Source organism: Pararge aegeria, chromosome 5 (assembly GCF_905163445.1).
Source record: "Pararge aegeria chromosome 5, ilParAegt1.1, whole genome shotgun sequence".
In the NCBI taxonomy this organism is placed as follows: domain Eukaryota; kingdom Metazoa; phylum Arthropoda; class Insecta; order Lepidoptera; family Nymphalidae; genus Pararge; species Pararge aegeria.
In genome coordinates, this window is record NC_053184.1 from 11,499,899 (window position 1) to 11,644,077 (window position 144,179).

A 144,179-nucleotide genomic window follows, 5' to 3' on the forward strand; every position below is an offset into this window, starting at 1 on the left:
GCGTAGAAACAGATTATAGAGTAATGAGTTACTCAACTGCTATACTCACCCCTAACAGGCTGCTACCGTCTCAAACTGCACCATTACTTACCACAAGGTCATATTTATATAACGAGGTTTATTAATATAACGAGACTTTAAATTGGCCTGCTGCTGAAGGGGGTTAAAACATTCCGAGAAAATATTTTAAATCATTCCCGGTTATTATCGCTAACATAAAAAAAAAATAAGTCTAGGATCTAGACAACCCTTCTATGAACCAGTCAGGTATTGCTTAATATTAAGGATGAGGATAATGATGAGTCCGCATTTGATTTAAATGATTTGATTTTAATTTCTTTATTCATGTAAGCCCATCACAGGCACTTATGAAGCGTTCATACATATTTGTTTACATAGTTGTTTGCAAAATCGACGTTTCAAACTTTGCTTCAGTTGCTTTTGTTGCAGACTGAGAGCAATGAATTCATTGTTCTGAGGTTGCAGATCAAGCAAATATTAATATTTAACTCAAAGAGAATATGAACACACGAAATTTATTTTATGTATCTTCTTTCTATAAGTTTTTTTTTATTAAACACGACCCCAATGATTACGACTCAAATACATCAAATGTCACTTTTACTATAATGTTAAGACATTTTTATTTTTGTTTTATTATATTTTTACCTTTTTTTATATTATACATTTCTATTTATTGTAAAGAAATAATTTCCTTCTAAAGGGAGAATGTTTGAAGATGACGATGATCTGTTATGCGATAGTCCTTATGTAAATGGTCATTGGGAATGGGACACAACAGACGAGGAGTTAAAGTTTATGAGGTACCTAACTCATGTATTAAGCTTAATTTAATACAAGCTTGCTTCAGATGGTTTTATAAATATGTATTCGTGAGAGCACTACCTGCTTCTATTAAATATTCATTATGTCACTAATGTACCAAAGTATTTATTTAAGATACGTGCAAGAGGTGGTAAACCAGGGTGGATATTTAAGCAGGCATATGGAAAATTCGATATAAAAAGCTTTATGGGAGCCCTAAGCTGCTGCACTTACTATTGCAGCCAGGGGCACACCGTACCGCGGCAATATTATTGAACAAAGACAATAATATGTTTGTAAAAGTTTGTATTATCAATCAATCCCGCAAGAAGTTTAATATACACACCAATTCCTGAATAAATACAGTAAGCCTGTAGTGTAGCTTATACGTAAACTTGCGCCCCATCTGCGTTTGTGTAAAACTTTCATTTTCTAGCGACCTGGCTTCGGCAGAGGAAGAATACGAAATATCAACCACAAATATTTCAAACGTTAAATTTAAAGATGACATTGATCTGTGGGAGCAGGTAGGTATCTATGCTTGTTACGGTGTAACGTTTTTCATACAGGGAGTATACTATTGCATTTATGTGGGTAAAACTTATCGATGCTTATAATGGCTTAATAAGTTCTATGCATTTGCTATATTCTTTTTTCGGCTACTGAGCCACAGAGTTCTAAAACCACCACAATCTCCACAAACTTCTAAGAAATGTAAGAAGGAAAATTTCAAAAATAACTAAGCGACATAGCACATTTATAGCGACATTTGTTTTTTTTTAAGTCACTAGAAGTTAGGCCTTGACTGCAATCTCACCAGCTGGTAAGAGATGATGCAGTCTAAGATGGTAACGGGCTAACCTGTTTATTTAACCCATACCCCTAATCGGTTTCTACGCGACATCGCGTCGTACGTGTACCCTAAATTGCTTAGGGGCACGTCTTTATCGACTGAATCCTACCACCAGACCTGACCAGAGATAATTCAGAAATTAATAAATCTCAAATTGCCCCTGCCGGAATCGAGGCCGGGACCTCCAACTTAAAACCTCTGCGCCAAGGGGATCACCAAAAAAATTCTCTGCAAAAGAGTCAGTACATCATTGTAATTATTATTATCTGTGTAACATATCCAGGGCCCGCCTAACCAGGCTACACTGTATTTATATAAAAGCTGCAATCTACATAATGTTAACACGGCTCTCGCAAATGTTTATTTTTCAGCAAAAATTTAAAAAACGCATGCAAAGAAAGACCTCTGAAAATGACGTCGTTATGCTTCAGGTACTTTATCTGCTAACTGTTTCTAAAAAGCAGGTTTTTAATTTTATCATGTGATTCTTCGTAAGTATAATAAATTTAAACCTGCCTTGTAGACCCGAATACATCAACAAAACTTAGGCAAATTGTCACATACCCTTCCTACGTAAGACTTTGTTTTTTACATCAGACTTTTTTAGTACACGCGTTTAATCACAATAGTAACTTAAGGAAAGTGCAGATGTTATATGGCTTATAATAGGTGAATGGGTTTTATCACGGCAAAATGAACTAAAAAATGAACTCATATTCAAAGATACTGCAGTCTTCTTTAATCTAGACTGAAGAGAAACAGCATTCAAAATTTAATAACTTGATTTAAGAGCTACTAGTAAATTCATCAAAGGATAAGGACCCTGAAAAAGAGCAATAATAATAAAAACTTACCTTAACCCACAAATGAACGGCTCAATGTCTCAAGACAGATTGCCGTGTTACAGCAATAAAAGAAATGAGAAAAAAAATAAAAATAAAATTAAAATTCAAAGATAGAGAATTCCTAGATTGCAAGAATCAGGACACACATATCTCGCCAAAACGATCGCAACCCCATAATCATCATTATATCAAGACGTTAACGGCCCACTACAGGGCACGGATGTAGTGGCTCCTCCCACAATGAGAATGTTTTAGGCCGTAGTCCACCACGCTGGCCCAGTCAGGATTGGTGGACTCCACATGCATTTAAGAACATTATGGGGAATTCTCAGGCATGCAAGTTTCCTCACGATGCGTTTCTTAGGCGTTGAAGCTTCCGCAAGTGACATTTTAATTGCTTTAAACGCGCACATAACTTAGATATGGTCAAATTCGAATTCGGTCACTAACCGTTTCCAACATAACCCACACGCAATCCCATTATAAGTGACAGAAAAGACGCAAAGTGCTAATTTTGATTTGTTTTACTTATTTTACTATATTTTACTATATTTGCGACAAATAGATTTCTTTATTGAAATATTAAATAACTACTTGAATAAAGAAATATTTCAAAGATGGCACTTTATGTTTTAAACGCATCAAGCGTTTAAAACATAAAAAGTATGTTACACAGGGAGGCCCAACAAAACCGACTATTTTTTTTTTTTTGAGTTTCGAGTGAAAAAATGTTAGTTTTTGATATTTTAAAAGCCCGCGTTTTAAAAGTCTATAAAATTACACCGTAACAAGAAAAAATATTTAAAAAAAAATCGATGATTTTTTAAATTAAAAAAATTGAGATTTTTTTTTTTTTTCACTTGAGATTAAAAAGTCGATTTTTTTGGGCCACCCATTGTACATGGTAGTGTGATGATGGCAATAACTACGTTCGTAAACTGTCCGGTGACTAACCAAGCAATAGTAAAGTTATTAAGCAAGAACGGAAAAAATGGCTGAGCAACTTCTACGAAATTTTCCTGTAAAATAACGTTACTATACTCTAGTATTTTTCCTTTTTTCACTGAGATCTAATTTTACCAGATTATGTCGCGTATATTTTCGAAACTTAATTTTTTTATATTATCCGAGGTCTGCCTGTGATATGGTAATAAGGTAGTGTTGTTAACATAATATAAATTAATATGCAGTAAATTAGTAGGCAGATGCGACCACAAATATGAGAGCTTGACTTTTTTACAATTTCTAAAGTAAGGTTCACAAAATATTCTTCACTGAGTATGCATGAGTTGCATTATCTTTTAAGAATTTGACAAAATATGAACTTATTTCTTTTACTGAAATTTTTGTTAACAACTTATTTCACTTTGAACAAGTTCGGTATTAAATGATTTTTTTAGACCTATAAATAATCCAGAGCAAGAAAAAAATTGATTGAATCCTATACCTGCCATAAAAAAAAACTAAAAAAACTGATTTTGTACTCCGTGCGCCTCTCATAAACGCATTGTTCCAAACATAGAAATACGCTGTGGTTGTACGAATACTTTATTATAATGGTGCTGTTAAACTTTAAAATGATTTCATGTTACGTAAATATTAATGTTATTTAACAAATTGTAACGTATTATAATATTTTTTATGAAGCTCAAGATCAAGACATTAAGTTTGGTGTTCTCTGAAAGTCGGTCCAAACTGACAGTTATAAAACGTTAGACAACATTGTTAACAGCATTTTCATATGCATAGACACTAAACCAATCCTAAAGAAATATTATCACTATATAACAAAGGTGTTTTATTTATAGATGTTTGTAAAGGTGTATCCACACCGCAGTTACTTTTTGTACTGCAAATTTCCGAAGTGTATTGGGCTAAATTAATAACAAAAATATATTTGTACGTTGTTGTGTATGTATTTACTATGTTACGTAACGTTGCATAAATATTAAAATTGGCAAACATGTTATGACATATGATAGCAAAAATATTGCTACCAGAACTTTGTGTCATTCCACTCGCCTGTTGCTAAAAGTTTCTTTGTTATATTTTGTTAATTTATGTTATTTTCCATATGCAAAAAAATATCACCAAGTTAAAGAAGCACACCATATGTGCATCGCACCGCAATGAAATAGCGGCAAAATTGAAAATTGAATAAAATTATTTTGCCAACCATTTGGTTGGCAACTCCGGTATGGTTGCACCATAAAATATATTATCATCATTATTATCTACTCAATACCGATTTACTACAGGGCACGGATCTCCTCACGCTGGCCAAGTGCGGATTGGCAGACTTCACAGGCCCTTGTGAACATAATGGCAGCACAGTTTCCTCGCGATGTTTTCCTTCGCCGCTATGCAAACAAAACAAATATAGCAAAACTTTGTTGTAGTGATAAAAAAAAGAAGTGAATAAATGTCTAAAATTCCTCAGTGCCCGAAGACATTTGGCTCTGAAACGTGGTTAACCACGGGTCTCATAAGAAGGCTGAGGGTCACTCAGGATGCGATGAAGAGCGCTATTCTCAGAGTAGTATCACTTCGTGATCCATCAGGAATGAGAAGATCCGTAGAAGACCCAGAGTTACCGACATAGCTCCAATAATCGGAAAGCTAAAGTGGCAGTGGAGGGGTACATAGCTCGGAAAACCGATGGGCGTTGTGGTCCCAAGATGCTGGAATGGCGACCTCGGATCGGTAAATGCAGCGCTGGTAGACCCCCCACATACACAGATAACAGCAAGTGGATCGCAAATAACCACTGGACCCAAGCGGCACACGACTGTGGAACTCACTACAACAGAGCTATAAGTACATCGGTCGACATGATGAAATGTTCAATGATGTTTTTTATAACTGCGGTGTAGTAGCGCCATAACGTTCCCTGCTAACTGTACCTACATACATACATTACTTATATGAAAATTTCATTCAACTCACAACCCTGTCTCCCACAGGACGTGAAGGATGTGGTGTTATTTACCGCGCCGAGCTCAATATTGTCTCCAGCCGTGATAAACATGTTACACCTGCCCACCACTGAGCGGTTTTTACGAGCTTTAATATTGTGCTGCCAGTACTATCTACAGGTAATATTACACATAGATAAATTCCTGCTGGTATATTATTAAATAGACTGAAAGGATTGTGACTAAATAAAAGAGATTTCCAACAATATAAATCCTAAGTTAACTAAGTTTATAAATGCGAAAGTGCGTCTTTTCATTTGTTTGTTCAATTATGATATTTATCGTATCCATGCCGCAAATAAGATATTTTAAGAAAATATAACAAAGCAATATACAACAGGTTAGGTCAATGGTATAATTTCACAAAGTTCTGCTAGCAAGATTATTTTTATTATTTACCTACGAGTACGTACGTATTAGCGTAATTTGGAACATAGAAAAAATCAAGAACATCGGAAGCTTCAAAACGGAAAATCATCGGAAATGTTCCTAAGATATCTATGCTATACCTATTTACAATATATGCACGGTCTAACCGTTGAAGTAATCTCAATTCAAATTAAAAATAGAGATAATTCGCATATTGTAAGGTTAGAATGCGAATAACGAGATACATTATGTCTACCCGTTATTTTGTCGTAACTGTTTAAGTAAAAATACGAGAAACGGGTACAGATAATTATCTCGTAGCACGCATGTTGGCGCTACTGGAGACGAATGTAGGATAATCTTTAGTCCGAAAAACGATGATTTCGCGGGTAAAAGCTAGGTAATTTATTCATAATAATATATCTAATGGAAGTTGCACAGATATGGGAAGTAATGAGTCTACGTACCATAGAACTGGAGACCAAAATACCTACGGACAGAAGCAAAAAGATTGAGTTAAATTATCGAGAGGATCTAGAAGATTTGCGCTTACTTGTCGCTAAAGAGTATTGCATTATTATTTCGGGCAAGTTAATTTATGTAATAAGCATATTCAATTCTATCAAACTAAATTTCATCACGTTAATTTTGTTTTATTGTGGATTAACTTTCGGCTAGTTGCTCCACAAGCTTCTTCAAGTCAGGGAGGCAAATTCTCTCTGAAGGTAAGTGATGATGCAGTCTAAGGTGGTAGCAGGCTAAGCTGTTAGGGGTATAGCAGTTATTAGTCATAACACTAATCGGTTTCTACGCAACATCGTCCCGGAACGCTAAATGCCTTGGCGGTACGTCTTTGTCGGTAGGGTGTTAACTAACTACGGCCCGAGAAACTCCCACCAGGCCAAGCCAAAGAAAATTCAGAAATTATAAACTCCCAAATTGCTTCCGATGAGGAACGAACCCGGGAGCTCCCTCTTATAAGACTACAGCGCTCACCACTGCACCAGGGAGGTCGTCAAAATAGTGTTTATTAGTTCACTTGTTTTAGGTGGAGAAGAATACACCAAATACCATCACATGGATAAAGAAAAAAAGCAATCTATGTCTAAAAAAGAAGCAACATTATTTGAAACGATAATCTGTATCTCTATTCAAATCGTATGGATTGCTCTCGGTCGAAAGTACTACAATCAGATCGGTAATTACTGTCAATTACCGTCTGTTTTCTATATTCAATCTAGCTTTAATCTGTTGATAAGTTGCTAAGCAAATCTGTTTTTTGTTAGTAATTGTATAAATATTTTTGAAAATAACAACGTTTTTTGCCTTTATTATGGCAATGGTTTCCACTTACCATAAGCTGTGCCACCTGCTTGGCCTGTCAATTATTACCAAAAAAAAACAACAAAATGTATTTATACAGCCTACAATAAACAACTTACGAACATGTTATAATTGTACATACAATTCCAATTTTTGTCGCTCTATCTAAACATCTATGATTCGATGGAAAGCTTACAAAATATCGGTACCTACATCCCGCCTTCTGAGAATGGTGAAATGATCTAGAACATTAGCGGCAAAAATATCAGCAACACGGAACTTTTCCGCTCATTAAAACTAGGTAATTAAAAGTGTTCAAATAAGCTGATAGTACTTGAAAATTGGTGAGAAAACTACACCGTAATCAGAAAATAGTTTGCGTTAAACTCTGATAGAGTTTGATCCCCAGCTCACCTCCCACCAGCGGTCTGGTATTCTTCTACCACCTCCCTAAAATATACAAGATCATTTCATCACCCATGAACAGGTGTTTTCTATAATTTTTAGATAACGGGAGCAAAAACAAAATGACAATCATAGTTCGTATGTTATATTTTATTGTAGGCTCTATACATACATACCTTAGCCGTGAGGTGACCTGCTGGCTTGGTTCTTAAACCTAAAGATAGGTTATTACCATCACCATTTGAGCATTTAGTTTTGCTAAAAGATTAACAACAAAAAAAACGCCTCCAGCGTACGATTATTTTCTGCGAGGAAAAAAACATATTTTTCAATGTACTCATTATCGTGGTTTTTTTGTTATTTATTATAGGCGCTGTGGTACTTCATTGATCAATAAATTTACTAAGAAACTAATAAGTTAACAACGTGCTATGTATTTCTGTATCACAGAACTATTGAGTAAACTATTCATTGTAAACAGCCAAATAATCAAAAAAAACTATGGGAAATAATAATTTCCAGTAGTTCTGAAGGATGTAATTACTTTTATATTAACAGTACTAGTGAGAAAACCAATTGCTGTAGTTTAAACAACGAAGCTTTGCCTACAACAGAACGCGGAATGAAAGCTTTTTTATACAGTCTAGTTTTTCCTCCAAGTGAACAAAAATAATATCTACGTGCATTTTCAGAACTCGAAATAAATCGAATGCTAAAGTCCGATATTTACAATTCAGCGGAACACAAGCGTGATACAAAATATCTATCTAAAATGAATCCGAGAGAACGTTTAGTTCTCGTTGGGCACTGCATGCATGTCGGAAAAAAACTGAACACGCGCTCTCCTCTGATGAACGAGGTGTTCTGCGATCGAAACATTGGTTTTCGATTGTACGGACTCGGAGCGTTGCAATATTCCAGGTAAAAACTAGACCTATATTAAAAAATGGACAGGCAAAATGTCTCATTCAATCAATCATAATATTATGTTAGTGATTTGATGGATAACTATTTGTTAAACTAAGTGGACTGGATACGGATATGGATAGATAAGATACACTGATATCTGTTACCTCCTGAGCTAACACGCAAAGACAACAAATTATATTGGGGAGTGAATGAAATAATTTCTGGATATAAACAGCTTAGTATATTCGGTAACCCAATTGTAGGCAGGTATTTTAAATTTTTGTTTTCATAAAACTGATAATATCATCATTATCACCATCACAACCCATTACCGGCCAGGGCACGGATCTCCTCCCACATTAAGAAGGGGTTAAGGCACCATGCTGGCCCAGTGCGGATTGGTTTTGAGAACATTGCGGAGAGCTCTCAGGCCTGCAGGTTTCCTCACAATGTTCACCTTGACCGTTGAAGCAAGTGATATTAAACTGATATACGTATTGGTATTACGAAAAAACAATATCATACAAAGTGTGCGAATTCGCGATCGGATGTGGGGACAAATCCTGTAGTTAATACAAAAATTACTCGTGTACGCGTTCTTTTACGGATCTATGTTTGTATGATATAGACGTATTGAGTGTAAGTAGCTTTTAATAAACTCAATTTGCATGTCCTCTAACAGGTTGAATACCCGACTGAGATATTTAGAAAGTATTTTGTCTGACCCGGAACATACTTTTGGAAATGTAGGCATAACTCTAGGCATAATTGGTATACAGCGCGCTAAATTTGACATTATGCTGAGGGAATTAAGTATGGCAGCCAGCACCAGTGGGTCCTCATCTAGCATACGGCAATCAATATCACGGTAAATCTTGTATTCTACTATTAGTAGATTAGAGTATGTGTAATGCAAGCTAAACTGTTCTAAGCTTTTCCACAAAAGCTAAGCTAATAATTTGAAGAAGAATATTGATGAGTTTGACATACATACCTGGATCACATCCCTCACTCATATCCTTTTCTAGCTCGCTTGCAGCAATCATGTCCTCGCTAACATCCTTCGCCATTCGTCGCTGCCATCCCTGGCTTATATTCTGAACGAAGACCTCTTTCTCTAGAAAGTATATAAAAAGCTAAACTTTTTACTGGAGCTAAAGTTAAGTAAGAAAATGAAGCAACCCATTGTGTAGGTTTTAGTTTTCACATAATACTAGATACCGTCTAATGCATCTGTGACACTATTCTTATTGAGGCTTATTCATATATGAGCATCCGAACTTTGGAAGTTTATAAAGTATTATTCGACCAAGATTTTCATGCCATAGATTGTAAATATTAAGTATAGGTACCCATCAATAATTGACGTCTTTTGAAACACTTTTATTAGGTAATTTATTCATAATAATATATCTAATGGAAGTTGCACAGATATGGGAAGTAATGAGTCTACGTACCATAGAACTGGAGACCAAAATACCTACGGACAGAAGCAAAAAGATTGAGTTAAATTATCGAGAGGATCTAGAAGATTTGCGCTTACTTGTCGCTAAAGAGTATTGCATTATTATTTCGGGCAAGTTAATTTATGTAATAAGCATATTCAATTCTATCAAACTAAATTTCATCACGTTAATTTTGTTTTATTGTGGATTAACTTTCGGCTAGTTGCTCCACAAGCTTCTTCAAGTCAGGGAGGCAAATTCTCTCTGAAGGTAAGTGATGATGCAGTCTAAGGTGGTAGCAGGCTAAGCTGTTAGGGGTATAGCAGTTATTAGTCATAACACTAATCGGTTTCTACGCAACATCGTCCCGGAACGCTAAATGCCTTGGCGGTACGTCTTTGTCGGTAGGGTGTTAACTAACTACGGCCCGAGAAACTCCCACCAGGCCAAGCCAAAGAAAATTCAGAAATTATAAACTCCCAAATTGCTTCCGATGAGGAACGAACCCGGGAGCTCCCTCTTATAAGACTACAGCGCTCACCACTGCACCAGGGAGGTCGTCAAAATAGTGTTTATTAGTTCACTTGTTTTAGGTGGAGAAGAATACACCAAATACCATCACATGGATAAAGAAAAAAAGCAATCTATGTCTAAAAAAGAAGCAACATTATTTGAAACGATAATCTGTATCTCTATTCAAATCGTATGGATTGCTCTCGGTCGAAAGTACTACAATCAGATCGGTAATTACTGTCAATTACCGTCTGTTTTCTATATTCAATCTAGCTTTAATCTGTTGATAAGTTGCTAAGCAAATCTGTTTTTTGTTAGTAATTGTATAAATATTTTTGAAAATAACAACGTTTTTTGCCTTTATTATGGCAATGGTTTCCACTTACCATAAGCTGTGCCACCTGCTTGGCCTGTCAATTATTACCAAAAAAAAACAACAAAATGTATTTATACAGCCTACAATAAACAACTTACGAACATGTTATAATTGTACATACAATTCCAATTTTTGTCGCTCTATCTAAACATCTATGATTCGATGGAAAGCTTACAAAATATCGGTACCTACATCCCGCCTTCTGAGAATGGTGAAATGATCTAGAACATTAGCGGCAAAAATATCAGCAACACGGAACTTTTCCGCTCATTAAAACTAGGTAATTAAAAGTGTTCAAATAAGCTGATAGTACTTGAAAATTGGTGAGAAAACTACACCGTAATCAGAAAATAGTTTGCGTTAAACTCTGATAGAGTTTGATCCCCAGCTCACCTCCCACCAGCGGTCTGGTATTCTTCTACCACCTCCCTAAAATATACAAGATCATTTCATCACCCATGAACGGGTGTTTTCTATAATTTTTAGATAACGGGAGCAAACAAAATGACAATCATAGTTCGTATGTTATATTTTATTGTAGGCTCTATACATACATACCTTAGCCGTGAGGTGACCTGCTGGCTTGGTTCTTAAACCTAAAGATAGGTTATTACCATCACCATTTGAGCATTTAGTTTTGCTAAAAGATTAACAACAAAAAAAACGCCTCCAGCGTACGATTATTTTCTGCGAGGAAAAAAACATATTTTTCAATGTACTCATTATCGTGGTTTTTTTGTTATTTATTATAGGCGCTGTGGTACTTCATTGATCAATAAATTTACTAAGAAACTAATAAGTTAACAACGTGCTATGTATTTCTGTATCACAGAACTATTGAGTAAACTATTCATTGTAAACAGCCAAATAATCAAAAAAAACTATGGGAAATAATAATTTCCAGTAGTTCTGAAGGATGTAATTACTTTTATATTAACAGTACTAGTGAGAAAACCAATTGCTGTAGTTTAAACAACGAAGCTTTGCCTACAACAGAACGCGGAATGAAAGCTTTTTTATACAGTCTAGTTTTTCCTCCAAGTGAACAAAAATAATATCTACGTGCATTTTCAGAACTCGAAATAAATCGAATGCTAAAGTCCGATATTTACAATTCAGCGGAACACAAGCGTGATACAAAATATCTATCTAAAATGAATCCGAGAGAACGTTTAGTTCTCGTTGGGCACTGCATGCATGTCGGAAAAAAACTGAACACGCGCTCTCCTCTGATGAACGAGGTGTTCTGCGATCGAAACATTGGTTTTCGATTGTACGGACTCGGAGCGTTGCAATATTCCAGGTAAAAACTAGACCTATATTAAAAAATGGACAGGCAAAATGTCTCATTCAATCAATCATAATATTATGTTAGTGATTTGATGGATAACTATTTGTTAAACTAAGTGGACTGGATACGGATATGGATAGATAAGATACACTGATATCTGTTACCTCCTGAGCTAACACGCAAAGACAACAAATTATATTGGGGAGTGAATGAAATAATTTCTGGATATAAACAGCTTAGTATATTCGGTAACCCAATTGTAGGCAGGTATTTTAAATTTTTGTTTTCATAAAACTGATAATATCATCATTATCACCATCACAACCCATTACCGGCCAGGGCACGGATCTCCTCCCACATTAAGAAGGGGTTAAGGCACCATGCTGGCCCAGTGCGGATTGGTTTTGAGAACATTGCGGAGAGCTCTCAGGCCTGCAGGTTTCCTCACAATGTTCACCTTGACCGTTGAAGCAAGTGATATTAAACTGATATACGTATTGGTATTACGAAAAAACAATATCATACAAAGTGTGCGAATTCGCGATCGGATGTGGGGACAAATCCTGTAGTTAATACAAAAATTACTCGTGTACGCGTTCTTTTACGGATCTATGTTTGTATGATATAGACGTATTGAGTGTAAGTAGCTTTTAATAAACTCAATTTGCATGTCCTCTAACAGGTTGAATACCCGACTGAGATATTTAGAAAGTATTTTGTCTGACCCGGAACATACTTTTGGAAATGTAGGCATAACTCTAGGCATAATTGGTATACAGCGCGCTAAATTTGACATTATGCTGAGGGAATTAAGTATGGCAGCCAGCACCAGTGGTTCCTCATCTAGCATACGGCAATCAATATCACGGTAAATCTTGTATTCTACTATTAGTAGATTAGAGTATGTGTAATGCAAGCTAAACTGTTCTAAGCTTTTCCACAAAAGCTAAGCTAATAATTTGAAGAAGAATATTGATGAGTTTGACATACATACCTGGATCACATCCCTCACTCATATCCTTTTCTAGCTCGCTTGCAGCAATCATGTCCTCGCTAACATCCTTCGCCATTCGTCGCTGCCATCCCTGGCTTATATTCTGAACGAATACCTCTTTCTCTAGAAAGTATATAAAAAGCTAAACTTTTTACTGGAGCTAAAGTTAAGTAAGAAAATGAAGCAACCCATTGTGTAGGTTTTAGTTTTCACATAATACTAGATACCGTCTAATGCATCTGTGACACTATTCTTATTGAGGCTTATTCATATATGAGCATCCGAACTTTGGAAGTTTATAAAGTATTATTCGACCAAGATTTTCATGCCATAGATTGTAAATATTAAGTATAGGTACCCATCAATAATTGACGTCTTTTGAAACACTTTTATTATTTTAGAAGTTCAAGAGTATCAAGAGTTTCAAGAGTGATGTCGCGCAGAAGTACAGTTACAGCGGTACCGAAAAAGCTCTATCCAGATATTTGCATCCCAGAAAAAGGACCGTAAGTCTTTTTTCGGTACTTTAACTAATTTAATAAAAACCGTAGATTATTTTTTCTCATAGGTACCAACGATTTAACATTCAGCACCACTTATATTGGTCTCATTTCAGAATTTAGATAAAATATCTCACGTAGTATCTACGTGTAAATCCCATCACCGCACGCAAGCTTTAATGGCTTTACGTGTTTTGGCCGAAAATAGTAGTAATAATATTATAATACGATCCTGTTTTAAATTATTTAATTTTGTTTTAGGGAATCTCTGCCAGATCAATTCCCTCGCAAAATGCTCCCAAAACTCTCCAGTAATAACGAGCAACGGTTGAAATGGTTAAGGCGCGTCGCATCTAAAAGAAAAAAACCTCGTCGCTGACAAAATCCATCTTTTTCTCTTATAAGGAAAATACTGAATGCTTGTTTTTCTTACACCTTCCTAATTAACCCACTTGCAAAACAGCGCCCCGTTTCGTATTTATTTCGTGGGGTACGAATGGTCCTGTAAAGGTCAATTTAAAATTTTGTTTAATTCGGTTGGACAAGTGGAAAACTATGGCCTATAAACAGTGCAACATTCTGCAGGACATGCAAGGAACAAGTCCTACAACGTACCGCCCTATGACCATGAACCTGAGGCCACGTGTGCCTGTCTTAACACCAGCAACCTCGCCGTTTAGACCGGAACAGTAACGCTGCTTCGTGGCAGAAATTTCTCTAGAACCAGATTTTGAACCTACCAGATTATCATTATACTAGATTAGCAAAATAACAAAAGTATCTATGTTGCACAAAAAGTTGATTCCAGTAATCCTGACGGTACTACTTCCCCGGACCAGCTCAGTCGCAAAAAGCCTTAATTCTAAATGCCTTTGACATAGCCCATAGGCTTAGTATAATGATCAACATACATGTTTTAACACATCCCAAGCAATGGTACTCGTATGTCAAATATTTCCCCAAAACGGACGACACATCACTTGAATATAACACTGGTCTAAAAAAGAAAATGGAATCTTATAGCTTAACCAACCGGTGTTGGTGGTCCATAAAATCTGAAACGACTTAAAAACGTTGGCTAGCGATGAAGCCAATGATAACTACAGTTGAACTAGTCGATTTAACTTGTTGAAATGAGTCAAAAAGATTTATGGGTTTAGTTAAAACTTCCACACAAATATATAGCTTAATTTCTTATAAAAGCTCTGATCGGCCTTCTAGTGTGTCCAGGATGTCGAAGCCGCATCCACTAGAATATCAGTACTTTTACCCACTCTGTATATATTTATCTATATGAACAGTGGGTAAGGTATATCATCAAAAAGAGAATAGAATACACCCTCCCTTAGTAGGTACAGGTCTAAATTCCACATAAAAATAGAATCGTGCCCCATCACGGAAATTCTTTTCATATTTATCATGATGTATGAAATGTTTCCAGAGTTACATAGATATCTATTATGTAGAAATGTACCTTCCCGTCAATGTCGTCATTAACCTGTCAGAATCGTTTCGAATGGTTTCCTTGAGCCTTAGACATAATTAGATAAGCTTTTCCAGAATAAGTAAGCAAGGAAAGAGTATTAGTTATTTAATAATAGAACAGAACCTATCAAAGGAAATAAACGAATATAACATTATTATATATCATACAAATATATTTATACCTTAATTTTTCACGATTTTATTAATTACGATTTGGTAAAAATATAGCTACCAACAATCCGACAATGCAATAATAATAATAACCACCTCTCGAAATATACAAAACACCAACAGATTCGTTATGAAATGAATCATATCGAGGTCAAATCAAAACCTCCCGGGTTTAAAATAATATTGGAAATTAATTATCCGGCATTCGATCCTTGGGGGGTAGTTAGGAAATTTATATTTTCAAAATTTCGTCTGAATCTGGTGGAATACTTCAGGCGGGGTTTCGGTACGAATCCGCGTGAAAACCTGTTAGGTAATCGAGGTGGCAAACCCTTGACAGTTTAGCCACACCTTAGCAGACTGCAACATAACTGCAACAACAACAAGCTGGCCAAGTGCGGGTTGGGGTTTGGTGGACCAATAGGTATTTAATTATACCAACGTATTGCGTTCGCTTCCGTTATCCATAGTAGTACTATTAAGGCTTGAGACATTATTTAAAATCTGCTACAAAATCTATCTGTTTCTATAGAATACAAATTTATTTAATTTAAAGTATACATTTAGTATTGTATAATGTATATCTAACGTGGATGAAGAAGTCGCTGTAGTCTTTGTTGCCAGCGTGTACGCTGTGTCTCGCTGCAGGGTTGAATCTTCTCGGGTTCATCGGGAAATTGTGTCGGAAACTCCACACTGTTAAACACAACATTTATTTACAAGCTTTTGTTTAACATTTAATTTTTTAATACATACTGCCACCCTACTGCAAAACCAGTTTGATTTGAGGTGATACCTTCTCGTCATCAAAAAGATGCATTATAACAACAATTTTGAACAAGATTAACGAAGAAAAATAGATAAAGTAATCAATTAAATCAACAACTAACAGTTGGTGAGAGTAACTTAAAAAAAGTGACAGTCCTTAAAAAACTTCCTTAATTTTTCCTTCACTGACCTTCCTCAACTCATTAAGCCATTTAATACTATTAAATATTCGTGGTACCTATCATTAAGCAACTTGTCATGCAATATAGTTTCTATTTGTTGGTCAAATCATGCAACTTAATTTCAGACCACTTTGTCAGTTGATTTTGATTGATTACCATGCATCTGCAGATTTTAGAAAAAAACAATAACAACAAAGTTCAGAAAGACATGGAGTTTTTTGCACATAACTATATAATATTTCTTACAATGTCGAGCGGATCTTACCATCACCAGTCTGACCACGGAAAAACAAAGACCATTATTGGGTAAGTATAAAACTTAAGGATCGGTTTTTATAGTCCCATAAGTTTACGTGATAGTTTTAGAACTTACATCCATGAATCTTTTCGAGGTAAGACTATATCAGGATATTGTTTCTTAATAGTCAACTGACTTCTTCGCATTGAGCTACTCGTGTTACTTTTAGATGAATAACTTTGAGAAGATCTGTTAAAATAAAAAGATAAAAATATTATGTACCCGCTACACGTACTTAGACCTCGATTTATAAGTTTGAAACATGATACCTACCTTCAACTTGCTAAACTAGTTTTTTCAAGTAGGTAAATAATATTTGATTTAGTCATTTGTTTTTGGTATTCAAATATTATTTGATAACAGAAGTTAAAGATTCTGAGAAATTCGTTTTTGAGATAGAGCAAAATACCGTAAAAAAATAGTAGCATCGAAGGACATTCAATCATTAAAATAGCTGTAAAAACAGTTTTTTTGATGCTTGGCTTTAAATTGCTCTCCAGTAGATGTATATTTTATTTAAAGAAACAGACACATACCTAACTTGTTTGTATAAATAAGATTTTCATTCTGACCTTTATAACTTAAATTAGAAGTGGGCAATAAAGTTCTGTCAGACCGACCGCCGCAGCAGTGTTCGGTTAAGCAAATAAGTAGGTAAGTGCACCAATTTCATATTTCGTTCTAGTTTTGCGTGATAGTGATGCTATATAAATAACTTATACTATCCAGTAGGACCATGTTTATTCATATTAAAGCACGAGTCAATAACTGTAATACAGACCCTGTGCCTTTTTTTTCACCTCATTGCACAATCAAAAAATACGGTTTACAAAAGGCGGACTATATACTTAAGCATCAAATCAAGGGCCACATAAAAACCAAATGTCCGTTACTAATTGAATCTGAATTCATACATCGAAGCCTTGGATTTTCCTTCGACGTTAGCAGACGGCAGTGGTCGTAGCATTGTGTCGTAGGAGGCTCGCGGCATTCCAATAATTCCAAGAACAACTCCAAATTTGCCAAAAGTATCTTCTGGACCTGCTAGCGTATGCATCAAATACAGAAGTCTTGGCGATGGTCTGAAAAACAAACAAAAATGAAAAATAAAATTTTAAAAGTCTATATTTTGACGTAACTATGCTAACAAAATCTAATTCACCATGGTAAGTAGGTAAATTGCATCCTGAAGAAGGACATTTTATCCGGTAGAAGCACCAACAAACTGTTCCAGCGGGAATTAAAATAATAAATTTTGCGAACCCATGCACGTCTTAATAGCTAAACCGATGTAGACAACATTTTACGTAGAAATTGCAGAAAGACCATATTAGGTTTATTATAAGCCCCGAAAAAAACAGACGGGGATCGGAACTTTTCTTTTTAATTAATGACGAATGCGAACGAAGTACCGACCCGTAAACAGCTAGTGGAATAATAATTAGCACAAGAAATTTCACTCGCGGTAAATTACTTAGTGAAATTTCTTGGGTTTATATTACCACTGGTAATACAGGGCCTTGGAATGAAGCTGGCTGTAAATTATGCCAGGATCCCTAATAAAGTTTAAACGTTAAGGTTAGGCACTTGAGTGCCTACACTATAAGCAGCTCATGAGTAAAGTTTAAGTTACATTATACATGTACCGCTTACTATTTTTTCATAAATGATATTCAAGAGTATCTATAATGACATATTGAATATTGTAGAAAGATATTAAGAAACTGCAAACCAACAAAAATATGAGATATTTATTTATTTATTAAGAGCTCTAACAACATGCATAATACACGTATTTGAACATAGCACACACACTGACTGATTATATGATGCAGTAATTACGTCGGAGTGCGAAACTAAATATATTTTTATGGCAATAAAAATAACCAGATGAGGGAAAGTCAATGCTACGCTAGATGTTAAATAAAAATATAGTTTCTCCTCACTCCCAACCAATAGCTGTGTCTTTAGTTTAAGTCTTCAAGTTGCAAGTTCAAGCTTAGGGGTACCTACAGTGCCTGATTAAGCAAGCGCGGGGCCCGTAACAAATTCTTTAAAAGAGCCCTTGATCTGCTATGGGTTCTTAAGTATAAAGTGGTAAAAATAAAATTCAATACTCAATACGTATCTTAAATACATATCTTAAATAAAAGACGTATTTGCGATCTATAGGTTACAATTTTGTGGGTAATCAATAGTGTAGTAAATTACTATAGGTGATATCTGCGTGCGTGGACGTGTGGGTGTGCGTGTGAGTGTCCGTGTGCGTGGGAGTGTGCGTGGGAGTGTACGTGTGCGTTTGTGTGTTTGTGTGCATGTGCGTGTGCGTGTCTGTCAGTCAGTCAGTCAGCCAGCCAGAGATGAGTGGTATTTAATATGTGGGGCCCTTTTTCGCGCGGGGCCCGTAGCAATTGCTACTCTTGCTACGTGGTTAATCCGGCACTGGGTACCTATCGATTACGAGTTATGCTACAAACTAAGGCTGAGTTCGTCCATAAAATAATCAGGCTTACTGAGGACACTTAATAACTCCGAGACCCATCATACGATAGTCGATGTCACGATGGCAAAACACTTCATTGATAAGAGGTGAACGCGTGTTCAACTTCTTATTGTGCCGCAGACAGTGACCCAGAAGCACCGCCTTCTCTTCCTTTGCCATCTTTGCAATGTAATTAGTATGCAGGGTATGCTCCGTGGAGTTAAATATCTCAGACTTGAATACCCTATTCACTTCCAGTTCTGCTTCGAAAGAATTAAATTGTTTTAATGCATGTTAGATTCTTAAAACGCTACAAGATGAGTTTTAGATGAAGTAGTGATTTCCTTTCCTAAAAAGTTTTCCTTTTGGTAAAGGATAGCATTACTAAACCTGTCAACATGGTTTCATTTTGTGATTAGCTGGAACTTGTTATTCTCAATAGATTATATCGATATTTCTCACAATATCACTGATATGATTCGTTATAATGTCTATAATAAAATATAGCGTTCAAAGATATAAACTGATCTAAACTGAAAAGTTCTTATCCTTTTATTATAATCATTGCTCTATAATCAAACGAAATTAGCCATTAAATGTGAAATATCTTCGGATATATTCTGGCATAATTCATGCATTATAAATGAATGAATACACTTTTATTGAAAACCACAAAAAAAATCAAGAAAAATGAATGTAATAGTTTACACAAAGGATACAATTTTGCGGCCTTATCACTACACAACGATCTCTTCCAGGCAACCAATGGCGAAAAACACAGCTCAAGAAGAAAGGTTATTTATAGGAACATCCACCAACAACCAACAACCTGTTGTTTTTATTTTAATCTTTCAATCAATCAGAAAAACCTTTATTGCACACTAGAAATAAATAAAAGAGAACAAAGGTACAAGTAATTTTAATTTGTGTAACAAAGGCGGCCTAATAACTAATAGTGTGTGTAATCTTTGAATATTAACTTTTGGTACTTTTTATGCCACTCAAAATATAACGGTACTTATCAGCTAATGCTATCTGTAGCTACAAAATATAAAGGATTTTAATAAAGCTTTTTGCATTGTTACCTATTTGATTAAAAGCTCTACGTCCCAGTGCCAGCCAAACTATCTGTACACACATACGTAGTAATGTTTCACAAAGTCTAGCATCTTTATCAGATAAAGACCGACGTTTCTTGTAAGGGCCCATATGATGGTATTTTTTTGTATCACTTCCCCCTATAAAGAAAAATCAAAAATATTAGGTACGTGTGACAAAGAACCCTGCTGCCATTGAGACACCACCTCTACGGGCAAGTTTATCTAGTGAAATTCCAGCCACATATCGTCGGTCAACTTTTGCGTTGCGACTAATAGGAGTTTATAATAAAAATGAACATTAATGTACGTCACGAATAGATAATTGGTACAATCCAGGAACTATCAAAACAAGTTAGTAGCCATAATATTCTTTATTTCATTTATTTGGAGTACTTCTTACCTATGAGCATTGTGCTGTATTCCTTAGCTACTAAAAGCCTTAAATCCGATAAATTGTTCCGGAATTCACTTTCAACAATGTCACCCTGCGGTGTCCGTACTTTTGTCTCCAACTCTATAATGCGATTTGCCATTTCATCCGCTATCTTAAAATTAAATTCCCATTTCAGAACAAAAATTGTTGATACAAAGCTATAATAGTATCAGTTTAAAACTACCTATATATAAATAGCGGTGCACAGATATCTGTTTTCTTTCCAAGCAGACTCAAAATATTATTAAATACTTTATATTGAGGCTGTGATATTTGAGTACTAGGTCAGACGGAAATTGTTGAGTGTTGGATCATTCCGACAAGAATTTTTTTTGCAAGGTATTAACACATTGGGGCAGAACACCTATATACCACACATCGCCTCCATCGTATGCCATCGCATGCTATCGCATACCATCACCTCGGTGAGCATATTAATCTTGGTTATAATTGGTCCCGATTATTATAACTAACATGCAATAATAATCCTTCAAGCCCAACCAATGAAGTCATGACGTTGATGGATTTCTAAAATTATTTATTAAGCCTTGTCCTAAAAAATATCTATATTATTTTTTACTGCAAAGGCAATGAGTAGGTACATTTTTTAATTTGTTTATTAATATACTAAAGATATAAAAATAAAAATCTTGAGATAAAATGTTTCGTTTCATAAATATCCCGATAGTTCGTTTAATATTCTACCGCAGCTTTCTGCGACTTTCCACGACCTGCTTTATGTCGTCTGTCCACTTGAGTCTAACAACGCTGCGTGTAGCACCTATCCTTTTAACTTGAACGAAGTGGATATATAATAATTTGTGGGTAGTTACCTGCAAATAATACTGACAACAGAGGATTAGCGCTCTAAGGAACCTCTCCACAGTAGGTATGTGTAACGCATTTATTAAGATTGGACTTAATATGTTCACTGGTGCTGTGTATAACGCAATATCTTTAACATCCTGTGAAAAGGGAAAATTCAATGTTTTTTTTTTATGATTTGTTAGTTCTTTTTATCATATCAATGTTATAATAGCATTTGTATGCAATAGGTAAGTAATAACCTGTAAAGTGATGATATCTGGCTGTCCTGGCTTTAATTTCCTTTGATAGCGGCGCCGAAAGCGAATCTTAAAAAAAAAAAGAACTTAAGGTAACGAATCGAATGAAGTTGAAATGTTTCATCTGTCACACCTTTGACTTAGGTGAAGAGCTTGTGAAGTTAGAGACATAAGAGTTGAGACCTTGTAGAGCTAGGGCGTGTAGAGTAATAAACTTGGCTCTACATAAGATCCGATAACTTTTTATCAGTGCGGGTCATAATTTGGTCTCGTCTTAGCTACATTTTACATGAAAATATTTTCGGTTAGGCTTTCTCAAACATATTATTTATTAAAAATATTACTTTTTACCTGTTCAATTAAATCAATGTCATCCCTAAACTCAATAGTTCCAGTTGGCACCTTGGTCGGTATTTGAATAGCTTCAATAAGTTGCGGAGGTAGATCACTGTAAATTTAAGATGATAATGCACTTAAATTCGATAGACTCGATGGCATGAAAGGATTTACATTTGACGAATATTCTTAAGGAATTTTATGTTGTAGTGCGGACGGGCGGTGCTACGCGATGAGTCGGAGTATATTGAAGTTGTGGGGAACCGCTAATAAACTCATTCGCACTCATTCGCACGCTCCTGTAGAAAAGATCTCCTGTCCAGTCACCGTCAGGAGTATTTTAGTAAAATTGACCTTTACAAGTTGCAATTTTAACGATGTTATTTTATCGGTTTTAACCAGTTTTTCATATTTTTATTTAGAATTATAGAATCTTAAATAAGTCGGTAAAGTGTGAAGATTATGGACTCTAACTCTGCAGTTTTATCTCTTGTGTTATCTTACTGTTGTATTGATTTATTTCATGTAAATGTAAGTATAATTGGACTAATCGAGTATGTGAAAAACCCGGGACGACTACAGTACTCGTAGCGTATAATTTCAAACTAAAAATGGATTTCGAATTCTTTTCTGAAGTTTTTTTTTTATGAAAATCAGGTTAGAATTCATTAATTATACTGACCTTATAAAGACTAATTCTTCCGTAGTCTCATCCCACGCCCAATGCCCATCTTCATATAAACCACCAAAACCACCTTCATCTTCATCTTCTGCCATACCAATTATACTAAATAAATAAAATGTTATAATAAAAAGTTTTACAAATAATGACTAAGAAAGTATTGTATATGTTTTCTACAATCAACTCATGAATAGCTAGAAAAATATGTTTAATATTATAACGATTCTGTTATCTTCTTCTTCTTTTGATTTATAATCATTACAGATCATTACTGACATCAATTAATACTCACTTCTAAGACACATACATTAGCGCGTCATGTCATCAGCTTTATGTAAGCTATATGCCAATATCAAAACGGAAACAGCTTGGAAATAAGTTTTTAAGCCTAGGTTTTGGATTTTCAATCTTAATCATCGAGTCAACATCTTAAGGAGAGCACTGTCGCCTGTTAATACAGGTTTTTATTAAAATCAATAGATACAGTAGATTTTAAATTGCACCATTATATTTATTACATACTCACCAATATAAGATGTGAAGTAAGCATTTGGTTGTAAAATAATAATTTTTACTTTACGTTATATAAAAACAGATTGTTTAAGAAATTAAAAATAACTATGAATTAGTCTACGTTCACTTAAAAGTGTTTAAATAAATAAATAAATTATTGTTAAATTTTTAATACTTGATTGGTGAACAGAGGTAAACAGCCCAATACTAACATTTATTATTTAAGTTTTTTGTCTTTCATAGACAATAGATGAAATTTAAAAATTTCGGTCTATTATTTTACATGGGAAACTCTATATGACAAAGTAATTTGACAACTGACACAGTGTTTTTCGAAATTAGGCCAGCCAGCATTCAGCCCCTAGTATCTACTATATGCCAAATTGGGGATTTCTTTTGTCTATAAATAATAAATAAATATGCTACGAATATACACACAGCCCCAAAGTGTGCGTATCTTGTGTTATGCGTACTAAGATGACAGATGAATATTTTAATGAATAATCAAAGTCGTTAAGCATTAAAAAGACGCTTTAGAAATCATTTTTATGTTATGAAAACTGTCTAACCATAGGCACAGTTAATACTTTAAAGCAGTATGGAAACTGCAAACAAACGTTGGAAACTGCCCACTCACACATATGAGGCCCGAAAGCTATTATCGCAGGATATAAGACGGGGGTACTAACTTTGGGGCTTTGTCAGTGCATGCATCTTTGGGAGTGTGTATTTCGAACATTAAAAAATTTACTGTTACATAGGTACCTAGATAGTTCCTATGAAACAGGTGCTAGGTAGCTTGCGTGTGATTGATTAATTCATTTCTGAATCAACGAACTCAGAAACTAGTCGGGCAATCTCCGACAAAACTCACGTGAGTTCAGCCGTCTGTTAAACAGTAAAAATTAACTCAGAATACGTTTGTTTTAATGTAATAATATTACTGTCGTGATGTTTATAATTTGTTGGTTTCAGCCAAGAGGTTCTTAATTCAACTAGATCTGAGTATAGAAGACACTTATGAAACGAAGTTACACCATCATCGTATAAACCCATTACCGCCCTACTAAAAAGCACGGGTCTCCTCCCACAATGAGAACGGCTTAAGCCCGTAGTCCACCACGCTGGCCCAGTGCGGATTAGCGGACAAAGTTACATAGGTAGGTACTAATTTTTACTTTGTGATCTGGGCATGAACAATTTATAATATCTCTATTTTTACATTTATATGTAATATCTGCTAAATTTCCCTAGCATCCTTTTGAATTACAGATTCGTAATCTAAACTATTTCTGGAAATCTTTCAAACCAAAATGAGAAATATTCAATATTTTATTCAGATACTCTATAAGTCTGACAGTTAAAATTTCATAAAACGTACGAATTGAATTTATACTTCCCTCTTATAAAGTATCATAATTTAATTCATAGACGGCTATAAGTTGTGAATCGAAACTTTTATCGAGCGCATTTGTAACTTTGGTAGAATTTACGGTGTCACCAGTAAGTTACCCGAGACGCAACTGAATATAAAGTTATGTTAATACTGCTGCATCCAAACTCTGTGCTCTAAACCTTAAAACTCACAAAATGTCCTAAGTTATAACCTACCAAGGATACTTACTCGAAAAAAAAGTAATTTCCGATATTTATGAGCGTTAATCAATGATAAATAAGTACCTAAATAAATAGTAGTAAAGCTTTTTGTGACAGAGCTCATCCGGGCAAGTATCTACCTACTACCCTCATCCTACCTACCTACCTCATGCTGTGTTTCGGTTTTATAGCTGTGCTGTCGGTGTAATTAAAGCACTCGCGGCTTAACACCTTTGCCTCTGGTTGGTGGACACAGGCTACTTTGTACTAAACAGTCCCTTGTTGTCCCTGCGAAGTGTTGCTCTGTTCATAGCCGATAGTTTTCCGCTTACCATCATTGGGCCATCTGTATAATCGTATGTAGTTTAACATAATAATAATAATATTAATTATTAATTAATTATTCTTTATTGTGTCTCATTTACAACGGATTCTTATAACCTAAGGAACGGTAACAACTGTGTTAGTTAAAAACTGTGTTACAGCTATTAATGTGAACATGATGAAAAGGCAGTTGCCCCCCTAAAAATCTCGCAGAAAATGTATGAACTCTCTAAAAAACACAGTATCGATTATCAAGGGCCCACTTGCCCTCCCTTAGACCAGAAGCTGGGTACGCCCATGAACCTACCTGAGTACCTATAGGAATGTAGGCAGGTACGTGAGAAGCAGTGTTCATCAAGCGTGTTTTATTAAAGGATATCAGTGTATAGGACGAGTGTGTCAGGTGTGGTAATTCATTGGATTGAAGAGCACAGACGATTGCACACGAGGCAGGGGCGCGAAGCTTTGATCGTGTGCGCTCTGCCGCATGATCACGGGTCTTCACGTAGCGATGCCTCATAGCTATCTAATATATTAAAACGAGCAGTTCTTGTATATATATATCCATATTAATATTAAATAAATAAATAAATATACTACGACAATACACACATCGCCACCTAGCCCCAAAGTAAGCGTAGCTTGTGTTATGGGTACTAAGATAGCTGTTGAATATTTTTATGAATATAATACATAAATACTTATAATATACATATAAACACCCAGACACTGAAAAACATTCATGCCCATCACACAAACATTTTCAACAACTTGGACTCAGAAAGCAGGGTCGCTGCAAACTGCTCCAATCGGCCGTCAAACTTATTACTATAAATATTACTATAAATGCGCAAGTGTGTTTATTTGTTTGTTCAACCTCTGCACCGATTTTGATAAAAGTTTGCACCGAGGTAGCTTGTATACTGCAGACGGACATACGTAACGTATGTAGGTTTTTATTTGGAAAAACGAATTAAAAACTAAGAAAGTCTCGACAAAACGGCAAACAACCGCTAGGTTTATAAATAATTTTTGGGTTAGAAACGGCTCTAATTTTGCCTGGTGGGAGGTCTAGACGGTGGCTAGTTAGGTACCGTATCGAATAAACACGTGCTACCAAGCGATTTAGTTCCGGTACGATGTGGAAATCCATAAGGGATATTGGTATAATTGCAATACTCCTTTCTTGAATAGTTTCTACTAACAAAATGCCTGATGCATACCCTGCTAGAGAAAACGCAGCGGTTATGTGGGGGTCTAAACTGAACCTATGCACATGTGGATTAACCGTACTCTCGCCAAGTTTTTGACCGCTCGCAATGTCTGGCGGGTCACACTATCGGCGGCAGCCTGGTTGCAGTAGAATCCTCCAACGCGAACGGAACACTTCAGGTCATGATCTCAGGTCATTTGGCCGACAAACTTAACTACAACACACCTACCATGTCTTGTTGCGGTTGGTCTGCCGCCATTTCCCCCGTCCCTCCAGAGATTGTTAAGCAATCGCCCGTGTCTCCAAAGATTGTTAAGCCAACGCGTCGTAGATCGCGGTTATTACTACGCCATCACGGCTAGCGTGGGTAGGAGTCATTCTTCCCCCCCCCCCCCCCCCCCCCCCATGGAAAGGAAAAGAACTTTATCTTCAAGCATTGGCGCACAATAATATACGTGTAAACGGGCGTTAGCCTCTCCTATTAACAGTTGGCGTGCTTTGGCAGGTGGACACGTAAATTTATCTTTTGCCAAGGCTAGCCGTGCACGTTGAAAGGCCTACTCTTTACTACGCTACCTACATACATAGGTACCTAAGTAAAACTAAACCTAAGTACACTGTCATAATAGCAAAAGATACTAACGGTAAGCTCAAAACTTCAAAAGGTAAATGTAGCAAAAAGCAAAAAGCAAAGTTAAATTTTCATTCTTTCATACATATCACACACAAACAAGCTTGCTACATTACAATAAACAAGCTATTACCCACGTTGGTATTTCCATCAAAACAGTTAATAAAATGCTGAATCACGAAATTGAATGAGCAACTCTTTCCGCGCCGTTACATTTTTATTTTCAAACTTCCAGTCCGTTGGGTCGAGCGATTGAACCTAATAGGAATATATTTTAAATCATATGTTATTACAAGCATATTAAGTAAAAAGGTCAGCAATCATTTTTTTTAAATGGTTAATATTATTGTTCCATAAATGAGATCTGTAAACTCAGATTTATGAAAATGGTTCTGAGTCTGTAATTAACAAAAAAAAATAAAAATAGAGGTGAAGCCAAAGCCGACAGAATTGAAAGCTCGTTCAGAAATGTACCTAATCAGTCGGGTGACGCCAAAAATAGACTTTTCGGCGTCCTGTCAGGTGTGGCCGAAGACCACCACGATGGCCAAATGCGGCTTGATAGAGTTCACACGCATTTGAGAACGGTGTTAGGAAATCTCAAGAATGAAAATAGGGTTAGAGCCCGGGACCTCCCTCTAATAAACCACTATTGCGACTTTGGCTTCGCGACTCTTTGAGCTACGTCGGTAACTATGATTCTTCGACGGATCTCATTTCTTATTTGATCACGTAGGTCGTAGCGATATTCCAAGCATAGCTCTCTCCATCGCCCGGTGCGTTACCCAGAGCGTCCTTATGAGGACAAAGTCAGTCAGTCAGTCAGTCAGTCATGAAAAAAATAAACAAAATAAGCCTCCCACCAGACGAAAGTAGTCGGTCTCGGTCGGTCGTAGTTAGGGTTTTTAAAGCTACGTAGAGGCTAAACATGAAACGTGCGACCGATGTTAATACCCACCTACTCAACTACTAAACCAATGTCATTATTAAACGGCGTCGTCTTAATGCTCCAATGAATATTCATATCGTGATCGATACCCGCTTCTCTTTATTCACTGTAAACACGTGTACGTGTCCCTTGATGCCTCTCGTGTATTTAGTAAATATTTTGCCTGTAAATGTTACTTTAATATAGCTATTACATACGTAGATGAAATTATTGTCATACCATTTTTACAAAAATGTAATAAATTCTCATTTAATTACTCAATTAAATAGTTTAATTACCCAATTAAGATTATGCTAAACGTGTCCTACGGCTTCGCCTGCGCAAATTACCTGACGCATATATATACAAACGACTGAGTTTTTGGCGAATAATATATCTGTTCTTGCTCTTACAGCTTTAATCACGACTATTTTCACTTGACGGCCGATTGGCGCAGTGAGCAGCGACCCTGCTTTCTGAGCCAAGGCCGTGGGTTCGATTTCCACAACTGGACAATGTTTGTGTGATGAACATGAATTTTTTTCTATATATTACGTGACACATAAGATAAGAACCGAATGAGCATGTTTATTGTTTTTGTTCTTGCCATTTGTAATTGTAATTTGTAATTTTTTTTTGTGTGTTGTTTGCAAGTTTCGTTTGACGAAAATGTGAACTTAAAATTAACGAACTTGTTTTTCGGGAGATTATTTGCTTTGTCGGGAGTCGGGAGGACATATACAGGACATAGGAGGAAAATTCGGGAGAATAGCGCCAATTCCCGACCGTCTGGCAACCCTAGAACCCATAACAAAAGCTATGCTTACTTTGGCGCTAGATGGCGATGTGTGTATTGTCGTAGTATATTTATTTATTTATTATTTATTATCAACCTTCAATCAGGTCAACATTGATAATCGCAAATGCCCGTCCCGAGAACCTACGCCTTATTTAAAATACTTTGAATTCCCTATAAACAATTGACTGCATTGATAACCATGAAAATTTGTAACATTTTTACATTAGGCCTGTCCTCATAAATGTTGAAACACTTTACGTATTCAGTATCGTTATCTTGATTCAGGGGTTTGCTGCTATCTGCCGAGTTCTGTTCTGTATATCCAATCATTTTCATCAGATCTACGCGAAATTCAGGCAAACCTTAACTGATAGTAGGATACTATCCAAAATAGAATAGAAAATAGTTAAACTACAGTTGTTAAACAGATTTGACTCGTAGCGAATTTTCACGACTTGTTTAGTCGGTAGTTGGGTATTATATTGGTAAATCCAGTAGGGCTGTGAGTGTGACACAGAGTTATTTACCTCCAGGTAACATTGCAAGCAAGGGCTAACATGTAGTGGAAAATAAAAAAAATAAAAAATCACACGAAAATTCTTCCTGTACGAATATCGAAGGTGATAGCAGCATCTCTTCTTCTTTTTCCAGTACCGCGTCCTATCTGTATTTTGGATGCAGCTGCACCGTTAACAATCGAGTAGGTACCTACCTACTTTCCCCGAAACATTGGCGTTTGCTTTTTACACAAGACGTTCTTCTTTGACCGTCTTTAGCAGACTATTTTCCCGCGAATTATGAGCTGAATTAAGGTCATACTTACTAAATTTATCTTTTTCTGTGAATTAGACCAAACTACTCTAACTTTCGCCTTATACCTACTGTGTTAAGGATTTCGTTTTCACAGCAGTAACCCATACCAAAGTGGCATACCTAGTAATACATAAAGCTATTAAAGTACTTAACCTAAACTAATGAACTCTCAAAATACACACGACCAGCCAAGTAGCCTTAAAGGTATGGGCGATGGTTTAAAAATTCTTTTCAATTTGTATTTATTTGAATTTTACGTTACATTACTCATACATTGTTCATAATAGATAATCAAAAGCAATTATAATGTAATGAAAACCCTGTCAGGGCATAGAAATTACTGTGTATAAAATTTTTGTTCGCATGCACATTATTTACTATAAAGAACTTTACGTACTTATATTTTTAATTTTCAGAACGGCGATTTCGCCGCAGCTCATGATGACGTACATTGACGCACATTGTTAAGTTTTTGGACATACCGAGGCTGCTTTCGCGCGGATTTAGCTATTCCCAATCTATGTTGTTTTCCTACAATATATTTATACCGTAACTCAGCCAGGTATTGGCGTATGCATATTAAGCTAACAGAGCCGCTTCCATGTTAGTAGTTCCGCTTCCTTCAGGCGAGTCATCTGATTGGTCTGTCAATTGCTACTTTGAAAAAAATATCTACGGTGGCAGGAAGGTATGTACGTACGTATAGATATGATATGGTAATGACACTCAATATAAAAACCCATAGATGGCTAACTTCTATGGTTTCGAAAGTTATATTAAATGCATAACCCATTCCTAATCGATGTCTATACGGCATTGTGCAAAAATCGCCTGGCGGCACGTCCTTGTCGCTAGGATATATAGGCAAAGCCAAAGCCCAATATTTAAAACAATGGGCCCGATGGTAATCAAATCAAAACAAGTTATTTCGTTTTTGTTTATTTACAATAATAAAAAGTTATATATTTTTAAACAATAACAAAAAAATTACATATATTTTACAATTAAAAAAAATCATTTTCATTACAATAACAAGGAAATTTCTTAATATTTATTCCGACCCTCCCCGGCTCCGCACGGGTGCAATGTAGAGTTTGGAGTGATTAATGTATAATATTATAAACATCATCTAGTCTATACTACAGGATATCTTTATATAGATACTATTTTTATTTTCTTGGCTGGAGAATATCGATAGGCGCGCGGAGTTTTTACGTATCATATAATGCTATACGGTGAGGCGCGGCCCGTCGTCGCTGTTAACTGAGACCGAAGAACGGCCTGCCAGACGCCCTGCCCCCACTTTTTAAATCCCTGATACCCTCTTAAGATATTATTTTTAACGATATGAGTAGATCGCAATTTTGATCAACATGAAATGCACAACGCATTTGAAAAGAATAACACTGTATCTATTGTTTTAAATAGCTTGGATAATAGCCAATTATTTATTGATATATGTATTATTTTTTAAATTTTTTGTGTTACAATTCTACTCAAATGTGTGACTAAAGACGATTTTTCTTTCTTTCAATATAAACATCTCTCTTCAGTCTATCTAGTCGCACCGTATTAAATGCTGAAAAATGCATTAAATGCGGTACGGTACGGTGCGTAGTTTAACAGATTGAATACCCGTTCTCACTATACCTAAGCATCGCCTAAAACGAATGCCTAATGATTTAGGCATTGTCTATAGAAAAAAACCGTTTCACCAACTCTTAGATGATAACTATTGGTGAACGCTAGAATGTATGCCTAGGAATTATTATTACTATTATTTAACTCTTTATTTGTACACCACTATTAGATTGGAAAATAAAAGAACAATAGAAATACAAAGACAGAAGTAGAATACAAAAGGCTGCCTTATCGCTTAGTAGCGATCTCTGCCAGGCAACCAAGGCAAAGGCAAGGAATCTCCTTAGATGAGGCGTTACTTATCTGTCGTTAGTGAAAACGGGCATAAGTGTACAAACAGCGGGAGCGATTTTGTTTAACACTATGTAATAAAATAAGCTTTAAAGTACGATTTACTTGTTTTGTCACTGTTTAAAGCAACTACGGTCCTACTTGTTTTTATCACTGGTAATACGTATTTCATTATCTAACCAAGTACTTTTTGATGAAATAGGAGCTGTGCTTAACTGAGAATATAGAAAATATTTATAAAAGCTTACCCAAAAGTAAAAAACGCCTAGGGCGCAATAAACTGATGTAATCATAAGTGGAAGAAACGGTAGAGTCTTATCTAGACCCAGGAATATATGCAGTACATTTTCATAAAAACACAGACCAATTAACCCGCACAAATACAAAATCTGCAAAGCAGTTAGCCTAGGTACAAGTAAAAATGCACTTTTTCTGCTTAATTTAGTTTTCGGCTCATACAAAATGGGCAGGTAATAGAACACTATACATAAGTGAGTCAATAACAAAAATATCTTAATCTGCAACAATTTCTTCGGGTAGAGTAGAGGAAAGAGCGAGTAATGCCCGACAACACTCATAAAAGTGTAGAACCTGGCGTCCATCTTCCCAAGAACTGAAAGGTAGCTGAAACAATTTGGAGTCAGATATTGATTATGCTTAGCTAAGAACAATGAATATAATTAGGATAGGACTAAAATAACAACGAAATGCATTTTTTTGTACCCTTCTTACTGATAAGCTGCCGGAAAGAAACACATGTAGAATTGTATTCTCGTAATAATTGCCAAAAATGCGTCGCAGTCGATAAGGTTTGTCAAATAACATCTTAAACTAAATTAAATAAATTTTTCTGTAGCGACTAAGTTACGACGGGTACAAACATGACAAAAGTAAGAAAAATGCGTGAAAATATTGAGAAAATAACTTGATAGTATTTATTTAGTATTAGATATGAAGATATTGATAAACTTCGTTTTATTTTAGTCCTATTTCTATTCATTATTAATTGTTCTTAGATATTTTAAAATTTTAAGAAGGTTCCCCTACTCAATTCTTGATTACTGAAGAAATCATCCATTCTATGAACTTCCTATATAAACTATTGCTCTGTATATTATAAGTATTTATGTGTATTATATTCATAAAAATATTCATCAGCTATCTTAGTACCCATAACACAATCTACGCTTACTTTGGGGCTAGATGGCGCTGAACCTATATTAGCATAGCAACCTATATGACCTAGTATATTTATTTTTTATTTAGACAGTGGCGTGCACAGGGTTTTTGACCAGGGTATGCATAAAGAATGAATATGCCATAAAACGGGAAAATCCTTCGCATTTATGAGTTATACTAAAACTAAAAACTAAAAACTCTGCCCACCCTAAGGGCAGAGTTTTTATGCATGTATGAAGTGCACGTCACTGCTTAAAGTGCCTTTACAATAAAAAATAATGAGCTAAAATAATAAGCACTACCGTGGAATCTGTTGGTCTTCCTTTATGCTACAATAGCAGCAAATATATTACCCAATATGGGCTATCATATTTACCTTAGGGGAATCAAAATCATCAGTATAGCCTTCTCGTGTACATGCCATCCAAACATAAAAGCACACGTTGAACACAGTGTTAAACATCTAAAACAGAAACAATTTTTTTTCATAAAATGTTAATTAATAAAACTATTTGTAAATTTTATTGTGACTTTTTTTGTAATACACTTTTCGATACATGAATAGAAGGACAATATTTAATTAAAACAAATGTGGTAACAATCTACAAAAATGTAAATTAATACTGAAATCCCTGTATCTCTTCTATTGTGTAGAGACATCTTTGTCTTTAATATTGCTATATTAAAAAACTATTTTTCTAAACATTTCTCCAAACTACCCTATCGAGAAAGACGTGCCGCTAAGCTATTTAGCATTCCGGTCTTATGATGTTATGGGTTAAATATAACGTACCCCCTAACAGGTTAGCCCGCTACCATCTTAGACTGCATCATCACTTACCACCAGGTGGGATCACAAGGGCTAACTTCTAGTGTAATAAAAAAAAACACATTTACGACTTTTATTTTATATGTACTTTTCTATTAATAAAAACTCAGCTACAGTGTGTTAAAGTAAAGGGCAATACATCCCGGTCACTATCACATGCTAGTGATAATGACCGGGATCATCACGGGCAGTGGGCAGCGTCGATTTCCAGGCTAGTTCTGATAATTTACTTTCAAACAGAAAGCCCAAAAAAACCTCGCCTAGAACAAAAGACTTCTTTATCTGAAGTCTCATATAAAAACCACTGAACAAGAACTTTTTTCCGTTTGCCTTAGTAATCAGTGGTTGTCACTGCGTATTTTTTTATAAATACCCCTTAATAAAATATACAATACCTAGCGAAGCTGAGACTTCTGTATTTTGTATCAGCTCCCAGATGCCACAATTTAACCAAAGCCGGCATCATAGATACCGCTGTAAGCACAAAGGTTGTGGCTGGTGTTATTGTCGGCAGTACCGCATGCTGGTATTCTTGCACCAGGCCACCCGTCATTGACGCCTCTTGGGTCACCACTGGGATGCCAAATTTGAGACCTGAAAAAAAATTTATACAAAGAGTAAGTAAAAATTCACCATACAAACCTATTGCAACTACCATACACTCATTCGCTGGACACAACTCCCAGGAATGGACCATTCTCGAGTGCTTATAAAACCAATCAACAGAAGGGTAGCATCTGAGGCATTAGAACTTAAACAGAAAACACCTGTGCATCCTAGTGCGAGCGCTTACGGAGCACTGTGGGCTTAACAGGCACATGTTCAACCTAAAGCTGCAGGACACAGATCTATGCAGACTCTGCGCATACGCCGCTGCACTGAACCTGTTCCTGCCCCGCGTTGATGCCTAAACTACCTTTTTTGCGGAAGTATATAATACAACCAGAAGATGCTATGTTTCTTCTAGGAAAGTGCTGCTAAGACCAATGCTTGCTGGGAGATCTAGACAGCGGCGTCACAATAGTTCGTAACCGGTCGAGGTGACACCAGGGTCCTGGCGAGCCTGAGCCGTAAGCAGAAGAAGAAGAAGTAAAAATTGGATGATCTCAAAATGTGGTGCTGGAGGAGAATATCTGAGTTGATTATACAGAAAAAAAACATAAAGCCACTTTATCTTCCACAGTTCCTGGCTTTTAAAACCTACCTAGTAAATATTTTAGGCAAGAAATAAGGAAAAAAATCAGCTATACTTACATAAATGTTGTAGGATTTTGTCTGCAAAATTATAAAATGCCCAAAAGTTTGGTGCCCAGTATGCATGGGATAATCCTCTTTTGAATGGAAATAGTCTTGCAAAAACCTTAAAGTAAAACATTGATTGCTTCTTTATTAAAACATTATTCACTACTTCTCAAGTTTTTTTTCTTAGCCTACCAAATACATTAATATTGTAAATATGATTTTTGGTAACAAAATCGACCATAATTAATTATCCACTAAAATATACAATGTACACTATAAGAGGGTGATTTCTATCTTTTGAAGGCAATGAAGAATTCCATACTTTATCTTCAAAGAATTTTATCTGATCGTAACAATAATAAATGGGACCTACCTATTTCTCTAATATTTAGACAACAGCTTAAAAAATATGTTGATATGCTACTTTTAGAAGATTCAATCTGCTGTCCTCAATGGTCTAGTTTTGAAATACAGTATAAGTCAATATATATATACTCGTATGTCAGAATAAAGCATCTTTAACATGTGACCCTTACATGTTTAGCTACAATTCTTACTCAATAGTAGTAATCTTTTATTGAAATTTAGTCAAGAGTTAGAATTGGCTGTCTCCATTCGAGTGACTCTGAGAGCATGTTTGTTTGTCATCACCAGTGATTTGATCCAAAAAGCTGACCAACCCACATTGAATTTTCTTTGGTCTGGTTAAGAGGCTTTGGTTGTGGCTAGTAGTACCCTACCCGGTATGGTGTCGCGTAGAAAAAATTAGGGTTATGAGTTTAATATAACCGACAACTCCCCGTCAGGTTAGCCTGTTACCATACCATCTTAAGACTGCACCATCACTTGCAATCAAAGATTGCTAACTTGTAGTGGGATAAAAAAAATTTAAGTAGCCTGTTGGGTCCTTCCTCTAAAACAATGTCTGCTTAAGGTGGAGCCTGTGCATCATTAAATATGAACTTATTTAGTTAATAACGAAAGTCACCTGTGGCAATTGGTTGATAAATGGTCCAAAAGATAAACCAAAGACAAATAAAACTGTTGCTGCAAGCTTGATCAAGTTAACCACTGAGAATGAATACCATGGTGTATGGACCCCGTCCTTAGATGATACTGTGAAGCAGTAGGCTCTCAACAAGTATACCACATAAACTGGAGCCATGTACAAGAATATGTGCTTTAAATTTAGCAACATTGCAAACCAAAATGCTGCATATACACAGTTATTCTGAAAGGTAACAAAACATTATATTATAGTCATGTGAAAGATTTTTTTTATTAAAAAGGGGGTTTTGTTTACAGCAAGCAATTAAGTGTTAAGGTGCGATGTCACGTAGCAACCGGTTACGGGCATGCCTACCATACTCCCTAGCAGGATAGCCTGATACCATCTTAGACTGCATCACTTACCACCAGGCGAGATTGCAGTCAAGGGCTAACTTGTAGTGTCATAAAAAATAAAAAACAACTTGAAAACAAGTTGACATAGATTGTGTTTTGTACATGAACACTTATGGTAAAAATCAGCGTGATTATGTTTGTTCTAATAATTTCAACTCAACACCGAGGCTTGTTTCCTGGAAGATTCCTTGTTCATGGAATTGAAATATTCCCATAGGATTTGAACACAAGTAATGCCAAAATTGTATTTTTTCAGTAGCTAGGTAATGAATGTACAAATGAGTATTTGTTATTTTATATAATATTTAATATGGTACAGTGAACATGCACAACATTACTACACAAGTTAACTATGAAATCTTATTTTATAAGTCTTTTAAAAAACTTGTAACTGTTATTTAAATGAGACATTAAACTTAGCTGTAGCATCTGTATATCTGACACACTAAGAAATAAAATATAACAAATATTTTTTCAAGTTTTAGAACTATTATTATTCTTTATTGAAAGTTGTTTTGCCACATAAAAAACTTACTTCAAATAAATTTGCCATGGATAAAAATAAAACTCCAAATAAGAATCCATTATATTGAAAATGTATGTGATCAACCATAATAAGTCCAGGGTTGGTAATAAGAATTAAAAACACAAGAAGATTCCCACGTGATATAAATCTTGCACATCTGAAACCATATCAGTTGTTCATCATCATCACACTAATTTATTATTACATGTTAAATTTAACCACAAGCCATAATAACTCCAATTCATCAATTCTTTCATATACAACTGTGAATTTAAATATTTATTTCTTTACTTTTACTAATAACAAGCCCAAACACCAAGTTTAATAGATATAACTTGACAAATGACTTACAAGACTTTTATGCACACTTTCACCCCCTATGCGACACCCCTATTTTACAGTAAATAAAAATGATATACCCCTATCAGATCCTCCTGACCCGAGAAGGGATATATGTTCTTAATATGCATATTTTTTAAGAATGAATTGTTATACAAATTGCATATAACATATTGTCATAGAATAATTCATTTATTCATAGTAGCTTGCTCGTAAGTGTTTTCCATTTTAAATAAATACAATTGCTACATAGGTTTAGAAGATAGAATTAAAACAAATATTTTTTTTTCTTTATAGAATCTAAGATTATTTAACCACTAACCTGAATGCACCATACATGTATACAAAATCCAGAATAATCACAGACAATCTTTGGAACAGAACCGTCATTTCGGAAGCATAATCCAAATTTTCTATTTTCACCATAGCAGGGTCAAACATTTTTGCTATATATGAAAGGGCCAATTCCAGCCAAGCAAAGAATGGAGGATAATCAAGCGTCCACTTTGATGTTGTGTCATGATACCACTGATCGATGGTTAGATTGTTCGTAACTGCAAGCCAATTTCTGTGAACCTCAAAGTCAGTTGAGCGGCTAAAAAAATTACAGGGATTATAAAAATATAGATTCGTAACAGTGGGCATAACCAAAATTGATGTTACGGAAATCGTCTTATTCTCAATAGTTATAGCACATTTTACTTACTAAAGCGGTATAAAATAAATTTTTACAGCGGTTACAATTATTAAAAGTTCCAGTATCATGATGATATAGATAAAAATATTTTTGGGGATTACAACTTAATGTAAATATTAATCCTTTTGTGACATTATAAGAAGTCAAATTATGATAACAAATAAGTTCAAAATTTTTATAATTAAAAAAAACATTCAAACTAAACAGTGCAGGAACACCGACATGATTTGTGTTGTTTTGTTGTTCGGCTGTCAAGTGTCAAAGTCATATTTTTTTCTTCTTCTTTAGGGACCTGGCACCGGTATATCTCCGTACGATCATGTCAATGTCGAAGTCACAGATACGTGGTGTGAAAAGTTGAATGTTTTATTTAAACGTAAGCTTATCAAAAAAATAACACCCAGCTAAGTTTGTCGTGGGTTCTAGGGCGCAGTTGGAACCCTCGTAGTTAGTAGTTAGTCTTATAAAGGAGATACGGTTTAAGAGCAAATACCCACCACGCTGCTCTAATGCGGGTTGGTGTAATTTGCTTGTAAAAAACTTGTAATAGTTTCTGAAAGGATAAAATATATCCAGAATCAATCGGTTTTGAAACTCGATTATTGTGATCACAGAGTGTTACGGGTAAGGGTAAGTCATTTGGCGTTGAGTAGGTACTTAAAGGCGAGTAGTTTATGATGAAACTACTGCCATTTCAAATAATCGATAGAAATTTAGCAACACCGCTTAAGCCAACATCACTTAATCTTAAAAAGACTAGAACCGAAAATCTGAAACTACTTTATTAAAAACAAACTTGTTATCGTCTGTCAAAATGCCATCTGATTTTGATTTCTGCATTAATTTGGCTTTTATATTCAAAAAAATAAAAAGATCTTGGCTCGTACAACTTTGTGAAACATAATCAATAACCATAAGCCAATAAATTTGAAATGGAAGACCGAAGCTGACCTATTTTATCAAACTATTATATCTAAAAATGGCTATACTGCACAGAGCACTCTTTACGTGGTTTATTTTCTTAGTTTTTTTAATACTCTTATGCCTGAGACTAGAATCAAGAACACATTGGAATTGGTTTATTGTATTTATTCCTATGTGGGTTTACGATAGCATTTTATTAATATATGTTTTATTTCATATGGTGTCTCACTGTCGAAATGGTATCGAGAGGTTTAGGGGCACTATCAATAAAAATGTGTGGTATATAGCAGCAATTGGCCTGAAAATGGCAGCGCAAATCATAATTTGCATCAAACTGGAATATACGAAGTTTAACTTGCCTATATATGTAGTGATGACTCCTATTTGGATGTTACTACCAGTGCTATGTGTTGAAGTATTTATGCATCTAATAAAACATTCAAGTCGAAGCAGTAGATACTAAAAGTTACAGTCCATAAGCTATAAGTACTTATTAAGAACACTTGTTTTATATCTTCAAGTAGCTTTTTGTTCAAGTGAACTTGCAGATTAAATGAAACATTCAAGCAGAGCTACAGTACTGTACCACTCATATAAGTTGATGTTCAAATATTTATAGGAAAAATAAAACACTTTGAAGTCCCTTTTTGAATAAACACAAGGATTCCAAAGATTTGTTTGTACACATACATTTGGCATGAATATCGTACACAATTTGTGGCTTGAGTGTTATTAATAGTATTTAGTGAGGGGCATGTGACTGAAGTAAATTTAAACTTGGCACTAATCCAGTGACATCACAGATTTGTACATTCATGACAAATCCTGTTTAACTGCTCCAGAGAATATAAATGTTATTGTGGAATACACTTGTTATTAAAAATGAACCCAATATCTGAAGTTACTGAGGTACCAGTGGGGTCAACAGTGGTATTAAAGTGTGGCAGTAATGATTATAATCACAACTTTTTGTTTTGGATTCTAAATAACAACACAATCATCGGCCCTGGAAATGATTTTAATGAAAAAAAATTCAAATATGAAGTATTATCTGGAAAGCTACATATACATGTAAGTAAACAAGAACATTGTTTTATAAATTTAATTAGAATTTTGAATTCATGAATTGTTGAATATTTTACAATGACTCTTGCTAGTCAGGATACAAACAAAAAAAATTCTACTACCTTGCCCAATAAACTTGTAATATGTTACCCTAGTACTGCCCACAGCATTATTTGTGCATTGTATTTGTTTGTGAAATATCTAAATACCTGCTTCCCTACTAAGTTATAACTTGGACAGTTTCTGTGTAAAAGGACAAACTATTAAACTTGTTGTTTTATAAAACTTATAAAATTAGTTAGTTTTAAGGCTAAAGTAATCAAAATAACCTTTAATATATGAAATTCAAAATTCATTTATGTCAAGTATGGCTACTAAAGCCCTTTCATCATATCAAGTCTTCCCTATTCGTATATGGCTCTATCACTGCTTAGAAAAGCTGATTTTAGTGAGAAGTCGGAAAGAAACCCAGCAAATGCTCTTTCTAAACATCATTTTACAATTATCTGTATCCAAGAAATTCCTACATCTAGGATACCCTAAAACCAAATTTCATCTAGACTAGCTTTGCAATTTTATCATGAAGTTTAGTTTTTACTGCATAATCACATATAATACATATCATAGCTATAAATATGTTATACTAATATATAAAGCTGAAGGGTTTGTTGTTGTTTTCTTGAACACAATAATCTCAGGAACTACTTGTCCGATTTATAAAAATATATCAGTGTTGGATAGCCCATTAATCGAGGAAGTCTTTGGGCTATAATTTATTTTGAAAAAAATTGGAGATCCTTACGAAAATTGCAATAATGTAAGACAAAATTTTGCCAATAAAATTAATTACTTGGTTTGTGCTTAGAAAACTATTGGTGATACATAATAATTATGTACTACATGATTGAAGTACTTATTATTTCCTTCATAGAAGTCTGTGAGGAAGTATGTCTAACTATTATCGTTAAGTCACAATAGCAGCTTTTGTGTTCTTAAATTTTTAATTTGTATCAGAATTATTTCATATTCAAATAAATAGTTTTATCATCAAGGATATATAGCAGTATTTTTTAATTAATTCAATGAATTTAGAACTTATCACAAGTTTAAAAAATTTAAGGACTACACCTAAGCAAGACATTTATTTTTATATTTTTATTTAAATTAAAGATACACTTAATTGACAAAGATATTTTTAAATAGTACACCCGATTTTACAGTACACAATATCGAATATTTTTTGCTGCTGCTACTGCCACACATCTCTCGAGTATACTGTTAGTACAGGATGCTTTAAAAAAAAAAAAAAAACGCGGACGACGTCGCGGGCAACCGCTAGTTGTAAATAAATGGGCTAATAAGACAGGAATGTACAACAGAGGAGCAATTTTAAATGCAGACCAGCCCAGTGGAAGAAGTAAATGAGAGTGATGACTTAAGGTTGTCAAATTAGGTTAGCAGATTACGGGATAAACAGATTCTTTGTCACTTTGTTGTGTGTATCTCAGTCTGTTTGTAGCCATCTAGTGTATGAGCTATTGCGAAATAATACGAAAGGTGATCACAATCGGGAGTGGATGATACAGTGCTAATATACTAAATGCAAAATGCTCTTAATATTACAGAATGTTGCACCCACTGAAGCTGGCTATTACCAATGTATATCAAAGCACGTCGATGGATCAAGCCTTTCAGTTGGAGAAGTAGAAATGATAGTTCAAAGTCCTTCATTCTCTGGTGGAGATGCTATAAAAGTGGCTGCTATTATTATCTCTTTACTGGTATTAATTATATGTGCTGTGGTATATTATCGATTAAAGAAGGAATGGAACCAATATAACCATCCTGTTGAAGCAGGTAATGTTGTAAATTACTTATTAGGTAAAAGTTGTGTGTTATGTTCAGACTAATTCAGAATGCCATGCTTTAGTGAAAAATGTATACTTAGCAAAGTCTAGCCAGTTATATTTCTTATCTAACGTCACATATATGCTATGAGTAAAATGTAATATTTGTGTTGTTTGTTGCAAGATTATAAATGTTTGTAGAGATTTTATTGACTCTTCATTTTCATACTTTCATCTTGAAACTATATTCGAGTGTTCCGTATTATGATGCCAGATTAGTGTTAGGAATTATTTTATTTTATTCAAACAAATTTAAGTTTGAAATTAAAAAATTTCAGATGAAGAAGATGAAGAAAAGCCTGATGGTGAAGAAATTTACAATCGCACTACCACAACAATCAGCCAGCCAGTGCCAGGTCCAAGCAGAAATCCCTCATCTGAACATTTGATATATGGAATAGACAATGAAGGTTTAGACACTGATTTTAACTCAGTATTTGAAAATATACAAATAAAATCACCAAGTTTAATATAAGTGGTTGTAAGTAACTTCAAAAACAACAAATTTATATTTTCTCATATTTATTATTATTTAGAACCTACCATCTTAACTGGCTATTTATATTAGAAGTGTAAATAAAATAAAATTAATTATTACAATATACTAAGTAAAGTTTCATATTGCTATTGTACATTTTATAACATTGCTAAAAACATAACTTTCACATTTTGATACTGTCAATATCCTTGTATTTTTAATAAAGTAATGAAAGATTTATTACCGAATTAAAAATTCAACTAGAAATCATTTTTTTGAGTGTAAGGAATGTTATTAATTAAATAAATTAAATGCACATTTGTTAATATTTTATTTTCTGAATATGACATAAAGTGAGAAAGTTCATTATTATTTATGTACTTACAAAGTATGCACATTCTAAAAAGATATTACAGCTTTATCATGTTTGGCTTGTTTGTGAAAGTGGAGTTGTGTCTAGAGTTTCGTCTTCCTCATCTTCTCCATTTATTTCCATTTCGAAAACTCTGACTTTTCTATGGCTATTTGATAAGACAACAGCTACTTTTCGGCTACCTGATACTGCAATTCTGAACCCATCCATTTTTTCTAAAACCTTGTAAACACTTGCATCTAATAAAGGTGATATATTTTTCTTGGGAACTTTTTCATTAAATACAAATAATGATTTTGATTTCATATTGAATTCAATCGAATTTTGCAAAACAATTTTAAGCGGAACTTGAATGAATATTGTGCTATCATCAACATTAGGATGTTTGACTAGCACAGATAAATATTCTGATGAATAAAATTGTAGGTCTAATATAGACAAATCTCTTTCTGGTGTATCATGCTCATCATCTCGTAACAAACACGAAGAGAAAGAATATTTACAGCAAGTTGCATTGCACATCCTTTCTTTTACATTGACAGAAATAAAATATATTTCTTCTTTTATGTTTTCAATATCGGTGAAAGCCATCATAAATCTGTCTTCATTGGCATCAAATATTTGTGAGATTCTAAAATTGTTCCTAGTAATTTTATTTTGATTGTGATGACATTTTAAGTTGTACAAAACAGTGAAGTATTTGCCTACATCTTTTGTTCTAACATCAAAAATTTTTCCCACAGCTACTTTTAAATAATTTTGCTGCTGGACCAGTGAAAACTTTCTAAAGTCCATAACAGAAAATATGGTGTCATTATCCTTTAACAGACAGGAGTTCTCTCTTAGGTACTTGTGCCAAGGATTATCTTCATCATCAGGTAATATTGATAATTCTTGATCCTGCAGATACTGGCCCAGCCGTTCTAAATTAAATTTTACTGGTTTTTCTGCTGTTTCATTATTTTCAACTTGAACATTATCAAAATTGTATAAAAATTCTGCAATATGAGTTAGCTCTTGTTGTGTAATCTTGACAATTTCACTTGATGTTTGTTCATCCAATAAACGAACAATCACAACAAACAGCCATCTAAAGAATGCTTTATAGTTTCTCATAGACACATCAATCACTTGCTGCAATTCAAGACATTTGTTTAAAAAGGCACAGCTAGCTTTTATTGCTTCAGTTACCATTTTTTCTTCTAAACCCAAAACCTGAAATATACAAAGTGTAACGAAATTACAAAATACAACAGTATTTCACAATACAACTTCAGTTGAAGGATGCATAAGTTATCATCCTGTAAAAATATTAAAGAAGAAGCATATTTATTATTTTTTCCAGTGTTTACTTATGGCAATCCTATTGAAGATAAGTCTGTCACTTGAATAGTACCTAGTACGCTACGCGACACGTACCTAACAAAGTGACAGGAGTAACTTTATTTTTAGCACTTGACTTTTGCATGTGATGTTAAGGTTGTATCTGATTTCCTTTAGTAAAAACTATGGCAATGGTTTACTCAAAATCTATTAGCGTTTTGGTTTCACAGATAAGTCAGTAGCGACAGTAAAAAATGTACTCTTAAATCCTCTGAAGATTCTCCTTTTTCTCCCTGAATGCTGTATCTAGAGGGTTTTGTTTTTTTCTTAGAATCAAATTGCTGTGTAGAGCTATTGTGTACTTTAGAAAATCAGACCCTAAAATTATCAAAAATTCACCTTTTTTACTGCCACATTACAGGGCTCTAAAGAAATAACATGAAAGAAAGCAAGAGAAGACGTAATTTTTCTTAAAACTTTTATGCCGAAAATAATTGAATCAGCCGTGTTTTGAAAAGAACACGGGAATATGAAGCGTATCTCGTAAATTTGTTATAGGTAAAATCGGTCTTAGCTTCTTTTATCTCGTATAATGTATGTATGTACAGGCGAAGACATGAAGAGTTCAGGCTTAGCGCAATAGTTTTTAAAGTGAAACTTCTTTAGAATCGTTGATTTCAAACCGGATGCATCAGAAAAAACGACAGGTAAGAGACACAAATATAAAAATGTGTAGGATGAAGCCGGCAAAGAATGAGACAGAAATATACATACTATTTTATCTGTTTTTTTCTATTTAAGTCACCAAGGAAACCGAATAATATCTAGATAAAAAAACGAACACATAAATTTATAGGATAGAGTGAGATAGAAAACGTTATATATTTTTTTACCTATTCTAGTTACCATGGAAACTAAATAATAAACCTTACATTTATCCTAATAGTTCTAATACTCTACATCCACCGCAATAGGCTACTTTTCAGAAGTTACACTTCTGCCGTGTGTAAATAAATTTCACAGGATTTTTTTTAAATACCTATTCATCAAACTTGTCCCAGTACCTTAATAAGTTACAAAAATATATACCTTGTATCTATCTGGTATTCTTGTTAAACCCCTCAATTCTGCAAGATAGTATGTTAGACTTTGTCCAACAATATTTAATTGCTTCAAGACCAGCTTCTGTATTGTAGAATAACTCAACTCAACTGAATTGCCGAATTTCTTCAGGCCTTTAGCAGTAAGCTCATTTAGCAAGAACACTTCTAATTCATCAGATGGGACTCCTAAAAATTGAATTGTTTTTGACACTTATTCATCAGGTAAGATTTTAGTTTAGTAAACACTTTTGATTTAATTAAAATGATTTCAATAGGTGCCATTGTAGGGTATATATGCCACATCCACAATAATTTATTTAGTTGTGGTCAAGGTTTAATGAACATAAAAAATTACCTAACATGAGTAGTTCTAACAGGTCTGCTGATACTCCTCCATCTGGAACTGATGATGCATAATATGCCATTTTAGTATCCATTTCTAACAAAATATGTTCCCATGCTTCGGTTATTGAAACCATAGTTTTATCTAAATGTGTCACCATATTCACTATTTGACTGTGTCTTGTTGCAACTACAAATAATTCTTCAGAGTAAGCAGATAAAATACTTGTATTTACAAGTGATAGATGAATATTATTGTTTGTATCCAAATATAGGACTTGCATCACACTAAAATCATCAGACAGATTGATATCAAGTATTTTGTATTCCCCACACTCATCCCTTGTTATCTGTGAAAGATGAACCGTTCCATAGGGATATCTTCCAAATACACTCATATATATATTTCCTGACCCATATGCAATCATTAACATGCTTAATTGTGTTTGATCTTGATTTTCTTTGAAGCTTTTCATAGTATCTTCTGCAGCTTGATTTTTATATGTGTTACTTGGAGAAGGTGGCTTTGGGAGAAATATTGCAGGGTCATCCTGTGAATGTAAATAAAATTATAGATTCATAGTAATTATTATATACCCATTTTAGTAATAAAAATAAAGAAAACTTACATATATATTATATTCCACTGCACTTTCCAAAGTGCCAGCCTTAACAGACCATGTAATACATGGGATACCATAATTGTTAGCTGTATAAAACTCTTCTGATGTCTCACAAGCAAAATCATATTTATCAATGATTTCTTTATCTTCAATATCCACAATGCAAACTGTACCATGACTATAACCTATTGCTAATGCCTAAAATAATCAAACAATATTTTATTTATTTACTAGCTGTTGCTCAAGTCTTCATCCGTGTGTGTTTTTGTTATAAAAGCAGGTTTTTAATTTGTGTATTTAAAAAAACAAACATAATTATATAATTAAGTGTATCTTAAAATATAATTTTGTTTAGGTTTTTTAAACTGGCGATAACATCTACATTAAATGTCCGATTGGAATGAATTCTACCAGCAATCTTATAGAATTTTAGAATACACAAACTGCTATTGCAACTTAAGTATTATAGTAATAATTAACTTAATAACTAAATAACTTTTATAATGTTTTACTTAATTTTTCTATGTTATCAACACCAAGTACCAGTGTACACCAAGTTATGAATTTTATAGATACATTATTGCAATTTTCTTAAAGGTCTCCATTTTTTATTTATTTAATTATAGCTTATGTTACTTCAAAAGTTTAGCTTTCTTCTGGCAATGAAATGATTAAAATTGTTCCAGTACTTTTGTAGCCTATTGCGTACAAACAAGCAAAAAAATCTTTTCTCGTAATAAAAGAAAGTATAGATTAACCCAGAGTTGTATTTTAAAAAAGTAACAATTGCTTATTTTTCTGCCTAGAGCCGATAGATACAATCGGTACCAGATGATATAAACAAAAAACAATCTCCAGCTAAATTATATAGTAGATATAAAATGTTTATTTGTAAATTGTAATTACTCTAATTCTGCATTAAAAATTAAACCCACCTACTCTCATCAGAGTAGCATGAAGGATTTTTATGGTTCTTTACAGGAAAGATATCTTTACAGGTAATCTTTCCTGTAAAGAACCATAAAACAAGCCTCTGCTGTCTATCAATCTGTCTGTTTGTCATGAACATTAATGGGTACAGAGATAATTTTTTTTAGAATGTCTATTTCGATTGCCTCTTAAAAACAATCTATAAAAATTAACCACCAACTTAAACTCGATTTTAATAATGTTAATATAAAGTAGTGTTTCATATCGCATCTTGGTAAGCCATTTTTTTGGAATAGTTATGCAATTTTGAGTTTTTCTATGGGTGAGAAGGCCTGTGCCTATTGTTGGGACATAAATTGGGCTAATATATTATGTATATCAATAATGGATCAGCATGAGGGGTTTTAACTCTACAAAATGAAGCACTGTAAGGCTTGATTGATAATATTCAATAGTATATTCAGTATACCTTTCCATCAGGTCTCCACGCCATAGCATCCACTGTTACATTTTCTTTTGGTGGTGGTAAATTCCATACTTTTTGCCAGTGTAATCTGTGAACCTGAACTTCACCTGTTTAATTCATAAGAACAATATTTAAGGATTACAGATTTATAATGTACATATAATATAAATATAATAGACTAACTGACCCAGCAAGAGAAAAATAAATGTAGTACAGTGCATTTAATTCGGTCCTAAAAGCTCATTAGTTTGTTTATATGTTTAGAACTGCCAAAATGAAAAAATCTTTACATATTTTACAAATAGACTAAGTTTGTAGCTGTACACTGCATCACATAGTTAATGTGGGTGAAACCGTAAGGCACAGCTAGTATATGTATGCAATAGTGATACTATTGTTCAATTAAGAAAAACAGCCAACACATTGTGATAACAGGATAATGTCATAATAGTTAAGTGCAAGTGCAACAAGATTACCGCCATGTGGAGTGTTTAGTCTACCGTTATTGTTCAAATAGTTGTTTCAGTCAATGGTCAGACCAACATCTTAGTAAGAATTACAGAAGGCAGAAGTCTTTGAAACGCTACGTATTGTGAGGAGGTTCCTCACCCTGGAGCCCTGACCGCCAGTTGCTTGGGCATTCATTTTTTTTTTGTAAAATTATAATAGTGTTGTTTTTATTAATATAATTTAGCATGCCACTAACATTACTCCACACCATAACATCTACTTGGTAAGAATTAAAAAAAAAATTTAAAATCAACACATAGATAGAAAAATAAAATATATTTTTTTTTATAAACATTTCACCATTTATACCTTATCTGAAATTCCACTAATATACCCAAATAAGCCTTATTGGTCCAGCCATTCTTAAGTTTTAGTGAGACTAGTGATCAGCACTTCATTTTCATTTTATTACATATAGAAGATAATAATGGTTTTTGGATGTCCCTACAAAAGACCTATACCCTGCAGTGGACTTTAATTGGTTGAATTGTTGATGATGAGATAATTATAAAATATATTTAGGTCATAATTGAACATTTTCATTTTAGAATAATATTATGCAAATCTGGTTTTGAACATAATTAAATTGGTAAAGACATAGACTATTTACACATCTTAATATATATAAATCTCCTGTCACGATGTTTGTCCGCGATGGACTCCTAAACTACTGAACCGATTTTAAATTAAATTGGCACACCGTGAGCAGTCTGGTCCGACTTAAGAGATAGGGTAGATCTTTAATTATAGTCGCAATTTTATTTTATTGCAAATTTTTTGTCTATAATTAATTGACAGTCACATGTTATATATATATACTACTATACTCATTTAAGGCTTAGCGATACTGAATACTTTAAAAACAAAATCAAACGCAGACGAAGTCGCAGGCAACAGCTAGTAGACATATATATTCTATTAAATAAATTTTGGCCCAGGTAAGCTTGCCAAAACAAACAAATCTAATAATATAAATGTACTCAATCTCTCAAGAGCAATTTCAGAATAATTATTACAAATTAGCAAAGAATTACAATGATTTCAGTCATGAAAAATATAGCATTTAGAACAATAATTAGTAGTGCAGAGATATACTTACAAAAAGAAGAGGAAATCGGGCTAGGGCCGTATTATACAGAGATACTTGATACCTATCGCAAGATATGACATGTCAAAGTTAACTTAAAACTTGAGCTCGAAGATGCGAGCCGTACTTCTTGCCAAGCACCACTATTTGAAAGAATAATAATTCGGGAACGGGATTTAAAGGCGCATTTTTTTTGTCTCAAGTAAACCATGGCTTGAGTAGATGATTATTAATATAATATTCAGGAAATAAGACTTTTTTACCTTTAAAGTTACTAAGGGCTAATAAATCAAGCCGATTACTCCACACCATAAGATCTACTTGGTTTGCCACATGCTTTTCTTCCATTTGCCGCATTCCGCAATGATACATTATGATATAGATATATTTTACTGTAGTATGTTATCATAGCAACAAGTCTTTAACGTTTGTAAAATTTTAAATTGTATCAATAGAAGCAAGAAAAAAACAGCTTGATTGATTGTTGTAAATGTGACAGTGACACGGGCAATTGATTTGATTCTTTTTGGCCTTTAGTATGGAGGGTAGAGGTAAGGAGAGTCATCTGTGTATATGAAAAAGTGTCGTCAAAATGTATTAAATTAGGATGGCGCCACATTTGCATCAGGGTAACTCTTAAAAGAAGCGCCAAATATAAATATTGTTAGAGTAGGCTTGAAAAATAAACAAGGAAGTATGGAGATACAAGGAAGTAAAGTTATATTTACCACAATATTTTGTACAACGTAAGTTGTTGAAATTCTCAATAATTAACTACTTTAGTCGATAATGACATTAAATTTTTTAACTCGGCATACTTCAATTCATCTACGATTGCTACATTCATACCATACCCGGTGCATCCACCAGCGCCATTGTGGAGGATTTTTGAACTGTTATTTAGCGCAACAACTGGACACTTTTTCACCTTTTCTCCCATATAAGATGACTCTCCTTACCTCTACCCTCCATAGCCTTTAGCATTGCTTTATATCTCTAGACTCTAGCCGTTTTGAAGTTAAAAGTAAAAATAAAAGAAACCACTACAGAGGCACAGATTAAAGAATGCAAACCAACTGTAAAATATGTACACCTCAGAGGTGCACCGTAGAATACATGGTGGTGCAAGCCACAGACCCAGTGAGCTTACAAATACCATATTTAACAAATACACTTTTCTATAGTTGTATACAATTATATAAAAGTGTAAGTTTCTTAAATTTTTAAATCTGTGGCTTGCTCTTCATAAATGCCCAAAAGCACTGCATGCCCTAACATTTTGTTTGTACTTTATCCGCTTTTATTATTTGATCCTCAACTTATAGCGACTTAGCATGAAAGCAAACGTTCTTAAACGTTTTACAGTACTTTTTGACGTGTTGGAGGAAAGTTGGAGTATGGTTATATTGCTTTTCACTATAGAGCTCATACAACATATCTCTACTTTTGCATATGCCAATAGTTGCCCAATTGTTAAACTTAATTTTTTATTGAAATCTATATATTTGAAACTGAATATTTTATTTGATTCATTTTCTTGCTCTTAGTTATCGGCCTTCACTTGACGATTTGTTAATTTTTTGTATATTTTATATCGATATATTTATTACATTTGTTCATTGGATAGAATCAGGCGTTACTTTGCGGAATTCAATGGTGTAATTTATAATTTCTTCTTTTTTCCAATCTTTATACTCGTCACCAAACATTGATAAAATCAAAATTCAAATTCAAAAATTCTTTATTCATGTAGGCCTATCACTTATGAAGCGTTCATACATGTATGGTTACATAGCTGTAAGGGGATGGTGATAACTTCGTTCGCCGACTTAAACCTACGGCTACGAGGGTTCAAAACGCGCCTCGGTCTAAGAAGAGCCCACAACAAACTTAGTTAGTAATTATTTTGTTGCCACCATCTCACAGTGTTGTTGTCACAGTGTTGTGTTGATCATAACACCTTGCTTCTTAAACTAGCCCACTATGGTATCAAAAGCGTTGCACTAAATTTGGTTGCCTCTTATCTCAGTGACAGAACCCAAAGGGTATGCATAAAATTCATTAATTCGCAGGGGTCGGCTACGTCAATGGGTGTCCCACAGTTAACGCCCCCACAATCTCCTCTAGGGCTAATTTTTTTCGAAATCTGATAGTAAGTGGCCTTAATTTAACAAACATGAAACTTTTATTAAATTTTAAGTCTGTGGGAATTTTAGTATAAAATTTAAATTTTTTTTCATTACCTAGCACCCCAGTAACCGATTTTGTGATTTAAACTTCATTCAATACATTCTTGTTTACTCGTAACATAGCCCAAAAAAATTCTGTTCAAATTTAATGTCTAAAAGAGTTAAAATTCAAAATTTAGTTTTTTATGATTTTTTCTAATCATTAACCGCTATACACTTCGGAGATTTAACACTTATAAAAAAGTTAACATAGGGTCTTTTCGCCTTTTCGCGTCCGACGCCCAATTCGCGTCCAAACGACGGTACACTGTTTTACAACAGTGAAAAATAACAATACCGACACACCAATCTAAACAAGAGCGCTTCTATTGATGTTCGGACCTATGACAGGTACTCACACACAAACAAAAGATCTGTGCGTGCAACCCAAATTTAATGAAAAATAAACTAATCTTGCGTGTGCAACCAACAAGTGCTGACGCGCGAATCTGTTGTAAAAAAAATAGTGAGCAGCTGTACTTTTCACGGTAAGTATTTAAGGTGTTTATGTGAAATTTAGAATACTTTGTTATCCCTAGACCTTAATTGTAAACCACACTATAGGAATAACGATGTTTGTGCTTATATTTTTCTACTGACAGTTTTATATAAGGTGGTGGTGACGCAAACTGGTACATAAAATTTATAAAAAAAAACACTTTGCGTCCGCTGTGGACGCAGATTACTCTAACTATTTCTCAGTAAGATGTTTAATTAAATACGATAACGTGGGAATATAAACTTCCTATCAATTTTAACAACATTAACATGCATAATATGATGGCCGATTTGCGTCCATATTATTAGAAATATAAAAAAAGATAATGAATGTCAAAAATCAGACTTCGACGCACAGTTTTCCTACATAAGAAACCCTATAACATTTTGCGTCCATCTTTTTATCACACGAAAATAATAGAGTAAAATTTATATAATTTTATTTAAATATACTCTTTATAACCTACCTAACCTAAAAATATACAATTATTATACGAAAATTATTTTATGTATTTGCCAATATTTGAATTTTGTTCCATTTTAGGGTTCCTTACCCAAAGGGTAAAAACAGGAACCCAGTACTAAGACTTCGCTGTTCGTCTGTCACCAGGCTGTAGCTCATTAATCGTGATAGTAAGACAGTTGAAATTTTCATGGATGATGTATTTCTATTGCTAAAATAAAAAACGGAACGCGCGAGTCCGATTCGCACTTGGCCAATTTTAAAGGCTTTGTACCGAAATGGTAAAATAGAAACGTATAAAGCCATCGACATGATATTCGAAATAATAGTGAATCTATTAATGGAGTTAGTTGGAGGAGAAAAAAAAATATCCTGAAGTGCAATTTATGTTAACTTTTATGATATCAGCAATTAGGTATTAAATAAATGTTTTGATTAAAATCACAAGCTTCCCTTTTTATTTCCTATTTCCCTTCCTAATTATTTCTAAACAGGTGGACGCCAATTGGTCCACAGGCGGACGCAATCTGGATTTTGTGGACGCAAAATGGGAAAATCACCTGTTTCAGCTATTTGTACCTGTGTAAAATAAAACATCAGATGCGTTGTCCAAAACTGTGCATTAAACTTGACAAGACTATATAGGGACTACATTACAACCATATTTGATTAAAAACTACCGCACGGACATTTTTTTTTTCACGTTCAAACCTAACAACTCCACTAAGTGGACGCAAACAGGCGAAATGACCCTACCTGTTTTCGACCTGGCAATGCACAAGTTTCAACGATGTGTTTAATTAAACACATTTAATAAATCGTGTTTCCTATACGAAATACGATCGAATTTCATAACGACAAGGCTGCTTAGAAGCAGCCTCTCGCGCTTTAAATTTTTTGTATATATTTTTTTTTTTGTAAACTGTAAAATGATGTTTAAAAAGAACAATGAAAAGTTTTTTTGAAAAGGAAAAGTTTTTATTTGAACATTAACATTACAACTTATTTGTTACATACATTACGTAAAAATATTGTTATAAGTCACAACAGAACATATCGCTAGCGAGCACACTAAGCTGAGCTTGTTATTGTGCGCGCTAGCAAGTCTCGATTTACCGAAAAAATTTATAATTTATAATGATGATAGTGTTACATTATATTATTATCACTTAGTCTAGGCGAAGTGTGTGTATGTGTGTGTGTGTGACTGAGAGTATATGTTAGCAAGTTATCGTGTCATTTTTCTATTTATTTTTGTAATTTAATTTATAATTGATTTTTAACACAATTATAATTGATTTGAAACACAATCTTTTGTGTTTCTTGCTGGCTCTTCTCGGTGGAACCTGCCTTCCAAACTAGAGTCACTAGAAACAGACTGACATTTCAAAAGTGCTTATAAACTGGGCCTACTTAAATAAATGATTATTGAATTTTGAATATATTATATTAATATTTGGTACGAAAATATTATACAGATTGTAATATATTTTTGTACCAAATCAAAGTAGTTCAAGTTGAAGAGTTCCAACCCAATATAGATTATTTCTAAATAGATTTTCATGTTGAACATATAAAAAAACCGTCTTATAGGATTAATATCACTCAAAAGATTATAACATGCAGCTGCAGTAAAAGGGAAAAGTCTTTTGTTTTTAATACTTGAGACAGTAAGTTCTTATTTTAAAACTACTTTATGTTACTTAAGTACCTATATAAGTTACATATACACTGACTTTAGGCATTATTAAGTTCTACAACTTTTCCATTGAACTCAATCATATATGTCTCATTGTTAAGGCAGCGTTCTTAAGAGACTTTTTGTTTGACTATTTTCCCCTTGCAAATCCGAAAACCACAAAAAGTTATTTTTCCGTTTTTGGATTAATATCATGTGACTTAATATTGGTGAAAACATTTCAGGAAAGCAGTAGCCAGAGATTGTCACAATTCACAAGCTATAAAACTTTACCTATTTATAATATTACTATAAAAATGTATGAGAGGATCCTTATCTTATAGCCTGAGTATAAGTACAATAGCCTGTTGGAGAGGATGCCCATTCTATGCAACAGGCTTTTCCAACATGAGTTTTGTTTAATTAGTATCATGGAGCAATAAAGAATAAATGAGGAAAATTTTAGTATAAGTTTATCTCAACAATTTTAATATATCTTATTATTTTTATAAATAATTATGTTCAAAAAGTTCTTAGACATAACTATGTTAAAATAAATTTCCAGGTTTTATAAATTTAATATGCATATAAATATAAAATGTAGCTTAATTGGAAAAAGCACTCAGGCTGCAATTGCCAGAGAGTTGCAGGTTCAAATCCTGTTGGTTCCAAAATTTTTTATATGCATATTAAATTTATAAAATTGATAATTCCTCCAAGTGTAAGTAAAAACACTAATAAAAAAAAATTATCAGGTGTTGTTACACAACCCAAAAAATTCATTAAATGTTTGAATCAGGCCACATTGTTCCATGTATTTTGAAAATTCACTCATATTAGCATGATTGCTGTGTTTTGTTGAGGGATTTTGAAAATGCATTTCTTCAAAATTATCAAACCTTTGCTCTTCAATTTGATTGGACAGATCAAAAATCTCAGATTTCCTTATAGCAATTTTTTTCCAACTCATAGATTTAATGATTTTCCACCATTCATTGCATTCAGACTCAGTACCCTCCACACAGATTATTCCAGGTTTTCCAGGTAAGCAGAATCCAGTCAAGTTGTACTCTTTTGCCATTTTGGTTATTTCGTCCCTCTTTTTTTTGCTATAAATATGATGGGAATAAATCCAGAATCTCACAAATTTTTCTTTATTTTTATCTTTTGGTTTTCCAACTGTACTAGTTGTTGGTTGTATGTTCTTGTTACTGTATGTTTCTATATTATCTTGAATCCACGATATAGCTGTATACAGACATGGTGCTCCAAAATGATTATCTTTCACATAAATAAATAAATCTGTATTTAAAGTACTTTCTTGCTGCCGGTTTAATTGATTACACCTTAAATATATGTTAGGTTCCACATCAGGGTAAAAACTAGGTAAATTAATTGATATTTCCAGTTTTAAATTATTTATATGTAGAATTAAAGTAAAATCCAAATGATTAGGTTTAAGCATACTCTTGTTATCTACAAATTGTTTTATCTCCCTGAGAACATTATTGTCTGGAAATAATATGTCCTCTTTATTTGGGTACATACTGGATAACAATTCTATTTCACTCAACTGCTGTGTGTAGCAATTAATTAACTTTGATCTTAAAGGCGCATTTTCACTAGGCGACATGTCGCAGATACTTGTCGCTCGACATTCACGTAGTTGTCTCTGCAAAAGTTGTGGGACAATGTCCCGCGACATATGACTCGTTCACATTGGCCAGTCGTGATCAGTATGTCGCCCGAGGAAGTAGTGTTGTTCAGTGCAGCTTACATAATTATTCGGAAGACATTAGCAAAACGTAAAAAAAAGAGGTGGTGGGTCCGGGAATATTTGCTCCAAAGGGAAAGTTCAAGTTTAATAACCAGTCTTCGAATGCGCGATGGATCTTTCGAAAATTTTACTAGAATGTCTAGAACCGATTTTGAGATACTTTTAAATATGGTTGGGCCGGCCGTAGTCAAGCAAGATACAAAGTTTCGGAAATCTATCGACCCTCACATCAGACTCGCTATAACATTGAGATACTTGGCAACTGGCGATAGTTATGGTTCATTGTCCTATACTTTTAGAGTGTCAAAATCAGTAATTTGTCATACTATACCAGAAGTTTGCAAAGAATTGATAAAGGCATTAAATTCTTTTGTTAAAGTAAGTATTTAATATTATTTAATCTCATGTACCCTTACTTACAGTAATAATACCATAAACGTTTACCGTAAGTAAGGGTTACGGTAAACTATATTGGTATTTTAAATTTTATATTGATACTTAATATTGTATGTTAATTTATTAATATTATTCTTGTATTTCAGACGCCAACCGATGTAAATGAATGGAAAGAGAAATCTCGTAATTTTGAAATATTATGGAATTTTCCTCACTGCATCGGAGCGATAGATGGAAAGCATGTGTTACTAGAAGCGCCACCCAATTCTGGCAGTGATTATTATAATTACAAAGAGAATTTTAGCTTAGTTCTCTTAGCAATTGTGGATGCTGAGTATAACTTTGTATATGTTAATTGTGGTGCAAAAGGGAAGTCGTCTGACAGTGGAGTATTCCAGGAGACTACATTTTATAAAGCACTTAATGAAGAGCAACTGAATTTACCAGATCCTGAGCCACTGGTCCAAGGTGGTCCGAAAATACCATACGTTCTAGTGGGAGATAGTGCATTTGCACTTTCTGAAAACATGATGAGGCCCTACCCCGGCATTCATGAAAAGGGAAGCTTAAAGCGGATTTTCAACTACAGGCTGTCAAGAGCAAGAAGAATTGTTGAAAATGTTTTTGGCATTATGTCTGTAGTGTTTCGCGTATTTCGTAAAGCTATCCCATTACGTCCAGTAAATGCTGAATTAGTTGTAATGGCTTGCGTGTACCTACATAATTTCCTGAGACGTAATACAACTTCAACCGCGAGGTATACACCAAATACCACATTTGATTTAGAAGACGCTGGTCATAATGTTGTGGAAGGTTCGTGGCGAAGGGAGTTGACAAATAATAATATGAGGAACTTAAGTAGGCAAGGCAGACCTCCTCCTCAATCCGCTCAGACAATAAGAAACCTCTTTGCTGAATATTTCTGCAGTGCTCAAGGAAGTGTCCCATGGCAAACTATTCAATCATAGGCTGCAAGAAATTTGAATGATGTTTTTTATAGCTTTGGGCTAAAGACCAAGGAATAAATGATAATAAACTTAGCATCATATAAAAAAAACTACTAACTAATAAGTTTTCATTATTTTTAAGTATTTATTAACTATTATTTTTTAAAAATCTATGTTTAAGTGACAGAAAATCAACGTTATTAGTATTATTATAAGTATTATAATTATTCTTTGTTCTGCGTTTCTGATTCAAAGTGGGAAACTAGTTCTTCAATATTCTCAATTTGTCGTAATTCTGTGAAAGTTGGTGCAGTTGGTGCTTCATTATCATTATTAACATGAGAAGCATTAGCAGTTACTATATCATCATTAACAGAATTTGTCGAATAGGATGACTGTTGAGGAGCAGAACGGTATCCATAACTTTGAGTATGGCTTGAATTACTTCCCGTTTGGTATTCTGCATAGTTGTATTTTCCCATCCTAGCCTCTAATAAGATATTATTAATAAAGTACTTCGCCTGTAGCACAGCATGTTCATTCTTTATATTTCTTAACTCAGAAGCTACATAGTCGGCGTAAACTTGAAATTCGTCTTTTGGTTGATCCATCCTGGCTTTTGCGCTCTTCATTATTTCATATACCTCACTCAGATCATCTTTTTTCCTTTTATTTTGAGTATTTGGAAGCGGCACCGGTATTGGTTGAGTTGGTAATGGCGGCGACGTTGATGCCTCTGGTGGTTGCGTTAATACTTGCGATGCCACTGGTATTTCTTCGAGTGCCACCGAACTTTCGGATGACTATAAAAGGAAAAAATCAGTGTAAAACAAACATTAAATCACAGTTTCGCAGGCGAAGAACAAAAGACAAGAAATAAAAATAAATTGTATAAAAAACTACAGAGATTTTAATTGTGCATTTATTACCAAAGGAAGATTATCTATAGAATATAAGCTGTATTTTTATACGACTGCTTGAAAAAAGGAGTATATTGTTTTCAGGGTTCAAGTATGTATGTATGTATGTGAGTTCCTATATTCCACCATAACTTCTATACGCCTGAACGGTTTTTATGAATGAGGTATTGTTAGAATCCTTAGCTTATTACATAGGCTAGTAAAATTAAAAAAAAATTGATGGGGTGACTATGGTCCCGCATTAAAGACTGAAGTTGAAAAAATTTTTCGAAAATGAGATTAAGTATACTATCATCAACTAGAAAATGATGAGTAGATTCCAAAAATATATAACACTATAGTTCAATATCCAGTGATGCACAAAAAAAAATGATTTGTAAACTGGTACAAAATAAAAAAAATAGAAACAATATTAACGGGAGCTTACCTGAGTATTCATAGTGTCCATACTGCCTGAACTTGTCGACCCTTTTACTAGGAAAAGCAGCGAATCATACGCAAACCAGGTACTTTTGTGAACATCCCCACTTCCACTTCCAGTGGATTTTGAGCTTGCAATTTTTTTTCTCTCCCTGAGAAACTGAGACCTTAAGTTATGCATTTTTCCCTCGACGTCTTTTCTAGGTATATCTAATGTAGTCGCGATAGATTCCCATGCATCATTTTTTTTAATTTTGTTTTTATAATCACGATGTGAAGTGTCCCACAATAATTGCGAATTTTGATACATCTCGATCAGGGTCAATATATTCTCGTTGGACCACACTACTGCCATTTTCGCAACACAAAGCGACACACGTTTTCACCACTCAAAGCCTGTCCGGCGACTGTCGAGGGACACGAAAGTCGCGCGCGTCGACGCTCGCAGACCATCGACTAGCGACAAGTTGCGCGACCCGTAAATGTCCCAAGCGACGTCGGACGACGTCGGGCGACATCGCGCGAGACACGTGAATTTCGTGTCGAGCGACAGAGTCGCGCTACAAATGTCCCCTAATGAAAATGCGGCATAAAGTTTCGTCTGACTCCATGTTATTCTTTAGCATATAACTATTTAACAATATATAACTATCTATCAATATTAACCATAATATTCAGTTTAAAGTCAGCTATTCAATAATTTCTAATAAAATAATATTTTGTAAGTATATCAAAATAATGATTGTAGTTATTACTGGTTCTATTTACATGATAGAAATCGCAAACACTGGTATCTATGTGCCACTTCTCCAATGAAGATCAATAATAAAACATCTGAGAATGAGAATAGAAATATCTGAGAAAAATGCTATATTCATTACTACTGGTAACTGGTTTGTGCTCGTCTACCAAGATATCGTTTATCTCAGATTACACAAATTGTACGTATCTATACAAATCATAAATGTGTCAAATGTCAACCATATCATAGTGTATTTGTATCATAGCTCCGCTCTATGGAGGGTAGAGGTAAGGAGAGTCATCTGTGTATATGAAAAAGTGTCGTCAAAATGTATTAAATTAGGATGGCGCCACATTTGCATCAGGGTAACTCTTAAAAGAAGCGCCAAATATAAATATTGTTAGAGTAGGCTTGAAAAATAAACAAGGAAGTATGGAGATACAAGGAAGTAAGGTTATATTTACCACAATATTTTGTACAACGTAAGTTGTTGAAATTCTCAATAATTAACTACTTTAGTCGATAATGATTATGACATTAAATTTTTTAACTCGGCATACTTCAATTCATATACGATTGCTACATTCATACCATACCCTGTGCATCCACCAGCGCCATTGTGGAGGATTTTTGAACTGTTATTTAGCGCAACAACTGGACACTTTTTCAACTTTTCTCCCATATAAGATGACTCTCCTTACCTTTACCCTCCATACTCCGCTCGTCACCGCTTGCCAAAGAGGGCGGTTTTTTGGAAAAGATTAAACTCGTGACTTCTTTCTGTGTCCAACATGAATATTCGGTAAAATAATCTGTAATGTCTACATGTTTTGTTTTTTATTTTTAATAAATAACGAAGAAAAATTCACTTTAAATATTCTCAAGAGGCAACTTTGATAATATTTATTTCTTTCGAAAAAAAATCGCTACTTCAAGGAGTAGCTCTCCTCACGCTTGGGTATGAGGAGAGCTACTACACAGTTGGTGACAAACCTTCAAAATGAGGTAAAAAGAATTCATACTATTTTTAGAAGAATAAAAAAATAGAAATTATACTTAGTTTTTCACAGCAAAAAATTTTGATGTAATTTTTTGAAGTTACTATAGTTATACTTCTTTTGGCGCATTTAAGCACTAAATTTTTACTATGTGTGCGCACACCGTCACGAAAAACCGACACCATAAGTCAGCTATAGTCAACATTTTAATTTTTTCAAAAAAAGGTTTGACAGTTGACTTTCAATCATACAAACAATACCTTTTTGGCTATTGTCAGTGTAATTTTTACTGCAAACTATGGCTACCCTCCATACTGCAAACGTAGAATAAGGCGATAAAATTTTTGAAAAAACTTATCTTTTTAAACATTGACCGGTTTTAAAAATCTGTGGAGTTGATTTGACAATGTGTTGACAATTGACATAGGTATTTTAAAAACACCGAAAAATTATAAAATATCATTATATTACTTTGTTTGATTATTGTTAACTAAGCAAAAATGGCATCATCATTGGAACAGTTTGTAAATAATGTGAGAACTTCTTCAGCTTCTGGTAAATACTTAATTTCTTAAATATATTTTAATTGTTTTGATTCTTTCATACGGACGATCACTGCTGGTCATGCACCGCTATTGTCTGCTATTATGCAGCAGCTTTCCTCGTCTCTCTTGATACAGATTAGCCACTTAGTGGATGGTCTACTAACAGTTCTATTGAAGCACATTGAGATACCATTGCGCATTTTGTTTCGCAGTTCGTTGAGCTATGTTTGTAAGTCTGATTCTTCTACGGAACTCCTAATTTCTGATTTGATTACATTCAGTTACGCTCTTGAAAGCCTATTCTGAGTTATTTTATCTTCGGCTGTGTTTATTTATTCTCTTTGGACTTTTATCTCTAAAAAACTAAGTCCACATAATTTTTCATAATTCAATCTACCTAACCCAGAAAGTTTCCTACTTCCACTATTAACCAATGCTAAAAATTAGTCTGGAGTTTAAGAAAATACTAGAACCATTAAACATTACAATAGGAAAATGACTATGCCATATTTATAGTGCAATATGATATTGTGTATAATTTGTTCTCCAGGGAACTTTCGGGAGCTATGTGACACTATTGCTAAGTCAGAAGAAGTGTTACAAAGAAATAGTGCTCATCTCACAACTGTACTTGAAACTTTAGACGTACAACAACATTCTCTTGGAGTACTAGCAGTGTTGGTTGCAAAATTTTCACTGCCGCAGGTATTTTCATGTTCTGAAATTCTCAGTAGAACTCTTTCTATATAACCTAGTATACCAATGTTTTCTTAGATTAAATTCTTTGTTATTCATTCTTTGTTCATTATTAGATTAAATTCTTTGTTAGAATTTCTTTATAGACTGCTCAAGTTTACATAATAGTAACAAAATATATAGCTGCGTGATTCAGGTCCATGGTTATGAGAAGAGATTAATAAATGTTACAAATTGTGAAAATGAAACCTAACTATGACTGACAAAGATTGTAATATGAGGGTTAAAAAAGAATTTACTCAAAGAATAACTTCATTTTCCTCAATTTTAATATGGTTACTGTATAATATTAGAAAGATAGTATAGATAGTAAAGATAGATATCTCCAGTAACATAGTTTTATTAATTGTGAAATATAATCATTCATTAGCAAAGCCACCTGAACCAAATAATATAATGTTGTACACAACTTAAAATTATTTATACTATACATGCTTTGCAAGAGCATTACATGAAATGAGGTATTTTTGGGTGTGAATATTACTTTAAATTCTTATATATATTTTAGGGGAACAATGACGTGGATAAATCTACAATGTTCCAACAAATCCATGATTTTATTAACAATTGTAATGGTGAACAAGTCCGGTTTTGCCCTGAGCTCTGTAAGTATATTATAATATTTATGAACTCTGTAAGTATATTGTAAATGTGATTTATATGAATTGTTTAGAGTATGAAAAAATAAGTGTCACAGGTTTTTGTTTCCAACTGCTTTATTTCTGGAAATTTGATTAATTATTAAATAACAACATTTATGCATTATATAAGTGTTTGTCAAGTGTTGTGTCTATGCTCTTGTTTCGTCTTCTATAAGAGAGGCCAGTGCCCAGCAATGGGGCAGGCATTTATAGACTTATGATAATAATTAATACACATACATTGTTTGAGCCTCATACAAGACGGAATTATTATCACAACATTAACTGTGTTATCGTTAACTGTGTTAAGGTGCTATTCAATTTAATGAAATATCTGGAGCATATCAAGTTATATTTACTTAAAGTTTAATTATATACCCATCATAAAATTACTGTAACATTCAGGATGTTGACAATGTAAAAACATCATCAGACTTTCAGTTACTATGAGTTAGCAATAACAACTGAAAGTTAAGCATGGTCCCTGAACTACTGAAGAAGGTATACACCAAATTCTAACCTTCGTAATCATAATTTATACAATAGAGTGCATTACTGACCACAGGTCTTTCTTATAGGAAAGGGATATATCCTTATTCTACTACACTGTAGAGCATAGCTCCAGCATGCTTAAATAAATAATGAATAAATAAAATAGCCTTTAATTCCAAAACGTCATTTCATACACTAATAAACATTTATACTTTTAAATTTAATAAACATTAATATATTGAATTGTTAGGTTAGGTATGGTTTTACAATAATATTGAATTAAAATTATGTACTTAAATTATTAATTAATTATGGCACGAGTTTCGGATTGCCATTCGGATTGTCATTTCGGATGATTGTTGGGAAAGGCCTCCTCTAGCTCTGACAGCTACGGAATAATTGTTAAGACAATTAACAATTAATTAATCTTAACAATTATTCATTGTAAACTCAACATCTCCTGATGATGCTCCGGTTTCGGAGCGAAACGTGCGTAGAGGGTATATTGCCGAAGATCTGTTTGGTGTGGGGTATAAGGATTGAAGAAATTATAAATTACACCACACAGATTCTCCTGCTTTTCGCGGAGTATAGCAAATTAAGCTTAATTTTGATAATATATCATGGATTTCCGCAAAGTAACGCCTGCTTCTATCCAATATTTATAAGGTTGAGTCAAAATATGTTCTAATTTGTCATACATATTTGTTATGTTTCCGTCATCTCTGGATGATAAAAGTGAGAGTGCAGCGTTAATCCTTTCAACTCCTTCCTTGCTAATGCCCTTGGAATCGTGTGAGGTAATGTGTTTTCTTGCTTACGACTTAACCCCACCAAAAAGGTCAAGAAAACACATTACCAGCATGCTTAATAGTTATTTATCCTGACTAATTATTTATTTATGATAATAATTTCAGATGCAGATTTATGTCATCTACTGACAGATCATCTTGTTGAACTAAAGCAGCCTATTAGGGGTATAGAAATCTTGAAGAAGGCGATCAGAAAAATTCAGTTATTTGATTCACAGCTGACATCCATCCATGCAGATTTATGTCAGTTGTGTCTTCTGTCAAAATGCATGAAACCGGCACTGGAGTTTTTGGATACTGATGTGACAGGCATTGGTTTTGAGGTATTTAATATTGAAATTAACCTTTCATTATAGATGAAAACAAACATTAGGTTTACTTTTTAGCCACTTTATAATTTATCACTGGGTGTGATTGAGAAAAAGGCATACATCCAAAGATTTGCAATTATAATATTAGTATTAGTATAATTTCAACAGCTATCTAGCATTAATCTTATAAAACAAATTGCAACAATAATAAACAAATATCTCAATGTTACAGCTCGGTGGAGCAAATGACTCGAAACATTTCCTGCTTTACTATTATTATGGAGGAATGATATACACAGCAATGAAGAACTACGATAGAGCCCTGTATTTCTTTGAAGTGGTTGTCACAGTCCCAGCTATGGTTGTTTCCCACATAATGTTGGAAGCATACAAAAAGTATATTTTGGTGTCATTGATTTTACATGGAAAGGTAATTGTATATTTGTAGGTATATAAATTTCTTCAAAATTCAGTTATAAATGTATAGAAGAGGTACCTAATCCGTTTTGCTCAGTAACTTACAAATAAATATAAGGCTGTTTTCGAGTCATACGAAACGTCAGGCTCGTAGGTTTGACGACTTCCAGCCTCCCGAACAAACCGGTTTTCGCATCGGCTTTAGTACCATATACCACATTCATACGCTGCGACAGATTACTGATGAGTATAACCGGTCACTTTGCTTAGCATTTGTGGACTATGATGAAGTCTTTTATTCAGTATAAACTTGGGCTGTGTTAAGGTCACTGCATATATGCCGAATTGAGTACCGGTATATTCAAGTGTTGCAGTGTTTGCACAAAACATCACTATGTCAGTATGTATATAGGATCAGACTACGAGACCAATCCAATTGGTGTGAAAGAGAGATGTTATCTCCCCGAAGCTATTTACCGCTGCATTCGAGGACTTCTTTAAGCTTCCGCATTGGAACGGACTTTGCGTTGATGCCAACGGCGAGTACATCACTCAATTTCGGGTTGCCGATGACTTAGTCATAATAGCAGAGTCTCTGGGAGACCGTAATACGATGCTCAATGACCTGAGCAGAGCTTCTCAACAGATGGGGCCTACAAATGAACATGAGCAAAACGAAGATTATGTCTTATGCTTATGATCCAAATTCAATCGTTGGGAGCACTGGACTCAAATTTGTCAACGAATATCCATTACACACAATCCAGTTAGGTCCAATTTCAAGCACGAGGTGAATCGCCCATGCCAACTCGGATGGGCAGCGTTCGGGAAACTTCCCTTCAGCGTTCGGGGAACTTGACTTTTCGTCCAAAATCTCTCAATGCCTGAAGACCAGTCTTCGAACAATGTGTGTTGTCAGTGACTACCTGTATTTCCGAAACATGATCGCTAACTATGGGCCTCATAAGAAGGCTTAGTGGAGTATCTCTACGTGATTAAATCAGAAATGAGGAGATCCATAGAAGAACCAGAGTTAGCGAAATAGCTCAACGAGTCGCGAAGGTCCTGGAATGGCAGCCCCGCACTTGTAAGCGCAGCGTTGGCCTACCCCCAACCACGTGGACAAACGACATTAAGCACGTCGTACGTAGACGCTGGACCCAAGCTGCACAAAACCGTGGAATGCTGAACTCCCTACAATTGTCCTATGTCCAGCAGTGAACGTCTAGCAATTGATAGATGATGATATATAGAGGATATAAGTAGCATAGTAGTAAAATAAGTTTTAACTTAATTTTATTTACTTGTTTATAGATACTACTCATGCCTAAGTACACATCACAAGTAGTCTACCGTTTCCTGAAGCCTTTGTCACTTGCCTATCACGAGCTAGGTACTACTCAACATGCTGCTATAAAGCATAGGGAAACATTTGTGAGAGATAAGAACATGGGTTTGGTAAATCAGGTTAGTATATCATATTTGTGTCTTTTCAAATCAAATTTTATGAGGAGATCACCTTTCAAAGGACTTTTGCTTTTTCTTTACTAATTACAGCTGTATGTTTATCTTTTATAGGTTTTAAGCTCAATGTATAAGAAGAACATTCAGAGGCTCACAAAAACGTTTTTGACACTTTCACTAAGTGATGTTGCTTCACGTGTACTGCTGTCAGGGCCCACGCAAGCCGAAACTTATGTACTCAATATGGAAAGTATCATTTTATATTTTTCTTTCTATATGATAACCTAGTTTACGTTTTCTTTGTTTCAACACGCTGATCTCGGATATTAATAATTGGATTCAAAATAAACCTTTTTCATATTTCATTGCCCAGTTTTTGAGAATGGTTATAGGCCACTCTTTTCTTTTCACCTTCAAGGCGCTTTGATGGCAATCTCACCTCACGGTAAGTGATGATGCTAACCTTTTATAAGGCATACCCCTAATGGGTTTCTATGCGGCACCTCTCTGTGAGTTGGTAAATAGACACACGGACGGGTACACACAGATCAGCCCAGAGAAAATATAGAAATTATAAATTCCTAGAGAATAATAAAGAATTAAAGAGTTTCAATGTAAACTTTTTTTTATTTAGATTGAAGAGGGTGAAATTTACGCTATGATAAATCAAAAAGACGGCATGGTGGTGTTCCTTGATAGTCCCGAGAAATACGCATCGCCGGAAACTCTGTGCGTATTAGAACAACAAATGGCTGCTTGTACGAAACTGCATCAATATATCCAGGAAATGGATGAACAAATACAAGTGAATCCACAAGTAAGTATAAGTTTTATATTTATATAAATAAAGAAATCTAAAAAAAATGGTACCAACAACAATGTAAAAACAAAATGTAGGAAATCATCAAAATTGGTTCAAATTTGTTCAAACTTAATATGGAGATAATAATTGATATTATAGTCCATTCAAAATCTAAAAATATATACAAATAAAAATTTGCTCAATAATATTGATTATCTTCTTGAAGTATATTATATTATTGAATGTTAACAATTTACACGGATCACCTATACTTTTATTGGTTGCCACCTAAAATGGTAGTACTTTTTTGGAGGAGTTGTCACTTCAGGGTAAACAATGAGTTTCCCTAAATTCAACTACTTAATATCGAAAAAAGTGTATGACTGGAAACTCCTTATGAACTAGATACAGTGATACATTATTTTGTGAACAAAGGAGTTCTTAAACACTAAGGATTTCGCGTCAGGATGGACTTCAATAGATGCTATTTTTATATATTAGGGCAGGCAATGATATATTATGATGTGTATTACTGTTTCCATTACCTCTTAGTAGTCTGCATATACCTTGTCCCAAAACTGTAAATGCCTAAGTGAGCCCCACTCCACTAAAGTGCATAGATCTGTCTATTAAAGACTAGCCACCCACATCAAATTGATAATCTCAGGGACTGGGACTCATAAATTAAGTCACATTACAAAGATGGATCAACAGTGTGAGAAGAGGCAGATTATTATGCTTTTAAATCTTATGTAAATACTTCAGTATTATTATTCTAAACTATAACTGTAACTAATCAGTTGGACTGAAATTAAATCAAGCATTTTAAATGCTTGATTTAATTTCGGGTTAGCATAGTGAAGCGTCTATAGCCAATTGGTAAAGCTCTGACTTCCCTTTCACTGGGAAAGAATTGTAACTTTTCGGAGCTATGTGCCATTTCAATTTAAGCAAATGAATATAACTTGCTTTAACGGTGAAGGAAAACATCGTGAAGAAACCTGTACGTACGCCTACGAGTTCTCAAAGGCGTGTGTAGTCTACCGATCCGGATGTCGCCAGCATGGTGAGCTAGGACCTTAAGCCTTCTCATTCTGAGAGGAGACCTAACATAAAAAATATTACTAGTTTGGGAAAATAAATACTTTGCTTTGCGAAGGAAGGCTCCACACTATGTAAAAAAAACATCATTCAAACGATATTCAATTATAATTGATTTTTATATTGTTGTTTCAGTATGTGAAAAAATCAGCAGGAAGTCATGATGAAGATATGCCAGCCACAAGTCAAAATTCGAAAACTACTTATACAATGTAACCATATATTTAACTTTAACCATATAATTATAAGAATATAGTCAAATAAAACTATAAAACATGTATTATTACCATAACCTTAAAAAATGAATAAAATATGCACCGTAATTGAAGTCTAAACAGCTTCATGAACTGATTCTGTAAACACAGTCATACTCTCCAATGGAGTTTGGGGTGTTATTCCATGGCCTAAATTAGCAATGTATCGTTGTTTACCAAACTTTTGGGTCATTTTGATAGTTAACTTTTTGATTTCTTCCTGAAAACAGGAGCCTTGTGAATTATTATATACTTATCAATACATTTTTATATGGTATAAAACTTGTACACTTGGATATTTTAAACTACACAATAGATTTGATTTAAATGTAGTTTTCAGCAATAGATAAAGCAATTTAACAGGAAAATATAGATGTAGTAATTAAAGCTGGTAGTCTATATAAATGGAGCTAGTTCATACTAACTGTCAAAACAAAAAATCCCTTCAATTTAATCTTTAGTTGTAGTCTTTAAGAGCATTTAAAATTTTCAGTGCTAGAAACCTATCAGACTTTTATACTTACTGGAGTCTTATATAGATCTTGGGGGTCAAGATTGCCTTGTAATGTAATGTTATTGCCAACAATTTTTCTGGCTTCAACAGGATCTACAGTCCAGTCTAGTCCAATTGTTTCATAACCCATCTCTGCTTGTACATCTAGGGAATGACCACCTCCTTTTGCAAAAATGGTCTGTAGAATGTCACTTAAATTATATTCTGCACCATTGTCAATGTTCTCACATTTTGTAAATTAGTTGTGATTTTAATTACTCACCATAGGCACTTGATCTAATTGTTTTTCCTGAAGTTTTGTTTTCACTCCACTTCTTATATCTTTCAAATATGGTACAGAAAATTCAATAAACTGTTCACGTGTGAGATGATCTGCGCTTGATTCAAAAACTTGCAACAACTGAGCTCCACTTTCAACCTAAGAGTAATTATTATTGACAATTAATGCAAGAATTTGCCTGTATCTATTTATTATTATTGAGGCTAAAAAAAAAATTACCTGCATCACTAAATAATCAATAATTACTCTGGTCAATAGACCAAGGAGCCTGTGGACATCCTTAGGGTATTTTTCTAGCCATTCTTTTGTTTTAGACATAGTCTTGCTGCCTCCACCTTCTATCATATATCCCATCAAGGTAAACTGGAATTATTAAAAATATATAAGAAACTTACATTGATTGTTTTTGTGATAATCCTTTACAAGTGAGTTTGTTCAAAAAATTGTGATTTTGTTTCCACTACAACTTAGCCCTTGACTGAACTTGACTCACTTGGTGATAAGTGATGATGCAGTCTAAGATGGTAGTGCGCTAACCTCTTAGGGGTATGGCAGTTATATAAAACCCACACTTCTATTCAGTTTCTACACAGCATTGTATTGGAAAGCTTAATGACTTGTGACACATTGTTATCGGTAGGGTGGTAACTAGCTACAGCCCATGCCTCCCACTAAACCAGACCAGGAAAAAAATCATACATCATAAAAAAAAAATAGTATAGAAATTATAAAACTACTCACTGGTGCACCTGTAAAACCTATTAAGGGTACCTTTCCTTCAATTTTATGTCTGGTCAGGGTAATGGCATCACCAACATATGTTAATCTTGATACTGCACCTTCTTCTTTAAGGTTATCTATCTCAGATACATCTTTAAGGGGTTCAGGAAAAACAGGACCCTACAAAAATCAACAGAAATTTTATTAAGGTTATGTGAAATGCTTACAATTACCTTCTCTGATCTAAACTGGCTAGGTGCGTCAAAAAATGCAGAATGATTAGAATTTTTGTTTATGAGAATGTGGATCCTATGATTACAAAATCGCATAACAGCAAAATGGCAAGAGGAAAAATGCTCAATCTGTCTTAATAAGACCTCGTTTTTTTAGTAATGCTTTGCTATAATGGCAACAGTTGCAAAGTGACCAAACAAGTAAAATAAATATGAAACTATTGGCATACCACTCCTGGATGCATCTCTACAGTCATGCCTAAGGCTTGCGGTATGACAAGAATGTCGCTGAATATGATGGATGCATCCAAATGTTCATAACGTCTTAAAGGTTGCAGAGTTACTTCACAAGCAAGCTCAGGTGTCCGGCACACTGTGAAAAAGTCGTGTTGCGCTCTCACTGCTTGAAATTCTGGTAAATAACGCCCAGCTTGCCGCATCACCCATACGGGTACCTTATCAACTTCTTTGCCACATGCCGCTTTTAATAACCTATCATTCTTCAATGCAGGGAAATTCTAAAAAAAAATAACATTCATTAGTGAATAATTTATAACACAATAATTCGAATTTAAAATAATATGAATATTTACTAGTAACCTACTTTATTAGTATACTCCATTCTGCGACAAGTAAAGATAATAGTATAAGTGGGGCTGTATCACTGCCTTCGATAGTACTTAATTAAGCAATGTTTTTTACAAACCACTTAGCAACTGTAAGTAAGAAAAAAATAATTATTGTTCTTAGGAACGTTGAATTACCAGTTTACAGCTGTTTTGTTGTTTACACTTTACTGTCAAATGTCACCAACTGTCGCGGTAAAATGACATATTAAATGTCATATTGACTCATGTCTTGCAGTGTATTCTCCTTTAACGTGACATTGGTGAATTATTATTTGTGTTCTGTGCACGTATATAGCCATCTTCTATGGAGGGTAGAGGTAAGGAGAGTCATCTGTGTATATGAAAAAGTGTCGTCAAAATGTATTAAATTAGGATGACGCCACATTTGCATCAGGGTAACTCTTAAAAGAAGCGCCAAATATAAATATTGTTAGAGTAGGGTTGAAAAATAAACAAGGAAGTATGGAGATACAAGGAAGTAAGGTTATATTTACCACAATATTTTGTACAACGTAAGTTGTTGAAATTCTCAATAATTAACTACTTTAGTCGATAATGACATTAAATTTTTTAACTCTGCATACTTCAATTCATCTACGATTGCTACATTCATACGATACCCTGTGAATCCACCAGCGCCATTGTGGAGGATTTTTGAACTGTTATTTAGCGCAACAACTGGACACTTTTTCAACTTTTCTCCCATATAAGATGACTCTCCTTACCTCTACCCTCCATACCATCTTCCTAAGAAAAGAAGAAGACTCACGTCTGACATTGTTTTTAATGTCTCTACGGCTTTGGGGTTTTTTTTTTCGAGCTCAGTTAGAGGACTGCGTGGCTACTACCTATATTCATTATTTTCAACTACATTCTTCTCCTTTTTTAATTTCATCTACATTCTACTCCTTCTTTCTGTAGGTGATGGTCCCTTTGGCTCTAGGATTTTTATCGAAATCTTCAACAGGCTTCTGCTTTGAGGTGTATAACTGTCCATAGATTTTTTTCAACTTTACTAAAGATTTCAGCTTTGTGAGGAAATTAGTGTAGGTACTGTTTTAGTCGCATAAAAACTCTTTGTTGGTGTTAAAATTGAATTGAGATTAAAATCTATGTACCTATTAGGATCTACGTTACGAGCCTTGATTTTATTGTCTTGCGAGGTGTGAAAAGTAGAGTAGGTATTCAACGCAACGTTAATGTTGCCTTCGCTTTGTTATTTTGTCTGATAGTCGCGGATTGTAGTATATTATGCTCAATGCTATCCAATATATTTTTTTAAGCCTCTTCAAATAATATTCCAATGTTAATGTAATAAAAAGAAAGCAAAAAGTAGATAGGGATGTTAAATATACAAAGTTTGCGAGAGGACCTCGTCCTACCTACCTGCCGTCGCATTTCTATCAAAACGTAAAAAAATACAAATGAGAGGGGTCCACCAAAGTTTTTGTTATCGTAGCGACACACTGCGACCTATCGCTATATGGATTTTTTTGTGTCAAACCTTTATCCCACTTGCCTAATAAAGTTTATTCGCTTTAGAGTAACTAAGTTGTAGCTCGGTTAAGGTGTTGTATCGAATGTAAGTATCTACTTAACTGCTTATTTGCGAATGGAAATTAAAATTAGCTTCTAATTCTAATGTTTATTTCTTTAATAAGAATACGTATTTAATATTATAAAATAGACCAGCATCACCATTGGACGTGTAGCAATTCTATTTGCTGGAGGAGTCTTTGTTCGTCGCTTTACTACAGTGGCGCAGCAATAGCGTAAAGTAGCATTTGATGAGGTAGGGCAAACAACTTATAGTGTTAGAATAAGAATATAAATAAATAAAATAATAAATAAAATAAAATAATAAATAAAATAAAATAAACTTGTACTACAAGTAATTAAAAGAAGATCAAAAAATATTATACTGTCTTCTTTCTTGTCAGTTTTGTGACACCATAATACTCAGCCGATTGATGGATACATGCCTTTCTTACATAGGTACAGAGAGGAATTAAGATGAGAACGACGAGCTGTTCTAATGGTTGTCAAATAAATTTGGCATACAGCCGGGAAAGTTGCAGTATTATTTCACGCTCGCACATTTCTAAGGTGCTGTCGGTTGAAGTGTGCAACTACATTCAAACATACGTGTGTCAAACCCTGCATGCCACACTTATTTAAAGGCCTTAAATGTCTCATAATCACATCAACTTTATTTCGATATTAAGAATTGGACGAGTTAGAAGTAAAGGATCGTTTAATTAGAAATAAAGTTGCATCAGTATTCCTTGCTCTCAGCGCGATATTGCATGTGATACAAGTGAATAGCAAAGCTAAGGACACAGGTGCCGCTGTGACTTGTGCATTCTTTGTGATTCGGTGGGAGCCCCGCGGGCCGCGGCCATTAGATATACCTATAAGAACGCATTTTATGCACACATGAAAATATAGAGGACTAGCTAAGTATTTCCCGCGATTACGTCTCCGTTGGTTTCGATTTTAAAATAAACTCTGCGGTAACATGTTTTTTTCTTGCGTGGAGAGTTTCTCTCTTGGGAACATAGTCTTGGTTTTTCTGTGCCTTACGTACCAGATATATAAGGAGTTATTTCTAACCCCAAGGCCGCTGTAGCTTTTTCTGCCCACGCACTGCCACTACGTGTACTTCATATGAAACGTGGGTAAAGTTCTCATTTTCTCTGCTGACGTGCTTTTAAAGGAGGAAACGTATATTTTATCCTCTAAGCAGAGATAACGAGGGTTTAATATTTTGTCTAGATGCCTAGCCCACAGTCCAAAGCTGGACTAAAGGTCTCTCCCAACGGGGGATTGGCTCATAACCACCGAGTTGGATGGACGTGTTGGTGATCGCAGTAGATACGTAAAAAGAACGCTGTTGTTCGTTCCTTGTTAGGTATATTCCCTTAATCGCTTCGTACACGACCCGCAGAAGAGTATTCTGATCGGCCGTCACAACACAGTAAAGAATCGATCTCGTGTAGATTCAATACCATCGTCAAAATGGCCTCCGATAGAAGCCGACGGACACAACTCAATTTTTGAGACTTCAGTGATCTCAGTAATTAAGAAACGACTGTAAAGAGAGAGAGAATAAGAGAGAATGACAGAGAAAAAAGTTTCCAGGATGCAAGCTCTTAGGTTTGTTAAGGAACAAACCGGTAACCGATAAGCTACAATGTTAATTGCAGCTTATCGGTTACCGGTGCGAGGTCGCCATTCCAACGTCTTAAGACGAATTCGAACTCAGAATACATAGATTAACTTTATTACAACAATGCAAAAATACAAACAAAGAAAGTACGTAGTGTTAGTTGATTTTGTACCTACTATTAATTTCATCATCGTCATATCAACCCATATCCGCCCACTACAGGGCACGGGTCTCCTCCCACAATGAAAAGGGGTTTAGGCTGTGCTGCAACACGCTGGCTTTGAGCAAAATTATGGAGAACTCTCAGGTATGTAGGTTTCCTCACGATGTTTTCCTTCACTGTTGAAGCAAGTGGTATTTTAATTGCTTTATTTCATTTAAGCAATTTAAATATAACTTGCCTACAGTAAGGAAAACCACCGTGAGGAAACCGGCGATTTCTCCATAATGTTTTCAACGGTGTGTGAAGTCTGCCAACCAAAACCCTTCTCATTCTTAGAGGAACCCTGTAGACCCGTAGTGGGCCGGTAATTTCTTGATGATGATGAAATTAATAGTAGGTACAAAAGATAAGAACCGCCTACATTTCTTGGACCCTCAGCCTCAGACCTTGGACGCGGTGTATGACATTTCGTTTGAAATACCATCTCTATAAAATCACACGTTGACTTTTTTCAATCTGTCCTATTTCTAATATTCATGCATAAAAATAATGATAAAAAAATTACTTAATAGTTTGGCTAATAAGTCATATCCTATATCGAGTCTTATAGTCGTATCTTATATCGTCGTAGTGCGGCGATGGTATCTATTCTATCAATATTGTATCATGTAGCAGAAAAAAAGTACTTAATTCGATCAGCTGCTTCCAAAGTCTAACTGCGGATATATTCCAATTTTATATCACCTAAGTATATTATATACACAAATATTACACAAATATTTTGAATATGGCTTAAAGTTATTGTAAATCGGACAGAATAAAGGGGCTGTCTATATTATAAGTAAAATATTTTCAGTACAGAAAAACAATCTTTTGAAAATTTTAATACGAGTGTCTATAATACTTAGGTGGTTCCTACTCTTTAACTGAACACTTTAAAAAGAAACATTAATAATATAATTAACAGTAGTGTGGGAATATTTCTTTTGTCTAAATCACAAAAGAAACAATATATTATACGCTATAATTCGGACAGGTCCGTTATGTCTGCAAAAAACGTTAAGTTTTTTCAAAAAAATATCTCGTTAATGGTTCGCATATCTATCTGCGATTCCTTTTTTTACAAAAGTTTTTACACCGTTATCAAAGTTCGGTGGGCCCAGTAGGGGTGATTTAGAAATAAAATAAGATTAGCCGATGTTTTTATCAAAATGGTGAAAAGCTTTGGCATGTCACGATTCAGGTAACTTTCTTGTGAAAAGAGTGATGTCCAAAATCATAGATTCTAGAAATAAATGGTGCTTTTTGAAACACTTTATCAAACAATTACTTAAGAAATCCAAGTCTAGGTCAACGAGAGATCAATCGTCTATTTGCGTAAATAGCGCAGAGAGTACAATTTTGGAAGATCTGTTTGCTGTGGAGTATGAAGATTAAAGAAATTATAAATTGGGCTTTACAGATTTTCTTACTTTTTTCCTAATTATAACAAAATTAAGCTTAATGTTCACTGTATGTCATGGAAATACGCAATGTAACGAATGCTTATATCCAATACTTCAGTTTTAATCATAATCTAAAGAGTTTTGTTCTTATAGACGAAGTAATGTACAAATTCATCCAAGAAAACTTTACCTGAATTATATACCTACTACGTATATAAGAATTTTGTAATAGTAGGTACTATAATAGTACATTAGGTATGTATTATACATTTCATTTGTCCTCGGTAAAATTTCCATTATTGTTAGTCTAAGGCCGATTAATAAATGCATAAAATACCTATGCTTTACTCGTACCTGATTGATGCTTTTGGCCTAACCCTGCTACGTCACCCTGCTCTACTCTTGCTACGCTTGGTCAATATAAATATGTTTGTTTTGTTTTAACTTGTTTGTCAAAACGCTTAAAAGTTGTTAAAAATTTCATTAATTTATACATACTCATTAAAATGTTGTGTTATTTCAGCGGTTAAGTATACACACGTACTGGATTTTTCTGTATTTCAGGTCAACATTCGAAAAATTGTGTGCAAAAAGTTAGTGGAAAACTCGTTGACCCCTGATTTAGTTCGTGAGATAATGTGGTCTGCGACCTGCGAACTATGCCCGAAAGCCTTATCAAGTGAAACACGAACATTTTTATATTAGCCACTTTTTCTTGGTTTTTATTTTTTTTTACGTTGGGCGGTAAAGTTTACTTGATTTAGTACTGCTTTTTATGAATCCTCTTACTTTCATTTTTCTTTGTAGATAGATATTAGATACTGAACTTGGATCACTATCGTACAGCTCGAAGTCACGATAGTGATGTAACTTTATTAGGTAGTGCTAAATTCCTAATGAATTTAAATGTTGGCTCGACAAAACTGTTCAGCAAAATCGCTCGCTGCTTAGCTAGGGACTTGTCGATGTCATCGTCGATTTCGTTTTTTAGGAACCATTGTCCAATTCGCTTTTTTAAATCTCCAGTTCTTGTGTTTCGTGGTTTAAAGCTGTTAATAACCCCTCTGACACTTTATCTATGGTAACACGCGTTTGGTAACTTATCGCCACTGTTATTTTAGTCTAACTAAGGGCTTCCAAATGATATAATGAAAATGAATTGCTTCTTGGCTAGCAACTACGCAAAATGTACCCCAATAAGTAAGTACCTTTGTAATCCGAATTTCGCCTTGGTAAACATTTTCTTTGGACCTCGGGAATACAAAATCCGTGCAGGTATAAGTATTTCCCAGCGGTCAAATTGATGATAAGACTAGTCTAACCAACGGGAATGTAATTGCCTAGTACCATCCACTCGATATCGACACATAGAACCTACACGTATACTTCTTAGGTACAAACATTTGAAGTTCTTTATTGGGGCAAACTAAGCTTACTCTTTATATCTCTATTCTATGAGAGTAGAGGCTCCTAAAAGGCTGCGGCATGCTGGCGGGCTTTAATTAATAGATATCAGATGCTAGTGGTTTTATCCGGGAACGTCGCGTCGGTTTAAAGTGCTCTCCGAGGTGCAGGGCTATGCAACGCCAATTTACTAAGTTAACGCTATCGTTGAGAATTTAATAATAATTTTTGAGTTCAGAGTTTAATAAATTAGATGTTTTTGGCCTAATTTTGGAATCCAACCCAGGCCCTTGTGATCCATATTTGAACATGCTTACCACTAGATTGAGAGGTGCTTATATAATTGATTCTTAAGGAAAAGTTCCGGAAGTTTGGCTTGAGCTGGAGTTTCCAAGCAGCGTTATTAAATTTTAACATAGTTGTATTGTACGGTCGGCAAAATTATATAATTACGCTGTCAAAGATGTAAGGTTCGAGCGATCTAAGTGGACCGGAGTGAAGAAGGGAAAATTGTTGGACAGTTTTTAAGAATTTAATGCATAATCGAAGCCTATACTAATAGTCTACTGCTGGACGTAAGCCCTGTTCTGAGGCGCATTTGTCTCAGAAAGTAAGTAAGAAAGAATAAAATTTAGTTAGGAAAACTTGAACTAAAGGCATTGTTTGATGTCTCACTGACTAAGTTTAGGTTAAATAGCTACCTACTTAATGTACATTATATTTGGAAGGTGCAAGCGAGCAATAGCGAACAATTGTCACTAATGCAGGGCTCAATTTATTTACGAGACAGCAGCTAGGGGCGATCGCGAACAGAATCACTTAAGAGTGATAGAATAGCAATATTATTTTTATGATCTTTATAGAATCGTTATTTATTATGGCTGTTATTCAGGAATGGTTTTGGCTTTCAATACTATACATACTATAAAAATGGAGAATTGCGGTTAAATTTGGTATAATATTCTCAAATTGTTTCTGACCCGGCTAGATTTACTTTATTAGTATGCTTTTTCATACTTCTTAGGATTTTCACTATGTGCAATTCATTATCGGTCGATAAAATTCCTAGCAACTTAATAAATGAAGAATAATAATAAATTGATCACAACATTAGATTATATTAGATACAATGAACACATTAACGTGTACGTGGCTTATTAAGATTATGCATCATGTAGGATCATCACCCTGAAGGGTTATTCTGAAGGTTAGCGTGCGGACGGAAGGCGCGTTAAGGCTCTCCAAGGTTTTCCCTGTTCGCACGCAAGAAGAGGACATTGACTCAAGCATTGTAAACAGTTCCTTATCTCGAGCTTGCTTTGCTGCCTCGCGTTGTTGCTGTTTGATGACTCGTTCGCAGCTTTTATCTAGACGAAAAATGTTGCCAGCTTTTTGATGTGGAATTAAATTTAGTTGTACATCTAAAAAAAATTAAAGTATTCAGTATCGCTAAGCCTTAAATGAGGGGTCTACGGGAATGCTGCTGTCCGCTGAGGAGTTCTGTCCTCTATCTCCAACCACAGTTTGGGCAAAATTAAACACATATTATAACCTCTATAGTACAAAAATAATTATTTAATTCGGTTATAATTTTTCGGAGTTATGGTGTAAAATCGTCAAACACTCATCCCCTCTCCGAAAGGAACCGAGCTTAATGTCGGGATAAAAAGTATCCTATATTATTTCTAACACTTCAAAGAATATGTGTGAAAAATTTCATGAGGATCGGTTAAGTAGTTTTTGCGTGAAAGCGTAACAAACAAACTTACATTGACATTTATAATATAAGTAGTGATTCATAACATATAACATAAGCTACGCTAACTTTGGGTCTAGATGACGATGTGTGTATTGTAGTAGTATATTTATTTAGTTTCGATTTTAATATGTCTCAAAACTAAATAGTATTGAGGCATATTAAAATCGAACCATTTGATGAAAGTAATCGGTAGAGCCATTATTGATTTTTTATAAGAAGAGGAAGAATATGTATTTGTTTACATTATTAAACAGGTAAGAAAAAAGGAACTTCAATAGATATTTGTAGGCATTATAAGTAGGCACTGCGATGTGCTTTAAATGCCCTTGTTGAAAAGACACGTTTTGCTATTCTTTATAGGTATTTATACGAAATATTTTTTAAATATTTCCTTATAATTTTTTGCCTATTTACCAAGGCAACTAACAATGCAAAGATAAAATGGTAATTTAAATAATTGCGTTTAGTAAATTTAACCATGCATCACGAAAAACGAAATTAGGCAACCCATCACGAAAATAATAAAACTAATAGTGAAGCTGAGATTTTTGATTCTATACCTACGGCATTGAAATGTTAATTATGCCCGAAAATTTTTCAAATCATTTCATTGTCAAATATTTACATTCTACATCTGCCAACTTCGATGTCATGAATTCTGGTTAGGTACATGATGTTGATTTGAATGTTATAATCAAGGTTTGCAGAATGTCTATTTATTTTGGGCAAGGTAACAAGAAGATACGAGTATGTATCGCAATAAGTATTTTGTAATGATAAATATTATAGACTATTTTTCTTTCGACTCTCTTTGTCTTCTCGTTGATGCTCTACCACCGCTGAGTTTTTCAGCGTAGGGTCGCCACTTTAGCACCTTGTGTCCCAATCGGTCATAACCTACGTCAATCGGTCCTCCAAGCTCTGTGCCACGCACACTGCTTGGTTCGGTTGGTCATGTTGTTGCCACACTTTGCAAGCGGACGCCAGCTCATGCCCAAAGGCCTCGGCTACTTAAAAGACTGCTCTTAGTGTACAGCCGCAGTGTATATTGGTGCCTCGCAATTCTGATGATTCTAATAATTAATTAATACCAATTATTTTGATTTTGTGTTGATTCGCTGATGTTGATTTTTTTTAAACAAATAATGTATGGTTATATAATATGACCTATTTATTTAGTGCCAAATATATTTATACGGAAATAGCATTCGGATGTTCTGCAAACTATTTGACCCCATGAATTATTAGAATGCTTTGGAGATAGTACAAGTCATATCAAGTAATAAAGATAGTTCTTTTACGGATCATCTCTTAATATAATCTCATAGATATAACAGAGCTTAGATCCTTCATCGTCTGCTGAGAGATTTAATGAAAAAGCCTGGCATAAACATTTAATAAATAAGACTTTTACGTCGATTCTCTCATTCCCAATGCATTATTCTAAGGCACTAATCTAAATCTGATACAAGTAAGTTAATAAATTAAGTTCTTGAAGACGCAACGATGCACGTAGATTGTTATTAGCGCTTATTTAATACGGAAGCATGGTTGAGGTTCCGATTATGATCACGAGAAAGGTGTTCGCACTAGATAAAGTATCGTTGTTGATAATATGAGCGGTAATTTAGAAAGCAAGTTTTTTTGCTTCTACGGGCAGCTGCCCACCAATCAAAATGCATTTGCAGTTGGGGTTGCTCATAATTCGACGAGTCACGTTGGCTGTCGGTTGTTTTGGTCAAAACTTGAATAGGAACCGATCAATTAAAGATTTAAAACAGTGCTAGCAATTTCGTGCTAGAGTTGCGTTTGTATTGTTTGTTTTTATCAACTACTAAATAAGGAGGTTTTAGTCCGGAATAATTTCATATCCGATCTTTAGGAATTACTTTCACCAAAGGTTGTCTGGGAGAGATTGGTTTAGCGAAAAGAAACACCTAAACTACCTTAATGGTTTCTCTATTGTTCCTTTTTTCTTTTTGTATTTTGTGCAATAAACAATTCAAACAAACATAATTTAATACCACATATTTCTAATAATTATAATAAATCGCATAATTTATGCGATATTTCTGTAAGCATTTTTTTAACTATAAAGATTGGTAGGGATTCAATCTTTATACTAGGCTTTTTAAAAGCTCATTTATCGTTATCATTAAAAGATTATTTAAAGTATTAAGGCTGTCTTTGCATCTTTGTACTGTTTGTTTTTTAACCGTTTCTTTATATTTTAGTCGCAATAAAGTTTTTCTATCTTCATATTAGGTCCAGGATTTTGGTAGATATAGTATTTAAAATCGTTTAAACATTGCATGTTCATTGGAGGAGGCATAATAAAGCGGCGGGGCTTCGCGTAGGCGCGGGTCGCGGTCGAGTCGACTGCGCGGGCGCATCATCTTTTACCTTTTTTGCCGCTTTACCCTTGCTTTGCTATATATCTACGGCTATATGTATCTACCTACAACGATTGCCTTACTTTATTTTCTTTCCCGAACGGCTCTTGCAGGTAAATGATGAGCCTTCTTTTTCTTATTTGTTTCGCTACGGGTGGAATTTTGTACGCGCCGTTCTTGCTTGGCAATGATATGCTGTGTTAGATGATAGAATAGGAATTCATATTAGAACAAAAACTAAAGGAGGACCGCTTGGTTTATTAATTTCGTAATAATGCATTGATTCAATGTATAACGTAGGTTATGTTAGGCACTACTATACATTCGAGACGCTCTGTGTTCGTAATGTTGAGACCAAGTGACTGATCAGGCGACTGAATGGTCCTCAAATTGTCTTATATCCGACCGACTTAAGCTAGCACTCGAAGTGGCGAAAGCTTAGTGGGTAAGGCTTCGGTTTCCTTTTACTTGGGGACCGACAGTTCGCTTCTCTTACTTTTGAGAATTATGTGCGCAATGGGCAATAATTTTACTTGCTTCAACGGTGCCTACCTTCATACCTAATACTTCTCCATAATGTTCTCAAAGCCAGCAATCCGCACTGCGTTAGCCTGGTGGACTACTATCCATTCAGAGAGGAGACCTATGTCCTGTAGTGGGCCGGTAAGGGGTTGTGAATGATGATGAAGATAGGTACTGCTTCTCAAGAGTTTGACTTGTTTAAATCATCACATTTAGCACATCTAACTGAAGTGACCATTATTAAGGGATCACGTAACTACTTAAATGATACCAATAGATTGTGTAATATTTTGCGACCTTGTTTTCTCCTACTCGATGCAACGAGAAACGCAGTGGCGAGCACTTCATACATGCACAAAAGCACTGCGTACCCAAATTATTTTATATAACTCGTATTGGTAGGGAATTTTCCCATTTTTCCATTGAATTTTTCCATGTACCTTGCCTTGCGCATACCCTGGCCGAAGACCCAGTGCATGCCACTGGAGCAACGAGTTATTAAATTTACAACTATTGCTAGTTTCGCTGGCTAGTCGCTGTCTAGGTGACTTATTTTTCCGTTAAAAACAAGTATTAATTTGTTATCCATCTGCCGCTAATATTAAAGTAAGTATATGCCTTTTGACAACTATTTGTCTTTTCTTTTTTGAAGGAATCGAAGCTAAATTGAATACCTACCTACATTGTAAAGATTTTAGGAAGATATCGATTTGGTTTTTACTAATTTTCAGTAGGTACTTACTGACCAAGTAGAGCACGGTTCTAGTTTATTTTATATTTAATTTCTTTATAGTAATAATTGACGGACCAAGCAGATGAAAGATATAAACAGCAACACTTCACAGCGCACGTAAGGAGCACGTCCTGCATCATGTCGTCTTGTGTCCATACATTTGAGGCGTAGGTGTTAAGCCTCAAGTGCCAGTAATTACACCGACAACCACGCCCCTCAGACCGGAACACATCATTGCTGCTTAGCGGCAGAAATAAGCAAGGTACATCCCCAGAAGAGCTCTGTCACTAAAGAGTTGATAATAACTATCCGTCTAACCACCTTGGAGCAGCGTGGTAGATTCCAACAAAGAAGACGTCCTCGGTTTCCCTGTAGGGGGATGGACCCTGGACCCTGTTCAGGGTGATGGACCTTTCCAGTGGTTGGAACGTCGCTTGCAACTACATGTGGGTCACTGGGTGGGACCGTTTGGTCCGTGGTGTCAAGTCCGTAATAGCCGCGGCAACGCGGACTAGCCAGCGAAAAGGTCGCGTCGAGCAGCGGGCTGCGGCGGCGTGGTACGTCCGTGGTAGGCTTGCGCCCGCCGCTCAGTGAGGTCGAACCCGTCAGCATTGTACTAGCGAGCGCCCATCAGCCAGCGGCGAGGAAGCGTTTAGGCGTCCAGGAGGTCACGTGGCAGACCTCTGACGTCCAGTGGGCGCCGATGGTATGGCGCGATGCCCGTAGGTGCTGGGATTGCGCTCCGTCGTTGATTGCCTCAGCTCTAAATCCTTTTATTCTAAGATAGAGGAGGCCTATGCCGTGGACTGGGAAATGAATAAGCTGATGATGATCATTATGATGATGCGCCCCTGAAGCTTTTCCCTAATCTAACGATAACTTCTTTAGGTTATAATTTAATCTTGAAATGGTGAACATCAATAGTAATACTTAGTTTATTGATATTTAAAAGTATGTGCGGGCTATTCAGTTACATACGCATATGTAACTAAATAGGTACCTAAACCACAACCTTCCTAAAGCACAACAAGTTCCACTTTTTCCTTTGAGCTCCGCATAAAGCGAACAAAACACACGACTAAAAAAACTTAACATAATCAAATATCCTTTGCCTGCCAACGTTGTCCGCGTAAACTCACATGCCGTGACACACGACGCGATTTGTCGAATGCATCTAAGATTCCTATAAGAAACCCACTTGCATAGCTAGGAAGCCGGCAGTGTGCATTGGGCCTCGGAATTCGGGTTCGGGGTGAATACCCTCGTGTCAGTAAAAACTATTTTCAAGGTTAGCACGGCGCAAGGAGGGGAGCATCGGTTCGAGGTGCAGGGCGAATTCGGCGGGAGGGAGGGGCGGGGAACGCGGACGCGCCGAAATGCTGATAGACTCTCCCCCCTCTCCCCTCTCGCAGGCCCTCCGTTGTCCCTTGATGCAACTCCACCATGCGGTTTGCGATGACTTCTAACTTTTGAGTCTTTTAACTTCGTTATGCATAATGATTGATTGACATAAAATTACTGGTGGATCGACCTGTTTGGTTTACACTTTAAAGAAAGGCATGCACAACAAATGTAATTTAAAAAGTAAGTAAATTGTGCTAGTAGTTACCAACGCACCTAATGAAAAAAAAAATAATACGTTCTAAGCTTTAGAGGTAGGTCTTCGATAATTTAACCTAGTTTAAGATCAATTAGACTAGACTGTAGATAGTAGAACTCTTATCTACTCTATTCTACTCGATAGTAGGACTTCATACAATTATATGTCTATGATCTAAGAACGTAGACCCTATAAAGAACCTATACGTCTACTTAAACAGTCTCCATTATACATAGCTGCTGAATAAGCGCTACACAACTGCTGGAATTCATTTCGCATTTGCGCCAGTTTTCATAGCAAAATATTATTAAAACTTCACAACCAAGTTGTTTATTGCTGCTAAATGATGTGGAAATAACCTAAACTATTATAAATAGGCATAAGTATTCCTTCACAAAGAAAAAAAGATGTGTTATTTTTGACCATATTTCTGACAGAATGGTTATCCCTTCTTGCACGATTCAGAAACCAGAGGTTAACTCGATTTCGGGCTTTAATTCAGCACGGGTATTGTGATTATTAACTCTAGAAATGTATGCACCAGTGTGATGTGATACGATTCGTATCATATACATATATATCGTTCGGCTTTCGTATCATATTATAGTCATTCCGACCATGATTGCCATCATAAGAAAGTACCCTATGCCCTATGAAGTACCCTTTTATACGGTTAATACATCCAATGATAGGATTATTAAAATTGTTTTAGTAATAATTTAGCACGAGAATCAAAATCATTGAATTTTTTTTACAAAAAAAAATATTTCTTCATATTGTAGCTGAAGTTTTGAAAAAAATGAGTTGCAAGTTGGTTATAAATATTTCAGAATACACGGTATTATTTCATGGATTGTTCAGAATATTTCAGCGCAGTCCGCATTTGGTAATTAGGAAGAGCGCAGTAATACTCGCATCATATTGCCGGGCGGGTGTAAAGGTTCCCCTTCGTGTAATTCGCTATTAGTCGACGTTTGCACTCGGCTTTTTACCTTAATGAGCTTCCCCCGTTAGTTTTTCGGGCCAAACACACGCAAGCAATACGCATTTTTATGCACTACGTAATAATATCTACATCTACATAATTACTAGTATATAATATATATATATACACGATAATATCTGTATATATAAATGGTCTGAATATTTGAATGTTTGATTGTTACCTATGCTCGTTTCAACCCTTGAAACGATCTTGACATAATCCCAAAAAAGCAACCGAGGACAGTTATTTAAAAAAATGACCTCTATTGTCTAGAAACTGTAACGCTGCTACGTCGATCTTGACAAAATTTTGCATAGGATACCAAACGAATATCGCAGGATTTTAATTCGTAAAAACAGTCCATTATTTTTAGGAAAAACGGATACAAACGGAAATATATTCAATATAAAAATATCCCAAACGTCGAATGCCTAACGATTACAGTTTACTTATTGGGATACCAGGTACCTACGTTAACAGTATCAAAATATAAATATTATAAATTCTGCATTTGATAAAAGTAACATCCCTTGTTTAAAGATATTTCTCTATCAAGAGTTAATAACACACTTATAACAATTTTAATTACGGAGAACTTTTTGTATCGTTGAAGCCCCTAGGATTAAATTAATGCCGGTTGAGTTTACAATATATATGCAGTCTATGCAGTCGAAAAACACTGTAAAATTAACTATTTTTTAATATATAACAAGGCATGGTCCGTTGCTTGATCTTGGTTATTACGTCATAAGCGCCGTACAGTACAAAGCCTGTGATATATTTAACTTTTGTCTATTCAATAGACTAAGTTAACATTAAAAATACCCACCTACTTACTATTCATAAAAGTTCAAGAAGTTACTAATGGAGTAGGTAGCAAGTATTAAGTATATAAAGGTCGCGTCCTGTAAAAAGAGCTCTGGCGGGGTGTATACAAATGACATAAGTATAAAAGTCTTGGGCTCTTGTATAGCTGGAAATACACGATATATTAACGATGCAGTTCTAAAAGTTCTACGAATCATCAGCATTATTAATAACTAAGATCAAAATACTGCACTGATTAATATTACTGTCTTTCCATTAAAACAGCACTATTTTTAAATGCCATTTCCATATGACGTATCTTGACATTCCTAAAATAAGGTACTGTAATTCTGAAACTAGAGTGTAAACAATGTTAAAATAATCTTGTTTCAAGCGATGGTGGTATTCGCCCAGGGTCTCTAAATTCAACAATAACATACTCATATATTCAACTTTTTTTTTTAAATTACTAATATTTTGAGCAGTTTTAGGGACTGTTTGAGATTAAGATTTTATAACAGTATAGAATGAGCCTTATCAAACATTTGCCAATTAAAAAGTGCTCATTAAAACAGTCGACTTTCAGTTTCGTCGTGAAAGGCAAAACGAATTCGGGCTTCGCATACATAACAATTAAGTGGGCACTAGGATAGTGCGTGCAGGAGGTGCGTGCGATAGCGATCTCCCAACGAGCCCCGCTCCCCTCTCACCAAAACAACATTCTAAGTTCAGGTTGCCAGGCCACAGGGATTTTTAGGATCGTCCTCGAAACTGTGGCTCTATTCTGAAAATAGATGAAATTGGCTCGTTTTTAACGATAATTATCAGCCATGCCTTTACCAGTTCACTGCTGGACTAAAGGCCTCTCCCGATAGGAGTATTGGCGTATTAGCGATCGCAGAGCATGCACTGCAACCATGGGATGGAAAAGCGAGATCGATTGACCTAGGAGCTCCAGCAATCACCTTTAACTGACTACGACTCAACACGAGCTCGGAAACCTGAAGTGTTAACAACTTACCCGCTTTGCGTGGATGTTATATAAGTTACAACAATTTAAGACAGGGGTAATATGGACTAAAATGCGAGGGATATTGATCCACCGTAGCTCTTACCCTAATCATACCAGTATGATAGATAGCTTTAGCAAAGTTGAAGTATCTACGTCGCTTCTCTGCTAAATAATTCCTTCGGCCGAAAAGGGCTTTCGGCCAGGACTAAGTCTGAATGTCGATAAATAATGAATATTGGTAACATTTTGTAATTTACGAATCTATAAATTAGATCGACAAGTCTAAAATAGCGCTATCCTTTTTTTATGGGGAATATTCTAAAAAACGATATCACTATTTTAAGTAAATTAAGTTTAAAGTTTTGCGTACTAGTAAAACTGCTTTTTCACGATTATCAACCTAATTATCGTAAAATATATTTTAAAATATATTGTATATTTAAATATTGCTGTCCTGTACGAATATGATTTATAGCATTTCAACCGGATTTTTAGGCTAAATAGTTATAGAGGATTCAAAAAATAAATGCTAATAAGATTATTATATTGTCTATATTCATTGTGAAGGTTGTAGGGAAAGTCCGGGAAAAAGTGGTTTCGTATCTGGAAGTCCTAGTCTAAGTATTTGAGCGGAGGGTTTTTTGCGCGAAGCCCAAGGGTGGCGGAGCGCAATCGCCCGCCACCGCACAAAAAATACTATTAAATAACTCAACAGAACCGCGGGGCGGATTGTGCGTGATCGTGATCCGGCCGAATTAACGCCGGCGACAATGCCTCAGCCAGTTCAGCTCGAGTATTTTCTACACTGTTTTTGTTGGCGTGCGTTTTGGAGATTTAATCCGTAATGAGATTACTTATTTACAGTCGAGTCTTTGGGTGTTAAGAACGAAAATGTTTTCATTATTCTGATTTGTACAAACGAAACAGAGGGATATAATCCTGAGACACATATTTGTCAAGACAAAAACTTAGAAACCTTCTAGTATCTTACTTTATAGACAATTTCTTACAATTATAAGAGCTACGTGAAGAGTAGTTTCTGAATTCTTAGCGAATGTTTTAATTAGTCATACAGAGTTTAGAGACATTTACTAGAGTTTTAATACATACTCGTATCAAAGCATATCGTCTCTACTCCAGTAGAATCTTCTGATCGAATTATTAATTTTTGACCACATTATTGCTTTCCAATTGGTATGATGAGGATTGATAAGGAATACAAAAAACAAAACAGAAACCTCTACTTTAAGTTTAAGTTTTTAAATCCACCGATAGTCGTGAGTTCACTTCTTGTGTCAACCGACTTACGAATACCAAGAGAAGATGAAAAAACGCGATAAAAACTCGCTACACGTCAGAAGTAGAGCAGTGAGATTTCCCGCCAACTAGGTTGCATTGCATCTGCGATTTATTTTTCTAATTTGAAATGTTACATATATGACGGTTATTAATTATTAAATATACTAATATGTAAACTAAAGGTTTCATTACCTGACATATTTTGAACAGCATTGAAGTAGAACTGCACTACATGGCAGATGGCAAATTCGCTGACTATGAGTTTAAAGTAAAAAGCTGTCTTTCGTTGGTAGGTTTGCCTAAGCAAAATTATGTGTAAAGAGTTTTTGGCCATTTCGTGCTTTAAAAAAACATTCTAGGATCGGACTAGGTCAGCTAAACCTATCTTTAAATCACGTATAGGTTTGCTTAGTCCAAATTAAAATTATAATTTAATTTAAAACCTAGCTCTACTCCTAATTTTTCTTTAAGACACCTAGGCATGCAGGTGTTTCAGCATTTGCTAAATGGTATTATATTGTATCGCTATGTAGCGACAAAGCCACCAAATTGTACTCTCTTGCTATGTTTTTATGTCTCTGTAACTACTTTTTTTTCTTTGGTGTACAAAAAAAGTGTATTCATTCATTAATTGTAAAAAGTAAAGCAACGATGCCTTTTTTACCATGTTCCACCGCTGATGAGCGAATACCTCGTTCATTGCCTGCTACAAATAATACACCACAGTCCTAAGTACCGAAGTACGTGCATGCTCCATGCTTGCCTCAGCTGCAAAGCAGTATTGATGTAATGCTGTTATCCGCTCTGAAGACCGTTGTTATTACGCTCATATGAGGTTTAATATCTACGCCTCTAGTTAATGGACATGGAGCGGCACGATGCAATACGTGTTGTTCTGTTGTTGTAGTTTTCCAAATGCCATCGAATGGAATTGGTCCGTCAATTGTTACTTTAAAAAAACTACATACTTCTTATCCAATAACTTACCCACCTTATCCAATCAGCTAGTTTTTTTTTTAATGTTGTGAAAAGTTTTAACGTTTGTACAAGTTATTGAAATACACTGTATGCGTACGTAAGTAATGTGTTCCTAAACTAAGCTACAAACAGTGTGGTTGTTTTGTTAAGATATTATCCGACACAAATCGCCGCTAATTACTCAAAGTTTTATTGTTCCCACATGGCTGAAACATCATAGATTCGAGTTTAACAGTGTTTGTACAGCAGCCGCTTATTATTACCGTTCATTAAGGTTATGATACTAAATATAGGTGAGTGTAAGTTGCTCTAATTCTGTTATATATATGTATTGCGTTCTCATTGGTTTCACCTTCGGGTAGGTCTCGCTTGATGAGTTAATGCATATCAGTATGTTTCCTTTGTAGTTAAGCTGTTCAGACCGGAACAAAGCGTTACCAATATGCTGCCTTAAATATGCAGCATAAATAAGCATGGCGGTAGTGCTTCCCCGAAGAGCTCTATGGTATGAAGCTCTACTACTACTTTAATTCTATTGTTTTAGATTAGTATATTTCGATTCATCCCTTCCTATCTCACGTTAGCACCATATCCTTAAAGATTTATTGAGCTATATATTACGACATCGGATAGCGGTGATAGCCTAAGAGAGTTCTAAACACTAGGTAAGAACTCCGGCTAAACTTTCAAGGGATCGACTTTTAATCCCAGAACACACCTCCAACTGTTCTAAGTTAAGTACATTTCAAGCAATTAAAATATCACTTGCTTCAATCGTGCATGCCTGTGAGTTCTCCTTAATATTCTCAAAGTCGTGTGGAGTCCACACGACCAAAAGAAGCATAACTTCAATATTTTTGAAGTTATACTTCTTTTGGCGCGTTAAGGAAAATAATGAGAGTAATTTTTTACGATGCGCTCGCAAACCGTCACAAAAAGCCGACACTCTGAAGTTAGCTGTAAGGTTTAAAGTGTATACTTTTTTTTAATTGTCAAAGTCTGCGGGGTCATTCCGGTGAGTTAATTGATTCAATTGTACAGAAATCTCTTTTAATGTTGAGTGAAACTTGGTTGTCCGATAATGAGTCTATTAGTATTCCAAATTTAATTATGTAGATTTTTTTTTTGTGATATTATAAACTTTACTATTTTAAATATAAAAGGTATTTAATAAAGCTTTTTTCTATTTTTAGTGCCGTTTTTTCTACAAACGTAGAATAATACGGAATTTAAATTTATAAAAAGATTTTTATCTAGTTACGCCAAAGAAAGTAATAAAAAAGTATAACTACTATTAAAATCCTCCTGTAAAAGTAAGCATTACAAAATTAATAAACTTTTGACAGTTTAAAACTTAAAAGAAAAGGGATTCGAAAATAGTCAAGCATTCATGGGAATGGAAGACGATTAGTGATTAATGATCGCCAGCTAAGGCAAACAAATTCGCTAAGTATGTTTTAGAAATGCATAATTGAGTGATTTATGAACTCGCAACCATTACGTTTGACACGGCCCGTTACGAACTGTTGAAAGAATCCTGAATTTTCAACACATGTTCGGGGTCAATGCTGCTGCATTTGGCAATCGGATTGGGCGACATGTTATCTGCTAATGATGTTGTTTGTATGTATAAATGAAAGAAGTTTTGAGAAACCTTAACCATTTTGAAATTTAACTAATTAATTGAAATGGTAAAATCGAATAAGCTGGTTGTCTCTCGAAAGAGTTTACTCTACATTATTCAAACAAATACCTGATTATTTATATTGTACTTATTGAGTTTGTTTGTTTTTAGTGCATTTGTATCGTATAACATGAACTTTTGGTAATTCCAGCCAGTTTTAACGTTTCTCCGTAGAGCAAGTTCAGAGTGATAATATTCTTTACCATAAAGTCAAAGTCATCATCATCATCATCATCATATCAACCGACTGACTTCCTCTGCTCGACATATGTCGGTTGGTAGGGAGTTCAAAATACTACGGTCTTACCCCACTTGGGTCCAGCGGCGCCCTGCAACTCGTTTGTGGTCATCTGTCCACCTTGTCGGGGGTCTACTTACGCTGCGTATACCGGTGCGCGGTCGCCAAAGACAAAGTACATTACAGAAAAAGCTAATTCGAATTAGAGCAGCGTGGTTTCTTATAGCTGATCCACTTTGTAAGAAAGAGTTGGCCTGTTGTTTTATAAAAGGATAATAATTTGTTTGATGAGATATGGAATTGTCACATTCAGTATTTCCGTAAAAATATGTATAACTTCACGCATATTAGTACAAGGTAAGGCTTGAATGCAATTCTCTCTCTCTTTTTGTGCCTCTCCATTGAATGCAATTACTTACATTAAATTCAGATTCAGTTTGCATCTTAGACTGCATCATTTACCCTCAGGTGAGATTGATTGCCTTATTGGTTAGCATGTTCAACTGGAGATTACGAGGTCCTGGGTTCGAATCCCAGGTCAGGTCGAAAAATGTGAGGTATTGTGTATTTTCTAGTAAAGATATTGTAGTATAAGTTTGTAGTTGGGAAATAGGCGGTGCAACGGGGGAGAGCACGTTAAGCCTTCGGTCCCGGTTATTATAACTTGTGATATTAGTCGTTAAAGCCCAGAATAATCTTCTTATCACATGGAATGGGTTTTTTTGGTTTTTAGGGCTATTGAATGAGGAGATAATGTTTACCTAAGTTAAGTTAAATTGACAGAATAAGAAGGAGTTTATTAACGTGAAATAAACAAGTACATTGGAACACAGATTTTTATTTTGCAGAGTGACCTTTCGTGTGTCCGGCTAGTGGCGAGCGAATCGCGCGAAAATATCGATTATTCTTATCTTATCGCTATCGCTGGCGTGTCGCGCGGTCGCTCACATAAAATAGGAATCCAACTCGCTCACGAACACCGGCAATCTTAGGACTAGGAACACAGCGCATGCGTCGTCTAACCGGCTGTATTGGATGCCACCAACTCCGCCTACGAATGAATAATTCCTTCGCGAGCGCTTTCTTCACGCTAATTCCATAAGTGATAAGTGACTCGACGTGTCACGTTAAAAGCAATCGCTGAAGCCTCTTGCTATAATTTAAATACGAGGGTTAAAACGTTCGTTTATATAAAAACAACATTGTCACTGTTCTTCTTCTTTACGCTTTTAGGCATCGATCACTAATGATCGATTAATTCGCCTATAACAAGAGGTTCTAACTGTTGAATTCCTATTTTCCAACATGTTAAACAGTTAGGCACCTACTGTATGTTTTGTTAATGATTTAAGAAAAATGCCCTATGTATAAAAACTTGTAAAATTATTAGTAATTTCTTATTATTAAATTTGCACTTAATAAGTCTTAGTTTTAACAAGATTATATACCAGTCGTATTTACTTGTCTCTACAACAACCATGCCAAGAATGGACTATTGCCTTTGCATTAGGCACCGTTAAGATCAAATATCTTTAAAATTTGCATTAACTGTTCTAGTCCAGTTTGTTTTTGAGTGTCGTTTAATACAATTTGTGTTGAAGAAAGTCGCTCCGAGGCCTAATTAACGTATTAATATCGCACCAATGTTCTTGGAGAAAATTCATTATAATACTTATGTATGCATTAGCATGTGAAAGCATTTATTTAAACTAGTTTGCGGCACATTCCACCTGCTATATAATCCGCGCTGTTTCGCAACTGTACATACCGGTATCTATGTCATAGTGTTAGAGTGCGACAAACGTATTGCGCGGGTACGGGAGGGATAAAGACGTAAGATGAAGACCGGACTTCGCAAGAGGACGGAGGGGCACTCAGCGTACCTACTTTGTTATCTGTTCGCGAATATTCTTGCGCAACGTACACCAGGGAAAATAGGTTTCTATTATCATCGAAAACAGGCCCGATGTTGCAACATTTATGACCTCAATTCGTACCAATGTCCTTAACGAAAGGGCTTATCGTACGCTGTCTGGTAATTATATGAATTTACAATACCTATTCTACAAAAACTTAATGCTTCATTGTTTATTTCCGTACTGAATAAAGTCGCGCCTGATAGGTCTACTGTAAGCGGCGGGAAGAATATCGAAATTTAATGAGATTCAGCTACATTTTTTGGATTTTTATAGTCAGTTTTATTTGTTAGGGTGACAAGACATCGCTTTTTAATACTTTTGATCTAATCGTTTGCTAAACTAGGCCGCAATGATTATACCTACACTTTATAAATGTTGAGCTCTTATATAAATACTTTATTGGTATACAGGTTTTGAATTTTGAATATAGTCTCCTTTAGAAGTTCTAGTTCTATTTTTTGGACTAAACAGGGGTTTAAACTGCCAAGAAATTAAATTATTCCTTTCCGGGGTTAACAATAATTTAGGTAATGATTTAATTTTATCAAAACTTAGATTTGCAGATTTAATTAGGGTTCTCTTGAGTACCAATCTATTAATACTTATCTTCTTTAAGTATTTTTGTAATTTATTATATTGCCCCACTTTTGGGCATGGGTCACCTCTGACGTATGAGAGGGGTGAAGATATTTAACTCTACGAGTAAATTGACAATCATCGTTTATCATAAGAAGGTAAGGATGATAATAATATTCATTAAGCCATTTTTCGATTCTTATCGACCACTTTCGAGCAGTGCTGAGCGTTGTGGACTTAAAAGTGGAATGTCCCGGGTTCGATCTCCGGCAGGGGGACCATTTTTATGCCTAGTCTGGTTTGGTGGATGGTGTCCGTGCCTTGTTACCCCCTTAGAGAAAGTTATATTATGAAGGGATTACTGATAGATTTGGTTATGTTTAATTTTATTTAAAAATTTCATAAATTAAAGAGTGCACGAAGCAGACCACGTAACATTATAGGTCGCGTATTAGTTTGCAACGTTCTGAAATTGAATCCGGTCAAACCTTAATCCGTAAAAAAATCGTAATGGCGGTAATTGTTCTCTATTTGTTTACTATCAGATTGTATTCATTGGCGACAATTCTTTTCCGCATGAAGAATCGATTTTTCGATGGCATACGATGACTTCATACCATAGATTCCACTACCTTTTTATTTTTTTGTCCAAATCCGTATCTTGCTCTATGCTCAATGTCAGTTTATTAATAAGGGCCTAAGACTCTACATCTTCGACCAGAAACGTTGTTATCAGTGTCACGGGCCCTCACGATGGCGGCGCGCGGCGGCTTGTCGTAAACACGTTGTGGTTACGAAAGCGCGCGAACACAAGCGGCTAGATTCGCGCTCCATAACTACGCCCGTGCTACCGCGCCAACATGGCGGCCACACGTCAACCGAGTCAATGGCCTCCAGTATGCGCTTGCGCAACTACACGCGCGAATCTCAACAGCAAAACAAAGTCGTCTGGTACGAGTGTGTGCTGTGACAACACGCACCTACACACTTGCCTTTTTCGTTTCATTTCTGCGTGTTTCTCGCGCTTGTGTTAGTGAAGGGCTTCGGCATTGCTGATTAATTCAATATTAATATTGGTGAAGGATTTCCTGTACTTGCATATATAATAGATAACGATAATTTAATACAAATTAAACGAGTATCAATAATTTGAAGTGGTTGCTCAATGATATCTAAACGTTTTCCAAAAAATCGATGCGTCTTTTTCATTACCAACATAGGTATATAAACAAAAATATAAGTTTACCTACTGGTTGTTGTCTGCCTTCTTCATCCGATTTTATTACTAGGGAACGAGGGTTCCCGGAGATACAAGGTAGCCAAGGTTTGTAACTCTCCATCCTTTCAACTTACTTGGCAACAATCAAGTTCTTTGGAGGCTTTGTTAGGGAGTGAATCAAATACAAACAAAAATACTTGCGCACTTATAATTTTAGTAAGGATTGGTAAGTGGGTAGCTTAGACTCATATTTTTAAGAAATTTACGTATGTGTAGTAAGTAGGTATCTATAATATGGTCCTTATTTATTTCTTTGATTTTAATTAAAAAGGCTAAATACTTAGTTTTGATAAAATTTCAGAATACCTAAGTACCTACATAATATTTTAACAGATGTAAGGTAGCGTTATGGCCGTGGTAGCATTTGCATTAAATGGAGACAGATTAAAGATAACACAAAGATAGGAATGACAATGAGTTAAAAAAGTAGGTCAGAACAATATAGCAACGATCAACGAGTTGAAATAAAGATGTTGAGTATTCTACAGATTTTAAATAGCGGCAACTGGAGATATTGTATTGGGAATACAATACCAAGTAGCCCAAAGGGTTAACGATAAGATGCGTGATGTACCAATGCATTTCAAAAGCTTTCTTGGTAATTTTTCTTGCCATTGGATTAGAATGTTTCCAGTTTTGGCAAAGGCTCCATAGTAGGAGATACAGAGCTAAAAAAGCTAAGACACTTGCCACGTGTACCTTCTTATTCTAGATACATACACATCCCAGTAATACTTTCAAGACAGATCATGCAGGTCTTTCCACGATGACGAGTAACTATATTGGTATTATTAACCCCGAGAGTACGTTTATCCTGGCTATGCTCAAATAGCCTTAGCCCCCGATCACGTATTGGAGTATCGTGAAAGGGCAATGTTCTAATATGAAAGAGGAGGTATCTGAGATATATACGCGAAATCCGGTCGACATTACTATTAAACCTAAAGTCCCACTGCATGTCACGAGTCTCCTCCCTAAATTGGGAAGGATTTACTACGATGTAATCCACCGTACTTACCAAGTTCGGATTGGTATAGACTACCCACGCTCTGCAGGTTCTCTCACAATAGTTCCTTTACCATTAATGCAAGACTTATTTGATCTCTTAGGTACTTGTGTATGTATATGTATATACAAAATGACACATAACTTCGAAACAGTTACAGGCGCGTGTCGTGTATCGAACTTTGTCCCCCCAAATCGAAAGCCGAAGTGTTATCCAATAGGCTATCTCCGCTCTATATTCTTCATATTCTTACCACATCGTTATCAGCTCAGCTATATCGGTTTTCGTTGCCATTGTCATTGCATCGACTACGATTTGTCACGTGATGGTTTGCTGCTCTAAATTTTACTTTATTTTAGTATGCTTTTACTACACATATGGGGTTATGGGATGATGGCGGACTGCTCTTGACATGTTAAACATTAACATGTTTAAAATTTTCAATTTCTTATTGGGTTTCGTTGCCTTTGTTTTTAATGTGTATAATTTTATATAAAAGTTTTTAGTTACTTTTAAGATTAAAAAAAAAGACAAACGCATATTTCGCTAAGCATTCAAGATACAACTAAATTCTACTTTTTTTTCTATCTCCCAATTTTTAGTTATTTTGTAATTGAATTATTTCCGCAGAGACTTGCCAAGACCCTTTCAGATTCAGGCATAATATCAATAAGTCTCGATATCGATTATATTAACCGTAATCTTATCTAGGGTTTTGTACATGAAGGCTGCTAAAGGGACCCTATTAGAATTTTTTACAGTATTTGTACTTCTATTGCCTGTGCTAATTAGACAAGAACCTCCTTACAAGAAATGCGTTATATTGGCATTTTTGCTCGATCTTCTGAATTTTCTATGGTCTAGTTTAGGACGCTTCGGCCGTGGCTAGTTACCATTTTACAAAAACGTGCGGCCAAGCGACTTAGCGCTCCGATACGATGTCTGTTAGAAACTGATTGGGGTGCCATACCCCAAAGAGGTAAGTCCTCTGGTATTATAGACTACTTAATCACTTTTTACCACTAGATCATGCGATTGTGTATACACAGTGGTATAAATAAAATCTTAATAATGTATATATGTTATAGCATATTGCAACTTGGTACAGAACTCCTTGTGTGCAAATCCATTCGCTATTAGCCCGTTTTTTGTTTCCGTCTCCATTCTCAGGGAGAAAAATGTGACGCGGCGAAATGTTGTCTTGAATGTAGTTTGTGATCTCGTTGCCAGCGCGACAAAAATATACTAAACAAAGATGTAATTTCATTAGATACGGCTTTATTGAGGAGGTATGAATTCAGTTTTTTTTAAAAGGTCAAGTATTGACTAAAACTTTGGTGTAGGAGAGGGTTGGTTATCGGTTCGCGTACCTAAAAAATTTACTTGAAGTTTCTAAATGAACATTAATATGTAATAGATACCTAAGTCGTGAAAAGTTTATAGCGGTGATAGTCTAGTGGTAAGACTAGAGGTTGGCTTTTCAGAGGGTTCGAGTTCAATACCTAGCACACACACATCTATAACATAGAAAAGCAAAACGTAAGGCATACCTGAGAGTTGTCCACAATATTCTCTTGGGCGTGTAAAGCTTACCAATTGGTAAACGCGTTTGGTCTTTGTGGACTAAGGTCTAAACCTTTATTATTCGGAGTGTAAACCGGTGCCCTTCTATAGGAATGTTCAAAGTGAGGCTAGCTAAGCGCATTTTTTCTGAGCTAAAAGCTGAAAGAACAAACAAGGCAGTCGGTTCTTAAGATATAAAGATGTGTAAAACTGGCGTTTGCCTAAAATGCAACGCATTGAAAAAGTCGAGCATAAAACCGAGGGGAATGGAGGCTCTTAGTTCAGCAGAGTTCCAGCAATCTTGAAGTCAAATAAGGAAAGATCTGGATGCTTTTCATGATAACTTCAAAGCAAGGCAACCCACCACATGTCCCACTGTGCACGCATATTGAGTGCTAAAATAGGGAACCTACATAAGCTACGTTAGGGCACATGAGCCCGTAGGAGTGTGTTTTATAAAAAAATTAAACAAACAGGACCACTCACGCGCCACTAAACAATGCTGATTGATGAATTAGGGAAAACAATTGACCGATCTAGATTTTTTAGAGTTCTGTAGTGCGTACGGCGGTTAAGACTTTATGCTACGCACTGCTACGGTGGACTACGAACGGCTGGCGATTATTATTTAGGTCAACGACAGTTTGCATGTACATTATTAAACTATCGGAAAATTACAGCAAATATTTGTTGAGGACCTTGTTTCATTGAATTTGAAAACATTTCGTTTGAATTTTAACTAATAAGAGGAAATGACAATTGATATCGTTTGAATATGCATCTATTTAATCAGCGAAAGTTAAATTCCATGGTCAACAAATGAAAAAAGTTATACTTTATATACTAAGTTAAAGTTATAATGTTGGGTTACCTATTTAATGTTTGATGAATTCGCTACGAATTGGAGAGACAACTATAGTTGAGTGTAGGGAAAAGTCATTATTTCTTTTTTTTCTGATGACGTTATGTCGTCAACTGAAGCGTTTGAGAGAAAAATTTATACACTTTTTTTTTCATAGCGACAGTTGAAGGACTCATTAAATAGTAAGTGCATAACCATTGTCTAAAACAGAGCAAAACTTTGTAGGGCATGGTAGGAACAAGTCCTGCAACATGCCCATGCCGCCCCGTCTCTATCAAACTGAGGCGTAAGCGAGCAACCACACCCTTAAGGCGAAAACACATAATTGCAACGGTACTGCTTAGCGGAAGAAATAAGGATGGTGGACGACCTCTGTCACAAAAAGTTCTACGACTACTATATGCTATTATTAGCATAGCAAGTTATCATTAGACGTGAGCAAAACTGTAAAAAGACTGCCATTAAAAATTCAAATTTCGTAAATGAGAGAAGCTGTTTAGTATATTCTAACGTAAAGCAATGAAAGATACCGTTGCCGTTTTGCTACTTTTCATATAGTTGAATACCAGTTTCTATACGAAACTGGTTGCTTTGTGAAACGTGGGCAGAGCTGTGGAAAACAGTATAGCAAAAGTTTTAAGGTTCTTTTTCATTGGTACGTCATAGTCACCTTTCAAATGTTCAAAAGTTGTTTGTGCATGCGAATCGGAAGTGTTCGGAAGAGGTCGTCGAGCGACACGTGTAACCTATCGCGTATGGCCGCTTGCCTTGCGCAATTCAACCTTGCGCTCGCGAATAATATGAAGCTACGCACTGCAGCACTCCCTTCTATTGGCCCTTATTTCTTAAGCCATAAAGGTTATGTTGATTGAAAATTTAACATCGACGCACTACCGTATACAGACATCATGTGATAGATACATATCTTACTAATGATAATGATGTGTTTCGTCTATTTTCAGCTTCTCAAAATATCATCTTAGTTTACATAAAGTTTGTAGTCTGTTCTAAAATACCATATCCGGCATTGAAATAGCTTTTATTGTGTCTTGTGCTCAAACTGTTTACTTACAAAGAAAGGCAATTAGAAATTTATGTTTACCCCTAATGTATGTATATATATTTTATTTGCAATACTAAATTAATCAATAAACAAATATTTTTTTGCACAGCTATGAAAAAAAATAAGTGGGATAAAAGATTTTTATTTCTTATCAATCGCGTTTTACATCAAAAGAATCTCTCTTATGAACACAGGTTCTCTCACGTCAGAAATGCAACGTTGCTCAATACTTGTTTTAGTAAAGGCAAGTAAGCTAGCAGCCTTAATGGATAATTTACACCTTTAATTGCACGCAAAATCTAAAAATACATACTTGCTGCAACTTAATTAAGTTTGAAGATTATTTTTACAATCGATTGTAGAAATTAATAAAACAAACGTTAAACGATTGATTTATTAATTTTAGTGACCTTTACCACAACACATTTACCTTTAAATAACCTTATATTATCAACATAATTGTTTATGAAATTGGAAATGAAACGCAAAAGTACAATTTTAAAGGTTTTGAAGTTACCGATTGCAAAACGCAGGCTCTTAAACTATCGAAACGAGTTGCAATGCTCAATTTGGATCGATGGAAGTTGGGGTTCCAGTTTGCTGGCATGCAGGTGAACTTGTACCGGTAAACTGTAAGAAACACTGCTAGGTGGACTGATGAAATCAAGAGAGTAGCAGAGAATTGTGGTTTCTTAGAAAACTACACGTTTCCAGTGGACGTTTAATGGTTAAAGAAGATGACTATAGAACAAACTGCGGTAGGTACTACTCAACATATTTTATTTCCATAATCCCTAACAGTGTTTAAAACAACTCACGATACAGGTAAACACTTTTACACGCAAACTAAATTATACATCTACATTCGAACTGCGTCTTAACTAAATTATCTCTACAAAGACATACGAATTTAAATAAGATATTTTAGTTTCAATAGCGAATCAAAGGGCCTCGATGGTAGCGGCAGAAGGTTGCCGAGACCTTAGATACCCACAAGCGTTAGCATTGATAACAGCACGTATGCAAATTGTCGGAAGTACGTACTCGTAACTTAGCTCATTATATTTGTTGCAATACCATATTTCAAGAAAAAAATAAAAATTATAATAAAATGTAACAAGATATTGGAAAATGTTAAAAAATTTTAGTAAATATCGATAATGTTGTAGATCATTTTGAAACTTCTTTGCAGCACCTCTAGTAGAGGCAAGACGAGGGCGAATGCTAAAGATCCAGAGGGGTCTAGAAGACAAGACAATTTTTACAATAGAAGCGCTAATCTTCGGAATCATATACATTTGATAGTCCAATTCCTTAGGAGTAAAAAGTAATTTATATTTACCTAGGTAGATAGGAACAAAATGCCATTTTAAAACATAAAATTGTATTAAAAGTATCCCTATTTTATTTACAAATTGTATTAAAACAATTCATATTCTGGAAAAGCGAATAATAGTTTTGCATTGAATATTGTAGAATTAAAAACGTATGATAATAAATCCCTTCCGTGAATAAGATAGGGTAGGTATTTACGTTTATCTATTAAAATATAAAAAATATTTTTAAACTTTTATTCGGACTGAAATGTTTGACTGCGAAACTCCTAACTTAATTGATACATCGAAAATGAAAGAGTTATATCTTTATCAATATGCTCCTTGAAAAAAGTATCTACCTACTATAAGAATGTGTGAATTTAATTTAATTAAGAGATTAGTATTTAATCACCCGTAGCTCAATTTCATTATATTGTAGTTTAACATAGATCTTACCTAGGTACTCTTGATGTTAAAAATATATATTTTTAAATATTATTAATATCTTGATATTTAAAGGATACAGTCAACTAATAACCAGATCTTTAATAAAGCATGTATAAAATTTACAAGTATAGAGCTATAAAAGTAAATTCCCGAGAAATTCTCAGCGAATGAAGATTTTCACCCAAAAAATCTTTCGGGTGTGTAGGTAGCCACATACGAGTATATATCGCAGAGTTACTGTAGCAAATCATAGTAATGTTATTTGCAAGGAAAGTTCTATAAACAATCTCTACGTATTCGTAATCAATAACACAAATACCACGTTAGTTAACTGGTATATTCGACTTGTTATTCAGTTTTCAGATTGATAATTTCTTCGCCGTCAAGGTAATAAGAACGGTACTAATAATTATCTAATCTCATTGCTATCCTTGTTGTTGAGGCAAAAATATAAAACCCAATGGCAATGAGTTGTTATTTTCGACCACTATAATGTGCAGTTGTTTGGTTTCGAATCATTAAAGTTTATTATTATCATTGATAGGTTTGTGTGATCTCATCTAATCCTATGATTTGCTCGAAGATTTGAAGAGCTAACATATTGTGTCTACTATATTTCTAACAGGTATCAGTAGTCCTATTTGTCAATTTCGTGCAAGCAAATTAAGTTACTTAGCTTTACTCTTTCTTTAAACTCTATAATGAAAGAGGGCTCTCCGTGAAATATCAAATAGGTTCTAAAGAATATCAGTTTATTGTTTTTCATGAGCATGTATTTATGTTATTAATATCTAATTAAAAACAGTAATAGTTTTGTTATTTCAACTTCAGCCTCCGTTTTGACGAGTTAAATCCCCGATAGGAACTTCTAATTTCTCGAAATTACGTGCGTAATAAAATATCACTTGCTCAACGTAGTAGGAAAACATCGTAGCCTGAGAGTGATGATTGATGTTACATATCAATCCGCATTTAGCCAGCGCCCTAAACTAAACTTAGGCCTAAACCCTTCTCATTGCAATACGAGATCTGTGCCCGTAGTGGACCTGGTATGGTTTGATAATGATGAACAATAAATAATGAAAGTCAACCTAACGACGCTTTGTCTCTCCCATTCTTAAGCTTTCCTATAAGTTTTTAGAGACTAGCGCAGCAATAAGCCAACAATGTTGATTTGTAGGTACATAAATAATTTATTAGAAGCGTCTAACAATACATGTTTACTTATCTGTTTTGAACATTCTAGAGAACCTCTAAGATTTTAGCGGGGAAACGAGAGCGAATTAATTCAGTGTTGCTACCGGCATCGGTTCAAGGAGAGCCCTGCGCAAAGGGCCGCGTCAGCGTCACGCGTTGCCATTGACCCACTTTACGCACACCGCCGTCGTGTGCGCATTGCGATGGTATACTCAACGCTGAAAGCCCTTCGCGATACTCACATGTCACGTATACACATACCGATCCAGATGTGGCATATTTAGTACAAATATACTATTTGCAAATTCCAAAATACTGTTCCTTCTACTGTAACTTTTATCTCCAAATAAATTTTCCATATGGTAAAACCCCTAAATCTAAAAGCATTCAATTCTGCGTTTATCTCAAAGAAGATAAAGTGATAATTATTGTTAAATAGTAAAATGTTCATGTTGAAACAGAGCAACGGCTAAGTTTCTGAAAAAATTGCCTTTAGAATATATAATAGTCTAGTCGACAAGTTGAAAATGGTACAAAATAGAGATACTGCTCTTAAAATTACGTGCGCTAGCTCATTGGATCCGGAATGACGTCTAGAAAAATGTGCTAAAAGCGTGTATTAGCACATAAAAAATTGCAAAAGTTATAAACAATTAAAGATGAAAAAAAAATGGCATTTCGTTTTTTGCCAATATTTCATAAACTATTAATATTTAAGAAATTTCAAAAAAAGATTCTGAAAGAGGAGGAAATTTCCAATAAAAAACTCCAAACTCCCGGAACTCTATCTCCATTATTTATAATTTTAATTTAACGCTGAAGATAGGTCCGCGCGCGACATTTTTAGGTTGCGCGCGCGGCGTCAAAAGCGAGTACGGCACATTAATTAATTTATTTAAGGTATTGAATATTTTTTTTTTAATTTGAAAAAAATATGGTGTGTTCTGAACACTATAAATAATTCATTCCCGTTGGAAATTTTACTTAAAGTTAATTTTTCAACAAGTTAAACAATTGTTAACTAACGAAATTTTCTCGAACTACCGTCTTAATTGTAAGTGAAAAAAAATGTTTAAATAATGGTCGTAAAAAATTTTCGCTTCGTAGAGCCTTTCTTACATACATACTTAACAAGATCGTGCCATAAAAGTTAAAAAAATATTTATACTTTGTTTATAACAATTTTTTTACTTGAACAAAAACTTAAAAATCCAAGTAATGTTGTTAAAAAAATTTTTTTTTTTCTAAATCATCATATTATCGTTTTTTTATTAATACAAGATATTAATTGATTTGCAAAAAAAATTTTTCCCGCCATTTGTTGATAAATTTTTTATAAACAAATTGATTAAATCAATATTTTTAAAAAAAATTTTTTCACAACTTTATTACATTATAAATATTATGATTTTTAAAAAAAAAATTTTTCCTTAATAACAACTTTTAATTGTTTATAATCGTTTTTTTTATATTTCTATTGTTTAAATAATTAGTTAAGAAATTTTTTTTTTTCTAAAAATCATAATTGACATTCCTCTAAAAAGTAACAAAAAAAAATTTTTTTTTTATTAACAATTCTATTGTTTATTAACTTACCAATTTGTTATAAACAAATTTTCAACTTTTTTTTATTTTTTTTCTAAAACTTCTAAAATTAACAAAAACAACCATATATAACAAAGTATAAAAAAAATTTTTTTTCAATTTTTTATTGTACTTTTAAAAAACACGTGTTACAAAAGTTGCAGCGGCTGCTTCGTTTGTCTACTAAAAAACTGAAATAACTTTTAAATATTAAAAGTTGTTATTAAGGAAAAATTTTTTTTTTAAAAATCATAATATTTATAATGTAATAAAGTTGTGAAAAATTTTTTTTTAAAAATATTGATTTAATCAATTTGTTTATAAAAAATTTATCAACAAATGGCGGGAAAAATTTTTTTTGCAAATCAATTAATATCTTGTATTAATAAAAAAACGATAATATGATGATTTAGAAAAAAAAAAATTTTTTTAACAACATTACTTGGATTTTTAAGTTTTTGTTCAAGTAAAAAAATTGTTATAAACAAAGTATAAATATTTTTTTAACTTTTATGGCACGATCTTGTTAAGTATGTATGTAAGAAAGGCTCTACGAAGCGAAAATTTTTTACGACCATTATTTAAACATTTTTTTTCACTTACAATTAAGACGGTAGTTCGAGAAAATTTCGTTAGTTAACAATTGTTTAACTTGTTGAAAAATTAACTTTAAGTAAAATTTCCAACGGGAATGAATTATTTATAGTGTTCAGAACACACCATATTTTTTTCAAATTAAAAAAAAAATATTCAATACCTTAAATAAATTAATTAATGTGCCGTACTCGCTTTTGACGCCGCGCGCGCAACCTAAAAATGTCGCGCGCGGACCTATCTTCAGCGTTAAATTAAAATTATAAATAATGGAGATAGAGTTCCGGGAGTTAGGAGTTTTTTATTGGAAATTTCCTCCTCTTTCAGAATCTTTTTTTGAAATTTCTTAAATATTAATAGTTTATGAAATATTGGCAAAAAACGAAATGCCATTTTTTTTTCATCTTTAATTGTTTATAACTTTTGCAATTTTTTATGTGCTAATACACGCTTTTAGCACATTTTTCTAGACGTCATTCCGGATCCAATGAGCTATCGCACGTAATTTTAAGAGCAGTATCTCTATTTTGTACCATTTTCAACTTGTCGACTAGACACATGCTGACATTTTACCTTTCAGAAATGCTTAAACTAAACTGGAAATGAATTTTGAAATATCGATGTATATTTCTCATTCTTATTTGACCTAGCCATTTATGTATGGCAGCATTCGATACACTTCAGGTTTATTCCCCGTGTAATGTCATGCTAACCCTAGTTGTTGCAGAAACGCGGCTCTAATCTCATGTTTTCTCTATAAACGTATCTAAAATCATTAATACCCATCTATAGCAATTTGGTCGTAAACTGCGGGATGTGATAATGACTCAAAAATAATATATATTCAAAATTAGGCACATAGTCTCATTTTAATTCAGATAGACAATAAATTTCTGAGAGCCTATCACGGCACTGTATACCAATTTCAGGAAAGTAAACCAGAACGAAGTGACTTAACAGAAACGGCTGCGATGTTAGCTTTAAGTTAGCCAAATCTTTAATGTAAGCAACTAACAATGGACGTTGGGGTCCTAAGGTGCTGAAGTGGCGACTCCGCAACAAGGCAAAAAGTGTTGATCGTCCCCAAACGAGGTGATCAGACGATATCAAGTGAGTCGCTGGGGGCCGCTGGAAATAACGTGGATTTTGGAACTCCCTGCAAAATACCTATGTCCAGCAGTGTGCGTCAATCGGTTAAAGTGATACCGATTATGATGACTGGTACACCACACAGCTTTTAATTGGACTACCTACTTAGATATCTATCTTTATAGTTATTTTGCTTATTAAGTTTTCGAATTAGTAAAACAAAATTATTTTTAAAATTATTCAAATCAGTTCAATGCTTTACATTAGAATGTACTTATCACTTGAATTTAAAATATTCATACTACCTTAAGAAGTATAATTAGGTAACAATCAAAAGGAAAGTAGACAGTTTTACTTAATTGATGCGCGAAATGGAAATATTTAGCTTGTTTAATTATTGTATGTTAGGCATGGTCCACGGAGTCGCAGTTTATGTGTTAGATTCCAGAAAATTTTGTATACATTTTATACTAAGATATTGCACAGAATGCTTTTTATCGTGATAAATTTAGTAGCATCATAAATACAAAAGTGAGTTCGTTTCTTTGTCAATTTTCAAGATGCACCTTTCGTAGCAAGGCTAGGAAAATGAGGATACGGCCCATATGTATAGAAATAGTATCTTCTCGCAAGAAAACTGCGGGGAGAGCAAGTCATAATATAAGAGACAGATCATGGTGTGAGTGTGTGAATGCATCATTATCATTTCTACTGATGGACGTCCACGGCTGGAGCATGTACATAGAGCTATCGTAGGGATATCCAAATTCCAAGGTCATGTTCCGCTTGCGTCCTGCAGCAAGATGACCTGTAAAATTAAAGATTTTAAAAGTTATGAAGTTATCATGAAGAATATTAATACAGTTTTAATGAATAAAATGTCAGATAGTCTGCACATAGAATAAATAATAAAAATAATAAAGCGTGTTGTGCCCCGCCAATAGCTCTTTAGCTTTGCGTATCGTTGAGTACGGATCTCGTAATTTCTGGTTTGCTCACCGATAGATTTGAGCTTTCTTATTAGACACTAGCATGAGCAATAGACATTTGTCTCTCTGGGGATCTTCTCTTACAAATGCATTAACCCTCCGAGCATTGGCGCACAAATGTAAATAATATCCAAATAATAAACGCGTAAACTACATTTATTCCCTGTTGCCGTGCTTTGGCGGGTGGACACTATAATTCTATCCCTTGTCGAGTTATAATTTTTGTAACAGGCAGGAGCCTGTACTAGCAGTGTTATTGGCGGCAGAAACAAGCATGGCGTTAGTACATCCTCGAACGAGCTCTGCCCCAAAAGGCTTTAGAAATACTACGAGTAATACAAAAAATCCGGTGTTCATTTGTGTAGGACTTGTGCGCGCGAGTGTGTTATATTTCAGCGGACCTCGCGGTTGTTTGTGCCGCATCTCAAGGCGACGTAGGCGCCCTCCGCCGCGCCGCAAATAATTCTGCTATTGTGAAACCACCGCCCGCTTATCACTGCAGGACCTTGCTCGGATCATACGAATTACGGTCAAGTTGACGATTCCGAGATTATTTTTGTAACGATAGTAAAATTTCAGTAAACTGTCTCACTATGTATGCTATTATACACTAACTACTGCCGTGCGGTGCTGGCAGATCAGAATGTTATACAGATACAGTTGTAACAACTCCGCTTCTTACCGCGGGTGTCGTACGAGACTATTACATAACGGTTAATCAAAATACAGTAATAATAATCAAATAATTTCAAAAAAATTACATGAGATATTAATATTAAATATACAAGACAGTCACAAATTAAAATTTCTTTCTCCAGACATGGAGTTTAATATATAGCTTGTAAATTTGGCAGTCGTATCTATTTATTAATGCCTTCAGAATGCCCATTCTGCTTAGCCACGTTCTTTTAATCAAGGATGCTATTTGTGTTCTTCTGATAGCAAATTAGTCATCAGTATGAGCCCTCGCGAAAATTTCAGATGCGGTACAAAAACGTGGTAAGCCCAACAGCATTCTTAAACCATCATTATACTGAACTTGTAGAGCGTTTAGCGATGCCTGTGTATCACTGGTCCACAGGGATCCCGTGTAAAAGGTTTGATAAAAGGCTTTGAACAAACTAAGTTTTGCTTCCTGGCTACAACAGGCAAACCTGCACTATATTACAGCGCACTGCCAAAACCCTACGCTCTATTTCTATGTCTACAACATCCTTAAGGTCATCCTTAAGGTTATCGGTAACCACATGTCCTAGATATTTAAAATGCTTAACATATTTAAGCGGGCGACCATTTAGTATGACTTTACTTTACACTCTTTCATCGGTGTACCTTTGGCCCTAAAAATCATTTATTTGCTCTTTTTCTCATTATATATGGGTTTTTACCATAATAAATAAATTATTATTATTATTTTAACAGAAAACGGGCAGCAGCATCCTCTGTGCTACTACTATAGACATAACCTCCCGTTGGGTGAGGCTTTTTGTCCAGCAGTCGGTTGGTATAGGCTATTATTTGTTACTTCCTTTTACATAGTACATTAATAATAACAAAAGTTTTCAGTCTCCTGGCACCCGGCAGATGACTGAAATATTTGAAATTTTGTTGGAATTCTAAATAAATAAAAAAGCAATACAGAAAATTTGGAGTAAACTAATTAAAAAGAGTTTCGTTCAAAATGGTAAAGATAAGCGCGCACATACACAGCGATGGCATAACTGCATGCTGATTGCCGTGTCAGCCTACGGGTTAATTTTATTTCGAACGGGCGCTAATATATTATTTTTTTATTTAAACTCTTTTTTGTATACCACTACATAGTTAGGAAAATAAAGGACGAATAGAGAGCAACACAAAGACTGGTGTAGAATAAAAAAAAGTGGCCTTATGGCTTTGAAGTGATCTCTGCCAAGCAACCTTAAGATTAGGAAAACAAGAGCGAGAATAAATAGGTGGTGTAACATTATTATAAACCTAAAAATTCAAATAACTACATACGAATAAATAAACAAAAATTATGCAAATTTAAAAACAAATATTTGTTTCTAATCAAAAACTCAAAAACTAGGTCAGCTTTTGCAATGTTTTGACGTCAAGTCTGCCTATTTTTAGTGGTCAACCAACGGTTCTTAAGGTAGTTTCTACACTACTACACTTCCTGTGTTTTCAAAATAATCAATTTACAATGTACCAATCATAATTCTAACTTGTGTGTGAGATTCTAAGTATCCAAAGAACATTATCAATTGCAAGGTGCCTTCCTAGTTTCTTATAAAAGCTCTATTATATTACTTAACTTTAATTAATAATATTAACTAAATATAACATTGAACTTCATAAGTAGAGTACCCGGTGCATTAACTAAACAACTGAAGAGTACAAATGTTTGACAATCTGATAGGTTCATGGAAGTGTTTCCGTAACCGATATTTCTCATTAAGCAGTTTGTTTGGCGTTCGATAAAAAATCTATGTCCGAAGGGCGGCCGGTGTCCGCGGAAGGGTTGCTTCCCTGAGGGCTGAGAAAGTGAAGCAAATAAGCAGATGGCCCCGGCTACAATTACTTAATCAACAGTTATCATATTCAAACGAGTCCATTTGACTACCAAAAAAATAATCTCAAACGCAGTTTTGGATTTGAGAATGATTGATTTGTTTTTTAAAAAACTTAGAAATAATTACCTTACCTACTGAACTTGAAGTTGACTGCAATCTAAGATGGTAATGGGCATGGCAGTTATGTGGAACACATAAGTATTTTTCTAATCGGTTTTTTTTCTAAATTGCCAAATAAATTTTTAGCTGAGTAACTCCATCTCTTGAAATCAGAATTCTAAACCTATAATCATGTCCATTTTAGGATCATTATTTAGTCTAGCAATCGGTTTGTCAGTCTGTTTGTTAACACCTTTATTCTCAGAGACTACTCGAGGACCCCCTGAGTTGAAACCTATGCCTCACAACAAAGTCTTTTAATGCTGTAAAAATTTCAAGGTTTTAGTTAAAAGTGATAACATATTATATTCTAAGCTTATCTAAGCCTACATATTACAGGATACCTACTAGTTGACGACATTTGATCTTAGAATGTACGCTGTAATAAATAGGTTTTAAAACATTTTTTAAACTATTGAGATAAAAAAAAATCTCCATATGCTTATATCTATAGAAGGTTCGCCTTCTTCCAACTATATGAGACCAACATCTACGCTCTTGTAGGGACTTAATAATAACATAACTTGTGTTCTAGTTAATGTTACCTCAAAACTCGATATATACAGAATAATTATAGATTATGCTTTGGATTTAAACATATTATTAGAATTACTATTCAATTTTATGGATACATTTCATAATGGAAAATAGAAACTGAAAGTAGAAATGAAAGCAGAAGATGTGTATTTTTGTGAAGTCACTGGAGCAGTGGGTAATGATGATTGTCTGTTTAGACTGCAACCAGCTAGGCATTTGTATTGAACTTCTTTACCACACAACAAACTGATAACTGTATTTTCGTAATAAATTATATTCATTGCCTCCTCGGTTGGTTGTACTGTTCTTCAGGCATGAGTCAGAGCGGTAAGCGATATAGTCTAAAAAGATGTTTATTGTGGAACTCGGTAAGATAATAAAAGTGAAGATCACGATGCGCTATGTACGTAACGGTGCATTAGTGACTGAGTCACAGGGAACTGACCTAGCATGCTACGGAGTGCATTGACGCCGTCTCCGACGCATTTATCGCAGCATGCCTCTTGAGATAATGCATAACATGCTTTTTGTGATGAATAACACATCTGTTTACGTGTTCGACTATCGAATAATTTGAAAGTTCAAAAACCTTTGACTGTGTCTATCGCAGACGAAATGGTTTATTCAATTCTATTTCGTCTCTTGCGGAATAATGTATAATTACATGTTGGAAGCTAAACATAAAAGAATCCAACATAATATTACTTGCAAGTATGTATTACCTTTAATAGAATATACTAATGTATCTACAAAAAGACAAATATACACGTGACTTCAATTGCACGCTGGAAATCAAAGTCTTCTGAGGAGAACGATGAGGATTCAGAAATCTTGCGTAGAGTGTGAATTTTGGAACATTTTTTAAGTGTTATATCATAATGTTATACCATTGTTTATTGTGCCGTATATACAAATACTACTCACTCCATCGTGAAACTGACGTTAATATTAATATTGAAATTGATGAAATTGAATACGTACCTACTGAATCATTTTATGTACACGAATAAAATAGTTGTTTGTGTAATTCTATAATTTAAAAATATCGGCCATTTTAGTTCACTTCTCAGTTAGATAATCATAATTCTAATTGGAATGCACTATAGGAGTAAGGACTTCGACTTCATAATAACATTTATAGTTAGAACGTTGCTTGTGGAACTTCATGAAATAACACGAACATTGTTTTTAATTGACTATAAGTCGTGAAGAGCAATAAAATGTGTACGGTGTGATTCGTAAGTTTTTTTTTAATGACAAAAACGTCTCGTTTCGATACCGGAGCGTTCTCAGGATATGTTAAATTTAATTCGAAAAATTATTCCAAAGTCAATTTCATCAGTATACTGTAACAATTTGGTTAAATTTGGATTAAAAATAATCAACTTCTTAATTTTTGTTTCCGTGTTTTCGATAAAATCTGTTTTCTATTTGCGGTAGAGTCACTTCAAACTGAAATAATTACTAAACCTGAGTTTCAAAAGTTTAAACTAGACTTTAAAAAAAAAAAACTAGTTTTTTATCTTTTATCAAATTATCTAATGAGAGTTTATCCTTCGGTATCAGCTTAAAATTTCTACCTCTTCAACGAAACTAAACAAGATGGAAGCTTATCTACATGATTAGGGAGCCAATAGTTGATATACTATTAATAGGAGCAGATGGTTAGGTAAATGTGGAATAAGCATGATATCGGACATGATCTGCAAGCGTATGCGCCGACGCAGCTTGAGCGCATCGGCCAATCGTGGACAAGCCTCGGACGGATCAAATTAATTCACCACAAGGCGAATTTGAGGAACCTCTCTTAAATTTATTCTCTATCTTGATAATAAATAAGGGTATGCAGCCTAATAATTTAATTCATGTGGCGTAAACAAATTAACTATAAGTTATAGAATTATATGGACCCTCGAAACATTTTTGGGGTAGGCACAATAAGTCTCTAAATCTGCTAATGAGTCACGGCTTGGCACGTACCTCCCTCTCTATTATAGGAAACTAGCTTTTGACTGCGGATAAGCTATATGGTAGATTTTGCCAACAAATTCCGGTTCTACTTTTCTAAGAGATATTTTTAACAGTACCTAGTTTATTTGGATGAAAAGCCTAGTTAGTCCTTTCCTGTTCACGTGTTTGTTAATTCATGATGATGGGATAAATAGTTAAGGTATGAAAACATTAGGATGTGGAGCTTAGGTTTCACTTACGATACTAGGCTATCTTACTATATTTTTTGGAATAGTTTCTCAGTGAGAATTATGTAGATACTCTACCTACCTACCTCATGCTTAATAAACTAGTAAAAATTCTGTTAAATTATTCAATCCTTGATATGTTTATTGTTAATTTATTCTAGTATAGGAAGTACATAGACACTCGACCCGGAAGGTAATTTTCCCATTTCATTTTATTTTTTATGCAAATGGCAGATTTATAAATCTCCTTAATAATGGTTGGCCTACATCAAATGCGGAGCGGAAACATTTTGTAGGGTTGCGATTTATTGCGGACCAAGGCAGGGCTGCCGGTGACCCTTTGCTTTAATTGCCTACAAAATACTCGCCATTAAAAACTCTGCGATGTCGAGAAGCAACTTTTTGTTAAGAGGGGCCTATCAGGAGAAACAATCGCATTTAGCTAGGCCGGCGAAGTAGTGAAAATTTGCTGGGACAAACATATTGTTTAAGTAACATTTTTATATATTGGCTTAACCTTCATGTAGTTAATAGAATCTTTCACTTAATTATCAAGCTTTGTTCTACACTTCCGTGTTAAAATTTTGCTTATGTATCTACATGGTTGGATGTTATTAATAACTGATAACACTATCTATGATGTTATTAATTTAAAAGACTTCCATCGAAAAATTCCAACAATGCATTTGTATATAAATGTATTTTTCCTTAATATTCCTTTATTTTAAATCGGTAAACAAAATAGGACCTGATGAAATTGCTAACCACAATTTTTATGAACATTCAATGTTTTTTTAAAGAAACTCGATTCATTAATTATATTTTTACAAGTCTTATAATATTAAAATTATCAGGAGAGGCGATATGCATAGCATGTGTTGATAGCAAAAAAGTATGGGAAGATTGCATTAGATCTACAATAAATCTAATGACACGATGCCGTATATAAATATAATCGAAACAGGTAGAATTTTGAACTAATGGCAAACGTACTTAAAAACGTATTAAGTAATTTGTTTTTGTTTTCGTGTTATAGACTTTGCTACTTTAAGATAGAGTTCAATTTGATTGGGGATGTGTTTGTATTCGTCTTTCGCTTTTTACAAAGTTTAGTAAGGGATGAGGGGGCGGAGGTCGTTCGCTGAAAGGGTTGTGTGGGAACGGAGGGCACCTGCGTCTGCACATGGTGCTAGCCACAAAGTTTTTATACATTTGTGCAGACAGATCAGTCTAATGCAGTTTTTTACCCATCTGCTGTTCAGTGGAGCAATAAAGACAACTATTGGAGTCGAATAGTTCTCAACTATGCCCAAAACTAATTCCGCATTATACTATCAACTAACATTAAATGAAAGCTTCATTGCATATAATAATAAAATTCGGATGAAAACAAAAGTGATGAAGTTATTGTTTAAGAATTTTACGTTGATTGTAGTTTTAAAAGTTTTTAAGGGCGCTATTTATTTACATTCCGTAAAAAGGTAGATATAATAAGTGTTATTTATCTCCAGAACCGAATTTCAATAAACATGCAAATAAAATCAGGAGTTCGATTTCGAATGCAATTAAAAAAAGGCTTTTTCAATTATTATAACTTATTCCTAACATCCATAGTTAAAGCTAGAAATTTCTAAATTTGCTGAATACTTGTAATTTTTTTTTCTATACTCTACAATTTTTTATAAAAAATTCTTCACACGAATACTCTGAAATGGGAAAGAAGGTATCTGAACATGTTTGGCTATGCGGATGACGAAGTATAGTTACGATCACGGATCAAAAAACTTTACGGATAGGCACTCAGATATACCATGTACTGGATTTATAATAATGATCTTTCAGAATTTTTATTCCTGTTCCAGTACAACACAGCTCTACAGCAGTAATTACCTTGCCCTCCTCTTATCGGGTTGATGTGATTCTACAATAGCCAATAGCAAATTTAACTGATTCTACATAGGTCTTTGTGTTGAGTTGGACATAGGTCTTTGTGTTGAGTTCGCTTGTTTCCCGCGGCTCTTTGCAACTCGTTTGTTGTCGTCTTTCCACCTCGTTGAAGGCGACCAATGCTGAGATTATCGGTCTGGGGTCGTCACTCCGGCATCTTGGGAATAAAAGTTTTATCCCAGGAAAAATTTCAGTCCCACAAGAAAAAAGAATTTCCGCGCGGACAAGGAAACTAGAACTCTATAAATTTAAACTACGAAGATAATTACATAGTAGCTGTCAGTTTCTACATTAATTATATAATTAATGTCGCCGCTAAATAACATTCCATTACCGTTGTTCTGCCAAGAAAGAGGGCGTTGCGAATAGTCGATTGCAACTGTTTGCTATGGCATTATCGTGTCGGCGAACAAACTCATTACCGATGCCCTGTTTCGCGTTACAACTTGCGACTAGTTTAGAAAGAGCCACTTAAGCATAGCCAATACTTCAGTTCACGGATCGTTCGAAACCTACGATACCACTTGCATTATTGAGACGCGCTGGTCGTTACCTAGCGAACTGCCCCTATTTCTCGCCACAATTTATTCATTTTGCAACACATCGCCCGTCAGCTTTTCACCCTCCTCACGCGTTGCCGCCAATGAATTCTTTATAAGGCCTGTAAAGGCCGCGAATTCACCTAGCTTGAACTAGCAAGTTAACGAAAGCGTAGTTACACCGGCACGCACGCTACCTCGAACGTTTTATCTATTGAATCTTTTTCAAGGAAATTGTGTCTATGTCTACTGGTTGGTTAATAATAAATGTACTTGTATGTTGTAAATACCGGCAGGTTGTCTCTAAAGATAGTCGCTTACCAGAAGCAGTTTAAGTTCTGTGTTGACGACTTTGAATAAACAACCTTATAGAGTTGGCGCAGCCCGCAACCTTCGTAGACTGTATCATCATTTATCACCAAATGAGTTAAGGGCTACATGTAAAGAACAAAAAAAAACCGCTCGAACGAAAGAATAAAAAATTAAACTACACTCTTCTAAACCAATAGAAAAATAGTGCTTTTTTACATCAGTAAAATGGAACGCCACTCATTAAAATGTCGTTTTTAATAAATTAATTAAATTAAAAACGAAATTTCAATTAGTATCTACTATGTTAATTAGCACACTCGGGATAAAGCCGTAAGCTTTTAATACAAACGTTAACATTTTAAGAGCGACTCATGTCGAGTGTTAATCGGATAGCATTGTGTTTTTTGCATAAGCGGATAACCCTTTTGCTACCTGCGTTTCGACAATCCACTTGCGCATTGTGCAACTTAGGCCGAGTAGGGTGACGTTGAGCTCTCAGAAAGTGGATAAAAAATAGAAGAATTTTATATTTATGAGTATATTGAAGCAAGTATCCACGTCTTTATCAATGTTTTTTTGATAATTACTGATAGCTGTATGCGAAAACTTTCAGTAAATAATTACAGTTTACACTTACAAATTTTTATCTGGTATCCTAAAGGTTAGTTTTCGAAATAATGCCAATAGAGGATATTTTTTAATGCATTAATGTTTTTTAACCGCAAATCATCATTTTTTATAATTCTTTCAACCCCCATATATTTTAAACCATTTCATAAATCGATATCCGCGTTAATAGCATTAGCATTGCAACTATCACGGCAAAATTCTGCTTCGAATAAACGTTTTATAAGCATGTTCTATGATTTTGATGGATGTAGCTCTATTATTTCGCCGAGACTTCTTAGTTATGCGTAAGTAGGTAAGTGAAGCTCTTTGTTACAATCTAAACGACCTATATCAGTTGAGCTATGCGTCACATTTTCTGCAACGTGTGCCTCCAATTGTATCACTTTTAAACTTTTAAGTACACAATCCGATTTTTATTTTCGGTATTAGTGTTACCCTAGTCAGTTTTATTTAAAAGTACTATAAGGGAAATAAAGCGCAAAAAATTTGATAAAAACATTTTTTTTCATAAATGCAATCTAGGTCAGGTGTAAATTCAACCCTTTCAGAGCGTGGGAGTTGGTTTTTTAACAAAAAAAAGGCTTGATATGGTGTTTTATGCGATGTTTTTGTTCAGTTTCATGCAAGCAAAGTGTTTGCGATAATTTGTTCCCACAAATTTCAATGAGTTCAGGGAAGTGCTGACAGTTATATTGATCACAATCGTTTTGAAACCGTTAGGGATTTGGAAAAAAAAATGGCAATGAACTTCTTCTTAGTGTCTACGTTATATTTGAAGTGTTGACAAATGATTTTTGGTAGTTAAATGTCTGTAAAAACAATTTCAAGTTACAATATGTACCGATTTTAACATTACAGATTTTCATCCAAACTTTCATCCACAACTAACCCTTATAATAGTTAAATATAAAATATAATACAATTTGACACAATTGGACAACAAGTAAGATATAAAATTAAACAAAAAAAGATTTGTTTAGTCAGTGTCCAAGAGTTAGTTGCATCTATTAAGTTTTCTGAGTTTTTGATTTATTCATAGTTTCTTTTCAATCGATTAATGAATACATACTACTCCATGCTTATTCTGATGCTGATGCTACACTAAATTGTGAGGTTATAAAGTAGGTACTACAATCCTTTTCAAACTGTTTCTTTACGAAAATTTATCACTATTGGTAGAAATGCAAATTAAGCTTTGTTTATAGATTTATGAAAAAATTGGCATCATTTTATCTCATTTGTAAAATCTTAGCAAGTTTAATAATATATCTGACTGTTTCGGAATATTGTAGTTTCATAGACACTAATAGAAGAACTAAACATTTAATAGCTACAAGAATAAGTCGTTTAACACAAATTAATGATGTTGCCAGCCCGTCGTATAGATACTTGGCCCGATAGAAGGGATAATCGGTAGAGTCATAACGTATTTGCTGAAAGAATAATGATAGTTCGCGGCAGGCAACCGGAAGCCGTACATTCGCAGCGACTTCCCTTCCTCCCCGTCATCTGTGTGACATAGCCGCCATAAAAAGTTATCAAGATTTTCTTAATTATATCATAAAGAATATAACCCATTAAAGTGTCATTAATTTTTATGCCCTTGTGAATTTGAAAATGGTATCCTAGTAGTAATTGAAATGACATTTTTATTTACGGCGAACCCGAGATGTTATTACATCGATGCCCCTGGTATTAGTTTCATTTCTTTTTAAGGATGCCTGTTAGAGATTGCTTGCAGCAATGAGGCCGTCTTTTCATATCTACATTGTTTACTGTATACTCTAACTTATATGTGCAGATTGTCAACTTGAATGTTACTCTTAGGCTACAAGTCTTATTCCTATATATTATATTAACTGTGTAACCAGTTTGGGAAGGTAAAACTCTTGTAGGTACAAATATCCCTGTTGTGGGATATTTGTACTTACAAGAGTTTTACCTGTAGTTTGTAGTCGAAACCGTATAAATGGCATTTTCGAAAATTTTACCTTTCCATATGAAAAGGGAGACACTTAGAGAAGTTATAAAAGGTCAATATGTATGGGTTTTTCTTGAATCAATATTGGGCTGAGCGTGATAATGGTTTATGTAACTATTTTTTCGTAGTATGTCATTCACTGTTTTAATTTGGTTACCAAAGTTTTAAGTTCGCGCTTAAAGTTTTTGCCGGTGTCACAGTTCACCCGCGGAACAGGCAGCGTGAGAACGCAGGCGCGTCTCCTGATAGCAGCGCTGAAACTTGCAGGGGAGTTTTTGTTTTATCGAGTTCAACGAACGCGAATGCTTCAGGGTAAGACGTTTTGCGCCTTTTGGATATTCTATTTTTAATATTATACCGACTGGTTAGGATTATAACAACAATTTAAGGCAATCTTATATACATTATCGGCAGATTTGTATGTTGTTCTATTTGAAGGTATCGCACGCGACTTCGTACGCATAGCAATTCTCATTAGCAATACCATGAGATCACGAAAACTTCCTGGAATCATCGATGCCCATCCTCGGCAGCAATATATTCTCAAGATCATTTCAGTAGCAAAAATGCATTTATTAGGCATATTTTCAGTTTTATCTGCAGATCTTCAAGATTTCTTCTAGAATTAAGGATTCAATAAATGCAATTATTTCCATTTTGGGCACAGAATGAATAAAACAAAGACCGACCGACTGTATCGACGTCAGTGTATAATCTCAGGTATATACAAAAAATGTATGGCATAAAAATAAATAAAAACTTATTGCATCTGGTTGAACTTTTAAATGTAAGTTAAACGAAAATAAACTAATAATTGATAGTTTTCTTTGGTATAGTAGGTAGATTATGTGTACGAATTTTATAATCTACAGGCTCTGTTTCAAAATAAACTTACTTATCACGTTGCATCCCAAATCGGAGCGCATTTCTTGTTTTTGTAGCAGTTTTTGCACAAAATTCTCTTTCACAAAAACCAATATACTAAATGTTTGCTTAGTGACAAAGCAAACCTTACGCGCCGAACGACTTAATCTTCTAAAAGAGTTTTTTGGTTGAAGATACTTACTAACAAAAACCGTGCTTAGGAATAAAGAATAAATCTTATGTTGGTACTTTCAACTTAAACAAGATATTTGCTTCTTTTCAAATTGTAATTGCTTAGTCTTATTTGACTTTTCTAAGAGACCTTTAAACCTACTAAACAAATGATTTCAACAGTAGCTAGAACCACTTTAATGCTTACTTACAGGTTTTTAAGTTACTTACATACCTATTTCATAAAAAAATATTTTAGTCATGGATTAACAGTAAAAAGGTAATCTTTCTATACGCGCGTGTGTTGCTGGCTCGATTAACCGCCACTGTCATCGCGGACCGCAAGTGATCTTAGCGAGCTCAGAACTAAGAACAATGAATTAGGCTCAGAAGCATTTAAAACTTATGTCCATGAAATCAGCAGAATATTTGGGACTGTCTCCTGAATGACTTCTATTTAGGGCGAGTCTTAGGATGTACATTTTACATTTGTATAAATACAGCGGATGCAAAAAACAAAATTCGAATATATGTTAACTGTGGAATTCTGTTGCATTTTAAAGTAATACGGTTGTTTTATATCTTGGGTCGTGTGTTGACCTGATCAGATTGTGCAGAATACAGTTATTCGACGATCCCTCCCACGCTTTTGCACACTTCTGCTACAAAAAAACTGGAATTTTATAAGGTTTCTCTACCTGCTCGTGTGGCTTGCAGATTTGATATCTTTTGTGAACAATTTTTTGCTTTAATTTGTGACAATTATACCGGTATATGACTTTTTACCTGGGATCGCTTTTTTTAAATTTATATGAAAGCTTTTGGCATTTTGCACGATAGTTTGTTTTGGTGACTGAATAGGTGGATTTTGGTTCCTTGTTACTTTAAGGAAGATTATATATGTTACTTTCGATGTTAGAGGTCGAAAGATAAATTTTAAATCATTTGTTTTAAAGAAATTGCTAATATTTTTTAAATGTCCTGTAGTGATTTCTTATTGGACTTATTAGATTGTAGTTTAAAAAAAAAACCATATTAATTTATTTCATGAAGTTTATAACAGTTTTGAAACGTCAAATTAGTCTGCAATAACCTACCGAGATAAATTCGGTAAAAAACTCAGTCGTTATTCTTTTCCAACATCAACATTTTACAATTTAACGATCATTATATATTCAATCTTGTGTGAGATGAAAGCGGAACTGACCGCTTCCAAGCAAACTTTGTCATTAAGAAATTCATCATTTGTATAATAAGTTATTGTAAAGTATCATACATAGTAAGTTCTTTATAGGCACAGATACTTTAGTTTTAACGCACGCACAGCATAGGTATCTTAATCCTAAATTCCCTTTCCATCACAACTAAATCGATTAGAGACGATCTATTAAAAGAAAAGAGTCCAGGTAGACTGATGATATTGCGTTTTATAAAATGGGGTGATGCTTAAAAAACACGCTCTCTCTGCATGTGCCATTTAAAAAGGAACTCGAAAAAAAGTGATTGGTAGGCAAAGAATGGCTGGCAAGAACACGGGAAGGGTTAAGGGTAGACGTATGCGAAAGGGCAAAAAATTTGATAAAACGCTGTATCTTATAAGAATGGCACAGTGTTATGGCCTTTGAAAAGTCTTCAGAGATCTATTTTACGTCTGTCTTGAGTAGGTACCAATACAACAGGGGTGTGTTATGAAATTTTAAGGGAAGGTACAAATTGCAGCCAATAATCAAATTTTTTTCACGTCTCGAAACAAAGCCGTAAAGAGGGGTGTTTTTTGCGCCGCTTTCACAACATGTGCAATGCACAATCGTCTGACCCAGTTATACACTTCCTCTGCATTAAACTGTTAATAGAATATCCGCGTTGATTCAAGACAAAAAAACTATTTGATTTCGTTTGCTTTCGAACTCTATTATCAAGCCCGCGTGATTAAGGCAGTGAGTAACATATTGAATCGATGGATTCAGATATGTGTGTTTATTAATATATTTTTCACTGGAATGTAAATCGATATTAAAATTTTACAAAAAATACTATATTTTCACATCCGACTGTAGAGGTGAAATAACATCCTTGCAATGATCAAAGACCGCATATGTCGCAGTTTAAAACTAGGATATGTTAAATTAAAGAAATGACTAAAACTTGAACATTAAACGGTTGCTTATTTTAGATAACTACTCATTAAAATAAGAAACACGTTCCTCTTTAAAAATTCCTCCCGAAGATTGATTGTAAAAGAGTTGACATACTGACAGCTAATTGAAATACGCCCATATGCAGTGTTTTTGCTCTAAGCAACAGAGGGCTAATCTCGCGACACCCCTCTCGATACTTTTTCTTGCATTGCCATCTTTAAAGGGTTAAACTTCTCACCGCGAGGGATTTTTAAAATGCAATATATCATATATTTGGTTCTTGCTTAATAATAAGCTTGGTAGGTTTTTGACGTATAGATGTGTTTTAATATTTGGACTAGTTATACTCAGATAAGAAATGGCGCAAATTCGGCTTTATCTAGGTGCTTAATAACAAATTCCTCAACTTAGCTAATTATTAATAATTCTTACTTACTTCGTCAGTCTGTCACTTCATCTTTCTTTTTAATCTGCAAGGAGATATTTATGCGGTCTGTATAAACTTTAAAATATTTTGAAATAATGTCCATTTAACTTTATTGCAAATGTAAATAACGAAGTATTCAAGTAAGTTAATCTACTTAGTACCTAATGAACGATTTCAAGGTATAATGACCTTGTTACGCGAATTGGAATATATAAGACAGCGCAATAGTTTACAAAACAGAAAATTTTCAACCACACTTTGATAAGACATCTAACGTATGGTAGACAATATCCTTCGATGTGTAGTTTAGATTTAATATTTTCACATTAAATATTAGAGCAGCGGTATCGTTGCACTTCTAAATGTAAGATCACTAAATTTATTTAAATTTTAAATTTTTATGATTTATATACCCAATAATTCTAAATTCGAATAAATACAAAATTCAAATTCATAAAGTCTTTGTTCATGTAGGCCTATCAGATTTATTATCGGGTATTGTAATTATTTTACACGTAGTTCAAATTGCTCCATGTTCATAATTTCATAAAGTTCTACCTTTAAATACTTCTTTATGTTGGTTTAGTTATCGTAGTATTCCAAAAATAAGATCAATTGCAAATGCGTATGATATGTTATTCCTGGATACTCCAGGGATTCGTTTTAAAACAAGCATGTGTTTTAAAGCCCTTTAATTGAGCTGTTTTACAAAGAAGGGTTGCGCCCGCACTTCGCATTGCTATACATAGGCGCAGCCCTCCGTACTGTGACAGACTAATTTCAAAACGTATTGTAAATAATCCCAAGGCTTTGTTTTTGTGTTTCCGGCGAGTGACATTTTTGACGTTTTAACAACCGCTATTGTTATACCAATAAAAAAACGTAAAGTTCAATTAGATAAAAAAACTACTCGAGAAGAACTTTATAAACGCGTCGATCTACCAAGGCTACATAAATCGCAGAGAAGCTGTGCGTAACAACTACGTCATTTCAGTAGATAGGTATATATAACGTAAATAAAACTTCAATAGGTATTATGTCATACTCATGTAAGATATAATGTAGAGCTAACATAAAAAACTATAGGTATATGTAATCCACCAATAAAACAGCTCAATAACATATAGTATAATGCTTACATATATTCATACATCAGAGTAATACATAAGATAAGGAAAACGTGTGTGCTAATTTATTCGCGATACCGTATAACGTTCCGATACGGAGCGTGCTCACAGTCTAGACTCCTTCCTATTGGCTAACAGCGAGGGAGGGCGATCCTCCTTCCTCTCGAATGATGCGATTCGCGAACCACTACATACAAACCCATAGCGAATCGCGTCCTGCGAAAATAACATAGCGACGCACACAAACAACTACGTATATCTCCGGTCCTCTCGGTAGCATAATATAAGCGAAATACCAGGCGCTCATAAATGTTTCTTTTAGAGATATAGGTACATTATGTTGTTTTATACGAATAGTTTACTAAAGTCGCAAAGTAAATGTTGCTTAATAAGATTCTATTAAAAGGATAAATAGTAGTAAATTGTATTCTAATCAATCGACATCGACACAATTGCATATTGTACCTATCGGGACTGGTCTTTGCACAATTGCTCAACGGCTGCTTTCCGAAGCGCATTATAAGTTCAGAGGTCATTTCGGGGCAAGGATGCATTTATTTATTCAACGGTATGGCCGGTATACCTAAGCAGATATAAAATACTTTTGTACTTATGATGAGAACTTTATAGAAAAAAATTATATACATCAATTATTTTTTATTCATCATACATTAGCTAAGTATGTTTCCTATTTATAAATAATATAAATTTCTACGTGCCTAGTCAGTAGATAATTTATATAAATTGTTATTCTGCATAAAGTATCTACGTTAACACTTAGACATATATATGTACTAGCTATTGCCCGCAACTTCGTCTGCGTTTGATTTTGTTTTTAAAGTATTCCGTATCGCTAAGCCTTAAATGAGTATAGTAGTATATGTATATATATATATATATAACATGTGACGGTCAATTAATTATAGACAAATAATTTGCAATAAAATAAAATTGCGACTATAATTAAAGATCTAAGCTATCCTATCTCTTAAGTTGGACCAGACTGCTCACGGTGTGCCAATTTAATTTAAAATCGGTTAAGTAGTTTAGGAGTCCATCGCGGACAAACATCGTGACAGGAGATTTATATATATTAAGATTGACGTTTCATTTAAATTAATAACTTATTTTTTGTTGATGCGAATTTCATTCCTGTCGAGTGTAAAATCCTTTTAAAATAACCATTGAACACAAAAAGTATAAGGTTTACCTATAACGTTTAATAATATAGGTCTTAGAAAAACGATGTCCTGGACCTATTTACCATTTATTAGTACTTACTTATCTATACATTTCTAAAAATGAATTTAATTTAAATTTTGTAAACGTTATGTTAATAAATAAGGATTAAAATTCCTATCCACAAGTTTTTGTTTTTAGTAGAGGTGTGATATTGGAATTTATAGACTGTTGCTTACCGATGTCTTATACTTATGGAACTAGGAAGATGTTACAAAGTGTATTTCATTACATCTCAGTTTCAAAAAATAGCTAAATAAAAGTTTCAACATTCGATCTACTCTTACATATCTTTTATTTTTTTAATCGTCAGATAAGCTATGTGTTTTTTCAAAACATCAAACTTATTTAGTTAGATTTTATTTGAAGATTTCAATATCATCCCTTAATCAAATAACAAGATTAATAGCGTAAATAAATCGCAGCGTAACGGTCACGAAAGTATTTTGTGTGTGAGAAATAAATCGAAGCGGTCAGTGCAAAACTGCCCACTGGGCTAATGATCACCTTAACAAAACGCCAAACAAAAAACCGGCCCGCAAATTCAACAAAGCCAAAACAACAAAGAACAAAGGTGGCGTTTTCGTACAATACACCACCATATTAATTACCCTTCTCAAGAACATTTAACAATAGCAAGGGTTTAATATGCTTATAGTAAATAAAAGAGCCGTAAACTGACCGCTGTCCACTACCCAATGCATTTTAGATGCGATTATAAAATTCGATGTGACATTTATTATCAAACCAGCTGTTCACCGCTGCTTCGTATGCGGTCTTTTGGTTTTTCATTAATCTGACATTTTCCCGGGATAAAAAGCCTATGTGTTAATCCAGGGTGTAATCTATCTATGTTCCAAAATTCAGTCAAATTGGTTCAGTTGTTTTGCGAAAAGAGTAACAAACATCCAACCATCCATCCTTAAAAACTTTCGCAATTTTAATATTAGTAGGATTTATATATTGAATACCTATATTGAAACCGTAAGCAATATTGCAAATTGATGTTTTACTCGTATGGAAAAAAAATTCTGAAATGTCTTAGTACTTTTAAAAAAACCTTATTTACCAGAAATACCTTGATTGTATACGGCGAGAAAATTTCCTCGTGAGCTTCTTTTTTGGTACTCCTGTAATAACAGTTAATGTATATTTGTTATAGTCTATTTTGCCTCACCTCGTTACGTGGGTTTTCTTTTCACATAAGCAATTGCAATTGGACTTAACAATTATACGTTGTGAAGTCAACATCAAACGTGCCTAGATATTTGAAAATCCGTAAGGTGGTGTTTAAAGAACTTGTAAGCTGCACTGTTTAGAATAATCTGGTTGTCATAGATTATAGCAAATTAAGCATTTATATAGAATATTACATAAGCAACCAGCAATGTACGGCAGTTACGATATTTTTCTCGCTTCGCAATTAACAAAATGAGTTATCGTAAAATCACAAAAAGGTCAAGAAAAGCAGTTGTTTTGTGTTATTCTAAATCATATTACCTTTTGTGAAATCAATTTACCTTTTATGATAACAATCATTATTTTGAAGATATATAACTGTAAAGTACCACGCTACAAGTTTTACGTAAGCCGAACCCTTAGCAAATAAAATATTCAATATCAAGGCTACTTTAGCGGACCTTCGAAGGGACAGCACTTGTCAAGCGTGGGTCAGAGGTGACGAACGGACCGAAATACACCCGTTTTATATTGAATCTAAAGATTATTTACATTGTAAGGGCACATAGATTCAATACGTATACCTATTTGTCTATGGAATCTTTTAACATAATATGAACCAATTAATCGAAAGATATTGAGTTCGGAAATGCGTTGCGTAATTTTTCACCGTTCAAAATCCGAATTTCGACAAAGAGATCATATCTTCTATTGTACTTTAGAAACTAATTAGTGTTATAGGTATATATTGAATGCCAAACTCAACAATTGCAAATAGGAAAACGAACATCGATACGACGAACGATGATAACATGCAAAATAGTTTCGCGTACTTTTGTATAGTGTAACTAACTGGCAACAATGAAAGGGTAACAAGTGTTAGGGTGAAGGCAACGATTTGCAGTAGGATTGTAATTTCGCTAGCCGTTGGTCACCTCTGACCGATGACCACTGACCTCATGGGACTGAGAACTTGAACTCATGACATTGAAATATTATTGAAGATTAATTTGAAAGAGTACTTGTGAAAATGTGCTTACACATCCATATAATAAAAATTTCTAAAATCCCGATTTAGTACATTATTCCACTATGAAAGTATTATATAAATTTTCATTTGATACACATATTAAGAGAGTTGAGAAAAATATGTTACCTGCCATTTTATTGGGGCAGCCATCTTGAACCGATTTTCACCAAACATAGCATAGTAACAGCACTCCCAACAAAAAAAACAAAATTAATATCGGATCATCCGTTCGGGAAATAAGATGCCACAGACAGACACCCACACACAGACTTATAACACCTCGTCGTTTTTGCGTCTGGGTTTAAAAATTGGCTTTTTTTATTTAGCCCCCCGTAAGTGACGTCAAGCTCCTACCCACTGGGCTATCACCGTTTAATCCCTTCTTGCGTTTTATCTATACAATATACCAAAAAGTAATAATTTGTATTATGCCAATTTACTAATAAATCTAAAGAGAAGGCTGTTTGAATGTTTGAACGCGCTAAACCTAAAATAACTCAGTAAGATTCGAAAAAAAAAATACTTTAGATCAGTAACCTAATAAATTGTAAGCCAGGTTAAAAATTTTATGCTTTTTATTTTGAAACAAAACAAAAATATCATTGAACATGATAAATTTGGGGCAAATTAAAAGTACTCAGAAAATGCTGAGTATTCCTACTCAGTCCTAATTCATAAATTCTGATAAGTTATGTTCTATAAACTGTATATAAAAGAAATTCCATCTACCTTATTTACCAGGGCAGACCTATCACCAAGATATTTGATTACGATTGCATCCATAGAAAATGAAATGACTTAAAGTTTTAGCTATTCGTATGTTGTGGCAGCTCAAATCAGACTAATATACAGACAATCAGAGCTGGAGTAACATTGATCGGCACCTGTATGTGGATATGTGACACAATTTGAGGATCAGAATTTTACCATGCGTCCGTGCTGCTGACACCTAGAGTAAGTTCTCTAAATATGGACCAGTCTTATAATATGGACCATAGCAACATTAGGCAAGATGGCGCTGCTATCAATGTGAAGTTAGCTGCATTTGATGACCTTACCTGGTCGCGTTCCGCCAGGGAATTCTAACAGAGCTAGATGTGCGTACGTGTCAGCGGCAACCATTTTGAGATTAGAGCGCTATTTGATGTAAATTTTCGGTAAGTTTTGTAACATTATTACAGCTACAATTATAATCATTATATTTGAACTGTCCCCATTCGGGAAACTTTATAGTGCTACTAATTATTCGTCAAGTAATTCGTGGCTGTATCTTATAACATTATTTTTTTACGAAATTATAACTTTGATATTGCATCATTTTGTAATATGGACCTATGAATGGTTTTGAAAATGGACTAGTGGTTCATATTATGATCCATAGACCATATATTGTAAGCCTTGTTCACTTTTTGTTTTAGGATATGGCGACAACACCTAAACAAAGGAATAGGCAGGTGACAAATATGAAACTCGGGAGGAAAGCAACATTTCCCGCCGAGTTAGAGGCCGATCTAGCTGCATATGCATGTTAAGTACACATGGAAGAATGTACATGTACATCCATTACGCGGCTAAAGGGCTTTAACAAAGAAAACGTTTACGCTTTTTTCAAGCTGTTAGATGAAGCTATGGATAAATTCAAATATACGGCAAACAATATATACAATGTTGATGAGACCGGAATAGCAGTGGTACCTTCAAAAATACCAGAAATATTGGCCGAAAAAGGTAAAAGACAAATAAAATCTACAACATCAGCTGAAAGAGGTTCAACAGTGACTTGCGTAATATGTAAGAATGCCGACGGTTCATTTGTAACTATGGTGGTTGTTACTACTACACTGAGGAACGTAATTATAATAGTTAAATAAAAATGGATGTTATTCGCTATTAAACTTAGTGTGCTCCATATTAGACACCATAGGTCCATTTAAAAAACCTAGTGGTCCATATTAAGCTGCCTATTTTAAAATGTTTAAATTTGTCATATTTTATAGAAAAATTTAGTTTGTTAAATAATTTGTTTCTTTAAGACATTTTAAGTAATACTTATAATTCTAAAATAGTTTCTGTACTAATTGAATTCAAAAAGACTGATTTCGCTTCCTTATTTTGTGTTTTATTTATACAAATCCTTATGGTAGTCCATATTTAGAGAACTTACTCTAATAATAAAAAAAATATTACTGTTTGGTGTGGAGTATGAAAATCGAAGAAAATATAATTCACACCGTATAGATTCTCCTTCTTTTCACGCAGTATAGCAAATAAATTTTAGTACATTGTATGTAATATGCGTTTGTATTTACACCTCTTACATTAAATAAATCTAATAATAATAACCCAAAAGACTAAGTTTGAAAATCTACTTTTTTGAAGTCTGTAAAAAAATAATAATGATATAAAACCTTGACTATGAAATTAATCCCTGTTTGAGAGTTATTCGCAACCCCTCGGTTGGCCCAATGTCCAGCCGTTGACCACCTCTGACCGATGACCGCTGACCTCATGGGATAGACAACTTGTTTCATTCATACCCGTAGGTATCCGAGTACTGACATTGAAATTTGCGTTATTATGTTTTAAAAACGCATTTTTAAATATATTTAATATATACTCAGGTCTTTCATTTGAATAAACCAAGATATATATAATAAGTTAACTATAGTCTCTTGGTCTTTAACTAAAGTATCTGAAGAAACTCTGCAGTTGCCTCAGTCTTCAAAGTTTAATTTAGTATATTTTTTGTTTGACGGCCGAGTGGCGCAGTGGGCAGCGACCCTACTTTCTGAGTCCAAGGCCGTGGGTTCAATTCCCACAACTGGAAAATGTTGGTGTGATGAACATGAATGTTTTTCAGTGTCTGGGTTTTTATCTGTATATTATAAGTATTTATGTGTATTATATTCATAAAAAAATATTCATCAGCTATCTCAGTACCCATAACACAAGCTACGCTTACTTTGGGGCTAGATGGCGATGTGTGTGTATTGTCGTTGTTTATTTATTATTATAAATAATTGTCTTTTATACCTCTTATATAGTACAATTATAACAAAATCGTAATCAGACTTTTTTCCTTTTTTCTGTGAAATTCTTGAAACTCATCTCATACAATGTTTTAATACGATACTAGTATTTGTTATTTGACAAGAAGGAAGGTTTAAGGTTTAGGAAAAGCTAACCTGCTTTTCCTAAACCGTAATCGTAGATTTCTAGAAAATTCGTATGTTAGCAAAATTCGCATATATAAGAGCGCCAACAGCTGTTCTTCAAATAATAATATTCAATATTATGTGTTATTTAATTTCTAACTTAACCTTCTTCTTTGCTTCGTACACTGTGAAACTTTACTCAGGTAAGTAGTCAGGTCATATATATACATATATTGATTTCCAATACAGTAAGTTAAAATTGAAGCTCCAGTTCGTAACGACCTGTGCCTTGGGAAATTTTAACACGCAGTCATGCCAGAGTCTCCATTTACGTCCACTTAAATTTAACCATAACTCTCGTAGCTTTTAAACTTTAAAGTCATAGTTGACGAACTTTTAAGCAGATAAAATGCAAAATAGAGACGAGATTAAATTTAATAACAATCTATTCCAAACTACAGACTTAAACCTTAAAATATGAATTTTCCCGGGGTAGTACCTTAAATTCTTTTAATAAACTTTCAATGATCGCTTGATTCAAGTGGTCATACCAACTTTCCGATAGTTCACTGTTCAATTATTTCCCCATAGGCTTCTAAGAAATTCATTTGCGAATATGTACTGATGTGGAAAATATTAGTAACTCATTATGCGATGTCGATTGATGGGCCAAATTGAATAGCAGCCTTGATCTGTGATATCGCGTGGTTGGAAATGAGTACAACGTATTCCAGAATAGACCGACTTTAATAATTTTCACTACACTCCTTCAAGGCAGGTATAAATTATTTCCAAGAATCGTGACGCAAGTAGGTACATTCAGTTGCATGACTATAGACTGTAGTCCGCAATAATAAATCGACTTGGAGGGTTTCTAAGTTTAGTCTTAAGCTCAGAGTGACCGGTACTAGAGAACTCCGATGTTTATTAATTTGGCCCTACATAAATTAAGCTAATATTCGGGTATTTAAATATTTAAAAGAAAATACAGACAGTAAAACATCTATACTTTTAATATACTCCTGGAGAAAATTATCGTTGCTAAAGATGGCATTAGATGCACTTACTATTAAGCCATCCTCCGATTGAAGAATGTTAAACAAAGAACATCTGAAAACTATATTTTGTATAGAGCTGTGAATCATTATAAGTACCCTATTAAAATCAATAAAGAATCGGTTGCGAAAGGGTTGTAACTGCCCGTTGGTCACCTGTGACCTGTCCTGTATTAGCATAACAAGTGGGTACATATGCGTTCATTCTTTGTGGGTATCTATACGCTATTTAATTTTAAAGAATCTTTAGATTTATCCTAAAATGATTGAATGTATTGTCAGAATGTACCATTGGACATATCTATCGAACAAATTGTATCGGTCTTGTCAAAAGAGTTAAAATCATTAATAGTATGTGTAAGTATCTTTTTCAGACCTGAATTTAAAAATTTAATAAAAAGTCTATTTCTAACAACCGGTAGGTATCCTGAGATAAGCGTTTGCTGACTTATTAATCCTTTAGCTTTATTATACTAAGTAGGTGAAGATCAATCGCGGATAAAGTTGTTCCTTTGCGTACTCTAACAGGGTTAAGTAAGGATAGTATTTTGCATTGTAGTAAGGCGCTTTGCCTTATTGTCGGATAAAGTCTGTCTGTTCGTAGTGATTACTAAATAAATTATACCTACTAAGAAGCATCTGATTGAAGTAACGGTTTAACGGTAGGCAAGAAAACACTTACCTGATGTTGATGTCATATGCATAAAAATAAAGTATTAAAATAATTAATATTAATATTCATACAATTTGGGCGCAATAACCCGTAATATGCATATAATAGTTTTATGCCAGAGGTGTTAAAATATTTTCAGTTATTTAGCACTAAACACAATGTATGGTGTAAAGTATGAATAATTTCATAAATACTAATGTATTTCAGGTTCAAATGTTACAGGATTAACATAAAATCAATTTAACCACGGCCCCGGTATTAATGTCGCGATTTCTATGCAGGCTGACGCATACACGTGCAAGTTAATCGCCTGTTTCGCAATCCGAAACAATGAGGTTCAATGATCGACGTGACATGATTAATTATAAACGTTTCCGCTACCACGACAGCACCTATTTAACCAGATTATTTTGATGCTATTTTCGCATGCTAATAGCTAATTAAATTATTAACGACGAGGCTGCTTGGAACCAGGTCGCTCCGCTCTCATCTCTCATAAGATAGAAACATTCTAAAGATAAGATGACTGAATAATCTGCCTTCCGAACCGGTGGTACAGTCACTACATACATACTGACTTGACTTGACGTTTCAAAAGTGCTTATAAATTAGGCCTACTTGAAATAAATGAATTTTGAATTAAAAATTTGAATGGGAGCCATAAAATACTCATCATCTATATATCATCATCAGGCTATCAATGTCTCACTGCTGGGACCAGGGCTTATGTCTCGGCCAGGGCTAGAGCTAGAATCTAGAAGAGAGAAGGATTACAAAATATGAGGGAATTTTTTTTATAATAACCGGGACTAAATTTCATATAATTTACCCCTCTACAAATATATGTAATAGAAGGGTAAATTATTTATTCGTAAGTTCTTAAAGTAATATTTTCTGGTTGGCCTTCTGAATAATCTGATAAACCTGTTTGTTTTTCAAATAATGAAATAAATTATTGGTTTTTTATCCTGAAACTGACAACATTTTTCTTTTACTAATAGGATAGTAAAAATGTATATCGTAATAATTTTTAGACTTTATAAAAGTAAGTTTTCGCCACGCTGACCATTTAATACTTAGTTACTTGTATGCATGTATAGTTTTACATAATATAATTTCTAGCTGCTATAATACGAGGTATTGATATGTTTAATAGGTAGGTAATTTTGATTAATTTATTGACTTTGTATCAGCATTATTGCTAATTTGTTTAGGCACGTATAACTAAATCGAAAGGTATTTGAAAATATTGGATAGAAGCAGAACTATTGCACTTAACAATTATTCATTGTAAAGTCAACATCTCCTGAGGATGCTCCGGTTTGTCACTTAACAATTATTCATTGTAACGTCAACATCTCCTGAGGATGCTCCGGTTTGTCACTCAACAATTATTCATTGTAAAGTCAACATCACATGAGGATGCTCCGGTTTCGGAGCGAAACGTGCGTAGAGGGTACATTGCCGAGGATCTGTTTGGTGTATGGAGTATACGGATTGAAGAAATTATAAATTACACCATACAGATTCTCCTGCTGTTCGCGGAGTATAGCAAATTGAGCTTACTTTCATAAGGTATTTGAAGTTGTATTATATACACGTATTACAGGTTCCCTGCGAATAAGGTTTATATTTTTACTGTCTCACTTCGAAAGGTCTGAGATTATTTGATATAGTAATTCTTCTAGTATCATCAGGTTGTATAGACATCCTGCGCCAGGGAAGTCAACAACATTTATATTCATTTATTATACATCTATGAATAGATTTAATTTGTGTAATATAAGACGTGATGAATGGAATAAGGAAGGCCTGAGGTGGTAGGCCTGAAATAACCCCGCTTGTCACAGGTCTCACGCCGGAACTTTCAGATGTACGAGTAGGTATGTCTCCTTACTGTTTTATTGTATAGAGTATGTGATTTTGTGTAGAGCTATAAACATTTAGATCTTCTTACCAAACTTTCTAGAAAATATTATAAAGGGCTCTGTATTGGAAATCAAACTCAGCACACACACACCGGTAATCATTACGTTAAGTCATTAAAAATGAGCATGCTTTTACCTAAACGGTGATGATGATAAATATCAGGCTACCTTACAATAATTTTACTCGAGGTATAATGTCCATTGAGTCAGTGTATTTGCCCGAAGCAATTTAACTTAGTGAGTAATACTAATTACTTACATGTTTGTAAATATTGCTATGTTCAAATATGCATCCATCGTGAAATCTTTCTTTAAGTGTCTTCGTAAAGTTTACGAGAAGAACCTTCGAATTGACCATTTCATTATGGGAAAAGATTCAGTTTTTATTACTGTAAGTTTATTCGTTTCGTATAAACAAGAAACTACTGCAGCAGTGAAGTTCTATATCCCTATCCCTACTAATATTACACACGCAAAAAATACTTAACCGATCCTCATGAAACTTTGTACACATATTCTTGGTTAGTGTATGTAGTAAGTGTTAGAAGTAATATAGGATACTTTTTATCCCGAAATTAAGCTTGGTTCCTTTGGTGGGAGAGGGGATGAGTGTTTGACGATTTTATTGATTTATTGATTTTGACTTAAGTAATTATTTTTGTACTTTAGAGATTATAATATGTGTTTAATTTTGCCCAAACTGTGGTTTGAGATAGAGGACAGAACGCCTCAGCGGACAGCAGCAAACCCCTCATTTAAGGCTTAGCGAAACTGAATACTTAAATTTGTTTAAACTAAATTTAATGCCACATCAAAAAACAAACGCAGACGAAGTCGCGGGCAACAGCTAGTAAAATATAATAAATTCAAGCATATAGAGTTTGCTATGTTTCATTTCAAATACGCGTACTTATGGAAACGCGATCAATGACACTTGATAATTGATCTTAACTTAAATGCAGCGGCTTGTGAGTGGGATTAACACACAAGTCTAATATATTCTAAGCTCTACGCACTCACAACTGCATGTATATTTTCATAATATTTACCGGTGAGTAATAATAAGCTGGATCGCGCACATGTCGCCCATGCGTTTGCTGCCCTTACGTGGGAAGTAGGAAGCTTGAATCTTTTTATTGGACTGTAATTAAGGAAACCTCCGCTGTAATTACAGGGGTGATTGCTATATATAATTAAACTCTTTTTAAGCTCCACCAAAAGAAATTCTTTGATACTAACTAAACTGTGGACTGTTGTAGGTGTATGCGTATACCGAATTATGTAATTAATTTTTCACAATATAAATGTACACTTGGAAGTGGAGAAGAGTGTGTAATTGCAAATGATGACACGATTTTTTTTTAAATGTTTTATTTAATTTCACATTCGCAGTAGAGTTCATTATATTATCTACTCATTGCGGCGGACCTAGAGTACAGAGAGTGGCTAGCCATTTTCAGGGCAAGTGCGCCCCTATTTAGACCTCATATTTGTTTTCCATCGCGCATAATACTCGTTAAGCGAAAGCCTACTTCGTATAAAAATAAAAAATAAACCTTGATGTATATTATTAAACTAATTTTTGTTTTTTAATAATGTTTACTCTCGAATTAGTGAATTATACAACTAACTTAAAAATTATACCAAAAAAACAAATTATTATGATACCAATTTATTTTTTAATTATGAAAACACTAACAACTGCTTCCAATTTTATTTAGAAAATAAAAAAAAAAACGTTTATTACCAATTACCAAATAAAACATAAATATAATTTCCGCTGGCACTAGGCAAGCCTGTATCGTGCGTTATATATACTTTTTGGGAAAAAAAAATTACACTTCGAGCTAGAGTGAGAGTGAGTATTTGGTACAGTGTACCATCATCATCATCATAGAAACCCAATACCGGCCCACTACAGGACATGGGTCTCCTGCCGCAATGAGAAGGGCTTAATGCCGTCATCCATCACGCTGGCCCTGTGAGGATTGGTGGACCCCATACACCTGTGAGAACATTATTGAGAACTCTCGGGCATGCAGGATTCCTCACGATGTTTTCCTTCACCGTTTAAGCAAGTGATATTTGAATTGCTTAAAACGCACATAACTTAGAAAAGTTAGAGGTTCGTACTGGGATTCAAACTCGGCCCCCGGATTCAAACTCGGCCAAGAGAAGTCGAAGTCCTGTGTGTGAAGTGGGTAAAGGGTTATCACCGCTCCAACTACCTTCGAGTGAACCTAATTACTATTTTCGCTATGGTTTAATGCTTTTATGAAATAATAAATTTATTCATAAATGTACCCGCGGAAGGACCACACGGAAAGAGATAATAATAAAGAAATAAACAAAATATTCATCTATTCTCTATACTTATTGCTTTTATGTCCATGAGAATTCGTAAGCTTATGCTAGTGTTATAGAAATGTCTAATACGACTTAAATACGACGAAATTACCTTATCATTATTTATTCTAGTGCGAAGTCAATATTCAGTTTAATTAGCCATTTGGCCATTAAAAGGGCAATTTGCATAGTCTGATAATGGTATCTGTCAACAAACACAAATCGGAACACTGTTGACCCAGGTCTGGAATTCTTGTGTGATTATATTATTGATGAGTGTACTTGTAGCATGCATATAATAATAAGAGTTGAAAAAATACACTGATTTAATTTATTTACTCGCATAGTAGTATATGACTCTTTTACACGGACGGCCGATTGGCGCAGTGGGCAGCATCCCTGCTTTCTGAGTCCAAGGCCGTGGGTTCGATTCCCACAACTGGAAAATGTTTGTTTGATGAACATGAATGTTTTTCAGTGTCTGGGTGTTAATCAGTATATTATAAGTATTTATGTATATTATTCATAAAAATATTCAACAGTCACCTTAGTACCCATAACACAAGCTACGCTTACTTTGGGACTAGATGGCGATGTGTGCATTGTCGTAGTATATTTATTTATTATTATTCTTTACATATTGTAGAGCTTTTTGTGATAGAGCCCGTCCGGGTTAGTGCAACCACCATACATATTTTTGCCGCCAACTGGAATTGCTTTGCTTCGGTCTTAAGGGCGTGGTTGCCGTAATTATAGGCACATGAGGGTTATCACGATGTTAAAGCGGTGATAGCCCAGTGGGTAGGGGCCAATTTTTTCCGGGGGCCGAGTTCGAATCCCAGCACGCACATCTAACTCTTTAAAACTATGTGCGTTTTAAGTAATTAAAATATCACTTGCTTCAACGGCGAAGGAAAACATCGTGAGGAAGCCTGAGAGTTCTCGAAAATGTTCCCAAAGGTGTGTGGACTCCACCAATCCGCACTGGGCCAGCGTGGTGGACTACGGCCTAAACCGCTTCTCATTGTGGGAGGAGACCCGTGCCCCGTAGTGGGCTAGTAATGGTTTGATATGACGAGGATTATCACCTTCGCCTTGAGTTGATGGTCAGAGGGCGGCACTTTATTGACGTGCGTAGTTTCGCTCTGATTATACGAGATGATTTTCTTCTTAACATCCAAAAAAATACTAATATTAATATAATCAGAGAGAAACATGATCAGCAGTTCTCAATGTTGCTCCAATGCAGGTCGACGAATTTTATCATATTTTCATGGTACCTAGTTAATAACCGGGTGAAACAATTTACGCGACAAACAAATCTCTATCTTAATCAAAACCTTTCAGATGGCAGATTGAATTAAGTAGTGCTGTCCTTATCTACGGGCAAGTGTAAATTGAAATAGATAAATACTTACTTTATTACCGATCGCACTTAGAACCGTTGCTAATGATGGCGCCATTTTATGTATAACAACAATAAATATTATCTGTTCTTTGCACTCCAAAGCTATTGTTCCGACCAATCTAATGTAAATTACTAGCTATCACAACATTCACATGCGACCCAATTAATTACTTATTATCGCTCATCTAATATGAATACCCTAATAACCCAAAATGCTTTCACCTGTTTACTTAATTGAGTGACCGTAGGTATAGTAAGTTATTTGCTTTTTCATTATGAGGACTATTGAAAAATTTGGGAGTTCTTAAATCTCAAAATGTTGTTTTATTTTAAGATAATTTAGAGAGCGGGAATGGCACTCTACATATTTTATAAAATTTAAAAAAATTTAAAAATTTAATAAGCTTAAACCTGGACATTGATGTTAATTTTTTTTTTTTTAATTTAATTTGAATTTTAATTTAAATTCTAATTATATTTTTAACATTATAACCTTATTAATTAGTAAAATATTTTCAGACATTTATTTTGTAATGCAATTATATATAAAATGTATTTAATTTTGAAATTATTTGTAAACGTTGTGAAAACCTGTAATAAGCTGAACATTCACTTAGCTCGCAACGTAAAAACTTGGACAAGAAAAAATGTATTAGCGGTTGGTTTTCCTAAATAAATAAATAAATAAATATTGTAGAGTTCTGACAGTGTTTTGTCATAAGGGTCTATTGTAAGATATTATAGAATCACAAACAATGTGACAATACCTTTATTTCACTAAGATTTGTTAAATACTAAAATACGAGTTAGATTATAAATAATGAAAACTATAATCTCGCTTGAATTACGTAGGTAACTGTAATTCAACGACTTCAGCCTTGCAAAGCCTTGAATAGCCTCGATGCCACCGAATATTGTCTTTTTCTTTAGTTATCGTAAGATCAAACTACATCTCGGTTAAAGATTTTTAAAACAATAAAATTCTATCCACCTTTTTTGCTAACTTGATGATTTTCTACTGCACTTTTTTACCATTTTTTGTTTAAATCTACCTATTTTGCCCCGAAATATACCGATTTGATTCACAAATTAGCGATTTTAGGTGCCTGTAATTGTATGGATTCTTATTAGGAATCAAGAATTGTACTGATTTCGCATTTTGACTTTCTTGATTGACAGATGCCAGTGGTCCAAATATCCTTGCAAGTGTTACGACGTGGTTGAATCGTGAGATACAGAATCGACTTTAGAAGTTTACGGCGATGAGGATATTATGATGCGGCCTTAAAATTTCCGTCACTCTTTAATAAGTGAGCATAGCTATAAAGTCCGCACTATCACTGTTGGATGGAAGCACAGGTTACTTTGCGCAATTCCATACTTAATCATCTTTAACCTGCGAGAACTAGGTAGTTCTTCATTATGCAATTTCTAATTTCTTTGATCTTTCTATACACCACACAAAACAGATCTTCCAAAATCCGCGCCTCCACGCACGTTTTTACTGCCACACCGAAGCATTCTCAGGAAATGGTGACTCTACCATAAACAATTGCTTAGCAAGTGTTGAGACACTTATTAACTAAGTATAAGCTTTCATTCAGGAAACTTCGCTCACATAACATAAGTAATATATTATATTACTTATGTTATGTGAGCGAATCAAAGAGAAGAAAGAGAGAAAGAGTATCAAACTTAGTAATCCATTTTTTTAATCACTTGCTGATATTGAACTGAACAGCAATTAAGTATCATCATATCGATGATGCTTAACTGCTGTTCAGTTCAATATGTCCACTCATTCATTAATGGCCCACTACCGGGAACGGGTCTCCTATTATGACAGCCGATTGGCGCAGTGGGCAGCGACCCTGCTTTCTGAGTCCAAGGCCGTGGGTTCGATTCCCACAACTGGAAAATGCTTGTGTATGAACATGAATGTTTTTCAGTGTCTGGGTGTTTATCTGTATATTATAAGTATTTATGTGTATTATATTTAGAAAAATATTCATCAGCTATCTTAGTACCCATAACAGAAGCTACGCTGACTTTGGGGCTAGATGGCGATGTGTGTATTGTCGTAGTATATTTATTTATTTATTTATTTATTATAATGAGAATGGTAAGGCCTTACTCAACAACACTGACCCACACACCTTTGAGTATATTAGAGGTGCATGAGAGAAAAAAATGTTAGAGGTGCATGCTGGGATTTGAACTCGGCCCTCAGAAAGTGTAGCTGTAGTCCCAAGCACTAGGCTATAATCGCAATTAAGCATATATCTATTGCGATTATAATACAGTTGTACGTACCTAGTATACTATGTAGTTACATACTATACTGGGTACGTTACTACGTTACTAGTCTGATGATGTTCTTAGAGGTTTGCAAGTGCATAAATTTCATCGATACATAAGCAATTATTCTAAAGATGATGTTGAAGGAGAGCGATTGCTGAGTCTCTTGCCGGCTTCCTTGACAAAATCTGCCTTCCGAACCAGTGGTACAGCACTACAAATAGACAGAGTTGATGTTTTAAAAGTGCATTTATTACGCCTAATAGAAAAAAATAAATTATGAATTTCAATTTATATTTTTAGCCATAACATAGACAATCAACACCTTGTAACTGACAGAAGCTTTAAGATTAGAAACTCTCATTATTTATGGCTATTTAGTCATCCTAGAGGTAGAGAGCAAAGTTTTTAGCTAGTTGCCCTTGGTGAATAATGTTATAAATATTTTACTCCAGCTGTTCGCGGAGTATAGCAAATTAAGCTTATTTTCATAATATTAGGAAAGGATTTCCGCAAAGTAACTCCCGCTTCTATCCAATGTTATAAATATTTTAAGTACCTAAGTAAGGAAGCCAAGTTAGTGGGTTTAATTTATTTGAAATATAGTTAACGTGGACTAGTCTAGATACGACTTACTAGATTGTACTCGATAAGTAATTACTTGGTTGACAGTTTGTGATCAGAGTCTGATAACCGAGCAGGCTTTACATAACAGCTTGTGTAAAAAAATAATTCCTAATAATTTTACCACAATCTAGCCGTATAAAAATATATATTAGTGGCTTGTTCTTTGTTAGTCTCATAAATTTTAATTACCAAGGGCTTAGAAACATCCAACCGTGAAGATACCTTTTTTCCTAGGTTGGTATTTGATAAGTTGCTCCTGTGTTTTTACGATATTATTTTATTAATAAGTGATAACGGCTCAATAATGGCAGAACCAGCCCGTAGTACAACACGTGTTGCTTTACCTCCGATTATCGGTTCCGGTTATCATCACAACCATGTGATAAAAATTGTTAAAGCCCACCAACCCACATTTGCAACGATTAGACCATTCTAATAGAATAGAGAATAGAGTTCTAGGAGATTAAAACGCTGAGAATTAAACAGATACCAATCGCACCCCCATTTGTTTTTAGTCTGCATCGTACCGGAGTGCTAAATCGCTTTGTGGCACGTCTTTGTTAGTTGTAGCTAGTTACAACCTTCTGTCGGAAGAGAAATCAAAATTAAATTGGTATTTTCTACTGGTAAACCGAACTTTCCTTAGAATAAGCAGTGCTTTACCATAAGCTGAGTTAAAGTCCGTCAACCTGCACGGAAGGAGTATTAGGAGTAGTATCTTAGCTCTACAGTCCCTCTCTATAAAAGAAAGGAAGCATTGGAACATTGACAGGCTTACTACTAATTTTATAGGTCAGAATCAAAACGTTTGCAAAAGGACGATTTTTGTTCAAATACTATATTCTACCGAATTTAAGGTTTTATTCAATAATATTCAGCTTATGGTTAAGGTTTTTTTTTCTCTATTACCAGTAGAAACTACCAAAGTGGGTATGTACCTACTAGATTCTCAGTTTAGTTTTCATATCTAAGGATATCTGTCTAATATGAGAAATGAAGGTACAGTTTACCTCACGTGGAGGGATAAAGGTGTGGAATAGCGGGGTTTAATGATAATTATCACATGTTTATTATAGTAACCATAGGTATATTATAGTTTACATGGTTTTGAAGAATGTTGACGACGCCCAATATACAAGCTCCAAGCTGGTACTGCGAAAGACCAATGCCTACAAACAATTTTTGACGCATCATTAATCAGATTTCGTTGAAATTCCTAATCTAGCGGTGAGTGCAGTCTTTTATATGGGAGATCCAGGGTTTGATCCCTGACATCAATTTAGGAATTTGAAATTGCTGAATTTTCCGTAGCTAAATAACAATCCTACCGAAAAATTGATTTAGCTTTCATGTACGGTGTCGTATAGAAATGGGTATGGATTTAATATTTACTGCCATACCCCAAAAGTGCAGTCGCTATCATCTTAGGACGCCTTATCACTCCAAGATACAATACCATTATTCGCGATTGCATTCAAGGGCTGAGTTATAGTGTTATAAAAATCAAAACTAACTCAGAACCTCGTGAGACGTAGAACAAGATGCTAACCACTAGACCAACGAGGCAGTTGTCTATGTTTGCTATTTATATTATTCCGTAAATGTCGGAGTCAGGAAGCGGCGAGTTGTCGACGTCAGGGCCCGGGCAATGCGCCGCGGCAATCCACCGCGTGTTGAGGCAGGACGGGCAACACTCGACACATTTTCAATTACGGTCAACATAAAAAACTTATTGACTGTTTAAGATGAGAGTATATCTTTTTATATAAATACTAGATGTGCCCTGCGGCTTCGCCCGCGTAATATTGGGAGGCAGCGTACTGCTACATAGTATACACATATAGTCATATATGAGATTTTTAGATTTTTTCATAAACATTTTTTTATCTTACGTATTTGTGTTTCTCAATGAAAAGTATACTATATTATTTCTAAAGAATATGTATAAAAAGTTTCATGAAGATCGGTTTGGTAGTTTTCGCGTGAGAGCGTAACAAACAAACTTAAATTCACATTTATAATATTAGTAGGATAGGATAGGAAGTAGGATAGGATGGGATATATCTTATATACATGTAGATGCTGTCAATACGCGTTGAATAACCACTGCATAATATTTGTCACTGACATTCAAAAATATATCTGTAAGCGTCGAATCCTAGGTAACCACACACATACCAGGTTTTTCACCAGGGTAGGTATAAACTGACATTGTTACCATTGGCATGAAAACTCCTCCTTTAGTATGATACCCTTCAGACCGAAAGCATTGCAACAATTGCCCGGCGGCATAAACAAGCATGGCGGTAGTACCTACTTCCCCGGACAAGCTCGGTCAGAAAAAGGTCTACTACCACTAAGGTCTTATATACTGAATACCTAGTCACCAAAAATGTAAATGTAAGAGAAAAAACGGGATTAGACAAAATATTTGTTACATTTACTTACACTATCACTGCTTGATTTTATTGGCAGCGAAATGAAAGTAGAGTGCATAACTTGTTCAGAAAACCCATTTTTCTCTGGAGTTATATGTCCTCGCTTTTAGATATATATGTTTATATTTAAACATTAAAATTTAGAGGAATGTGCAGCGTCCATATAAACTCATGTGAGTTTCAGATTGCGAAGAATACTAATTTTAGTAAATGAATAAATAAATGAATATACTACGATAATATACACATCCACGCCTAGCCCCAAGCCAAGCGTAGCTTGTGTTATGGCTACTCAGTTGACTGATGAATATTTTTATGAATAATATACATAAAAAAATAGCAATATATATATAAACACCCAGACACTGAAAAACATTCATGCTCATCACACAAACATTTTATAGTAGTGGGAATCGAGCCCACGGCCTTAGACTCAGAAAGCACGGTCGCTGCAAACTGCGCCAATCGGCCGTCAAAGTTGTGTAATAAAAAATAAATAAATAAAATATTGAATAGGTCGATTGGTTGTACATAATTATATGAAAATAACTCGAATGAAACCGTGGACTTGTTGTGTCTACTATTTATTTCATACTTATATGGTAATAATATGACAAGAATAAGTTAAAATGTTTCGTATGTGAGATTAAATAAGGTACATCAAAATAATATACTTTTTAAAATTTATTAACATTAACTTTTTTGGTGACGGTACATATTAAATGTAGAGTCGCTACATAGGGTAGGTATGTACGGTTGGTATATAACCAGTAACGGGAACTTGGATACTTGCGCAACCCGGCTTCTTCACTCGATACAAAGATGATAGGAGCCTGTGTAGTATTCATTAGGGACACTTTTGTACTTTCACACTTTTTATCAGTTCAAATAATCAGATTAATTTCACATCAACGTAAAGTTATATTCCAAATGAATTAATTCATTTGATTTTAGTTTAAATCGAACAACAATATGAAAAATAAAATATGAATAAATAGGCTGGTACTAGAACTTACTGTAAAAATAATTTGGTAGTTAGGATATAAATTACTATCTGTTGGCCCCGACTTTGTACGTAGTAGTTTAGTTTTTTTTTAAATCCCCCGTGAACTGTATGCTTTTGGTTATGAATTATTCTATGATTGCATCATCTCCCATATTCTAAGCTCTATGTAGTAATGCAAAATTTTGCCAAGTTTTAGCTGCCAAGCCGTGCTTAGGTAGAACAGGTAATTTGTTTCTGAAATCTCAAGCTATCGTTTTCCGAGTGTTTTTTACACGCTAAACTTGTATGTTTGTAGTTCGGGTTCTATTCTCTAAAATTAATGCTCTAAATCCCATGTTTTTCTTCAGCTGCTGTGATGTACAAAATTCATCAAAATGTTAGAATTGACACTATCGTCAGTACAGTTTCATTTTACTGTGTAAAGACGGCTGAATTCACATAAGTTTCTACAATTTCGCATTTATAGTATAAGTATAGAAAAGTCGTGGAAAGGCAATACCTACCTACGTGCTAATCTGCAAAAATGTGCATCACACAGGTTTAGACTTAGGTATGTAACACGCATAGACGTGCTAAACAAGAAATGTGTTATCAAAAATAGAAGGTTATTAGGCATTTTTGCCTAGGCAGTACCTACATAAATACATAGGTATGGCATACATGAATAATACATTAAGAAAACCTAACAATTCCATAATAAAACAAAAGTAAAAACCTAAATCGATAGTGAATAACATGACGTTTCAATCTTATATGGATAATTTATAGACCTAGATGGACAGGTAGTAGTAGATACAGAACATGCACATACTAACATGCACAAATTGTTATTATAGGCATAAATAGTTCAGCACAAACGTGTCAAATAATGCGGCTGCATTCATCTATTAAAAAATAGACTCCCATAACAAATAAACTGTATAAGCATCGGGTGACTAAATAGTGAAATCCGGTCGGAGCATTGGCTAGCAAGTTTCGGCTAGAGGGGGGAAGGACCAAACGGCAGCGGGGGGAGCAGAAGTGCAATGTCCTCGCAACATCGCCAGAGATGCCTTCCTTCGCTCGCTTATCTGAACGAAAATTATAAGGAAACATTCAAGGGTTTTGTGTACGTGACTCGTTCTTGTTTTTAAAACAGTTTGTAGGTACGCACCTACTAGGCTCGTATTGTTTACTCAATTTATATATCACTTTCGAGGCCGAAAGACATTGAGTGAATTCTGATTTTGATATCTCGTTTCGCGTATTCAAAGAAGGGGTTCGGTTGAATAACTAAACGCATTTACAGTAGACTTGGTTGCGACCAGCCTGTCTATTTAATGTAAAAACAAAAGGCAATGCAGAATATTTAACTCTACATAGGTAAAGTTAACTAATTAAATAGTGGCATTCGAGCAGGAATCGCCCCAACGTTTCGGTGTCGATGACCAAACCTAAGGGAAGCTGAAGCCATAAAAATTACTGCCAACCAGCAGGAGGGTGAAACCTGTTGTTGTACAAGTTTTCAATAAGTATTTCGTAAGTTGAGCCTACGTTTTCTACAAATAATCATTTAAGACCGTTTCTGCTATCCACCAGCATTGAAAGTTAATTAGTACTAAAAATTTTACTACAGCTTAGTTTTGCTGTGCATGTTGTACCACTCATATCTACTAATTGGGCATTATTAAATAATTGCCTGAGATAAAAACTATCGAAAATTGATGAATAAATCGATTTATTTACGTATTTCGACAGTTTTAGTCGTTGTGATGAAATATACTTTCTTGCACTGCTATTTAAAAAATTGAAATCGTAAAACTATATTGAAAAAAAAAATCTTTCATACCAATAATTTCTGAATGTAATTCTGGACCTACCAATAAAGGGTAACGATGTGTTAAAACAAATTTATTGCAGCAAGGTTACTATAAAATTCACAATTCGCATCGAAGTAGTCGGCTTTGCTCTCCCGCTTTGCTTTTTATCTTCCGCAAGATAGAAAAATGATTGTAAAATGTTGATGTTGGAACCGAGCAACTGCTGAGTTTCTTGCCGGCTCTCAGTAAATTTTGTCTTCCGAACCGTTGGTAGAATCACTACAAACTGACAGACTTTTCGTTTCAAAAGTGATTATAAAGGAGGCCTACTTGAAATATATAAATTAAGAATTTCAATTTATATATTTAGAATTAACATAGGCAACAGTGACTAAGACTAAATATTTGAAATTTTTAACTCTTATTATTTATGACCTGTAGGTAGCCACAGAAGCCATCCTAGAGGACACGATTTTAACGAGTCGGGCTTTGCGATTCACTTATCAATTATTGTAAGTAAGCAAGGAAAAGTACTGAGTTAACTTTTGTTTTGTGCGATATTAGCGTGAAAACGATTACTCTTATCGCAAAATTTCGTGAGGCTAATGCTAATGGCCGATGCGCACTCTGCGTTATCTCGCGATGTCTAATGGAGTATTCGCAATTAAGAATCGATTAAAACAGTAAAGGGTCACGTTCGCCAACATTGACTGTTATTTGATAGCTCCTAAGAAGCTATTTTGTTGAAAATCATTACCACATAATATTATCTACCTATCTATGTACAATTTTGGTTTTATTTAAGTTCTGACCACATGGTCACAAATAAAATAAACCATACAGATTTTTCTGGTATTCGCTAATTGTAAAATGTTCATTGTATATCAGACGGGAACGTAACGCAACGGAACGGAACGTGTAACGCTGATATCCAATATTTAATACCAACATTGTTCACTTTTTGTTGATTAATGTGA

The 144,179-nt window shown here is 34.6% G+C and overlaps 11 protein-coding genes across 13 annotated transcripts; 5 read left to right on the plus strand and 6 right to left on the minus strand.

Annotated features, from left to right (window-relative positions):
• Positions 1-662: 662 nt before the first annotated feature.
• On the plus strand, positions 663-14,303 carry LOC120623941. The gene is made up of 10 exons (XM_039890233.1): positions 663-824; positions 2,050-2,109; positions 5,487-5,618; positions 6,309-6,453; positions 6,916-7,065; positions 8,288-8,516; positions 9,187-9,372; positions 13,525-13,629; positions 13,885-13,934; positions 14,209-14,303. Exons 1-10 carry the CDS (start codon positions 789-791, stop codon positions 14,301-14,303), a joined length of 1,188 nt encoding a protein of 395 aa, XP_039746167.1. The 5' UTR covers positions 663-788.
• A 1,560-nt stretch (positions 14,304-15,863) lies between these two features.
• Positions 15,864-22,719, minus strand: LOC120623837 (protein phosphatase 1 regulatory subunit 36-like). The gene is made up of 10 exons (XM_039890101.1): positions 22,625-22,719; positions 21,958-22,054; positions 21,610-21,675; positions 21,376-21,507; positions 20,510-20,654; positions 20,095-20,247; positions 19,041-19,269; positions 17,442-17,609; positions 16,603-16,716; positions 15,864-15,975 (listed from the first exon to the last, which is right to left on the minus strand). The coding sequence occupies exons 1-10, from the start codon at positions 22,717-22,719 to the stop codon at positions 15,864-15,866; spliced, it is 1,311 nt and encodes a 436-aa protein (XP_039746035.1).
• An 8,602-nt stretch (positions 22,720-31,321) lies between these two features.
• LOC120623838 (probable dolichyl pyrophosphate Glc1Man9GlcNAc2 alpha-1,3-glucosyltransferase) lies at positions 31,322-37,830 on the minus strand. The gene is made up of 8 exons (XM_039890102.1): positions 37,599-37,830; positions 37,215-37,487; positions 36,563-36,710; positions 35,612-35,854; positions 34,636-34,741; positions 33,777-33,975; positions 32,929-33,015; positions 31,322-31,997 (listed from the first exon to the last, which is right to left on the minus strand). Exons 1-8 carry the CDS (start codon positions 37,655-37,657, stop codon positions 31,511-31,513), a joined length of 1,602 nt encoding a protein of 533 aa, XP_039746036.1. The 5' UTR covers positions 37,658-37,830; the 3' UTR covers positions 31,322-31,510.
• A 482-nt stretch (positions 37,831-38,312) lies between these two features.
• LOC120623975 (transmembrane protein 60) lies at positions 38,313-39,116 on the plus strand. Its single transcript, XM_039890272.1, has one exon. The coding sequence runs from the start codon at positions 38,569-38,571 to the stop codon at positions 38,974-38,976; it is 408 nt and encodes a 135-aa protein (XP_039746206.1). The 5' UTR covers positions 38,313-38,568; the 3' UTR covers positions 38,977-39,116.
• Positions 39,117-39,249: 133 nt separating this feature from the next.
• Positions 39,250-42,176, plus strand: LOC120623974. The gene is made up of 3 exons (XM_039890271.1): positions 39,250-39,584; positions 41,204-41,435; positions 41,764-42,176. Exons 1-3 carry the CDS (start codon positions 39,396-39,398, stop codon positions 41,958-41,960), a joined length of 618 nt encoding a protein of 205 aa, XP_039746205.1. The 5' UTR covers positions 39,250-39,395; the 3' UTR covers positions 41,961-42,176.
• Positions 42,177-42,275: 99 nt separating this feature from the next.
• Positions 42,276-49,233, minus strand: LOC120623971 (anaphase-promoting complex subunit 4). 2 transcript variants are annotated; one of them, XM_039890265.1, is made up of 6 exons: positions 48,984-49,233; positions 47,127-47,230; positions 45,734-45,925; positions 45,118-45,655; positions 44,749-44,948; positions 42,276-43,551 (listed from the first exon to the last, which is right to left on the minus strand). In XM_039890265.1, exons 1-6 carry the CDS (start codon positions 49,090-49,092, stop codon positions 42,385-42,387), a joined length of 2,310 nt encoding a protein of 769 aa, XP_039746199.1. In that variant the 5' UTR covers positions 49,093-49,233; the 3' UTR covers positions 42,276-42,384. The 2 variants fall into 2 exon arrangements, with proteins under 2 accessions (XP_039746199.1, XP_039746202.1); XM_039890268.1 differs by lacking the exon at positions 48,984-49,233 and adding an exon at positions 48,733-48,936.
• Positions 49,234-54,254: 5,021 nt separating this feature from the next.
• LOC120623942 (RWD domain-containing protein 2B) lies at positions 54,255-55,292 on the minus strand. Its single transcript, XM_039890234.1, has one exon. It carries the CDS (start codon positions 55,290-55,292, stop codon positions 54,339-54,341), a length of 954 nt encoding a protein of 317 aa, XP_039746168.1. The 3' UTR covers positions 54,255-54,338.
• On the plus strand, positions 55,274-56,835 carry LOC120623972 (protein ANTAGONIST OF LIKE HETEROCHROMATIN PROTEIN 1-like). The gene is made up of 2 exons (XM_039890269.1): positions 55,274-55,742; positions 55,907-56,835. The coding sequence occupies exons 1-2, from the start codon at positions 55,293-55,295 to the stop codon at positions 56,726-56,728; spliced, it is 1,272 nt and encodes a 423-aa protein (XP_039746203.1). The 5' UTR covers positions 55,274-55,292; the 3' UTR covers positions 56,729-56,835.
• LOC120623973 lies at positions 56,829-58,634 on the minus strand. The gene is made up of 2 exons (XM_039890270.1): positions 58,055-58,634; positions 56,829-57,510 (listed from the first exon to the last, which is right to left on the minus strand). The coding sequence occupies exons 1-2, from the start codon at positions 58,400-58,402 to the stop codon at positions 56,932-56,934; spliced, it is 927 nt and encodes a 308-aa protein (XP_039746204.1). The 5' UTR covers positions 58,403-58,634; the 3' UTR covers positions 56,829-56,931.
• Positions 58,635-60,106: 1,472 nt separating this feature from the next.
• Positions 60,107-67,442, plus strand: LOC120623708 (COP9 signalosome complex subunit 3). Of its 2 annotated transcripts, none has more exons than XM_039889887.1 (9): positions 60,107-60,342; positions 60,883-61,037; positions 61,597-61,693; positions 63,139-63,356; positions 63,577-63,774; positions 65,076-65,228; positions 65,340-65,471; positions 65,860-66,042; positions 67,264-67,438. In XM_039889887.1, exons 1-9 carry the CDS (start codon positions 60,288-60,290, stop codon positions 67,342-67,344), a joined length of 1,272 nt encoding a protein of 423 aa, XP_039745821.1. In that variant the 5' UTR covers positions 60,107-60,287; the 3' UTR covers positions 67,345-67,438. The 2 variants fall into 2 exon arrangements, with proteins under 2 accessions (XP_039745821.1, XP_039745820.1); XM_039889886.1 differs by lacking the exon at positions 60,107-60,342 and adding an exon at positions 60,409-60,561 and having other exon boundaries at positions 67,264-67,442.
• On the minus strand, positions 67,346-69,927 carry LOC120623709 (uroporphyrinogen decarboxylase). Its single transcript, XM_039889888.1, has 7 exons — positions 69,734-69,927; positions 69,360-69,647; positions 68,918-69,076; positions 68,396-68,539; positions 68,159-68,314; positions 67,907-68,074; positions 67,346-67,602 (listed from the first exon to the last, which is right to left on the minus strand). Exons 1-7 carry the CDS (start codon positions 69,749-69,751, stop codon positions 67,459-67,461), a joined length of 1,077 nt encoding a protein of 358 aa, XP_039745822.1. The 5' UTR covers positions 69,752-69,927; the 3' UTR covers positions 67,346-67,458.
• Positions 69,928-144,179: the final 74,252 nt, after the last annotated feature.

Bases quoted from the DNA above. Each gene is read 5' to 3' on its own strand.
- LOC120623942 (XM_039890234.1), bottom strand. From the start codon at position 55,292: ATGTCGCGGGACATTGTCCCACAACTTTTGCAGAGACAACTACGTGAA.
- LOC120623708 (XM_039889886.1), top strand. From the start codon at position 60,435: ATGCAGCAGCTTTCCTCGTCTCTCTTGATACAGATTAGCCACTTAGTG. The intron at 65,472-65,859 runs GAAAGTATCATT...TTTTTTATTTAG, and splicing joins AAACTTATGTACTCAATATG to ATTGAAGAGGGTGAAATTTA. The intron at 66,043-67,263 runs GTAAGTATAAGT...TTGTTGTTTCAG, and splicing joins AAATACAAGTGAATCCACAA to TATGTGAAAAAATCAGCAGG.
- LOC120623941 (XM_039890233.1), top strand. From the start codon at position 789: ATGGGACACAACAGACGAGGAGTTAAAGTTTATGAG. The intron at 6,454-6,915 runs GCAAGTTAATTT...CACTTGTTTTAG, and splicing joins GTATTGCATTATTATTTCGG to GTGGAGAAGAATACACCAAA. The intron at 9,373-13,524 runs GTAAATCTTGTA...TTATTATTTTAG, and splicing joins ATACGGCAATCAATATCACG to AAGTTCAAGAGTATCAAGAG.
- LOC120623975 (XM_039890272.1), top strand. From the start codon at position 38,569: ATGGCTATACTGCACAGAGCACTCTTTACGTGGTTTATTTTCTTAGTT.
- LOC120623973 (XM_039890270.1), bottom strand. From the start codon at position 58,402: ATGGCAGTAGTGTGGTCCAACGAGAATATATTGACCCTGATCGAGATG. The intron at 57,511-58,054 runs GTAAGCTCCCGT...TTCCTTTTATAG, and splicing joins TGGACACTATGAATACTCAG to TCATCCGAAAGTTCGGTGGC.
- LOC120623971 (XM_039890265.1), bottom strand. From the start codon at position 49,092: ATGTATCATTGCGGAATGCGGCAAATGGAAGAAAAGCATGTGGCAAAC. The intron at 47,231-48,983 runs GTAAAAAAGTCT...TGAATTAAACAG, and splicing joins AGCCCTTAGTAACTTTAAAG to GTGAAGTTCAGGTTCACAGA. The intron at 44,949-45,117 runs GTAATTTTTTAT...TTCAATTTTTAG, and splicing joins GTTAGAACTACTCATGTTAG to GAGTCCCATCTGATGAATTA.
- LOC120623838 (XM_039890102.1), bottom strand. From the start codon at position 37,657: ATGATACTGGAACTTTTAATAATTGTAACCGCTGTAAAAATTTATTTT. The intron at 37,488-37,598 runs GTAAGTAAAATG...TAATTTTTTTAG, and splicing joins ATTTATTTTATACCGCTTTA to CCGCTCAACTGACTTTGAGG. The intron at 33,016-33,776 runs GTATTGTATATT...TTTCTGTTTTAG, and splicing joins AGAAGTCTCAGCTTCGCTAG to ATGTTTAACACTGTGTTCAA.
- LOC120623837 (XM_039890101.1), bottom strand. From the start codon at position 22,719: ATGGCAGAAGATGAAGATGAAGGTGGTTTTGGTGGTTTATATGAAGAT. The intron at 21,508-21,609 runs GTTATTACTTAC...CCCTTTTCACAG, and splicing joins CAGATATCATCACTTTACAG to GATGTTAAAGATATTGCGTT. The intron at 16,717-17,441 runs GTATGAATTCAG...TTATTTTAACAG, and splicing joins GGAAAATCCAAGGCTTCGAT to ATCTTCTCAAAGTTATTCAT.
- LOC120623972 (XM_039890269.1), top strand. From the start codon at position 55,293: ATGACTCGTTCACATTGGCCAGTCGTGATCAGTATGTCGCCCGAGGAA. The intron at 55,743-55,906 runs GTAAGTATTTAA...CTTGTATTTCAG, and splicing joins CATTAAATTCTTTTGTTAAA to ACGCCAACCGATGTAAATGA.
- LOC120623974 (XM_039890271.1), top strand. From the start codon at position 39,396: ATGAACCCAATATCTGAAGTTACTGAGGTACCAGTGGGGTCAACAGTG. The intron at 39,585-41,203 runs GTAAGTAAACAA...TTAATATTACAG, and splicing joins CTGGAAAGCTACATATACAT to AATGTTGCACCCACTGAAGC. The intron at 41,436-41,763 runs GTAATGTTGTAA...AAAAAATTTCAG, and splicing joins TAACCATCCTGTTGAAGCAG to ATGAAGAAGATGAAGAAAAG.
- LOC120623709 (XM_039889888.1), bottom strand. The intron at 68,540-68,917 runs GTGAGTAGTTTT...TAATAATTCCAG, and splicing joins TAGGTTTTACAGGTGCACCA to TTTACCTTGATGGGATATAT. The intron at 68,075-68,158 runs GTGAGTAATTAA...GACATTCTACAG, and splicing joins AATTAGATCAAGTGCCTATG to ACCATTTTTGCAAAAGGAGG.